The 144179-nt window shown below is 37.8% G+C and overlaps 1 protein-coding gene across 1 annotated transcript; it reads left to right on the top strand.

The window, feature by feature from the left end:
* The first annotated feature begins 1422 nt into the window (after positions 1–1422).
* LOC135227198 (nucleolar protein 4) lies at positions 1423–96891 on the top strand. The gene is made up of 5 exons (XM_010586783.3): positions 1423–1674; positions 2406–2597; positions 27755–27868; positions 66435–66615; positions 96371–96891. Exons 1-5 carry the CDS (start codon positions 1468–1470, stop codon positions 96562–96564), a joined length of 888 nt encoding a protein of 295 aa, XP_010585085.2. The 5' UTR covers positions 1423–1467; the 3' UTR covers positions 96565–96891.
* The last annotated feature ends 47288 nt before the right edge of the window (positions 96892–144179 follow it).

The following is a 144179-nucleotide window of genomic DNA, read 5'->3' on the forward strand; positions in this document are numbered from 1 at the left end:
AAAAAAAAAAACTTTTTTCCCCACCTCTTTTAGCTCAAGACAGAACTAGGTATATAAATACTAGTTATAACGTTATCTAGATGAGAGGAAGTTATCTAGCCTTTCTGAAACTGTTTCCTCATCGGTAGAATAAGGAGGACAATACCTCCTCACAGGAAACCAATATACATACAGTGGTTGAAGTGCTCATTTCCTTTGCCCCTGCTTTTCTTCATTATTTGCTTTATGGTATTTGAGATCTCAGAAACTACATTTTACACAATTAAATTAAGTATAGACCATTTCTCTTTAAGCTCTCCTACATCTTAGTTTATCTTTTCAAAAGCATCTAGAATATGCTGTGATGATTGTTGGCCATTGAGATGGTCCCAAAAGGGTTGTGTAAAATAGCTTATTACTGTGCTACACACTGCTGAGTCAAGCTCCATATCACACCATGTTCTTGGATTTCCTTTACTTCTAGCTCACTTCTCCCAAACTCACTCTGAAATTAGCCCTAAGTGTCCCAGGGAGAATTATTTTGAATATTTGTAATCTCAAAAGGAAAAAGAATCAAGTTAACTTTTTATTGAGATGTCCTACATATATATATATATATATAGTAAGTGTACATAGACATATATATGAATAAGTATATATATATACTTATACATTATTGTTATATACTTATATATTGTTGCATTCTGCCATCTAGACCATTAAAAAGGCCAGTTTACATTTGAAATGACTGCTTATATTTAAAAATGATTTTTTTTCTTTAGATTTTACAACTAATGATTTTTATATTGGAATACATGCCACTGTTACTCATTTAAGTGTTCGTGCTTTAAATTCAGCATGTCCGCTGTATAGTGTTGGAATATGGAGGAACTAAACAGTGATTAGGATAAAACCTAATTTTTTCTCTTTTCTTCTAAACCAAAATCAGAGGCCATTTTTAAGACTCATAGGCAATTTATAGAGATTTTAAAGCATATTGTCTTATTAACATTTTTAAACACTGTAATATCAATAATTTATTGTACAGTACTTACTGGGCAAGTTAATACAAATATCTATTCTTCAGTTTTCTCATCTGTTTTTAGAATAGTAATACAGCTAAAGTGACTAAGCTCTGATGTGATTTCCATTTCCTACAATATGTGATTGTATGATTCTCTTGCAAAGTTGATAACGGCTTTGACTTTTTTTAGAATATAGATTTTAAATGGAGACAGTCATTCCTCTATAACAGTGACGTGCAATAGAACTTTCTGCAATGACAGAAATGTTACCTATGGCTATGGAGCACTTGAAATGTAACCAAGCGTGACTGAGGAAATGCATTTTTAATTTAACTTTAATGAACTTTGATTTAATTAGAATAGCCACAGCTCTAGAGTTACCAACTCATTTAAACAAGATATGTGAGAAACAGTCGAAGTTAAAAACAAAGCACAAAATTTGTAATACGGGGCGGAAAACTTAATGCCTAAATCGCGCCTTTCTTTTCAGTCGCCCGCGCATAGTTACTCAAGCTACGACTCGGGCAAAAACGAGAGTGTAGACAGAGGTGCTGAGGACCTGTCACTGAACAGGGGAGATGAGGACGAAGACGACCATGACGACCATGAGGATTCTGAGAAAGTGAACGAGACAGACGGAGTGGAAGCTGAGCGGCTGAAAGCTTTTAATGTGAGTCCTTCCACACTCCCAGTGTGGTTTCATTTTTGCCACTTCACTTTCATGTTGTTGCTTGTTGGTAAATGTGGATTATTTTAGAGACATGTTTGTTTAATTTACAGAAGGATTTAAAAAGTACATGAAACACTCTTTGCCAACCAGACACCAGAATTGCTGTGTTTTGTTTAGAATTTTAAAGCCCAATGTGAGCTGAAAACTGGAGTTGTGTTGTGTGAGTATGCATGTTTATCTAGTGGATGAAGGGGGCCTCAGCTTATCCATCGGAAGAGTACGCCCGTCATCAGTTTGTTTTTGTTTTGTTTTGTTCTGTTTTTTTGCTTTTCCAGCTTATCTAATTATGCATGACAAGAGTCGATTGTTTGTTTCCAGAGTTTAGAACACTGTGTAGTGTAGCACTGTAGCAGTCCTATTTATCATTAATAGAGAATTTTATGGGGTGCTTGATTGTCACAGTCTACTGTTATTTCCTGATTATTTTTCTACACAATATTCTATTATTTTCTGTCTGTTTGTCTGTCTTTCTCTCTCCTTTCTAATTTTTATCCAGCCCTTTAGAAAGTCTTTAAAGAGTGTTTGCTTAAAATTCCTGGCTTTCCATTGCAAAGTACTCCAGTGCATAAACCAGAAAAGAGTATTTTCCTATCGATAATCAAGACAGGAAGTTAGGAACAGAAGAGAGCAGCCCTCCAAACCCTTCTCCTCTGTCTCCCTCTTGCCAACAGATGTTTGTCAGGCTGTTTGTAGATGAAAACTTGGACCGAATGGTCCCAATCTCTAAGCAGCCCAAAGAAAAGATCCAGGCTATCATTGACTCATGCAGGCGACAATTCCCTGAGTATCAAGAGCGTGCCAGAAAACGTATACGTACTTACCTCAAGTCCTGCAGGCGGATGAAAAGAAGTGGTTTTGAGATGGTGAGTTTTGAATTAAAACACAGCCCTAGATTCCATCAAAATCCCACATGTAAACCATGACGCTATTTTTTTTTTTCATCTTAGTGTCTTTTTTTTGATTTTTTTCATAACGTCAGGTTAAAGGGGTTTTTGTTTGCTCGTTTGTTTTTTCCCCCTTTTCATCTTACTGAACTATTTATTCCCTTTGTTTATTTAATAGGAATACTTTGTGAGACCAGTGCTCACAGGCCCACATGGTACCATGTTATGGAAAATGAGGGTCATATGACCAAAAAAAAAAAAACACAATGAGAACTAGCATCTCTTTCATGTTTGCTTTCTCTCCGTGCTACTTAAGTGGATCTGAGTTTAATCAAGTGTTGGACTGAAATATGAGTTGTTGCTGAAGATGACAAGTGAGAATGGCTTTCTCTGGAATGAAAGGAAATGGATGAATCCATCTAAGTCGTAATATTTTCATACCAATGGTTAACAAACAGCAAGCCTAGAAAATAAAGATCAGGGAATGAATATCCTCATAGGAAAAATAATGCTGTGTTGTATGGGGTCCGTTTATTTGTGTGCTTGTGGGTGGTAACACGAGCTTTATATTCAGCTGGGCTTTGTAGACGGATTAGATTATGCTGACGTTAGATTACTTTCTTGGGTGGGTATTAGATATCCATGTTTTCTGAACTTCATTCTACTTCACTTTGTTCTAATTGTTATATCTAGAAATAGTGCATGCATTGAGGATGTATGTTTTTTTCACTTATGTTTTTTATGCATGTGAACAGAAATGTATTAGAAATTTTCTGAAACCTCTCTTTCTACGCTTATCTTAAGAAGGCTCCATCAAAGCCAAGGTTCTTAGTGTTTGTCATCTGTGCCCTCTAATTTATTGGGGAGGGGGTGATGAGAATAAGAGTTGGGGTAGTTTAGAGAGGTTTGAAGGAGTAGGTCATATATGAGAAATAATTTCGCAAATGTAAAATCCTGTGAAATGAATGACAAAAGTGACAGATTCACTGTCTATTATCAGTTTTTCTACAAAGCCTTGGCTTATAAAAATGTCTTTGATATTTTTTAAAGGAGAAATGACTGTTCTTGAAAGAGAGGCGAGTCTTCCCAGGTGGTTACACACATAGGCTCTGGCCCAGAGAACTTAGTTTCAAGTTCCGTATCTGCCACTTTCTGGCTGTGTGACCAGAGCAAATTACTTTAATTGACTTTGTTTCAGGTTCCTCCTCTGGAAATGATAATAACTCCTGATTTATAGAGCTATGAGAATTATGTTATCAAAGGAAATCTGTGAAAGTCATTCCTTACACACGGTAACCAAAAACCCGTTGCCATCAAGTCGATTCCGACTCCTAGCAACCCTATAGGACAGAGTAGAACCGCCCCACAGGGCTTCCAAGGAGCAGCTGATGGATTTGAACTGCTGACCTTTTGGTTAGCCGCCACGCTCTTAAGCAGTCAGTAAACCTTAACTCTGAAAATATTAACTGCCTGTCAAATATTATTTAGTCAATTGTATTTACAGTTGCAGAAAACTGCATTTAATTTTTTGCTTTCTTTTGAGGATAATTACATTGGAGTTGGAGTTTGTCTTACATAAAGCATTTTAAAATAAAAATGGCATAGCTGTACCTGATTAAACTAAATGATGGCAATAGAATTGGTATATGTAAAAGAGAACGAAGATTGCTAGAAGAAAACAAAGCTGTTTTCTCCATACTGAATTACTTAAAGATTCACAAGGGTTTTCTCTTTTTTTTTACCTGCACAATAGGAGACAGATGACAAAATAATATCTAAATAGGTGTAAAAGCCTCAGGTCAGGATCACTTAGAAAGTAAAGTATAATTCCAGCTAAGTATATCTCATTCAGAATATGAGGCACTATATATATTTTCCTTTTTCAAAAACAATAAGGATAATAATATCATGCATCAAGATTCTTGTTTTTACCAGTATCTGACATTGCTACTTTTTTTCCTAATCTTTTAATGTTATTTAGAGACCCTTTTCATTGGTAAAAAGTGTTTCATTTTTCATGTTATAAAATTTATATCAATCATTCTTTAAGAGAAAAATGTTTTCTTGAAGAATTCTTAAACTTTCTAAGGGATATTTAAAACTTTTATATTAAGTACTGTTTTTATTATTTTTCTTCCCTTTAATATGCAATATTAGGCATCTATTGAAATAGCCTTTTGGTATTTATGGAACCCAAAACTCATTGCCTTTGAGTCGATACTGACTCATAGCGACCCTATAGGACAGAGTAGAACTGCCCATAGGGTTTCCGAGGAGGAGCTGGTGGATTCGAACTGCTGACCTTTTGGTTAGCAGCCTGTCTCTTAACCAGTGCGCCACTAGGTGTCTGGTATGTATAAAAAAAAAAAAAAATGTATAGGGAAGGACAAAAAAGTTGACGAATACAAAGTTAAGGAGTTTTACAAACTAGTCTTGAAGAAAATATGTTGTATAGAAATGATACAGTAATTAACTTTGAATAATTTTCATTCATTCGTTGATTTGTTTATTTACTCAGCAGATATATATTATGCATAAAATTACATAAAGTCCTGAGATATATTAAGACATGTCTAACTTGTTCATTAGGAAAATAGAACAGTTCCCAGATCTTCAAGATGTGTTGAGGAGACGAGCTGTACGAAGTGAAATGCTTAAGCAATAATGCAAAGTCTTATATAATTCGATGTTAAATGAACGACATGGATGAAAATTGACATCATAGTTTAGCCAATTTTTATTTTATACATTCCTCAGTAATGTATTACTGCAAATAACAAATCTACCATCTAACTGACATTTGGAAATTTGATTTGTTTTATGTATTGCTTCACCGCTATGGAGTGTGAAGGAGGATTGTGTGCCATTTTGAATGTTAATTCTTACCTACGGCAGATACGAAAAGGCATGATTCGCACAGATAAAAATTATAATTAAATATTATACAAAAATGTCCTTCACTCACATAATTTTAAAAATTTATTTATGATAAAATTGACAATTTTTAAAAATTTAAACATTAAACAAAAATTAAACAAACAAAAATCTTTTCTTCTCATGTTTTGTGAAAGAGGACATTGACAAAATCTATCATCTTCAGTATGTGGTTGTTTGTAAATGCTTGTTATTAGGAAACACTTAACAAGTCAACAAAGCAGCCTAAACAAGTTTTTAATGTAGGTGATTCTATATCATAATATAAAAGCAGCAGTCAATAAGCTTAGCTCTTGTGGACTAAGGACTAAGAACTTAGCTCTTGTGGACTATTTAGAGTCTCTAAGCTAGAAGCTAAGTACAGTATATATAAAATATTGAACTATATGTTTGCTACCGATTTGATTAAGAAAGTCAAAGAGTTATTCCTATAGAAGTGGTGTATCACAACATGTATTGGTGCAATACTTGAGAAACTTAGCATTCACTATGACTAATTTTCTGCAGCTGTTAATACAAAATCTGTTCATGTTAAATCTACACTTTCCCTAGAGAATTTAAATTTCAATGCATATATTTTTAATTCTTCACTGAATGCATACAGACATTAGAATATGTAATTATATATTCTTATTTCAATAGAGTTATCCAGACCCTGCAGATCTTGTATGCTTAAATAGCCAAAATTTCTTGTCTTTTTTCCAAATAGACTCTATCATGCATTACATAGAACAAAAATATTGTGATGCTTTTCTACACATTTTCACCAGTTCACTGTTACCAATTGTAATGGATTGAATTGTGTCCCCCAAAAATATGTGTCAACTTTGCTAGGCCATGATTTCCAGTATTATGTGGTTGTCCATTATTTTGTGATCTGATGTGATTATCCTATGTGTTGTAAATCCTAATCTCTATGATGTTGATGAGGCAGGATTGGAGGCAGTTACTCAAGATACAATATATAGGATTAGGTTGTATCTTGAGTAAATCTCTTTTGAGATATAGAAGTGCGAATCAAGCAGAGAGGAGAGGGACCTTATTACCGGAAGAAGAAGAAGAAGCTGAGCACATCCTTTGGACTTAGGGTCCCCATGCTGAAAAGCTCCTATACCAAGGGACGATTGATGACAAGGACCTTCCCCAAAGCTGACAGAGAGAGAAAGCCTTCCCCTAGAGCTGGCACCCCAAGTTTGGACTTCTAGCCTCCTAGACTGTGAGAACATAAATTTCTGTTTGTTAAAGCCATCTAATTGTGGTATTTCTGTTATAGCAGCACTAGATAACTGAGACAGAATTTGGTTCCAAGAGTGGGGTGCTGTTCTAACAGATAGAGGCCAGTAGAGTTTTAAAGTGCCTAATAGTAGAAGCCTGGAGCCCTGGTGGTGCCGCGGTTAAGAGCTCAGCTGCTAACCTAAAGGCCAGCAGTCTGAATCCACTAGCTGCTCCTTGGAAACCCAGTGGGGCAGTTCTATTCTGTCCTGTAGGGTCATGATAAGTCAGCATTGACTCAATAAGAACAGGTTTAGTTGTTTTTTTTTTTAACAGTAAAAGCCTAGATTTCCTTGAAGAGACTGTTGGAATTATGGAATTATGGACATCAAAGACAATACTGGTGAGGCCTCAAAAGGAAGTGAGGAGAGTTTTAACGCCAGAGAGCACAAATGGTGAGAAGCAGCAGCAGAGAAATGGCAGTAACAGAACCGGGAGACCAGAGTGAGATGGTACAGGAGCCAACCCATGGAGCAAGAGAACTGAGTGCCTCTGGGTACTTATCGGTGGAGCTAGGCTTGCTGACTCATGGATCAAGATTGCCGAGTGCCTTCCGGCTGAGGTTTGTATTCTGCTGGTGGAGTGGGGTACCTCCAGGCGCTTATTGGAGGAGCTAAAGAGCTTAGGAACACTTGCCTGAGCAGGGAAGATGCTGAGTCAGCCCAGGAGGCCTAAAGGGCTGAAAGGCCAAGCAACCAGGAAACTGAAGCTGAAGAGACAAGGAACACAGGAAGCAGAGCTGCCTCGGTCTCAAAGGTTGGAGTCACAATCTCTGGGCTCTCGAGTGGTGGAACCACGGCCTACTGGGTCTCAGAGGGTGGGGCCACAACCTCCTAGGTTTCAAAGAGTCAGCTCTTCACCAACTTGGTTCTGGAGCGTGGCACTGCCATTCACAAGTGCCAGTGGGATGAGGCCAGATCTGCTGCTCAAAGCTGAGGGAGTGGGGCTTTCATGCAGAAGGGGCAGAAGAATGGGGCCTGCTGGTACTGCAGATGTAGTGTTGCCACTCAGCCAGACTAGGAGGATGGGACCATCTAAATGCAAAGGACCAGAGTTGCAGTCCCACTGGAGCTGAAAGGTGGAGCTGAAGCCAAGAGCCGAGCAGCCACCACTTAGAATCTGGAGAGTGTGGCCAACACCCGGAGTCTGGAGGGCAGGGCCATTGTCTAAATGGTCTTAGAAAACAGAGGATTATTTTCAAGGCTTTAGAGCTAATATAATGTGTTCTGCTGATTTGCTTGGTGCCTATTATCCCTTCTTTCCCTCCAGTTTCTTCCATTCGTAATGAAAATGTCTACCTGGTGCCTAGTCCACCATTGTACTTTGGAAGCAGATAACTTGTATTCTAGATTTCACAGATGAAGAAGAATTTTGCCCCAGGATGGAATTTGGACTTGGAGTTGATCTAAGACTTTGGGGATGATATGATGTGGTGAAAGTGTTTTACATGTGGCAAGGACATGAATTTTTGTGGGCCAAAGGGTGGAAAGTTATGGGTTGAATTTTGTCCCCCCAAAATGTGTGTCAGCTTGGCTAGGTTATGATTCCCAGTATTATGTGGTTGTCCAGTATTTTGTGATCTGATGTGACTGTACTATGTGTTGTAAATGCTAACCTCTATGATGTTGATAAGGCAGGATTGGAGGCAGTTATGTTGATGAGGCAGGACTCAGTCTACAGGATTAGGTTGTTTCTTGAGTCAGTCTGTTTTGAGATATAGATGAGTGAATCAAACAGAGAAGTGAGGGACCTCGTTACCACCAAGCAAGAAGAGCCAGGAGTAGAGTGTGTCCTTTGGACTTGGGGTCCCTGTACTGAGTTCCTAGACCAGGGGAAGATTAATGACAAGGACCAGAGCTGACACAGGAAGAAAGCCTTCCACTGGAGCAGACACCTTGAGTTTGGAATCCTAGCCTCCTAGACTGTGAGAGAATAAATTTCTGTTTGTTAAAGCCATCCACTTGTGGTACTTCTGTTATAGCAGCACTAGATGACTAAGATACCAATCATCATAAATCATAAAATCCTTAGTGTTGAAGATAAAAAGACGTATTTTATGAAAAAGAAATCTAATCAAAATGGTCGAGAATACTGAGCTTTCGTTAAATTTTAAGAACCCAGTATGTTTAAATCAATCCTTAGGCAAATATTCCAAGTTGCTTAGTAATTCTGTTGTGAGCCTTTGACTCTCAGGTTTCTCCGGGTACTTCTCTGAGCAGTATTTGTTAATTGTTCCAGAAAAGAAATTAATTTCTCCAAGGCATGCTGATCTTAAATTCAATAAGCACCTATAAGAGATAAGACCCTAAGAGCAAAGCTTTATGCATAAGGTGAGGGTGGCCCATATCCTGAGTATATGCATTATGTGATATGAGTTCTGTTTGTTTCCTGAGTTTGCATTGTTGGAACTCTTTTCACCATGCTTCATATGTTCACATTTATTTCTATAAAACTCAAATGAACATAAAAGGAAGATAGTCCAATAGACATTAACCCATCATTTCTCTTGCATCTCTAATTTTGCTACAGTATCAACTCAGAACAAGTAGGCTAGATCTTTTAATTCAATACTCAGACTTCTAAAAAATTACTTACTTACACTTAGCTGTTTTTTAATATTATTGAGATAGACTATTTTATTTGAAGAAATGAGTCTCATGCAATGTTTTGTAAAAATTTTCCAAGGACATTATCCATTAGGCTACTAAATGTCCAGTATGAAAGACTTCATTTCAGAAGCTACTTTTAGAATTTGATGCAAGGAAAAATTTTTGCTTCTCCTGAGGAAATAGAGTGCTTTCACCTCAGCTCAATGGGAGAACTGTCACTGATATGTTCATTTTTGTGCCCGATTGCCAGAAAGTTCCGACCAAAGTTTTTCCAATCTCCCGATTTTCTTTTTTTTATTTCATCTTGATGGACATATTTCCTTGGTTAATCGGGTAGGAAAAAACGTGAGCTATAAAATTAAAAACAAGTAATTAAGTAATTAGGAAATTGCAAGAAAATTCATCTTTAATGTTTAGGGAAATAGTATATTTTGGGAGGCATTTGATTAATGACACCATTTGCCCGTGTATGTCTAATTCAGCCTAAAGTAGAAGGGATCAGACCATATTTTCAATTCTCAGCTTCCCTGATACCATATTTTTTTTTTTTTTTTTTGGTTTTTATTGTCATACACCCTTGCTCACTTAGAATGAACTTTGACTCTTTTTCACATGTGCAGCTTGTATCTTACCAGTCCTTGGATTCAGCTTTTTCTTCCTTTGTTCTGTTTCCTAAATCAGTTCAATAATTTCCAATAGCAGCTACTATATTTTATACTAGTCTTTTATACCTCATGTCTATACTCTTGACATAATTCTTCCAAATCAGCTCTCTACTTCCATCTTATACTCCATAGAGCTTGGAGCTTGGAGCTTATAATATTTAGACCCTTTTATTAAAGCAAAGGCAATGCAAAATTATAAGCAAAAAATTAGTAAGTAGAAAGATGAACATGTATTTATAGTTAGAAAAGATATCATGTATACCGTACACACAAGACAAAACAACAGACAAAAAACCAACCCTGGAGTCTTTAAATTCAGACCTTTTTCTTCTAATACCTTTTTAGGCAATTTCTAGACATACTTACATATAAATGCTTCTGATTTCAATCTGGCTTCCCTTTCTTACCTAGAATAATTATAACTTGCAGGAATCCTCAGCACTCAGGAGGCCCATCCAGTTGAGGTACCCTGAAACCTAAGCTTTATTGGCTTTATAGTAAATCTGCTTTGTTCCTGGAGTAGTCATCCTAAATTCTGATTTTGATATTTTCAAATTCTTAGTATCTCAGATGAAATTCTAAATTCCTTACTGTAATATTTTAGAGTATGGCCTTTGGAAGCTAAGAGGCCTAGGTTCAATTTTTGGCTTAGCTCAAGTCCTGAACAAGTTATATGAGATTTGTAAGTCTTCATTTCTCTAATGGAGGGGGCTGTGAGTTATTATATATGATAATGCATATAAAACATAGTATATAACCTGGCTTTTCTGTATCCTTTCCTCTAACACATTAAGTTATTTTCCTTTACACATTAAGCCATCAAATGGAACTCCTACTCCTAGTCTCAATACATTCTGTCTTGGCCCACTAATTTTTTTTGGTTCAAAAATTATTGGTACTATTTCCCATTATTTACTAAATATATAAAAATTGAAAAGTAATTAGACTGTAAACAGTCAACATTACTTGTCATTGAAATCTCTTGGTTTTGGCCTGAACTTCGTGGAATCCCAACTCCTACCCTGTCCATCATCCCACTGCAAACATTTAAAAACGCTGGATAAAAGATAATAAGTTTTTAAATAGCTAGATGAGCTCAAAAGAAAGAAAAGGATATTCCCAGGCATCAGAAATGAGTAGAAAACTCATAGCCAGAATGTAAGCCCTTAATTGGGTAGATAAACAACCTAGGAAGGTAGAAAAAGTGAGTGCAGGCCCAAACGTATCAGGGATGGGATCTGAATGCCCACTCAAGTTCAGGAGACATGGTTTTTGGTTCATGATCAAGAAGGAGCATGGATTGAGAACTGTATATAAAGCTGGGACTGTGGAAGAGTTACTTCTCCGTTATGAAACAACTCCAGAAGCAAAAATTATAGGCAATATAAACAATGAAATTAAAACCTTACTAACCTCCCCCCTCCCCAAAGAAAAAAGAAAACCAAACTCATTGCCGTTGAGTTGATTCCGACTCATAGGGACCTTATAGGCTAGAATAGAACTGCCCCATACGGTTACCAAAGAGCAGCTGGTGGATTCGAACTGCCCACCTTTTGGTTAGCAGCCATAGCTCTTAACCACTGTACCACCACCTTGCTAGATAGATGGGTTAAATAGAAAATACGATTCAGCCAAAAAGAAAATTGGTAAACTAGACCAGGTTGTTGTTGGGTGCTATCAAGTTGATAAAAAACAAAACAAGTTGATAGAGCTATGGAAATTACCCTCAGAAAGAAAAAAGAGATGGAAAATACAAGAAAGAAGTTAAGAAATACAGATAACATAATAACTAAATATAGATCTAGTAGGCACTCCAGAGGATAGATCTAAGAGAATGAGGAAGAGACAACATTCAAAGAGATGATGACTGTGAATTTTCCAGAACAGATTAAACCATGAATCCTAAGAATAAAAAAATAGACCAGAACTCAGTAGTATAAATTAAAAAAAAAAAAAAAAAAAAACAAGAACAACAAAAAACTTACAATAACTAATGCCTGGGTACCTCATAATAAAACCACAAGGAATTTTTAAATGTTGCCAAGGAGAAACAGCAGATTATTTAAGTGGAAAAACAGTTAAACTGAACACAGTTCTTATCCCCGTAACAACAGATGTCAGAAAACAGTCCTCAAAGGACTAATAGAAAAGCCTTCAAAACTTTCAGGGAAAACTACTTTTAATCAGGAGTCCCTGGGTTGTGCAAAAGGTTACATGCTGATTACTAGCCGAGAGGCCAGTGGTGGTTTGAACTCACTTAGAGGCACCTTGGAAGTAAGGCCTGGTAATCTACTTCTGAAAGGTCACAGCCTTGAAAACCCTATGGAGCAGTTCTACTCTGCACACCTAGGGTCTCCTCGAGTCGGACTTGACGGCAAATAACAACCACCACGACAACTTGTAATCTGTAAATCAATGCCCAGCTAATCTCTATAACCAGAGTGCGGTTGAAAGAGACACTTCAGTCAGCTGCTGAGGTTAGCACTCTCAGACTGTCTCTGGACAAATGAACATGTACTTGTTGTTGTTGTTGTGTGCTCCAACTCATAGTGACCCTATAGGACAGAGTAGAACTGCCCCATTAACGTTTCCTAGGCTGTAATCTTTACGGGAGTACATCCGCAGATCTTTTGTCTCATGGAGCAGCTGGGTGGGTTTCACCACCACCATTCTGGTTGGCAGCCCAGCGCTTCCCTCTGTGCCACCAGGGCTTCTAAAATGTACTCTAGAAAGAAGGAAACTGAACTCAGAAGGAAACAATGAAAAATAAGCCGCACTGGTGGGCAAACCTGAAGAAAAGCACCCTGATTTTATAGTCAGTGGATCTTGGTTCTTATTCTTGCTTTACCAGTTGTTACTTGTGGACCTTGTATCCTTGAGCTTAAGTTTTCTCATGAGGAAAAAAATGTAAACGATAGCACTTATGTTATGCATGAAAACCAAAAACAGTTGAAGTAACAATTGTAAAAACTCCTACTAGCACAGCACCCGACTCATCTGAGGAACGTGAAAAAATGCAATTTAGCCTGTATTTGAATTCCAGGGTTCCTTTTACTAGGAAACCCTTTCTCCTGGTCCCAATCTGTTGAAATATTTGCACGACTCAATCAAATACGTCTTTATCCATTAAACCTCACTCCTAACTAAGAGCAGCCACGGTCTCTTTTTCTTCTGTGTCCAAGTTGTACTTTGTGGTACATATTTTGTAGTTTTTCTTGTCTTATATTACAATTATTTATACATTGGTCTTAGTTCCCTGTTAGGAAGTTATGTTCCTTGAGTCCTATGTTTCTTTAACTTGTTCATCTTCGTATCACCCACAGTATCTTACATAGTACACTTAGTTGCTCATAAAAGCTGTTTAGTACATATTCAATTGAATTGAATTGAAATTATTGAATGAGTGAATGAATAGACATTTACTAATGTGCTACTTTGTGATGGAAACTAGCTGGGAGAAAAATTAATTTTTATTATGTGCTAGTCCAAAAAAAAAATTTTTTTTTTTTCTAGTCAGCTACATGTTTCACAGTGTTGTGGATTAAATTATGTCACCCAAAAATATGTGTTGTAAATCCTAACCTCTGTGCTTGTGATTATAATCGAATATGGTAATAGGTTGTCTTTGTTATGATAATGAGACAGGATTAGTGTAGGTATCTTGAGTCAATCTCTTTGAGATATAAAAGAGATTAAAGGCAAGCCAGCAAGGAGAGACAGGGGAAGAGAGATGCCAAGCACGTGAAGATTACCCAGGTGGAGAAGCTCAAAAGAGACAAGGACCTTCCTCCAGAGCCAACAGAGAGAGAAAGCCTTCCCCTAGAGCCAGTGCCCTAAATTCGGACTCTAGCTTCCTAGACTGTGAGAAAATGAATTTGTTTGTTAAAGCCATCCACTTGTGGTGTTTCTGTTATAGCAGCACTAGATGACTAAGACAGAATTTGGAATGGAGGTGTAGGATTGCTGCTGTAACAAATACCTAAAAAGTGGAAGTGGTTTTGGAATTGAATAATGGGTTGAGGTTGGAAGAGATTTAAGGTGGCTAATAATTAAAGCCTAGATTGCCTTGAAGAGATTTTTTTTAATAATTAAAGCCTAGATTGCCTTGAAGAGACTGTTTATAGAAATATGGATGTCAAAGGCAATTCTGGTGAGGGCTCAGAAGGAAGTGAGGAGAGCTATAGAGAAAATCTCTATCATCTTAGAGAATATATATGGCACCATTAATGGAATGTTGCTACAAATGTGGATGTTAAATGTGCTTCTGGTGGGGCTTTAAAAGAAAATGATGAACATGTGAATGGACGATGGAAGAAGGGTGATGCATTTCATGCAGGGGCAAAGAACTTGTCAGAATTATGTTTAAATGTTTGGTAGACGGTAGAACTTGTAAGTGATGAACTTGAACGTGTGGCTGATGAGATTTCTAAGCAAGATTTTAAAGGGGCCATATGGTTTCTCCTTGCTGCTTATGGTAAAATGTGAGAGGAAAGAGATGGACTTAAAAATGAACTGCACAAAATGAAAACAGAACTTAAAGATTAGGAAAATTCTGTTGTACAAACGAAGGACACGTGCCCTAGAATGTTCATCTAGGACGTGGCTACACAATCTTTTGTTAAAAAGATTAAGCCTGTGACTGATGGATCTGACCAACTATCACAGCAGAAAATCCATCAGCTTAGACTGAAGGGGTCAGAGAAAGAATGAAAAAAAAAGAACACTGCTTCTTGGAATTCTACAGGCAGGAAACAGGCCAAATAAGCTACATCTGTTGCCTTCCAAGAAAAGTAAAGGACCATCCCTGGAGTGCCTCTGAGATCAGCAGAACTGTTGGAAGGAGCACGAAAAGCAGGGCCTTCTTGGTTTCAAAGAGTGGGGCCACAGCCTCCTATATTTCAAAGAGTCGGATCTTCGCCAGCTTGGTTCCAGAGTGCAGGGCTGCTGTTAAGGTGTACCAGAGGGATGGTGCTGCCACCCAAAACTGAAAGAGTGGGACTGCCATGCCGAAGGGGCAGAAGAACAGGGTCTGCCAAGGCTGAGGTGGTAGGGTCGCCACTCAGATGGACTAGGGGAATAGGATCACCTAAAGCCGAGGGAGCAGAGTTGCTATTCCAGATGGCCTGGAAGGCAGAGCTGAAATCCAAGGCTGAGGGGCCTCTACCCAGAATCTAGAGGGCAGGCCAACACCCAGAGTCTGGAGGGCAGGGCCATTGCTTAGATGGTCTCAGAGAACAGAGGATTATTTGCAAGTTTTGAGAGTGGTTATAATTGGTTCTGCTGAGTTTTGGACTTGCTTGGTGGCTGTTATTCCTTCTTTCCCTTCAGTTTCTCCCACATGTAATGGAAATGTCTACCTTGTGCCTGTTCCACCATTGTGCTTTGGAAACAGATAGCTTGTATTCTAGATTTCACAGGTTCACAGATGAAGAGGAATTTTGCCTCAGGATGGAATACACCTAAAGTCTCACCCATATTTTATTTAGGCGATTCAGAAGATGGGATTTTGGACTTGGAGTTATTTTAAGACTTTTGGGATGATGTGATGGGGTGTATGCATTTTATGTATGGCAAGGACATAAATTTTGGGGGGCCAAAAGGTGGAAGGTTATGGATTGAATTATGTTCCCCAGAAATATATGTTGTAAATCCTAACCTCTATTCCTGTGGTTATAATCCCATTTGGGGTATGGGTTGTCTTTGTTACGTTAATAAAGCATGATTAGTGTAGGGTGTATCTTGAGTCAATCTCTTTTGAGATATAAAAGAGATTAAATGCAGGCTAGCAAGGAAAGGAGAGATGCAAAGCATGTGAAGATTGCCCAGGAGCAGAAACTCAAAAGAGACAGAACCTTCAGAGAAAGAAAGCCTTTGCCTAGAGCCAGAGCTCTGAATTTCTACTTCTAGCCTCCTAAACTGTGAGAAAATAAATTTGTTTGTTAAAGCCACCCACCTTTGGTATTTCTGTTACAGAAGCACTAGATAACTAAGACACGCAGTATCTAACAATTTACATTCCAATTTTAAAAGCTACTGCTAACTAAAATTCTAGACTGATACATTTAACCCTTTAAGGAGACTTCTTTTCCCCTAAAGAAGACAGTTAAGTATAATATTTAATTTTAATTCTCTTAACTCTTGAAACATTCATTTTTAATATTCTTTTCTAGTTTCCAATTGGTACAAATAGGCAGTGATATTAATTACATGAATTGAAATGGTGTATAGTTTTAGGCTTCATAAGTAAACTATTAAGGAAAAAGATGCCACAATCCATAACAATTATAGGTATATATAATCACTTATTTTCAGAATTAAAAGATGTTTCCTAGTAGAGATTAAAATAAAGGGTCACTTAGTCAAAAATAAGGAGCCCTGGTGGCACAGTGGTTAAAGTGATCGACTGCTAACTGAAAAGTCAGCAGTTGGAAACCACCAGGGGCTCTGTGGGAGAAAGATGTGGCAGCCTACTTCCATGGAGATTTATAGCCTTGGAAACCCTGTGTGGTTGCTGTGTGTCAGAATCGACCCGACAGCTCTGGGTTTGGTTTGGGTTTGGGAAGTTAAAAATAAAAACAGGTTATTTTAGTTGATAAGTTTATCTTGTGTCTTGCTCAGAGGTTTTGCCAGTTGGTATTAATCTAAGCCAGGTCTCTAAGTATCAACTACAAGATATTAATTTCACATGCATCTGTGAAATATCATTATTAAAGGCCAATAATGTTCTAAAATTAAGTCTAAAGCATGGACCATTAATGAAAAGATGAAATATTTTATAATCAAAGCCTAGATGAAGGCCAATTAGCTCCTATTCTATTTTTGTCAAAAAAGCATTTTACGCACCTTTTGGATTAGTTAAGAGAATTTTCTCAAGTAACTGGTAAGTCCAAGGGTTCACACACAGCTGGATCTGTGCACTCGAAAGTCAGGGCTTGCCACCTTCCCATTTCATAACTATGCTTCTCTTGTGTTTTGGTTAGCATCTCAGGCAGGTCCTTGCTACCTAGTGGGAAATGTTGCCATCAGCAGCTCTGAGCTTCTATTCGTAAAACTCATAATCCAAAAGCTCCCTTCCAGTCTCAGGTCTCAGTTCTGACAAAAAAGATTTTGGCCCTGTTTGAATCCTATGTCCATCTCTTGGCTCTATCACTGGACCAAGCAATGAGTTCCTATGAGTGATTGTCCAGGACTAAGTTATGTCACAGGGTCAGATCAGTGAGGCGCTTCCTTTATCATTGTCACCAAAACCATGTGGACTGGGGGAGCAGCAGATGAATAACAATTTTAATCCTTATTCACAACCGTATCTGAAATCTTGGATCATATGTGTGTCAGAATTCAAGCTTTGCAGATTTTGCAAATGTAATAGAGTACATATTCTGTATATTGCATACTACCCACAAGAGGGATTAGGGAAGTATCCCATATACAAAAATATTGCTATTTCTGCAGGAAAGTATATGAATAGTTACAGGAAATAGGATAAAGACTATAAAAATCCAAATCAGTTTTTGCTGCCAACTATGTTTGCCCCACATTTTTGAAAAATTTCTTCGGTTTATGCAACGTTAGGAGTTCAGAATTGCAGATAAAAAGTTCTGAAATTAACGTAACTTCATCGCATGTCTACTATATGTGCTAAACACTGTACTTGTAAAGCTAACTCTGTAATGTCAGGAAGAGTACCGATATTATTTATGTCTCTATCCCTGGGCTTGGCATAGTTCCTGACATATAGAAAACAAACAAACAAAAAAAACCCTCTGCCGTCGAGTCGATCACGACTCCTAGTGACCCCATAGGACAGAGTAGAACTGCCCCATAGGGTTTCCAAGGAGTGCCTGGTGAATTTGAACTGCTGATCTTTTGGGTAGCAGCCGTAGCTCTTAACCACTATGCCACCGGGGTTTCCTGAACATATAGAAAGTATCCATTAAATGTATTTGTGGAATAAATAAATGTTTCGAGGGGCTTTATGTACATTATTTCATGGAATTCTAACAACTACCCCATGATGTGGTGATTATTTTTCCTATTTATAACTTACTGGCTGAACTTCAGTTTCCTCATTTATAAAAATAGAAATAATAATATCTGGCAGCATAACTAGCTAAGACATGGATTAAATAACAAAAACTGTCACACAAGTAGCTGCCTACAGAAAAATATCCAGATTAGTCTAACACAGTTGCTAAACTGTCCCTGTATTCCATTCGTGTTTACAATGATGAATGAAGCCACCTGGTTAATTTAGGACTCTAGCTAAACCCTGACTATTCATTTACTTTAATTATCTTGAAAGAGCTCATTCTACTTACAATCTGGAGTAGATGTCACAGTTGCTCCCAATCTGGCCTCGTTTAATACTTGATTGAGCCCATACTTAAGCACTAGAGTCTACGGAGCTCATGGCCACGTTAATGAATGGGCAGAAATTTACATTCTTGAGTTATGTATTTATTTAGTTTTTTACTTTCTTCTAATTGTCAAAAATCTGCAGCATCCCAACTGTACAGCAAAAGTTCAGAGTACTTCAAAGTTGTCTGGTTTATAATTTTCCCAGAAATAAGATAGTTTTTCAGTGTGGTGATAAGTTTTGCATGCATGTATAAGAAAACACACATTTATGTTGTGCCAGCAGCAATCACATCTGAAGCCCCCAATTAAAATGTGACTTTTTAAACCCCAGAGGCCTTGTGTGGCAGTTTAGCCATCTGTTTAATGATACAACCACTACTGATTTGAACGTACATAATTGTTACCATAAAAACAGTGTTGGGGGAAGATCAACTCAGATCCCAACTGACAGTTAGTTATGAGCAGGCGATTAGTGGGGGGTGGTTAGTATTACCATATATCCAAGGAAAGAAATAGGTAGCAAATCTTCCCAATGTGAAGTGTCTGACCATATAAATTTGTAAATCATTATTTTAAAATCTTCTAAAAGTGATACCAAATGGTATATTTACTGAAGCTATTTTCGAACAGAAGAAGTGCTTTTTAAAAATAAATTATAAAATCCTTTGCATTTGATTTTTTTTTTTTTGGTCAAAATATTCTTGTGTTATCACATGGCCACTCTTAACTGAGGTAAGAGGAAGTCTTCACACTCTTCCCTGGTGGAATCCATGACTGGCCCTTAATCCCGTTGCTGTCGAGTCAATTCCAACTCATAGCGACCCTGTAGGACAGAGTAGAACTGCCCCATAGTTTCCAAGGAGTACCTGGTGGATTTGAACTGCTGACCTTTTAGTTAGCGTCTGTAGCACTTAACCGCTATGCCACCAGGGTTATAGTCTGCTAATTATCTGCCAGGAAGACTGCAAAGCAGTGATGTTGGAATAAGCTGTCTACTTTCAAATGTAGTGAGAAATGAGAGTGCAGGAGAAGATGATTCACAGAACCCATGCTAAAAATAGTTAAAATTTTTCTATGATAAAATTGCTTTTATAAAGAGGAAAATTGATTAATTTCCTTCTCAGCATCTTGGTACAAGCACCTTTCATCTGTAAAATAGGCAAAAGTCAAATCGTGGGGAAAAACAAACTAACAAACAAAAATGTACAAATAAAAAACAGGCAAGAGACTTTCATATTTAATACCTTACAACCAGGCACAGCATAATTAAGCTCTGTGTGTGCTTGGGAGCATTGGCTGGCATTATTGGCTCATCAATATTAGAACCAAACAGATTTTTAGTGGGATTGCCTCACAGGTGAGAATGAACTCTGCCTGGCTCCTGAATTCTCATTTTGAACATGAAACTCAGCTTTATTGTTTTTCACGTACAGTCATTTCTTAGAATTTCTAGCTGCTCCAGCATTAAAAATTTCATGAATTTAGAACACATAAGTTCAGAACTTGTGGCAAAACTTAGACAGTTACAGTTTGTTTTTGTGCTGTTAATGACAAAGAGTTTTAAAAAATAATAGGAAAATATACTGGGAGTATTTAAATCACTTTAAGAGAAGTATCATTTTAAGGCGTCCTCTATAGGGTCGCTATGAGCCAGAATCAACTCGACGGCACTAGGTTTGGTTTTGGTAACATATTTCAGTGTTTCCTTGGAAACCCTGGTGGCCTAGTCGTTAAGAGCTACGGCTGCTAACCAAAACATCAGCAGTTCAAGCCCACCAGGCACTCCTTGGAAACCCTATGGGGCAGTTCTACTCTGTCCTATAGGGTCGCTATGAGTCGAAATTGACTTGTGTCAACATATTGCAGTCGCTATGAGTCAGAATCGACTTGACAACAACGGGTTTGCTTTGTTTGGTTTTAATATATTCTTTGCTTAAGTGCAAAATGGGATTGGCTTTAAGTGGACACCTCTGCACCAGAATGTGTAGTATTTAAGGGCTCTAGCTTCATTTAACCTCTGTGAGGACTTCGTTGTAAGATGAGAATAATTCCCAATTTATCCTCAGGCTGAGGTTTCAACCAGCTGTTTCCACATACTTAGCTGTGTGATCTTGGGCAAGTTATATTAAGCCTCCAAACTTCAATTTTTTGTTCTGTAAAATATGAGTAGTCTAAGTCCTTTTCTCTTAGGGTTGTTTGGCCGACTAAATCCTACACATCCTAAGCACTCAATACAAGTTAAAAAACAAGTTAACTGTTATTAATATTCATCCAAAAATTAAATTAGGATAGCACAGGATTTTTATTTGGAGATATATGTTTTATTATGTATTTGTGGTACAGTAAAATTCTTTGAAAAATGAATATATATTTCTTAAACTGTAATACAGATTTTATTCATTCATTCTGCCCATCTCTACAATGAGCAAGAGTCAGTTATTGGGATTATAACACGAACATGGAAAGGGCTATCTCAGGTCTGTCACTTTTGGTTGAGCACACCAGTTTATATGTAAGGATGTTTTCTAGAATATTTTATTTTCTTAATGATAAATTATGTAAAAGTACTAGGCATACAACAGAATATAGGAGAGAGAAAAAACTAAGTATTGGGAGACAGGAAACGTGGATTCTAGGTCTAGCTTTATTTGTCCTTTGGCAAATTACTTACTCTATCTGGGTTTCTGTTTAAACCTTAAAGGAGAAATTTGGACTGAATGATTTCTATGGCCAGTTATCAAATTATGGTTCTATACAAACCGAGAACAACTCTATTTTCAAAATTATACTATTTAGCTACCAGTAATATTGAATCCTTTATCTTTCCATCTACTTTTATCCCACTCAATAGGAAAGAGTATATAATTGCTTTATTTTAATGTTGATTTTTTTTTTTTTTTTTGGCAAAATCTTGAAATCTTAAGTTATCAAGTGACTTTTTAAAAATCTAGTTTTACAGAAGAACTAGTTGGTGCTCGGCCACAACCGATGACTGCCCTGACAGGGAGCACAACAGAGAACACCTGAGGGAGCAGGAGATCAATGGGATGCAGACCCCAAATTCTCATAAAAAGACAAGACTTAATGGTCTGACTGAGACTAGAGGAATCCCAGCGGTCATGGTCCCCAAACCTTCTGTTGGCACAGGACAGGAACCATTCCCGAAGACAACTCATCAGACATGAAAGGGACTGGACAGTGGGTAGGAGAGAGATGCTGATGAAGAGTGAGCTAATTATATCAGGTGGACACTTGAGACTGTGTTGGCATCTCCTGTCTGGAGGGGGGATGGGAGGACAGAGAGAGTTGGAAGCTGGCAAAATTGTCACAAAAGGAGAGACTGGAAGGGTTGACTCATTAGGGGGAGAGCAAGTGGGAGTACGGAGTAAGGTGTATATAAACTTATATGTGACAGTTTGACTTGAATTGTAAACGTTCACTTGAAGCTCAATAAAAGTTAATAAAAAAAAAAAATCTAGTTTTACTTAACAAGGATATGATCCTAGTTTCAGAGAAGACCAATTTAAAACATTTCAGGAAGACCCAACTCTCCCTAGCTTTCCCCTTCCGTCCAAGAAGGAAATTACATAAATTTTCATGCATAGCACTTTTTATTGTTCTAGTAAAAGTAGTTTCCCACTTTGTTTTACAAATTAAAAATTAATTTGAAAAGAAATGCTACCCCCAAACAAAACTCAAACCCATTGCTGTCAGGTTGATTCTGACTCATAGCGACCCTATAGGACAGAGAAGAACTGCCCAATAGGGTTTCCAAAGAGTGACTGATGGATTTGTACTGATGACCTTTTGGTTAGCAGCCAAGCTCTTAAACACTGTGCCACCAGGGTTCTGGAATTCTACTAAATAACTTTAATTAAAGGGATATTTTACAATGTCGTCTCTCCGTTCAACAAACTTTTATGTGTTTAAGGAACTTATTTTACTATGATTTAATCAGCTTAATAAAATTCCGTAGCTTTATATACACCTAACTTGGAATGTGGAACCCTGGTTGCTCAATGGTTAAGAGATTGACTGCTAACCAAAAGGTCAGCAGTTCAAATCCACCAGCTGGCTCCTTGAAAACCCTATGGGGCAGTTCTACTCTGTCCTATAAGGTCGCTATGAGTTGGAATCAACTCAACAACAGTGGGTTTTTGTTTTAACTTGGAATGGAGATACCTGATAAAGAAAGGAAAATAGAGGTAATGAAGAACAGAAATATGTCTTTCTGAATCCTATGTGGCTATAAACAATTGAATCAAGAAAAAGGAGGCTGCTGATATTATATCTACATTTTGTTAATTCAGCCCCTGGAACCAGATAAATGGTCTAATAATGTAGTCTTATAAAGGTGTGGGCTCTCTCTCCCATTGAATAATGCTAACTACAATCAAATAAATATTTTTTCTTCTTTTGCAATGGAATGTTCTAATGCTTCCCATTTTCCCTATAACACATTTCCATTAAAAAATTAACTCAATTGAGATGGATGTTTTATTAATTTCTAGGCCTGCCATAACCACAAATTGGGTGACATATGAGACAGGAATTTATCATCTCATAGTCCTGGAAGTTAGTAGTACAAATTGAGGATGCCAACAGGGCCATGTTCTCTCCAAAGTCTCTTAGGAAAGATCTTTTCTAGTCTCTCCCAGCTTCTGGAAGCCCCAGGTGTTCCTCGGCTTGTAGCTGCTATGTAACGCCATCATCACATGCCTTCTTCCCTCTGCCTGCCTTACCGTGTCTCTTGCCCTATTTTATGGTCCACCATTCTGTAGACATCATACTACAATATGACTCCACTGCTAACATATTCAAAGGCCCTGTTTCCAAACAAAATCACGCTAACAAACAAGTATCTGGGGTTAGTACATCACCGTGAATTTTGGTGAATACAACTTGGGAATGCAATTCAATTCATGTCCTTCCCACATTAAAAATACATTCACCCCATCCCACCATCCCCAAAAGTCTTAACATATTCCAGCATCAACTCTAAGTCTAAAATCTCATCTTCTAAATGAATGATCTAAATAAAGTATGGGTGAGACTCTGTGTATGTTTCATTCTTGGACAAAATATCTACGGACCTGTGAAATCTAAAATATATGTTATCTGCTTCCAAAATACAATGGTGGAACAGGCATAGGATTGACATTACCCTGCCTAAACGGAGAAATTGGAGAAAGAAAAGGAGTAACGGGTTCCAAGCAAGTCTGAAACACCACAGAGCAAATTCCACTAAATTTCAAGTCCTCTGAATAATAATCCACCTTCTGGGCCCACCTGGGTGGTAGGCTTATTCTCCTGACCTACCAGGGTAATGGCCCCACCCCTGGGAATCAAGGAGGTGACCCTGCCCTCTGGAACCAAGGAGGCAGTGTCCCTGCCCCTTGGGCTACTGTTACCTTTTCTTGAAGGACAGTATACCTCCTCACTTTTTGACTATCTCATTACCTGACATTTTGCATTTACAATGATAGGAAAAAATCTGCCGTCCAACTATTCCATGCATTTACAACATATGTGTGGCAGTAATGAACACCAAGTTGCAAGGCAAGAGTAATGCTGGCTGCGATGGTTAAGGTTATGTGTCAACTTGGCTGGGCCATGATTCTCAGTGGTTTAGCAGTTATGTAATGATATAATTTGGCAGTTATGTAATGATGTAGTCATTCTCCACCTTTGTGACCTGATGTGGTCACCCTCTATTTTCACATATCACCAGCTTCACATAATGACCTGGTCTTTGGAACCTAACCATATCAATAAGTGAGGAGAAAGTGTAGAAGATACTCATAACCAAAAAGTTCCATTAGTTAGTTTCCTGCCTGTAGAATCCCAGCAGTCCAACAGCCTTCTTTCATTTTATCCTGTCTTTGGCCCTTTCAGTTTAAGCTGGCAGCATTTCTGCAGAGATGGTTGATGATTCCATAAGTCACCACATAATATCTTTAGCAAAGAGTTGTCCAGCCTGCTGCTGATGTTCTCTCTGGAGCATGCTTCCTCCATTTTTACAACATGGATAGGCTAAGATTTTCCAAATTTTTAAGTTCTATCTCTTTTTGCCCAGTTCATTCCTCAATTTATCTTTCTTCCCACATTTTACTATAAGCAAAACGGAGAAACCAGATTGCATCTTCCACATTTTGTCTAGAAATCTCCTTATCTAAATACCAAGTTTAGCACTTACAAAGTCTTCTTTCCACAAAACATTCTAACATAATTCAGGCAAGTTCTTTGCTACTTTACAGCAAGGAAATCCAGTGTACAATAACATGTTCATCATTCACTTTTAAAGCCTCACGAGAAGCACATTTAGTGTCCACATTTCTAGCAACATTCTGTTCATGACAATATATGTACTCTCTAATACAACAGAAATTTCTCTTCAGTTCTACTCACTTCCTTTTTTAGCCTTCACCAGAATTGCCTTTAATGTCCATAATTCTACTAACAGTCTCTTCAAGGTAATCTAAGCTTTTCCTGTGAAGTACCTCAAAACTCTTCTAGTCTCTACCCATTACCCAATTCCAAAACCACTCCACATTTCTAGGTATTTGTTACATCAGCACCCCACTTCCCTGTACCAGAAACTATATTAGTTTCCTAGGCCTGCCATGACAAATTCTTACAAACCGAGTGGCTTATAAGAATAGAAATTTATTGTTCCACAATTCTGGAGTCCATTAGTCCAAATTCGGGGTGTTGGCAGGGCCATGTTCTCTCCAAGGCTCTTGGGGAAAAGCCTGTCTGTCTCTTCCAACGTCTGGTAAAAAAAAAAAAAAAACCAAACCCGTTGCAGTCAAGTTGATTCCAACTCATAGCGACCCTGTAGGACAGAGTAGAACTGCCCCATAGAGTTTCCAAGGAGCGCCTGTGGATTCGAATTGCTGACCTTTAGGTTAGTAGATGTAGCTCTTAACCACTACGCCACCAGGGTTTCCCAGCTTCTGGTAGCCTCAGGCGTTCTTGCAGCTGCATCATAACTTCCTTGTCACATGGCCACCTTCCCTCTGTCTGTGTCTCTGTGTCTCTTTTACAGGACCTCACTAAGATTGCATTAGGACCCACCCTACTCTGATATGACCTCATGTTAACTTCACTCACTGATAACATCTTTAAAGACCCTTTTTCCAAACAAGGTCATCTTCACAGATACTGGGGGTTAGGTCTTCCACATAAATTTTGAAGAATACAATTTAGTCCGTAACAGATGTCAATGTGTACCTAATTTCAAAAAAAAAAAAAAAAAAATTTATTTTTTTATAGATTATAATTTTGAAGCATGCTGTGACCACATTTTAATGAGACATCTATTTTGTAGCTTAATATTTTGTTCTGAACTAGGCTACCTATTTATATTGGTGAAGTAGAAAATGAAATAAAGGAGTAACATGAATTTTGAAATTATATTTACATCTTTATTACTTTTTTTTTTTTAGGTTTAGCTCATTTGATCCTCTTCTCTGTTCCCAAAGCACAGTCCTACCTATCTAATTTCCTTCTCGCATCCTCCTCTTGCATTTTCCCTTGCCACCTCCCTGACCTCTTTCTTCTTTTTCTTTTACAAAAATAACATTTCAAATATCCTGATAGTCTCCAAGAGATGAGTAAAGCCAAACACCATACCCGTTGCCATCAAGCCGATTCCAACTCATAGTGACTCTGTAGGAAAGAGTAGAACTGCCTAATAGGACTTCTAAGGAGCAGCTGGTGAATTCGAACTGCTGACTTCCTGGTTAACAGCCAAGCTCTTAACCATTGTGCCACCAGGGGTCCAAGAGATGAGTAGAGTTGCTTTATTGTCAAAGCTGTGTAACCCTCATTTCAGACATCTCACAGGGTTAACAGGTGAGGACTGTACCCTATACATTAACTACGTTTTTTGCTTCCGGAGACTGCTTTAGAGGTGAAAGCAGTGAGGAAGTCTGCTGAGGCAGTTGCAGAAATTGCTTCCTAGTTGACGCAGCGTCAGCATCTGTCTCTCTGTGCTACAAAAATTCCACTGAGGAGTGTCTGTGAAAGCACCCTAGTCTGTACTTAGCTGGCCTAGGATATTGTTTCAGACATAAATATCATTTGAACTTGCAAAAGCACATTTTGATTTTGTTTTACATGTCAGAGTTAGCAAAATGAATTAGGTACAGTAAAAGAATGTTCCAGTTCATCTACAAAAAATATTTAAAGATCTCTATTAGTTTTGAGGTTTCTAATAAATAACATTCGTTCATATTTTGGACAGAGACTTTGAATAAACCTATAAGGTGGCAATGCCACTACATGTATGCTAGCTTCCCAAAAGGTACTTTGATTTTGCAATTTCGTATCATTTTGCTAACTCATCTCATTTAATTTTCATGTCACTTTTAATCTTCATTTGCTTCTCTTAATTAAAAAATGCTCAATGTCATTAGGTGCTTCATGTATCAGTTAGATGATTTTGCATGTCATTATGGCAGAAATAATAGAAAACTTTTGTATGATTATCACAAATGATATGGAGAGTCGCAAACAATTTGTAGTTAATTAGAGCTTAGTTGGAGGATTAATTAATTTCCATGTGGGCTACATCGAAGATGGATTCTAATATGTACCTATTGAACTAATAATATTAACTGATATTTTAGAAAAAGGAACAAAACATTTGTTTGCACCGCCCAGGCTCAGACACAGGCAAATGCACATACGACACACACAAACACACACACACTTCACATCTAAAACATTAAACTTTTGGTGTTTCAAAATTGTCTTAGAACTGAGAGTTCTTAGTTTGATAAAGCAGTTACCTTTTTTTTTTAAAGCATTTTAGTCACATCAGTTACCTCACAACTTACACTGTAAATATTCATAATATTTCATTTAGAACTTTCTGACATGGTCTGAGTGTCTGTTGCTTTCTACAGTTACGTCTTGGCCCTGTCACTTGTTTTTGTTTTCTTGTGTTGAAGTTTAAAAAAGCACTGTCATATGTCATAAAATGATTAATGGTTTTGTTTTATTTGCAAAATCCACTGCCTGTTCAAACTCCAGCTTAATGGCCAAGACTAAATACTTAACAGAGTTGTGGGGTGAATGATGGATTTTTGTAGCGACTACAGCTGTAACCTCTAACTAGTTTTCATTTTTCATTTTACAATTTCCATTTCCTTCCTCTATTGAAGTAAGTTCAGTTGAAATGAATGGATACTCCCACAAGTGGTGGTGGTCCTGTGAGCTCTTCTGAGAATAGCATTGGTCCGTTAATGATACTGTTAATCATTTTTTCATGTTTTTTTCTCTTCTTTTTTAGTCTCGACCTATTCCTTCCCACCTTACTTCAGCAGTTGCAGAGAGTATCTTGGCTTCAGCCTGTGAGAGCGAGAGTAGAAATGCCGCCAAGCGGATGCGCCTGGACAGACAACAGGTACCAAGGAATCTTAGAGTCTGATGTGTACCAGCTATAGCAATTACAATTAATTTAAGTTAATTTATGCAGAAGAGCAAAAATTCTGAAGTGGATTTAAAGAACACTCGGATGTCATTTTTGTGCCTTTAGTATAGGAATTTGAATTTGAAAAATTCATGATCTTGTGATCAATGAAGATCAAAAAAATGACAAATGGGCAATTGTAAAATTAATAACTTATAATTATGCTTAATATCCAGTTTAAAGGCTGATCATTTATTTAAATAAAAGGTTCTGATTGTTTGAAACAATTTTGTAAATTTACCTAGTCATTTATGATAATGATTGACCAATCCTATTAATTTTGAATGAAATTGAACCTCTCTCTAATTTCTACTGGTCTACTGCCAAATGCCAGTAGATGAAGCTGGGAGTGGTGAAAACATAACATGTCTTTGGAAGTCTCAAAAGCCTTAAAATGGAGATATACCCACCCAGTTAAATGGAGATATAACATTATGGAATTCCATGTGTAGGCAAGCCTTCTTCATTATTTAATCACTTATTAGGTATCATCTTTCTGTTTTTTAAAGGTATCTATCTGTGTGGTGTGGTTGGGTGTATTTTTTGTGTTTTCTTCACTGCTATTTCATTTATTTGGTTCAGTGGTGTTTCATTTAGTCTTTCACTTGGTTAATCCATATTTTTCTGTCTCCCCTCTCATCTATTGAATGTCTTTCTTTCTCTGTTTTCTTTTTCTCTCTACCCCTTTCTTAATTTGCCATAATAAAGAACTACATTATAATATGTTATACATAAAGTATGCTGTCTCCTGATTTCTTAATTATTTTTTCAACAAATGAGGTGCTTCCTATTTCTCACTGAGGTTCGGACGAGTGGAGAGTAATTGACTTATGCCGATTTGGGGATCCAAAGGGAAAAGAAAAAATGTTCTATTCTTTGTCGTTGTGTTGTTAGTTGCTGTTGAGTCGATTCTGACTCCTGGGGGCCCCATGTGTGCATTGTAGAACTGCGCTCCGTGGGCTTTTTAAGTCTGGGGTCTTTTGGAAGCAGATGGCCAGGCCTATCATCTGAGGCCCCTCTGGGAGGCTTCAGACCACTAACCTTTCCGCTAACCTTTAACCATTTGCGCCACCCAACCACCTTTTTCCATTCTGGGCTTACAAATTTCAAAATGTTTTGGAATGGCACCAGCTTTTAGTTTTACACATCCATTGTGAAAATGCCATATGCTAATAACTCTAAACAATTAAGAAAATGAAGCCCTTAGTTAAATAAAAATACAGCATTAGCCTGGGATAAAAAGTATATAAAAATGCCAATTTTTGAATTTGCTGATCATTATTTGCCACCATTATTTATTCACATATATATGTCCTTTGTTGAGGCTTATATCATTAGGATAACTATAAAATTTATTTTACTTTAGATGAATTATACCATTGTATGCAATACCATGTAGTATAGTGATTAAAACTGCACATTTTGGAGTTGATTCTCAGCTCTAACCTTACTAGTTGTGTGATCTTCAACAACCATTTCAGCTCTCTGTGCTTCTGTCTCATTGTATGCAAGACAACAAGAATAACAGTACTAATCCTATAGTGTTGTTATGAGAATTAAATGACAGACTCATGTTATGAACTTAGTATTTTGCCTGGCATATAGTAAATATCAATAAATTTCGCTGAGAAGAGAAGATTTTGAGTGATATCCTAGGTTTTCATCACTAAACTGGTATCGGTAAAACTGGAAAGAAGTAGTAATGATGCTATATTAGATATAGGAGTTTTGGGATGAAACTAAAAGTCCATTAGAGAAAAAAATAATTCTAGAAATTGGGATAGGAGAATCCTGGGAGATTGAAAGGGCTCTGCTGTTGGTCATTTAGCCAGAGCCCTGATGGCACCAGTGGTTAAGTGTCTGGCTGCTAACTGAAAGGTTGGCAGTTTGAATTCACCAGCTGCTCCTTGGAAACCCTGTGGAGCAGTTCTACAATGTTCTATACGGTCGCTTTAAGTCGGAATTGACTCGACGGCCTCGGGTTTTGTATGAGTAGTCTACAATACACTCTAGAATATTCCTGCACTGTACCGGTAATTTATAGGGTCAGTCATAGTATAACTGATTCATGTTATGGGCTACCTACAGTATCACTCTGTGCAATATCCCTCAAAGCTGGTAATGCCATTATAATTGATCCAATCACTTAATCATTATCAGTCAAATCTGTTAAATGCAGGATACAAATATCAAATGCCAAATTTATAGAGTTATTACGAGGATTTAATGAGATGCAAATTAAAGCATAGTGTATCTCATATATTGTATATTTTTATATTTATATATGCTAAAGGTATACTAAATTCAGTGTCTGCTAGAATCTCTCTAAAAAAAAACTAAAATCTCTCTAGTGCTAGGAAAATCACCACATCTAGTGATAGATATATCCCTGTACTACTGTTAAAGCCATAATCGTTTTGAAGTATTTTAAGTTGAGCCCAGATTTGCTTCCTTCAATTTCCCATTGAAGAAAAAGCTTAGCAATAATGGGGAGAAGGACTCCCTAATACTGTCCTCCCTACTGCCCTCAGGGTAGGGACTGGATGAGTTGGGGGACCAACGATCCTTGACCCTACTTCTGCTATTAACTGCTTTCTTATTTTTTCGTGCCTCATAAACAGTGGTCATTTGTGGCAAAGCTCTGTCACCTGGTAATAGGGGATGCCCATTATCACCCCTACATAGGAATGGCTTTCTAGGGGCTAAAAGAGTTTAGGAGGTTTGGGATTTATGCGGGATAAAGAAAAAAAAATGAAAAGGAGTCTTGGCTGCATAATTGTTACGCGCTCAGCTGCTAACCAAAAGGTCGTGGTTCAAACCCACCAGCCGCTCTTTGGGAGAAGAGACCTGGTGACCCGCTGCCACAGATTACAGCCTAGGAAACCCCATGGGGCAGTTCTAATCTGTCCTAAAGGGTCGCTAGGAGTTGGATTGATGGCACTTAACAACAATGAAGAAATAATAATAATATATTGTATGATTGATTGGAAACCTATTAGGCACTTTACAAATGTTTTTTCGTTTACCATTCCCAGCAGCAACATGACGGTAAGGTATTATTACTCTACTTTACATATGAGGAAACTGAGGCTTCCAGAAGCTGGAGTTGCCCAGTACGTGAGCAAGTCAGGGCAAGAGCTTTCATTATGTGAGGGTGACACTTGAGATCTTTCCTTATCTTGCCTTTTCAATGATTATGTTCCCAGAGGAATTACATGTCCTGGAACAAACTCTTAGGACTCATATCGTCTCTGACTCTGGTCACAGTATTTCTGAGAGTGTGTTGTTTTGCTGGAAAATTATCTGTTTTATTCACAAAGATTTTGCACTGTACCTTAACTAGCAAACCAGGTTCCCCAGTAGGCAAGTTACTCCAAGTAGGAAATTTTTGTCTGGATATTAGTCTGAAAAAGGTTACAAACTTCCCAAAGTTCTTTACTTCATCTGGGGAACTGATTATGCTCCGGGCACTCTGATTTAGTGTTTATAATTAATATTTCAAAAATAGCTAAGCTTTCCTCTTACCCTGAATGTTATGGATTTCATTTGGTATGCCACGCAAAGGCCATCACCAAGTGGTCTGACTTCCCAGCAAAGCATGGAATGGAGTGGAAGGAACTCTTCCTTAATTGGATCTAAATGCTTTTTGCCTAAGTAGACACAGCCAGAGTTCTTTTGGGTTTTGGCAATGACGGCACTGGGTTTACCATCCTTTTTCATGTGCATTTTTATCCCTACTCCCAATTCTTAGAAATGGCCAGTGACTCAGAGTATCTTCATTTGTGCCCCTAATTTTCTGTGGGTGCATGAAAGTTCACAAAGTGGACAGTTGAAAAGCTGGGTTCTGGTAAGACACACATCTGACTGCCTGCTGCCAGAGGGTAGCCACATGTAGAGCTATTGTTATGTATGCCCTTCAGAGTTTATGAAGCTTTATGACTTAATTGGGTTTTATAGCACTCCTTTTTTTTTTTTTTTTTGAGATAGGAACATGAAAGGTTTTGCGGATGTGTCAAATACTTTATTTCATGTGTCCACCTTGTATCACGGTCCAGGGGAGCCTTGTTGTTATGCAGCCTCAGCCCTGGAGCAAGCCAGTGGCAAGGACAGGTGCCAACTGCTTCATCAGGGATCACATTTCACAGAAATGAGGTTACTCCCTGCTGAACTAGAAAGTATACTCAGCATTCCTTTTCTTATAACTTGGAAATCTGGACTTGTTATTGTTATCTAGGAAATTCAGCCTCACTTTGAAAATTCAGAAAAGACGGACAAAGTCAGACTTCATTTTTGTCATTTAATGATATAGCTCAAAGTTTTGTTTTTTTCTGTATCTTTATTTCAATATCATCTCATCTTTTATCAATTTAAAAACAATATCTCACTGTTCTTCATCACAATTCATTCAACGAAAGAGACAGAGTCAGAAAGTAAGAGAGGTTAGAACCAGCCACTGGTTGGTGGTTTATTTCCCTTCGGTGTACCCTTTTTGCTATTTGAGAGGGATGATATACGTTTTGTTCCTAGGCCTGCTACCTGATTAACAGAGAACATTTCAAAATAATGTGAGGGTTTCTTCGGTTTCATTTCTCTCTCCCCAGCTGTTCCAGTTAAGTGAGTTTGTAGTTCCACAGAGGGGACTACATAAAACCAGTGGTCAGGGGCTTGTCTTCCCCAGTGGCAGCACGGCAGACACTGCCCTCATGAAGAAGAAATTGGCTTGAGTGCTGAGTGATGGGTTTTGCAGCGAGCCCTGGTAGCGTAGTGGTTAAAGAGCTTGGGTGCTAACCAAAAGGTCAGCAGTTTAAATCCACCAGCTGCTCCTTGGGAACCCTATGGGGCAGTTCTACTCTGTCATTTAGGGTTGCTATGAGTCAGAATCAACTCAACAGCAATGTGTTTGGGTTTGGTTTGGGTTTTGAGGACAGAGCCCTGGTGGTACAATGGTTGAGAGTTCGGCTGCCAACCACAAAGTTGGCAGTTGAAATCCACCAGCTGTTCCTTGGAATCTCTATGGAGCAGTTCTACTCTGTCCTATAGAGTTGCTATGAGTTGAATCGACTCAACAGCTACGGGTTACATTTTAAGGACTGATGGGAAATCAATGGTAGGCTGTGATGTGACAAATTTGACTTTATTGAAAAGAGCATAGTTGGGGGGGCATGGCATGTAGTGTAGCTCATTATGACATAATAAAAGGTGTGGAAGTAGAAAAAAGTACTGAAAACTGATATATTGTTAAGTTAAAAAAGTAATGATTGCTGGTAAGCCAGAATAAATCTATTTTGTCCAGGACCTAAAAATATTTAGTAAGCCCATAGTTCCTTGCCACTGTTTTTTCCTCCATAGTGGTGAATTCGTTGTAGCCTCTATTTCTTCATGGTTTTTCTTTGCCCTCTTAGGGTAATAACAAGTGAGCATAATACCAAAATAAATGTAATTTTAGGTACAAAAGTTGAAAATGTAGTGATGTAGGACAAACTTTTTTGAGACAGGCAGCCTTTCATCTGTCATTCTGTAGTTTTGTGTCTTTTTGGTAACATTTACAAACTTTAACAAACACATAACTTAAAGCAACCTCTTTTTTTTTTTTTTTAAAGCAACATTTTTCAATTGACTTTTATCTTAAATTTAAACTTTGGGGTAGTACCTGAGATATGTCTTGCAACCTATTTCTGTGGTCTTCAGGCTCCATCCCCTTGCCCCTATCCTCACCCATCCTCAGCTTTTCACTCTATTCCTAGCAGTTTCCTTTTTAATATATAAAATTTTCGAGAAAGCCTATAACTTTGAGTCTTTCAACTTATGTTTTGTCATGGCCCTTTTGTCCAAAGGTGAAAATATACCATGTAAGAAGAATGAAGTCCCATCTAGGGTGGTTCTTGGAATATGTTCTATTTCCTGGGTAACATGTACAATTTTAAACTTTTTGAGGTAGACAGACTGTACTTCAGCAAGTCAGTTTACTGTAATGGGCCTTGTTTTCCTCATTAATAATAATATTAAGAAGAAGAGCAATGGCGGAAATATTAGCATGCAGCGCTGTGCAGGATGTTTTACAAGCCTGTTTTTGGTAATCCCCCTGATTTTGATAGAGTGGATCCTGAGGCTTAGTGCAGTTAAGTAACTTTCCCAAGACCTGAATTGAGCTCAGTGATGGAGTCACTCTTTGTTATAATCACTGTGCTTTTATAAATATATTTATTGTTACATTTTAGACCTTTTGAGTCGTACAGGCTTATTTTTGATAACTTGGGAAATAAAGAAATTTTTAAAGAAGAAATAAAATTTACTAGGAATTCCATCATAGTATAATTCTTTCTAGTATTTTTTTCTATGCCAAACTTTTTTTTAAACAAAACAGTGTGACATTCTCATTGTATCCTGCCTTTGTACATATGATCTTCTAAACATTATTTTAAAAAGCTGCTTAATACTACATCGTGTAGGCTTCCCAGAGATTATTGTATGTTGATTCCACTTTTTCTAGCATAAATGGCATGGGAAAAGGATGCCTTGGTGATTATTTCTCTAGGGCAAATTACGAGAAGTGAAATTACTGGGTCAAAATATAAGAAGGTATTTAAAGCTCTTAATATACATAAAATCCATGCCCTTAATTTCTGCCCTATTGCTATGAATTAATTTCTACCCTATTGCTATGATATAAAAAATTTAACTTGTTTTATAAGCATATGCGTATTAAAAGCTTCCTTTAATATGTAAAAACCCCAGTGCCATCGAGTTGATTCCAACTCATAGCAACCCTACAGGGCAAAGTAGAACTGCCCCATAGAGTTTCCAAGGAGCGCCTGGCAGATTTGAACTGCCAGCCTCTTGGTTGGCAGCTGTAACACTTAATCACTATACCACCAGGGTTTCCATACATAGGAACCTTTAAATCTAAACCATTAGTTTCTAACCCCAGAAAACACATCTTTTTTTATAGTACTTTGAAATTTTCCACTTTTAGATCCCGAATGCAAGTTATAGTTAATATACTTTATCTATGCATACAATTTAAATATATAAACCCATTGCCGTCGAGTTGATTCTGACTTCTAGCGACCCTATAGGACAGAGTAGAACTGCCCCATAGAGTTTCAAAGGAGCACCTGGTGGAGTCCAACTGCTGACCTCTTGGTTAGCAGCCGTAGCACTTAACCACTACGCCACCAGGGTTTCCATTTAAATATAAACATGTATATAATGTCTTAATTTTAATATAAATATACATTTTTTTTCTAGTAGCTAGGTTAATATATAATAAAATGATACGCATTTTATGTGTAAACATGGGGCTACTACAGCAGTAGGATAAAGCCATGAGATGCTCGCACCCACACATCAGATCAATGAGGACGCAGCAGCTACAACTCCGGTTTATACTGACCGTCTTTGTGGTCCCGTGGTCTCTCGGATCATTGGGAGTGTTTAGTAAAGCATCGTCTCCCAAAGGAACAGAAGTTTTTCCTACATGGGAAAAAGATAGCACACGTAGATATTGAATCACAGCCTTAAATTCATGAGCACTAAATTGTAGGCAAACTAGCAACCCAGTCTCAAGAGACTTAATTGCAAACCTTCTCGTTACCAAAAATCTACCATCATCCCTCTACTAGGCTAGAAAGACCTGGAAATGGTTATAATTCTATTTTTAAATAATGAAAATATGGAATATTATATCTGTTCCATTATATTTTGGTAAGCATGTATAAATTTTATAAACAAAACACTAAGGAAAAGCAAAAATACCTATCAAAATGTTTTAGATTTGTAAAGTATCATGTATGGATAACTATAATGCATGTTTAACACGGTTAGAATTCTTATACCGAAATTTTGTACTTACTCTGTACAGAAGGATATTTGACTTGGATTTTGTTCGTATTTTTGTGAGCAAAATAATTGCTTTAAGAATTTATATTAGCATTAGCGTTAGCTAAGATTGTGGCTGAACTTAAAATGTGAGTTAATTCCAATTTGATTTCTGACAAGGTAACTTTTTGAAGGCAAAAGCTTTAAACTTTTTTTTTCCATGATTTTTTAACTACCCTAGGTATTTCTCTAAATATTTTATGTATCTCTATATGCAAGGACTGTAATTAATAAGAGACCACTGCTTCAACAATTAGAACCTAAAACAGTTGTTTCATTTAGCAAATACATATATGTCTAAGTTACTGTGTGGCAGAGATTTTGCTCATTACAGAGGTTACAGAACAAGTAGGGAGGGAGTTTTACCAAGTGCTGGAATGACTCGAATTTACATGGTGCTTTTACAATGGAGCCCTGGTGGTGCAGTGGTTGAGTGCTATGGCTGCTAACCGAAAGGTTGGCAGTTTGAATCCACCAGCTGCTCCTTGGGAACACTATGGGGCAGTTCTACTCTGTCCTATAGGGTTGCTGTGAGTCAGCATTGACTTGATGGCAATGGATTTTTTTTTTTTGCATATACTATATTATTTAATTCTTATAATATGGCTTTTGAGCAAGTATAATCATTCCCACTTTACAGATAGATAAGACATAATATCTTAACTCAAGAAGTTCATATTCTATTAAAGATAGGTGAATTTAGCATGAGAAATATCATTATAAGGGAGTGATCAGACAGAAAAGAGTCCAGAAAAGAGAGTTGCTGACTCTGACGGGGAGAAACTGAGAGGGCTTCCTAGGGGAGATGCTATTTGAGCTGGACCTTAAGGAATGAAGGAGATTTTACAGGCAGAAAAGTTAGACAATGGTATTCTAGACATATGGATTATTTCCTAACATTGGAGCCTTCAGTATTAAAGACAGCGGATCTCCTGTGAGGGAACGCTGGGATTCCTGGGAAGAAATGAAGGAGAAGGGGACTGGTCATGATTGTGCAGGGATCTTACATGCCCAAATAAATCATCTGTACTTTAAGTACATTGTAGAGAGAGCTGGTGAAGAAGAGCGACATGTCAAATTGTTAAGAAGCTTCAAAGTCTAAGGACTTCAAAGTTTATTAGTGGTTACCAGGGGCAGCAGGGAAGGGGGAGGGAATTGTTTAGGAAGCATGGAGCAACCACTAATGGTGATGGAAAATTTGTCAAGGGATACTGGCAATGGTTGCACAACATGATGAAGGTTATCGATGTCAACGAATAGTTCATGTAAAAAACTGTTGAACTGGCAAATGCTGTGTTATATACGGAGCCCTGGTGGGCAAGCATTTGGCTGCTAATCAGAAAGTCGGCAGTTTGAATCCACCAGCTGCTCCTTGGAAACCCTGTGGGCAGTTCTATTCGGTCCTATAGGGTGGCTATGAGTTGGAATTGACTCGACGGCAATGGTTTTTTTTTTTTTTTTGGTGTTATGTATATTTTTATCACACAGAAAACATTTATGGACAACAGTGTATAGATGAGACTACGGTAAAGATGAGGTCCTGATACAGCAAGGACTGACTTTCCCTATGACCTATCATATCAGATCTGCTATAAAAATGCAACAATATTTACATTTTACCCTAATTGAAAAGTAGCTATGAAGATTAATCTGTTACAAAATAATCATATGGTTACAGAGTACTTCTAAGCTAACAGTGATTTGAGAATGCTTACTCTTGCATTCCACTACATTAGCTCAGCTAATTGGGAATCAAAGTTTAATGTATTCCTATATTTTAAGCTAATGTAACTATATACAAAGATGACTAATCTTCATCTTAGAGCCTGCTTTTGATGATGTCTCCACAACTGACATTACAATTTTCATCAACTAATGCATTTTGCTTTTTTAAAAGTTGAGATGAGGTCACTTCTTTTTAAAATTTTTCCTTACTGTACTTATTTTCCTTTTATAACAATATATTAATTTATGTCTGAATAGTGATGTACAATACATAATTTTATTGGTTCTTTAATAGTACTCTAAGGCATGTAGGTCAAATATTTTCCCTTTTTTATGGATGAGAAGTCTGAAACTGAGAAGGTTTCTTTGTTAACCTGAGAAACAAGCTATAATTTCTGCCTTACTGTTTTTCCATCACTCATTCTCCTTTACTATATGGTTTTCTGGTCTTATTGAGAATTCTTCCAGTAGAGTAAATGGTGATTTTTGTTTTGTTATTTTTTTTTAGGTATATCTTTGGCTTAAATGTTATTAAGTGTTGTTGTTGTTAGGTGCCATTAAGTGGGTTCCAACTCATAGCGACCCCATATACAACAGAATGAAACACTGCCAGATCCTGTGCCATCCTCATAAAAAAAAAAAAAAGTCATTGGTATATTTGAGCCCATTGTTGCAGCCACTGTGTCAGTCCATCTCTTTGAGAATCTTCCTCCTTTTTGCTGACCCTCCACTTTACCAAGCAGGATGTTTTGTTTTTTTTTTTTCCAGGGACTGATCTCTCCTGATAACATGTCCAAAATATGTGAGATCAAGTCTGGCCATCCTAGCTTGTAAGAAGCATTCTGGCTGTACTTCTTCCAAGACACATTTGTTTGTCTTCTGGCAGCCCGTGATATTTTCAACATTCTTCACCAACACCATAATCCAAATGCATCAATTCTTCTTCAGTCTCTTTATTCATTGTCCAGCTTTCACATGCATCTGAAGCGATTGAAAATATCGTGTCTTGGGTCAGGCGCACCTTAGTCCTCAGTGTGACATCTTTGCTTTTTTAACACTTTTAAGAGGTCCTTTGCAGTAGGTAATGCCCAATGCAATATGTCGTTTGGTTTCTTGTCTGCTGCTTCCATGAGCATTGATTGTGAATCCAAGTAAAATGAAATTCTTGACAACTTCAATGTTTTCTCCATTTATCATGATGTTCTTTATTGGTCTAGTTGTGAGGATTTTTGTTTTCTTTATGTTAAGGTGGAATCCATACTGAAGGCTGTAGTCTTTGATCTTTATCAATAAGCACTTCAAGTCCTCTTCATTTTCAGCAAGAAAATTGTCATGTGCGTATCACAGTTAGTGAGTCTTCCTCCAATCCTGATGCAGCGTTCTTTTTCATATAGCTCAGCTTCTTGGATTATTTGCTTAGCATACAGATTGAAGAAATATGTTGAAAGTATTCAACCCTGACACACACCTTTCCTGATTTTAAACCATGCAGTATCCCCTTGTTCTGTTCAAACAACTACCTCCGGGTCTATGTACAGGTTCCGCATGAGCACCATTAAGTATTCTGGAATTCCAATTTTTTCAATGTTACCCACAATTACGAGTTAATTAAATAAATTACAATGTTATTAATTACAAGTGAATAAATGGCAGGATATGAATAGTTGGTTTGAATCCAGACAAAGAAATTTGGCGTGATATGTTAAGGCAGTTTCTGTTGCCAAAGTCAGGGAAACATACCGTTTGCTGAGTTCTCCATGAAAACAACATCTTTGTTAATACTATTTATTTAAAAACTAATTATTTTTAGGCTTAGCATATAAATGAAGAGTCTGGCATGTTTGGTGTATGCCACATATATTCATTTTTATAATTTATTTCTCATAATTTGTTCATCCTTTGCCCTGTCTTTTCTCTTTAATCTTCCCACTTTAAAACCCATTAGTTACTGTGAAGCAATATTATGTGTATTGGGGAAATTGGGCCATAGTCACGAATAAATTATGAAGTTAGTTAATATGATAACTAGACAAATTGGGCTATGCTTCCTAAAGACAGAGATTTATGATGTTTGACATGACTCATTGGTAAATATGAGACCACTGGTCTCAAGAAACACACAGTTGATTCCTCACTGAACCAGTGCCTTGGGAGATGGATGTTTCTGCATAGCTAAGTATTGTAGGTAGCTGAGAATTAGCCCTCTTTAAAAATTATCGTATTTTCATTTTTAGTGGAAATATTTCTAAAATATAATCAGTGCATCTTCATTTCATGACAGAAGCCTACTGACCATAAGTTAAACTTTAGAACTGGGTTTGGTTACTAATCCTTGCATTAGATCTGTAGCTCCTGGCATAGGGGCTAAGGAACAGAAGATGGGCAGGATGTGATCCAGCAAAGTCTATCCTAGGGAAAAATATATGTATGTAGGCAGGGTAGTCCCGTGGCAGTATTCTCATTCTGTGTGGAAGACATGGGTTTGATTCCCAGCCAATGAACCTCAAGCACAGCTACCACCTGTCTGTTGGTGGATGCTTGCTTGTTGCTCTGATGATGGACAGGTTTCAGTGGAGCTTCCAGACTAAGACAGACTGGGAAGAGAGGCCTGATGATCTACTTCTGAAACTCAGCTAATGAAAGCCGCACGGATCACAACAGTCTGATTCACAACCGATCATGGTAATGGCACGGGAACAAGCAGCATTCCATTCTACTGTGCATAGGCCATGAGTAGGGGGCCAGTTTGATGGGCAGCTAACAATGAAAACATTGTAATGGCCTCCAGATGTCTCTTGGAATATTGTTTGACTCTACAATTTTTATCACTCTATAAGATTAAAAAACAGCCTTGGCTTTTTATCACTTTCCTGTCCAAAGGAACAAAGTTATATGTTGGAAAGAGAGTAGACTCTTAATAAACACCCATATGTGGGCTTGATGTAATAGCTTTTCCATGAAAGTTCAATTTTAGGGACGGAGAGAGCCTTCTAATGAGATGCCTGCTAACGCAATAGGAAAGCTCAAGCCTGCAAATAGTAAAATGTGGCAAATCAGAGAGGTACTCATTAGAACAAATGCTGCAATTTAGAATGTTGTCTGGCATCCTAGTCAACACAACATCAGGGCCAAAATGCGAAAAATCACACATACAATATGATAGGAACCAAGAGTGTATGCTGGGAGCAGACAGGTGAAGACTATCTCCACGTTTAGTTCTTGGGGCACTGTTGCTTTTCACTGTTCAGTGAGAAAAAGAAGGCAGCTATTAGGTTTCGGACAAAGCAATTACACCTGAGACACAGATACTGGGAGCTGACCTGACATTTGCCCCTGGATAGTTGTCATAGCAGCAGGCTGAATACAGCAGCTTGATACAAGTGTTACAGCAGGCTCTGGGGGGGAGTTCTACCCTAAATGCAATACATTTGAACATTAATATACAAGTATGTACATCCTTCCTGTTTCTTAGTGGTGACCAACTTTCTTCTTCATTTGAGTCTTATCTAATTTTTAAATATTCATTTCTTAAGAAATCTATGTTTAAAAGCAATGGTAATTATATGTCTTTAGACAATTTGCCACACCATTCATCATACCTATATACCATGTATCTAGGGTATTGTTCCTTGGAGAGGAGACATTTTAAATATTGATGTTCACAAAAGAAAGGTTTAGATGTTATAAACTGGATGTAGCTTTTTCTTTTTTAAAAACTATGTGAGCTGTGCCTATACTAAGCAAATAAATAATTTTGATCTTTACTCTTTGCTTATTCACAAATAAATGTGTGCACTTTTTTCTCTGTCTTACACAAAAGATAGCTATTTAAAGTTTTACCTAAAAAGTTGTACAGATATGCAAATACATTATATACACATAAAGGAGAAGCTATCTGTCAATATGCAACAAAGGCTTTGGGATCATTACTGGGGTAGTCATTTGTGTTTTTAAAATATTGCTTCTGTTTTAGTAGGCTAAGTTTGACATTAATGTGAATGTGTCCTGCCAAAACGGAAGTCCTAATGGAGGCGCTAAGATACAGATTATCATAAAATCATGTTCTATAATCAGTTATAATGATTAATGATGCATAATCTTTAAACACTCACAAAACTGCTCATAAATGCACAATTTTTAGCAAAACAAAAATGATTTGTATTCCAATGATAAGATATATGATAGTCTAAGATGATTCTGCCTAAACAAACAAAAAGAAGAGTAAATACCTTAGTAATTGGTATGATCAAAGAGAACTTGTATGCTTTAAATCATGACCTTATGGAATTTCTAAGTATATTCTAAACTATGACCTTAGGGAGTTATGCAATAAGCATCAGAAAAGGAAGACAAAAACACATTAATACACCCAAACCCATGAGGGTATTTTTTTTTCCCCAGTCAATATGTACTTCCAGTCTTAGGAGCAATTGACAAAATGTACTTTTTTTAAGTTAATTGTTTTATTTTGGTGAAAGTATACACAGCCAAAGATACACGATATCAACAATTTCTATGTATCAGCAATTTCAGCGACATTGCTTATGTTCTTCAAGTTATGCTACCGTTTTTGCTGTCCTTTTCCAAATTATTCCACCACCCTAAGCTTCCCGTTTCTTTTGAGTTGTCATAAATTTTACATTTAATTATTTGTATTTTCTTATAGAGCTGATGAAAATAAAAATGATGCTGTTACTAAGTAAAAAGGGAAATACCATCTGGATAGTAATATTTTATTTCTGCTTAAAGCTTGAAGAAGACTAATATAATATATTGGCTCTATAGTAATTTCAAACCAGCATTTCGGAAATTACAAAAGAATGGATATATAATACATGAAATTGAATACATCAAGAATCAAGACTGTGAACTGGGAGAGTTAGGAATGAATCAGGTGGTAAATGCAGGGAGTTTCCCAAAAGCCTTGAAAACACAATTTGACTGGACCCAAGAATAGGTAAACATTAAAGATTTAGTTTATTATTATAATTAATCTGTTGCCGTCACTGATTCCGACCCCTATTGACCCTATAGGACAGAGTAGAACTGCCCCATAGGATGTCCGAGGAGCAGCTGATGGATTCGAACTGCCAACCTTTTGGCTAGCAACCGAGCTCTTAACCTCTGTGCCACCAGGGCCAAAGAAAACATATTTAAAAACATAAAATATATTCACTTCAATAGCATAAAAATTTAGGGTCTATCTGATCTGATTACATATACTATATCTTAGGGGGAATGCTCTCCTCTGTTATTTGTCCTGGAAAAAGTTCAAGAACATTTGCTTTTTTAAGTCATTGAGATACAACTGAGTAAGTCTCAGTAGTACAGTCTGCAGCTTGAAAGACTAAGTGCTAGATATGAAAGTACCCAATGAGTGCGCATTTAGAGGCGGAAAGTCTAACTGTTTTATTAGAAATAACTTACATCAGATAATTTTAAAAACATTTCGTTCATTGGGTAATCAATGAAACTTCCAACAAGGCTTAACTTTATTTTTATTTTAAATTTAGAGGTGTACTAGGAGAGAGTGATGGGGCACTCAACGATGATTGAAAGCTACGGAAGGAGGGCGGTGTCCAGGATTGGGAGATGTAGCACATTGGCATCTCTTATTTTAAAATTGTTAGAAAATTTAGTAATAAAATGGTTTAAGCAAAAAGGGAATTTATTAGCTCAGTTAAATGAAAACTTCCAGTGGTTGGGCAGGGTTATATGTGGTTGACTGAGTGTCTTATTAATGTCAACAGGACCTCTCTTGGAGATGCCTTAGCTCTGCTCCATCTTTGTTGTTTCTGTTCTCAGATGGGTTAGCCTTCGTGGTAGCAATATGGCTGCAGCAGCGCCAGCCATCCATCTTCCCCCTTGACTATGATTGAATTACACATTCATCCCTAATGCAGTTGCTGAGGCCAGGGAAATAGAGTGTGTATAGGTCACAGGCTCAGTTTGGGGCCAGAGTGGAGTCAGCTCTGCAAAACATATGGAATGATAGTGGGAGAGAAAAATCAGGTAAAGCTATCAAAAGAAAGGAGGACAAATTCTGGAAGTCCAAGGAAAAGCTATGTTCATTATGGTGTGATAACACAAGTTTTTGTATCTTATTTTTTTTTTTTTGAAGAATGTGTGTATGACGCTATGCACATGAATTAAAACTACTAAGAATTTATTATAACTAATAAGAATTTACCAACAGAAGTATGGAAGGCACAGAATTCAGTGTGTATCTACAAATGCAAAATAAATAAATAGCTTCGAGCCCAGTCTATTTACATGGAATAAAAGCATGTTTTTAATATCTTTGAATTTTATTCATTTAAGATTTTGAGGTATAGCTGATATATCTACTCGTTTATTTATGTATTTTAAATTTCATGAATTTTAACATCAGGAGGCTGGTCTCTTTCTGTGCAGACCACAGATAAACTCTTACATAAGATGAAATTTTATCTCAAAATATGAAGAAATGCTAGTCATCTGAAATTGCCGATACATCTAAAGAGTATAAACATTGGAAGTGGAATTAAAAAGGAAGAAAGTGAATATTAGCCCTAATAAATAAAAAGAACCTTTGCTGTCCCGTGAATGTGGAAAATATATACATATATACCTCATTATGACGTCACTGCAAAAACAGGTAGTGAGTGCTTCACACATATACAGGCACGCACACACACAAAATTTGTTCTTTAAAAAAAAGTTATCAATCTTTTTCCTAATTATTTTATTTAGTTGTATTGATAATAAATATTAAGCATATGATGAGAATACTATATAGATTTAGTTGTCATAATAACAAACATTAGGTATAAGGTGGAAATACTCTCAGGATTGAAAATGCTTTTTTCTGCTTTAGAGCCAAAGCTCTTACAGAGCCCAGTGGTTCACGTATACCTATTCTGTCCGTATCCCCTAATCGCGGCCACCTATGATTAGGTAGCTAATAAGTGCCTCCTAATGATGAGGAGGAAACCAATTATTCATGAGTGCTACTGTCCATTCATTAGTCATGAAGGGCTGAAAAACCTTTAAAGGTATATCTCCTGTTCTAAAATCAAGCTAATATTAACCTATATTATTTTTTGTCTTTTGTTTCTTTGTTTACCTGTTGCTTTCCTCTGAAATATGAAAGCACTGTAGAAAATGTGGCAGTGATTTATTAATTATGGTGTCTTCTTAAGGTCCTTAAAGGTAGGTTCTTAAAAACTCATTAAAAACTATGTCTCTTAGCATGAAGGCGAGTGCACTCACAGCTTGCTTCACCCCTGTGCAAGGCTGAGGGGACAAACATCAGGGCTGCCTGGCATCCTTCATCCCCTACCTGAGCTCCCCACTCAGGAGGACGAAAGAGCCCACAGCTCTGTCAGGAAACCCTTGTTAATATCAGGGCCCTTGTGCATAGCTCCTCTCCCCGGATGACCTCAGGTGTGAAGTAAATGAAGCAGGTACCTTTGTGTCCAGTCACTCAGGAGTCCCTCTTCATGAAGCACAGGCGAGAAACCTGGGGCTGGGCTGTATTTACGGCTACATGATCCAAGTCAAAGATGACTCACACTCATTCGATCCTAAAAGTATTTCTAGGAATAATTCAATATACCATCGCACTGTAACAAATGACTTGCTTCAACAAGTCTGGAAAAGCACTGCTCCAGTATTCTAAAAAAATTAAAATAAAAATCCATTGACTTATTTTCAGTACAGTAAAAAAATTATATGTATAGTGTATGTGTACTATGTAACTATACGTATATATACTGGTTTATATAGTGTGTATGTGTGTGTACTATATATAGTGTATATTATATATGTATATAAATCTCAAAAGAATATATAGCAGGGGTGGCAAATGGGTAGCCTCTGCAGAAATGTTTTATTTGGCCTGGATATTGCTATGAAATCTTTCCATTTGAAGGCTTTTGAAAGGGGCCCGTACCATTGAATTTACTACTTTCCTTACAACTTCCTATTGTCCTATAGAGCCAGAAGTCTTCACTCATTTATATAACTTGCCTGGCCCCTAGAGGCTGCTGAGTTTGCCATCCAGACTTTTGATTCACCCTGTATTAGCCAGATCTTTTATCACCCAGGCATATGCAACATTTTAACTTAAAAAATGAAAGCTTTGCTAATCCTTTGAAAAAAATAATTAGGATGAGAAATAAGATAACCTTCATATGTCTTACCCACCTCAATTAGATGAAAGCACAGATATTACCTGCTTTATACATTTCTATAGTAGGCGAGAAAATTCTTTTAAAGCAATAGGAATAAGAAAGTTATTTAAATAAGACACTTCTTTTTCCTCTATTTTAGCATGGAAGAATATGTGGTTTTACCCTTGAAAGGATAAGACGATACTTGCTATGTTATAAATAATACATGTATCAGTAAGAATACATAAATGTAGGAAGGGGTACATAAGGCAACACAGGCTGAATTATGAATGTGTCCTTAACTACCCCTAACCACTGAATTAAGGTTTATTTCCTTTTAAAAATCCCCAATTTTTGCATGATTTCTCATAAACAACTTGAAACATGAAAACAAGAAACAATTGCCCAGAGATTATTTTTTTATCTTGTTGGCATGAGTCTGTCAGTGTTCAGTTTCAGCTGAGCTGCCTGTCATTCCTGGGAAATTGAGAGGGGAGATAAGCCTCTGGATCCTAAAACAAGTAAACACATTATTTATATTTGGTTCCTGCAAAGATATGTTTAGTTTAAAAATGGAACCAGCGTCCCTAAACTAGAGTTATATGACATTTATAAAGCAAAAAATGAAAATCATTTCAAATGAAGAATGCCTGGGGCGAAGCATCCTGAAAGCTCACAGCTTATGAACCACTTATAAAGCAGTGGTTAAGAGCTATGGCTGCTAACCAAAAGGTTGGCAGTTCAAATCCACCAGGCGCTCCTTGAAAACCCGACGGGGCACTTCTATTCTGTCCTGTAGTGTCGCTATGAGTCAGAATCGACTCGACGGCAACAGGTATAAAGAAGTTGAAGCAGGAGTGAATGAGCCCAGTCAGAAAAATGCGGCTTTCAGTAAGCAATCCCAAGAGGTACACATCTTAGAATGAGGTCATTATGTTTAAATTAGCCTTCTATAGAATTGAAGATGGGCATATTTGTTTTTCGTTATACACTCTATGTATACAGCATTTTATTCTACATTCTTCAAAGTGCTTTACAAAGATTAATGTAACCCTATTAATGTAACAGATACAACTGTGCCCCTTTGTCCACTCAGCCACACAAGGACAAAAAGACTGTGAAGGGGTCAGTCAGCATTTCACTGCAACTCTGGGATGAGCGGCTGAGGAGAAATGGAACGTTCTTACACATACTCCATTAGTGATGTAGCTACAGGACCACAGGCCTATCATTTCCTTTACAAGGGCCCAGACAAGGCAAAGGAGAGGGAAAGAAAGTTATCATGCATTTGCATAATTTAAGCTTCTGGAAATGAAAACTCACTAATCATCTTTCTGATTTTGACTGAAATGAAAAAACTGCTTATCAGCCAATCCAGCCTCCTGCACTGGGCCTGAGTTAAAACAAACAAAACAAATCCCATCAAAGGGAAGTTTTGAAGTAAAGATAATGCTGAATTCATGGAGGCATATCCTGTGCAGTGCCGTGATTTTTCACTTCACTTCATTTCATTTTAAAAGGCTATTTTTGAATAAAAACAACCCATCCGCAATCACTGAATGTTTGTACTTGAAGCTACAGTTTGGGGCAGTTAGCAACTTTCAAAGATTGGAGAACAACTTTGTATTTTTTCCAAGGAAAATCTGAAGATACACCTAAAAGTAGATATTCTTAGGGATTAGGCATGCCTAAAGAATTTTAATATTTAGCATTCGTTATAGTCAGTTTTTTAGGAGTGCAAATAAGAAAACAGAATTTTTTAATTTGAAAAATTTCTCAGTTCTATGATACTGTTATATATTCAGATAAATAACATTGGATATTAAAACTATGTAGCTAGTCATTTTTTCTGTTTTGCCTTTTGCATCCTAATTGTCTAACCAAGTTAATTTATATGTGTGTGGTACTCTGAGTGGGTAAGATCTGCTTTGAATAGCGGTTTCCTTCCTCCTATTCCAGGCACCTATAACAGAGCCCTGGTGGCGCAGTGGTTAAGATCTCAGCTGCTAACCAAAAGGTCGGCAGTTCCAATCCACCAGCTGCTCTTTGGAAATTGTATGGGACAGTTCTACTCTGTCTTGTAGGGTTGCTGAGTCTGAACCAACTCAACAGCACCTAACAATGACAACACAAAAGAGTTCCCAGCAGTGTTGGACTGAGTAACGCTGATCAGGGTAGCTCCCTGGTGAGCTGCTGCTAGTCCCCGATAGACAAAGGCTGGCATTGCAGCCCTGAAGCCTGATGGAGAAGAGCTACCTGCTTGTAATCTTCAATTTAATAAATATTAAGTGCTTACTGTGTACAGGCTCAGAGTCCATGGCTGGTGAAATGGTTAACTCTCAGCAGCTAACCAAAAGTTTAGAGGTTGAGTCCACACAGAGGCCCCTCGGTAGAAAGGTCTGATGATCTACTTCTGAAAAATAAGCAGCTGAAAACCCTACGGAGCACAGTTCTATTTCGATACAGATGGTGTCACCATGAGTCAGACTCAGCCTCATGGCGACGGGTTTGGTGTGAAGACCCTATTCTTTGGAGGGATAAAACTATCAAGAGAGCCCAGTTCATTCTTCAAGGAGTATTTCATCTCTTGGAAGTGGGCAGTGGAGAAAAGAGGGTTGTTTATGGGGTCTGAGGGTAGCAAGTGGTGCAACTAGAGGAAGGAGAACATGAATAAAAGAGAAAAGGAGAAACAGAGAGAATGGTTTCCTAGAGTTTGGAGGTGTAGTTGCAACCAGTAACTTACAACTCATCAAACTGAGGGGTCATTCCGGAGCTTGGAATAGGGCAGGAGACCCAGATTGACTTTTGCTCACTTGAAAAGAGGAGCATAGAATTTCAAGAGATTGAAAGTTTTACTTAATGGCCTCACACTCTCCCTTAAAATGAGCTAACTCTACTGCATCCTTACCCTTTAAAGTGTAGCCACTCCTTTGTATTAAAGACTGTGATATAGAGGAAAGGTCTTAGACATCGTCTCCACTCCTCTGCAGATGTGCTCCCTGTTGGGTAACACTGGAAAATATTACTCAACTCATATGAGTATGTTTCCTCCTCAGCAATTTGGGTATCATCCTTACCTCCTAATTTTTATGAGGACGAAGCAAGATCATGTATGCATAACATCTAACCCAGTACACAATGCAGAGTTAAGAGTCAATAGAATTGGGCTTTCTTCTCCAATTCCCCCAAAAAGAGAGCTCATTACTTTTCAGTGAGAACCATGCTACTTTCATACACCCTTTATTAAAAGTTCTTAATTTCTCTGAGCCCAATTCTATTGTCCTGTAAACGTTATCCTTTTGTCAGAGTTCTGTGCTATTTTGTGATATGAAATGCGTATCCTCGCTTTCATTTGACACGCCCTCATATATGTTAACAAATTCTTCTGTCTTATATATTTTACCTTCTCTTCTGTTATTACAGACAAACTCTTCATGCTCCTAGCAGAGCGACCCTCTACCTGCATGTCACATCTCACCCACTCAAGAATTCGGTTCCAGCAATGCTCCCTGGTTTTTCCCCTCAAACATCACTTTTTCCCATTACACTGATTCTTCCACTGATCAGAACACATAAATGCTACTTCTCTCACTTCTCCAGAAAAAAAAAAAAAAAAAGGGTGGGGGGAAACTCTGTCTTCCCTCCAGCTCCCATGTTTTGCCTTCCTTTTACAGCAGAAGTCCTTGAAAGAGTTGTCTCAACTGGCTGTCACCTACTTCTCTCCTATTCTGTCTCAAACCCAGTCATGTTTCTGCACCCAACCTTCCTCCAAAGTTATTCTCCTCAAGGTCGCTGATGACTTCCCCATTTCTAAATCCAATGATCATTTCTCAGTCCTCATCTTACTTGAGGTATAGGGAGTATTTGGCACAGTTTATCATTCTGTCCTTCTTGAGAAATGTGCTGCAATTGATTTCTAGGACAACACGCTCATTTTTCTCCTAATTTCTTGGAGCTCCCTCTCAGTGTCTTTGGCTAGTTCCTTGTCCTCTAACTGTAAATGCTAGAATGGTCCAGTCCTTGGTCCATCCCTTGGATTTCTTCTCTTTTTACTATAATCCCACAGCTTTAAATACCATCGATTATTTGATGCCACCATCCATCGGTTTGTCATTCTGTGGTGGCTTGCATGTTGCTATGCTGCTGGAAGCTATGCCACCAGTATTTCAAATACCAGCAGCTTCTCCCATATAGAAAAGGTTTCAGCAGAGCTTACAGACTAAGATAGACTAGTAAGAAAGGCCTGGTCATCTACTTCTGAAAATTAACTAAGGAAAACCCTATGGGTCACAACAGAATACTGTCCAGTGTAGTGCTGGAAGATGAACCCCCTAGGATGGAAGGCAGTACACAGTGGCCACGACAATGGACTCAAACATGCCACCAATCAACATGCCAAAAGATGGTGCAGGACTGGGCAACATTTTGTTGTGTTGTATATAAGGTAGGTGGCCATGAGTGGGAGCCAACTCAGTGGCAACTAAACAACGACATAATGTGACGATTCACAGATTTGTATCTCCAGCTGGGACTCCTTCCTGGACTCCAGATCCGTATAGCTGACTCCTTCCTCAGTATGTCCTTTTGGGTGTAAATTAGGTTCAGTAAACTTAACGTGTCCAAAACGGATCTCAGGATATCGCCTCCAAACCAGCTAGCACGTGGCAACTACATTCTTGCAGTTTGGCCAAGAAACTTGGTGTCATCCTGACCCCTCCCTTCCTCTCACATCCCACATCCAATCTGTCAGGAAATCCTTTTGGCACTACCCTAGAATGTATTCAGAATCAGTCACCTCCCAGCACTTCCACTGACTTTTCATTTTCCAGCCACCACCATCTCTCACCTGAGTTTTTACTGTAGTCTCTTGGTAAGTCCTCCTTCTCTTGCCCCTGTTCCTTATTTAGTCTATTCTTTATATGCAGCCAGAATAAGACTGTAAAAAACATGTCAATTTATGTCACTCCTTGCCAAAAACCTTCCGGTGGTTTTCATCCCACTAAGCGTAAAAGCCAAGGTCCTTGCTAGGTCCTAAAAGGCTCTGTATCATCAGCTGGCTCCATGATGTGTCTCTCACCTCCTCTCCTATGCTCTCCTGCCACACTGGCTTTCTGTTTCTTGATACAGCAGGCACAGTCTTGTCCCAGGTCCCGTGAACTTGAAGTTCTTTCTGCCTAGAATGCTTTTTCTCAACAGTGTGTACATAACTAGCTCATTTACTTCCTGCAGATTTTTATTCAAATTCACCTCTTCGGTGAGGTCTTCCCTGGCCACGCCATCTATCATTCCATCCCCTTCCTCCAACATTTCATATCCCCTTCTATGCTTTAGTATTTTTTTTTCCTTTTAGTATTAGCCGCTATCCTATATATTGTTTTTTGTTTGCCTTCCTCATTAGAATATAAGCCCCAAAGAGCAGAGCTTTTGTCCATATTTGTTTACTTCTCTGGAACAGTACAAAATATACAGGAGACACTGGATAAATAAATGTTGAAAGAATATCACTCCATCTCTTCTGTCATTAAAACACATTCAGTTCTTTCAACTGCATTATAAGGTTTTGAGATCATCCAGCAACCTGATTTTTCTTACCTGGAAAAATTTACTGTCTCTCTTATAGTGTGACACCCAAGAAGGTTTTGACTTGCTCAGTATAGCGCAGTGGTTAAGCCTGCAACTCTGGAGTTTGAGTTCCCGAGTTTAGATCTCAGTTCTTAGAGGTGCGTGATGTTGGAGGAGTTACTTAAGCAGCCCTTCGAGCCTCAGTGTTTTTAATCTTTAAAATGAGAGTTTAATGGTATCTAATTCATGGGTGCTTTATGCAGATTAGGATAACATGACAGTCCATTAGCACAGTGTCTTGCATATAGTAAATGTTCAATAAATATTTTTATTCCAGGAACTGTATAGTTTATGGATACAGTCTAAAGTGACATTATAATTTTTGTCTAATTCATCTATACATCCAAACCAAACCAAACCCATTGCCGTCGAGTTGATTCTGACTTATAGTGACCCTACAGGACAGAGGAGAATTGCCATGAAGGGTTTCCAAGGAGCTCCTGGTGGATTTGAACTGCCGCCAGGTCCCCCGTTATGAGTTCATAGCATCGATTGCTCTATTTTGTTATACTTAAATCAGTTATAGTTAAATAGTGAATTGCATAATAGTCTGTTTGCCTTCTACCGTGTAAGCTCACTGGAAGCAGACATTCTGTCTATCACTCACTACAGTTGAAGTGTGTTGCACCTATTATGTACTCAATAAATATTTTAATAACAGTTTTATTTAATTATACTTGTAGTTTTTTTTTCAGAGGTGTTAATGTTGGGACCCAATGTGTCTATCTTAACATTAAAACAAACAAACAAACAAACTCACTTCCGTTGAGTTGATTTTGACTCATAGCAACCCCATACGACAGAGTAGAACTGCCCCATAGGATTTCCAAGGAGTGGCTGGGGGATTCAAACTGTCGACCTTTTGGTTAGCAACCAAGCTCTTAACTACTGTGCCACCAGGGTTCTAGCACCCCTGAAAAACAGGTAGAGGAATGATTACATAAAAGTTATTAAAATATTTATTGAGCAACTGATTAAAACATTTCTTCCTCACTTTGAGTATATAGTTAATATTTTAGACTTAGTGTAAGTCTTTACATTTATCCCTGTTAAATCCATGTTGTAAAATACCAGCCTGTGATGATATTGTTTTGGGTCCTATTACTGTTGACTTTGTATATTGTTTGGTCATCCCCTCCTTCTGCACATCTCCGTTTCTTGCCATCTCCCACGTGTGCAGCATTATGTTAATATACTCATCTGTCTCACTCCCTGTGTCTTCTCGTGATTGCCCTTTTTTCTTACTCAATTTTTGTCTTATGTGTTTTTCTCAGGAAGGCCTTCCCTCTTGGATATTCGTCTCTCAATCATTCTTTTGTATTACTCTATTTTATTTCACTATTTATGGTCATCACTCTCTGGAATTATTTTTATATTTTATATGTTTCCTTTTCTTCCTGCCCGTTTTCCCCACATACCCTTAGGATGTACGTCCCCTGAAGGCAGAAACCTTGTCTGTTTTATCTGCTGCTATAACCCTGGCACCTTGCTTAGTAAATAGTAGGCATTCAACAGAACATTGTTTAAAGTATTCTTTCATAAATAAAAGTAGAATTTATAAGACTGTGCTGAGTTGCAGATATAAGATGATAAAGAAAGGGTCATTGAATATGACACAGGTCTCTAACTTAGGAGACTGGATAGAAGATGGCATCATTAATCAAGATCAAGAATGCAGGAGGCACAGCTTATTATGACTGAAGAGTTGAGAGCATGAGAAGATAAACTACACAATTTCGGAAATACTGAGTTGAGCATGTAGGTACTTATTTCCTGTAGGTATTTGAAAATGTGGACTTAGAGAAGAGGTCTGAATTACAGGTTTAGATTTAGAGGTTCTTGCCATAGAGTCAGTAGATGAAATCATACACGTGGATGAGGTCATACAGGGAAATTGTGCAGACCAAGTAGAAGACTCATAGATGACAAAAATGTAAGGAAAAGGGAAGCTTAGTTATACTGTTTCTACAAAAATTCATCATAAAGTGTGGAAGTATGGCTCAATATTTTGAGAGATAAAACCACTACTCTCCAAATACATGTACTGTTCAAGAACATGAATGGGTTTTTATGTGTACGTTTTTGAGACGTAGTAGGGAACTCCTAAAAAATTAACATCTTCTTGAATTGCGAATTAGATTCTCATCATAAATGGTAATAAAGTTATAAACATTGTATCCGATGTATGAGGAAAGATATGAACAGTGACGTTTATCTTCTTGCTGTAAGTCTAACACATAGTAATTTACATATGTGGCAAACCAGGACACTTTACATGACTAAGTTGTAAGTAACAGAAGTAGCAGTATAAAGAAGGAAAGGAACATTAACAAAGATCATAGTATATTACATATATATACACACAACACCGCCACACATTAAGGCTTAAACAATGTATTTTAAATTCACTACTAGATTATTTATTTTTAGATCATTTTGTGTTGTCTCATGCATGTTCCCTTTAAAATTTAATTTCACATTAATATGAAAAGATCCGCACTTAGTGATTCAGACCTCATCATACTGATGGCTTTTCTAATTACCTTGGTTTGACTATTTTATAATTAATATACTTGGAATATCAAAACGGATGGGTAACTTTTATACCCAGTTTAAATTCAATAATAGCCTATAAAGTTTTAGTCCGATGTGCAGGAATTAAGATCTCAATTGTAAGATATACAATCTAGCTGGACTTATGTTTAGTATGTGATTGAACATAATGTTCATCAAAAGTAGTTATGAGTAAATCCATTGTGTAGAGTGACATTAGGAAGGGATACGTTCTTCATTCTGCTCATTGAACTGCTTCACCACACCTCTCATTTTAAAACAATCTGTGAGTACCTCCCAACATCAATGTTGAAATAACGTACTAGCCAAGGTGTTTTATCTGCTGAAAAAATGTGAAAAGAGGAAAATAGACCATTTTCTCCATGCCAAGGTTTTTGTAAAATTTTAATTGTATTTTTTAAATCTCTGCTTTCCAGTAGAGCTTAATTTTCTTAAGCCAGTACTGAAAACTTCTAAGACCGTACTTAGAGGGATGTGGGTAATTGACTTTTATGATAAATAAGATCAAAGTGGGTACTTTTAAAGCCCTTGGTCTGAGTTTTGTTGACATATGCATACATGGCCACTTGGGACACTAAATGAAACCACGGTTTTAACATAATTTGTGGCTTAATCTTTACTCTTGGAAAGCTCATACCCACAGAAATGAAAAGAAAGTCAGTTTGTTTGTCTTAATTTATCTTTTAAAGGGGCAGGTATTATTGTCATCTGATTTTTACTAAAATGTTACAGTAAAGATAGTATGAACACCTGTTGTTGGGTGCCCTCGAGTTGATTCCAACTTATAGCGACCCCATGTGACAGAGTAGAATTGCCCCGTAGGGTTTCCTAGGCTGTAATCTTTACAAGAGCAGATTGTCAGGTCTTTCTCCCATGGTACCGCTGGGTGGGTCACAACCACCAGCCTGTTGGTTAGCAGCTGAGCACTTAACCGTTGTGCCACTAGGGCTGCTTGTATTAACACCTGTAGGTTTATGTTAACATTGACCAATAGCATACAATGTTATTACACATAGAATAAAGTTAATGTGTAGCCTTATTACCAGAATAGAATTGTTAATTACCAGAAATGAATTAAATCCCTTTGTAAAACCCTTTTATGTATTGGAGCCCTGGTGGCACAGTGGTTAAGAGCTCAGGCTGCTAACCAGAAGGTTGGCAGTTCAAATTCACCAGCTGCTCCTTGGAAACCCTATGGGGCAGTTTTAATCTGTCCTACAGGGTTGCTATGACGGCAGTGGGTTTGGTTTTTGGTTCTTTATGTATCAAATATCTGTTACAACTGTTGCCATCAAGTCAGTTCTGACTCATAGCGACCCTATAGGGCAGAGCAGAACTGCACCATAGAGTTTCCAAGGAGCGTCTGGTGGATTCGAACTGCTGACCTTTTTGGCTAGCAGCCATAGCACTATGCCACCAGGGTTTCCAATCTATTATATATATATATATATGTGTGTGTGTGTGTGTGTGTGTGTGTGTGTGTAATAGTTTTTATTGCTATCAACATTAGAGGTAACTTTCAACCTTGCCAGCATCACTGGTATGATGTATATTTAATTAAAGCATGTATTTCCCCTATCGTATACTTAAAATGACGATTAAAGCTACTATTTAAACACTTACATATATTTATAAAAATATATATATGTATTACTTAGAAAACACACACATACACATAGCCAGGATGCTCCTTAGAGGCAAGGATGGGGAAACTTTGTCTCACGTACTTTGGACGTGTTATCAGAAGGTATCAGTCCCTGGAGAAGGAAATTACCCCCAGTAAAGTAGAGGGTTAGCGTTTAAGAGGAATGCCCTCAATGAGACGGATTGACACAGTGACTGCAACAATGGGCTCAAGCATAACAATTGTGAGGATGGTGCGGGATGGGGCAAGGATTAGTTCTGTTGCGTAGGGTCGCTGTGAGTTTGAACCAACTCGATGACACCTAACAACAACAAAGTACACAGAATAAAATAAATGTACACCCTTATTACTGAAGTAAAATTAATTATCAGAAATGAATTAAATCCCTTTATAAAGACCCTTTATATATATATATATATCAATATTTGATTGAATCGCAAATAAAATTAATGCATCTTCTGCCTTGCCCAACATCATATCTTAGACAACCAGTAACTATTCACCCTGTTAATAAGATTCTATGTAGTAGCCAATGGAGCCCTGGTGGTGTAGTGGTTAGGAACTTGGCTGCCAACCCAAAGTTCAGCAGCTCAAATCCACCAGTTACCCCATGGAAACCCTATGGGGCAGTTCTACGTTGTCCTATAGGGTCACTATGATTTGGCAGTGGGTTTGGTTTTTGTTTTAAATACTTAAACCCAAAAACAAAACAAAACAACCTATTAATTCATATCCATTGTGCTTCTTAAAGTTTATCATTAAATATATTTGTTCTGAATTTTGATCCCAGCTCTAATATTCTACTATATAGCTAATAGTTTCTACTATAAATATCATGTTCATGTGCTTACTTTGGGACAAAATTCTATTTGTTGGAATCTCATTGTCTTGGCACTCTTTTTAGCTTTTCCCCCCTCCCCACCTCCCCCATCCATCTTCAGTAGCATATTTTGTTCAAGGTCTTTTAATTTCTAGCAACCTGAGAACTAAAGAACTAATTTGTATACAATTGAAGTCTTTGTTTTCTCCTAGGATACTTTTTACTCTTCGTTTTGCCTTTTTTTCCCCTAAAGAAAGATAATTGCGTACAGAAAAAGAGATAAAACAATTTCTGATAAATATACCCTGCTTTTTTTTTTTATATATATATATATCAAGGTGTCTGGAGGATAGGTTAGTGAATTAGGGAGAAAAATATTTCTGTTAACCTGGAGTTTATATTGGGTTAGTAAGGTTGTAAAAACGAAAATACCTTTTTTCTGCTTACTTTTGATGAAAGATTTGTCTGATGTTGCTTTATTTACATAACACTCTTGATTTTACATAAAAAAGTTAAAAAGAAGCATTAAAAACTTTTAAGGAAAATTAGCTATTTGACATTATATATATTAAAATTTGGGAAATAAGATAAACAACTAAATTAAAAAAAAACTTCAGAAGATGATACAATAACCCTGCAATAATTATGAGAGACTTTATAGAAAGGAGAAAGGTAGCTCAGAATTTTCTGACACTGGCAAGATTTCTTGCAGTTTAAGGTATGACTCTAGAGTATAGAGTGCATGAGAGAAGTGATAGAAAATGGAACTAGCAAGATTGTTCTCACACTGGGCAGAGCCTTGGATGGTGGGACTTTTGGGCTTTGCACTCCAGGCAAAGAGAAATTTCAAAGGTTTTTAAGGATGGATCAACATAAGTGATTTAGAAGATAAACTCGAGGAGATATGTGGGCAATGATTTGGAGGAGAAAGCACTGGCCAGGGGGTTATCACGATAGTCCAAATGAGAGATTACAAGGTTCTGAAGTTATGCATTTCCAGTGAGGTTACTCAGATGGTTAACTATGAGGGTGATTTCCAAGATGGAGCTGAGAAGACTGGGGAATGACTTAGGGAAGTACAGGTGGAAGAGAAGGAAAAAAAAAACAAAAGCAAGTTAGACGTGAATGACATCATATATTAACCAGGACAGGAAACGTTAGAGATAGAACAAATGTTGTTAAAAAAAATTTTTTTTTTTTTTTTTTTTTTTGCCAAGTACAATCTGGAGGAAAGAGAAAACAGTTTAATTTCAAAGAGTTAAATTTGGGATAACTAAATAATAGGAAATCTAGGTATGGGCCTCAGAGGGCAGGCTGAGGCTGGAGGTGAGAATTTGGGAGTGATCAGGATATAGGTGACCAGTATATAGGCAATAACTGAAAGCATGCCTGTGATGAGATCACCAGTTAGAATAATCCAACTGTCTTATCAAAATATAATATTGTGTCTAATCTAAAGAGGATTAATAAAAAATATGAAAAAATTTTTTTTTAATCAATAGAGCTCAGTTTTGAATAAAAGGTTAGTTTCAAAGATGTTTTGAGCTGATATAAATGTAGATGTAGAAAAATAAATAGATGAAAGAAAAAAATTAGGAAAAGGGAAATATATGATTAGGAGAAAGTATTTCTTATTCCTAAAATGCATCAAAAATTAATTTTAAAGATACCGCTTTGCACTGTTTTATTAAAATTGAGAGATACATGGATGAAATTAGTGACTAAATTATATCTGCAATCAGATTTTTGAAACTTAAAGGAACATCACTTTAAAATTTTCATTTTGGTTATAACAAAGGAAATCCAAATTGAATAGTAGCAATCGAGAGAAAAAAACTTATTTTTTTAATTTGATTTTTTGATTAATAGCTAAATGGCAAAGTGTGACACTTGAGCCTGCAATTTAAAATGCCATATCTGTATTTTCACCTTTAATCATCAAATTTTATGGCCCTCAGCAAGAATTTCAGAGTAGATGACTCTGCACCGTACTTGGTTGCTTTTTGCCAGTAATATATCCATATGCATTGGGTTAGGAGTATTGCTATCATATTTATCTTGCATTATTCTTTAAACAAGTGATTCTCAAACCTTTACCGTTCATAAAGTCCTAGTGTAAGAGTGTCATGTGAGTGTGTGTGTGTATAAATATTGATACAACGGAAGTTTATTAAATTAATATTCCTTTATTCAACATCTTTGATAAAACTCTGGGTAACAGAGCTATCTTGTGATCTTGGGGAATTGACCCTATCTCAAGTCAGATACAAACTCCGTTCTGTGTCTTTGTTCTATCAACTCTTATTAGGTTACCTTGATTTAGTCAAATAGGCTTTCCTTATTGTCTGTCTTAATGCATATGTGAGCATCTTTGCAAAGAAGAAAGTTCTTTGTAGACATCCTAATCATTTGTGTGGCCAGCAAGTGGAGGAGACTATACAGAATGCTCCTAACTATGTGAAAGAAATTACTTCCTGAGTATTATTGTGTATGAGAGGAAGTGTGTGTGTGTGTGTGTGTGTGTGTGTGTATTTTGATGACATTAGAAATCATCTCTCCTTCTCTCAAGTAGTAAGCACAAACACTGTAAGTGCAGACAGTTTTATCTTGGCAGGAGAGCATTTTAAATGAGAGCCCTGGTTCTCTCAGGTTTTTTGTGAATTTCCCTGGCAACTCTTAGCAATGTACTTAGTTCTGGAACACTCATTATCAAATGGAAAAAGAGAAGCTTTTAGAAGATACAAATGTTTTCCAGGAGTGTATACATGAAATAAATTGCACTCTCTCGCTGATCTGTACTAATAGGGCAAAGGAGAAATTTAGAGCAGTAACTGAAGTAAAAATGCTTCCTTCATGTAGATTACAAAGGACATATACAGACAGGAGAATCCAGTCATAATCTTGTAGAAAATTCAGGCAAATCTTGAGTCCTGAATTACCCACATCTTTACCATTTTGCAGTGGTGAACAGTTTTGGAATCTATACAAGGTTGTGTACCTTAAAAAGCTGAATCAGTAGTACCATGCCTTGACCACTTCACATGATGGTCTAAAAGTGTAATGAGATATTGACCTGAAAAGGCTTTGCAAACTCCAGGGTGCCTAACGATGTAAGGTAAAAGGCAAATAGAAACCAAGTGTCTATGTTATTGAACCCAGTAGTAAATTTTATGGGAGTTTTCTGATCATCCTTACAGGCAGAGAAAATATAATGACTTTATAATGAAAACATAAAGAGATAAAGTCTTAGGAAAAGTGGGATTCATGAAAGATATGATAAAAAGCAATGTAACATTGTCCATGCCACTTATTTAAAAAAGAATTGCCCACCATTTTTCGATTAGCAGCCATAGCTGGCCATGTAACCACTGCACCACCATGGCTCCGTTTTTTTGTTTTTGGTATTCCCAAAAAGAACTGTGGTGGTGCAATGGTTAAGAGCTGGGCTGTTAACCGAAAGGCCAGCAGTTCCAATCCACCATCCAGTCCTCGGAAACCCTGTGGGGCAGTACTCTGTCCTATAGGGCCGCTATCAACTCTACAGCAACAAGTTTGGTTTGGTTTTGGTTTGATTCCCAGAAAGTTAAGTGAAATTAATCAAATTTCATTGAAAAAAACATGTCTATTAAATGTACTCAGTAAAGGATTTCTTAGGCATCAATAGTAAATAGGAATTCAGTCTGTGTGGCCCAGGTACAGATAAGTTACTCTTTGTCCAGATTCTATCAAGAGTGTACGAAGGAGTGCAAGCCAGTTTCTCAGTATGTCACTCAAGCTAGGCATAGAAAGTTCTTCCAAACCAGTACCAATCTTCCCCTCGACCTGTGAGTAATTGCCCACCCTATCATAAGCTCATATTTATGAAATAAGAATGTTTGTATACAGCAAAGATATGTTTATTAATTTTTTTTAATTATGGAAATCACATAAGTGTTTTCCCAAATCTTTATTTTTAATCAAAGAAATTTGGATCAAAATAATTCATTGAATTATCTAGGGCACCTTTGAGGACCATTCAATAATTGATGCTATCTTATTTTTTATCAAATTAAAAAAAAATAATACTTTGAAACATATGTCTTGACATCTGAGATAGGAATTCTTTTCTCTTTTTGGATGAATAAAGTTTATTTCAGTGCCTAGATATGAAAGCCTTGCGGCATACTAATGTTATCATTTTACTGAAAATAGTTTTCATAAACACCCAGGGGGCAAGCTGTTGGCTTTGAGAACTTTGGCACTAATGATTTTTAAAAGTTGCTTACAGAGATAAAATGTGACCCCAGGGGCTATTTAGTTTTTATGGACATTAAAAACTATCCTTTGAAACTAATGGTAATCATTTTTCAAGATAGATATATGAATTAAATATATATTAAACTTCTACCCAAAAGAGACTGCAGACCTGGCTTTATTGAGATTTTTATATGGTGTATTTTGCAACATATAGTGGACTGCCAAAGACATTAATAATGCAAATCTGTGTTTGAGTACAAATGAATCCCTACAAGGCCTGTTTTGATTATTAGTGGAATTAATTATCTGCCTGTTCAATGCATTTACTGTGGCTTGGAATAACAGTTATTAATGAAAGACTGAGGCAAGTTTAAAAAATAGTGCATTTAATAAAAAATTTAATAAAAAAAAAAAACCATACAAAGAAGCAAAGAGAAAATATCGTAGAGCCAATGCCTTCTCCCTTCTCCCTTTTTACTCGTCAATAAGAAACTCTTCTCCTGTAAGTGTATTTTATTATCATTTTCCAAACACAGAAAAATAGGTGTGTATGTTTCAGAATAGCTGCCAATTTTCCAAAATTAGAAACTCAAGTTTTTTATGTTGCCCAAGTTATTTTCAGTGTAAACAATGGGAGGTTAAATATACTATTGGGGAAACTCTTTGAGGCCAGCCCTTTGACAAGGACCTCAAAATTGCTTAGAAGTACACAAAACTGTGTCTGCTTTCAGGGTTTCAATGGTTACATGTCTTTACAGAAAGAGTACTTCACAGCCCAGTGGTTTTCAAAACGCTTTAGATGTAGTCACTTTCTGAGGATAAGGTTAAGGTGAAAGAGGAAGGACACAGCACCAAAGCTTGCCCCTGCCCTGCAGAAAGACAGAAATTTCCGAGAAGCGTTGGGCTTCCATGGAGAGCAATTTGAAATCCAACACTTAAGGAAATAGAAGCGGTATGCATGGACAAAATTAATCCATGTGAACATCACAGGTTCATCTATCAATCTCTTGGTATTCCTTTGTCTTTTTTATTTTTTTCTAAACTTTATTTTGTTGTTGTTGCGAATATACATAGCAAAACATACATCAATTCAACTGTTACTACTTGTACAATTTAGTGACATTGATTCCATTCTCTGAGTTGTGCAACCATTCTCGCCCTCCTTTTCTGAGTTATTCCTCCCTCATTAACATAAACTCACTGCCCCCTGAGGTTCCAATCTAATCTTCCAAGCTGCTATTGTCTATCTGATACCATATAGATAGCTCTTAAAAGAGCATAATGCTCAAGGCAGACCTTTTTTTACCAGTTAAGCTGAACTATTGTCTGATTTCAAGACTTCAGCGTATATATTTTTAGTTTAAGGTTTAAAGATTTATCTCAGGGCAATAGTTTCAGGGGTTTATCCATCCTCCACGGCTCCAGAAAGCCTGAGTCCATGAGGATTTGAAATTCTGTTGTACATTTTTCCCCTTTTGATTAGGATTCTTCTATGGAATCTTTGATCGAAATGTTTAGTAATGATAGCCAGACACCATCCCGTTCTTCTGGTCTCATGGCAAAGGAGGCAGTTGTTCATGGAGGCAATAAGCCACATATCCCATATATTCCTCCTATTCCTGACTCTTCTTTGTACTCCATCGATCCAGGTGAATAGAGACTAATCATTGTGCCTTGGATGGCCGCTTGCAAGCTTTTAAGACCCCAGGCACTACGTAATGAACGAGAAGGTAGAACAGAAGCACTAGATGCGTTATTAGCACAGTTAACGGGGATGTGCCATGAAACTATGACCCTAAACTTCCAAACCAAGGAACCAAATCCCATGAGATGTTTCGTTGTACATAAGCAGCATCAGCAGCTATTCTTTTATTTTATTTATTAATTTTTCTTGGTCATTGTAAATACATCTATCACACAACTTTTGCCAATTCAACTTTTTGCAGGTATACAATTTATGGACAAAAATTATGACAATCTGCTGTGCAATTCTACCCTTGATCAACGTGATTTTTCCATCACCGTCAACCTCTCTTTCTCACCTCCCTCCCACCCTTGGTAACCACTAATAAACTTTGGTCTCTATGCATTTGACTTTTCTTGTCTTTTCATGGAAACCCTGGTGGCGTAGTGGTTAAGTACTATAGCTGCTAATCAAGAGGTCGGCAGTTCAAATCCGCCAGGCACTCCTTGGAAACTCTATGGGGCAGCTCTACGCTGTTCTATAGGGTCCCTATGAGTTGGAATCGACTCGACGGCAGCGGGTTTGGTTTCGTTTTTTTTGTCTTTTCATATAAGTGAGATCATACAATATTTGTCCTTTTGTAGTTGGCTTATTTTGCTCAGCACAATGCCTTCAAGTTCCATCCATACTACAGCATGTATCAAGATTTCATTTCTCCTACTGGCTGAGTAGTATTCCATTGTATGTATATACCACATTTTTGTTTATCCATTCATCTGTTGATAGGCACTGAATGAATATATATTTCTGTACTCTATTATGGAGGAAAAATATATATATATGGCAAATTCATGGGTGGTGCAAATGACCACTAGCTGAAAGGTTGACGATTTGAACCCACCAAGAGGTGCCTCAGAAGACAGCCTGGTAACATGCTTCTGAAAAGTCATAGCCTTGAAAACCCTATGGAACAGTTCTACTCTGCACACATGGAATTGTCAAAAGTCAGAATTGGCTAGATGGCAACCAACAATACATACATACATTCATACACACACAAACATATATATGATGCAAGCTAAGATGGATATACATATATATATATATGGAGCCCTGGTGGCACAGTGGTTATGAGCTCGGCTGCTAATCAAAATATCAGCAATTCAAATCCAACAGCCGCTCCTTGGAAATTTTATGGGGCAGTTCTACTCTGCCCTGTAGGGTCACTATGAGTCAGAATGGACTTGACAGCAGTGGGTATAAAAAGCCCAAAAACCAAACCCAGTGCCGTCGAGTTGATTCTGACTCATAGCGACCCTATAGGACAGAGTAGAACTGCCCCATAGAGTTTCCAAGGAGCGCCTGGTGGATTTGAACTGCCGATCTTTTGGTTAGCAGCCGTAGCACTTAACCACTACGCCACCAGGGTTTACATATGGATATCTAGATATATGTATATTATATATATATGCATTGCATCTTTATAGAAGACTGATGGATATGAATGAGGTGTAGTCATAATTGGTTTGATGATTTCCATTCACCCTGTCACTGTAAAATGCTCTGTAAAAGATTGTTATAGACTCTAATAGCTGCCATGTTTCTGTACCACTAAGACTGCTTGATCAATAACGTTGGTTCACAGTAGGACTGTAATTCGTATGAATATTTAGCTCAGACTTATTTATTAAGGCACACACTTCTAGAAGTAAAAGATTTCCAGAAACATCATCTTCAATACCTTGATCATTCAAGCTTCTTTGCAATCTGTAATCAGGAGCACAAAAGAAAACACATGTCCTGTTTGCCTATGTAGCTAATAGAAATCTAATAGAATGTTTTGAAAAAGTCCTCAATAGCTGCAAAATTGGTAAAGGCTTAGTATCTTCTTTTGTAGAGAACTATACTTTCAAGCTCACCTTTCTTCACATATTTTCTACCTTGATGCTAGCAGAAAGTAATTTCTAGAATTAAAAAAGAAAAGAAGCAAAACAAAAAAAGCCCTGGAACTTGCTGACTTCCCAATCTAAATAGTACAGCTAGTAATACCAGGAAAATTTGATTACATCTGGATCCTTGCTTTAATGCAGTTTCTTCCAGTAAAATTGTTATTCTGGGGTAATTTAATCTCCCAGGGTTTCTAAGGTTTACATGGTAAGAAGGAATTAGAGTCAGATGTTCTAGTTCATAAAGCATTTTAAGTCAGTCCGGGTTTGTATTACATATAGCTCAGATACATCTTTTTTGTTATTTTCAAAAAAGGCAATACTCAGGAAAATACACTTATATTAAATTTCAATTATATTTTGTTTTACAATGTTTTCCTTTTAATGTCCTTCCTTTTCTTATTTGCAGTTTAGTTGACTCTGAGAAAGTTTTCTGTTTATTTTACAACCTTACTTTCCTAGAAATGAAAAGGTAAAAGTACAGAGATCATGTGCCTAAGGTTGACAGCTGAGTATAATGGTCAGAGTTGAATAAATTGGAGGGAAGATAGCAAAATTATAACTATGTGATGCTGGTAGTCATGACAATGCTTCTGCTATTAGAAAGATGATAATATTTCTCAATATAACAATACTACTGGGTTCATACAGCTGACATATTCTACATTTTTTTTTTTCTTTTAGCACTTCAAACCAAACGCATTGCCGTCAAGTCAATTCTGACTTATAGTGACCCTGTAGGACAGAATAGAACTGCCCCATAGGATTTCCAGCTGTTGGAGTCAAACTGCTGACCTTTTAGTAAACAGCCAAGCCCTTGACCACTATGCCCCCAGGGCTCCGCGAAATATGCATTTGCAAGTTATTTGTTCCCTTAAACTTGCACTCTGAACTTAAATGCAAACTACTTATGATTATGACAAAAAGATTCCTAAGAATCCATTAGAATTTTGTTTACAACTCATTATTAAAAAGATAAACAATTAGAAAAGACGAGTTTTTTTTTATTTTTTAAAAAGGAAACAACTAGAATGTAAATAATGAGAATGTTGACACACACTGAAGAGTGTAACCAAGGTGACTGAACATTATGGGTAGAAATTGTTGAATGGGACCCTGTTTTGCTGTGGACACTTTTACCAAAAATACAATAAAAATATTTTTTTTTAAAAAGGAAACTATTAAAAAAGATGAAGAATGCAGTAGGCAAGTGGAGTCATATATATTGTATGTATTTTAGACTATAAATTCACAACGAAAAGGAGAGTTTCTTCTATCTTTTTGACTACTGTTAATGTATACAACTCGTTCCCAATTTTAATTTTTATTTCCTTACAACTTGACATGATTAGAAGATTTGGAAGCAAATTCTTTAGACACTACTGCAGCTCAAAAAAAAAAAAAAAAAAAGGCCTGGGTTTATCCAGGCCCTGGTCAGACTATCGTGATCCATGTCATGGGCCTACCATGGAGTTGTTGTTAGGTACCATCAAGTCGATTTTGACTTATAGCAACTCTGTGTGACAGAGTAGAACTGCTTCATAGAGTTTTCTTGGCTGTAATCTTTACAGAAGCAGATTGCCAGGTCTTTCTCCCACAGAGACACTGATGGGTACAAATTTCAACCTTTCGGTTAGGAACCAAGTGCTCAACTATTTGCGTCACCAGAGTTCCTTTACCACAGAGTAAGGCACTCAATAAATGTTGCTATTAAGAAAAAAAAAATTTAATTGTTTTTTATTAGGAAAGGAGGAAGGAAGGGAGGAAATAAAGGAGGAGGGACGGGAGAGGGAATGAGGGAGTGAAGAAAGAAGGGAGTGAGGGAGGGAGGGAGGGAATGAAGAAAGAAGGGAGGGAGGGAGGGAGAGAGGGAGGCAGGCAGGCGGGCAGGCAGGCAGGCAGGCAGTTGTACAAGATGGTTTAAAAAACCCAAACATTTGCAAATGTTCCTTTGACTTCCATTGTAATTTCTCTTCACATAGCTTTAAATTCAGTTGGCAATTGTAAATTGCACCATCTCCAGCCTGTCCCACATTGTTACTTTGCTTCCTGTTTTCAGTTTTCAGCAAAGTTGTAGAAAAGGTGCATATTGCTTGCTTGATGTTGGTTATATATTTTTTCTTACCCAATGCAGAAATGTAGGTAGCAATAAGATAAAACCTGTTCAAGGTGAAGTAGCATGGTGATTTGATAACGGAATGCTGTCTGTCATTGCAGGACGAGTCTGCTCCAGCTGACAAACAGTGTAAGCCAGAGGCAGCCCAGGCCGCTTACTCGACATCAACTGTTTCAGGCTCACAGGAGGTGTTGTACATCAATGGAAACGGGACCTACAGTTACCATAGTTACAGAGGGCTAGGAGGGGGACTGCTAAATCTGAATGATGCTGCCAGTAGTGGTGAGTCTTTATATGGATTCTGTTTTTGTGTTTATTTGGGAGTGATACATTTTCTAAATCTGAAAGGAGAAAGTGGATATACTGTTATAAGTAATTGCCAGTGCCAGTCTGCTAAAAAACAAGACGATTTAAAGCATAATAGATAACCTATTTTGTTGCTCTTTTTGAAAGTAGAAGCACTATTATACACCTGAAGGATAGCTATTTTAATACTTAACAAAGTTTCAACTAGAAGCATAGCTTTTTTTTTCCCAAAGAGTGACACGTTCTGCCCCCGAAGCTGTTATTTACTATTCATCAAAAATAATAACACTTTTTTCTCAATGTTTAAAGAAGATTTGGATTTGGAAAGTTGAGGCACCAGAAACTTTATGGACTTGATGAAACAATCACAAGTATTGTAACTAAAAACATACAATAGGAAACAACACATGGAAGCAACCCAATGACTCTCCAACCAATGGCTTGTCTCAGACAATGGCATGCTTTCTTAGCAGTGAGTGGTATGCCGGAGCCAGGATGAATTCCAAATGAGCTAAAGGTATAAATGTAAAATGCAAAAAATGTAACCATACGTGAAGTTGAAGGAAACCCTGGTGGTGTAGTGGTTAAGCGCTACAGCTGCTAACCAAGAGGTCGGCAGTTCAAATCCTCCAGGCGCTTCTTGGAAACTCTATGGGGCCGTTCTACTCTGTTCTATAGGGTCGCCATGAGTCGGAATCGACTCAACAGCAGTGGGTTTTTTAATAGAATTGAAAGGCAGAAAATATGAGTAAGTTCTTTATAAGCGTATTGTAGAAAAAACTTTTCTCACTATACTTAATGTCCAAACATGATGAAGGGAAAAAAAGACAAATTTAACCACATATGCACAACTTTTGCATGACAAGAATGCACCAGGGACAAAGTTAAAAGGAAATGAAATGCTGGAAAAATGATCAGCAAACCCTATTACAAAGGTTTAATAGTACAATCCATGAAGAACTTCTAAAAAGAGAGGAAGCTTAACCAAAAACTATATTTAAAACACAGGATAGAAATATGAACACACAATTCCCAGAAAAGGCAATGAAAATGTCCCTCAAATATATGAAAAGCTGCTTATCTTCGCTCATTCATAATAAGAGAAATTCATTGTCTGCACATCAGATTAGCAAAAATCCAAATGTTTAACAGAGTATTTTTTGACAAGGCTGTGGGGAAACAAGTGCTCTGATGCATTTCTTGTGGAAATGCAAAGAGATGCAATCCCTTCATAGGAGAATTTGAAAAGTATCTTGCAAAATTAAATATGCATTTACCATTTAACCCAGCAATTTCTTTGCTAGGAATCTGTCTCCAAGATATGCTAGCAGAAATACAAAATGATATATGCACAAGGCTATTTATTGCAGTGGTATTTATAAATGCTCAAAAGGGTTAACAATAAAAGTGTTTAGGAATAGAGGACTGACTGAATTTATAGTGCATCCAAACAATAGAGTAGCATGTAGCTTTAAAAAGTAAAGAGAAATATTTTTATACACTAATATATATATATATACATATATATATACATATATATATACATATATATATATTTGTTATTATACTTGGTCTTGCAAATTTAACTTTGGAACCATGTACATATTTCCATAGTTATGAAACAAACTGATTTTTAAAATCCCTAACATTGAAAGCAGAATGATGCAAATGAGCTTTAATTGTTTAATGAGTTCCTAGCATAGCCCCACAGAGAGAAACTTTTCCAAGGGATTTTAAAAATCATAATTTAACTTCACAAGCATGTAATCCTATGAAAGGATCTCAAATTACTTTCTGTAATCATTCTGTTATGTTGAGATTGCAGTCTGAGTAATGTGGTTTAAAGAAAATTTTTAAGTATGTCGGTGTCAATGAGAACTCGAGTTTTCAGCGGGGGCAAAGTAGAAAAAGATATAAAATCAATGAGTTTAAGCAAAAACTCCATGATCTTCTGTTTGAGTCAGTAGTGTCAGCGGGAATGCATGATGTATATTTTGTTTTTTTCTCTTTCCATTGAGAATCCCTGGAAACAAAGGTCAATTTAAATTAAAAATTTGAATCAAGGTTGGTGGGCTTTTTGTATTTCTTATATTTTGGAGAAAATTACAAGTAATGTTAGTGTCAAATGAATGTATACTGTAGGAAATCATTTACCTTTAAAACACTGGGAATATGCCCAGTTGTTTTACTTCACTTTCCAAAGCCCTTCTTTGGGCAATCATTGTGCTTAGGAAAATGACATCATCTAGCACTTCATGCTTCAAGGCCCACCCACCTGAAGTTTGCTTTGATTTGTTTTCCTTCCCATCTTCCCTAATTTACCATTCATCCTTTGAATCCAGAACCCCAAGTCTTGATCAGATGTAGTTGTACGTTCTCATAGCACAGCATCCTGATGATGATACAGAAAGCTATAGCCCTGGTGGCACAGTGGTTAAGGGTCGGGTGTTTGAATCTACCAGCCACTCCATGGAAACCCTGTGGAGCAGTTCTATGACAGCAACAGGTTTGGTTTTGGTTAGGTATCGATATAGATACACACAATGTATTCTAAGTCTAACAATGTAGAAACCACGTATTTTGCCTAATATTACTTCTGTAGTTAAAAATATATATATTGGATAAATAAATGAAAAGGCATTAAGAGATAGTCGAATAAGATGATTTAAGCTAGATTGTGGGAGGAAGGGAGGGAAGTCCTTTCTGAGGGAGGAAAATTTAAACTGAGTAATGGTTGAGAAGGAGATGCTACGTGAATTGGGAAGAAAGATAATATTATAAAGAATAACTTAGCATTTAAAAATAATGAAAGAAGACAACTGCAGCTGGTCGTCAGTGAGTGCAGAGGGGAGAGGTAGAAATTGATGTTGAAGTGGTAGGTGAGGATAGGGCTTGATAGCCCTGATAAGGCATGTGTAGTTCAGATCTAACATCTAATGTTGCCCTGTTCTTCCTCCTTTTCTACTTCTACTGATAACACATCCCTTTACTGTGGTTAACCCATTAATTATTGTTTGGTTGAGTTTGACTTCCTCCCCATGCCCTACCAAGCATGCAGGTAGGAACATCATCCAAGCTTAGCATGTCAGATCCATAGCTTGATGACACTGATTAAGTGTACGTATTTACACACTAATACAGATTAAAAAAAAAAAAAAAAGACAAGCCCAACGTCTTTGATTCAGCCTTTATTAACATTCAAGTTGAAACTGGAGGCTGTACTTTTCAACTAGCAGAACTTTGAGAGAGCCTCCAGAGAAGATGAATGACAGGAGTGCAAATGAGAGTGCAAAGCAGTGAATCGATCTTTCACCTTTGTTTTGGTAGGACAAAGAAAAAGATAGCAAATATATCTAATCACATTACCCTAAAATGTAAATTAAATCCATAATCAGTATCTCATCATAAAGTTGAATTTCAGTCTGATGTCTATTGTTTATTCATATTTGAGGCACAAAATACTTTCCTAAAATAATTAAAATTTGTCGGAATAGTTCCAAAGATTCTTGCCTTGTAATCTTGAGACCATGAACACTTGCTTTCAAAAACTTTCTGTGTTAGAATGTTACAAAAAACTTTGTTCTCTTAAAAGTTGACAACCATGTCATAGGGAATTGATTTTACTTACCAATAATGAACCTGAAGATCAAGACCTTGCTGTTCTTGTTATAAATAAACCTACCTGTATTAAATACTCTTGTATCTTATCAAACACATCTAAAACCATTTTCTTGTGAAGAGTTATTTTAAATGGAACTAAAATTGTGACTCAGGAAAAAGCTTAAAGATAATGCAAAATCTAACATTTCATGACACACCTAAGCCAGACCAATCAAAATCTTGTTTCAAACTATTCTTCCACTGCTATTTGGAAAAACTTACTCTTGTCACTGGAGTTGCTAAGCTGGCAAAATGTACTTACTGAGATGCCAGTGGCCCTTTTGATGCCACATGGAGAGTGCTGGTCTAAGAATGTAGACATGCAGATGAAAGCAGAAACTAGGGGTAGAGGAAAATATAGAGCTTTGCCAATAGGATTGGGATCCCTGGATACATTTGTGCCAGACGTGACCTCCACTCTGAGACTAGGCAAGAGTGTACTGTGGTTCAATAAATTTTCCAGGTCTTCTCCTTTGGGTTAAGCACTTTAAAATTGGTAATTCTATCCATTTGAAACCAAGAAGTCATGATTAAGTGGTTGGAGTCTTGCTTCATTTTGTTTTGTCCTAAATATATTGGAAATTCATTGAAGAGTTTTGACTCGAGTAATAAACTATTCTGACTTACATTTTAAGAAGTTTAGTCTGGCATCTGTGAGTTAATGGGTTGGAAATTGGTAAAATGGAATCAGGTATCACAGTTAGAAGATTATTGCACTAGTCTGGATGAGAAATAATGATGGCTTGGACTAGACTACAGGTCTTATGTGCAGATTCAATACAGAATTCACACTTAACATTGACAGAATTTGGTGACAGAACGGACGTTAAGGAAGGCAAGAGGAATAAGCAAAGATGGCTTCCGACTTGAGCAATTAGTAGATGGTAGTGGGATTTATTATAGAGGAGCCCTAGTGGTGCAGTGGTTAAGAGTTTGGCTGCTAATCAAAAGGCCAGCAGTTTGAATCCACTGGCCACTCTTGGAAACCCTATGGGGCAGTTCTACTCTGTCTTATAGGGTTGCTATGAGTCAGAATCAATGAGACAGCAACAGGTTTGGTTTGGTTTTAGTGGTATTTATTAATCGATTCAACGGCACTGGGTGTGGGGGTTATTAAGATGATAATAAAACTATATAGTAACAAATTGGGGAGAGAAATTTGAGTTTAATTTTTGATCAAATACGTTTCAGAAGTCTGTCAGACTTTCATTTGCAGATGAAAAGTAGAAAGTTGAATATACAGAAATCAGGTCTAGATAACTATTTCTAAATTGTAGGCTAGGAATGTAAAGGAAATCCACCTGTATTTTTTATATTACTTTCCAGTTTTCAGGTTATATTTTGACCTTACGTTACATTTCAGAAGAGTAGCTCTAAAATTCTCAGAAATCAACTCTACACCAAATAAAGAAAGTGTACACAAAACCAGGTTCAACTCTTTCTATTAAATTTTAGATGATTTCAGAAAATTTTATTCATTTTGATCATACTTACATTTCAATAAATTTTGGCTGTCATACATGTTGACTTTTTGGGTATTTAGTTAATGTAGCCTTTGAAAATTTGCCTCCTAATTGCTGAAATTATCAAATTATCGAAGGACACATTAACTAAATACCCAAAAAGTCAACATGTATGACAGCCAAATTGCTGAAACCTATAGGGTCGCTATGAGTCAGAATCGACTGGACGGCACTGGGTTGGGTTTTGGGTTTAATTGCTGAAAATGTTTAACTCTGTAAAGGCAATAACATTCTTTTGACTGAAGGTTGCCTTAGAGTAACCTGGCCTTTTAGGCTTACAGCATTCTCATTTTATGTAGATAATATGAAATAGTCCGTAATCACCTGCAGTGTCTTTCATATTATTTACGTAAAATGGCATTGTAATAGTGTACCCAAACAGCAATTGTATGATGATCTGAAGAGAGTCACCTCTAGGTGAACTCAAACGCCCAACCTTTCTGCTGGCAACTGAGCACATTAGCCATTTACACCACCCAGAGATTCAAAAAACCCAATTGCCTTCAAGTGGATTCTGACCATGGCAACCCCATATGTTCTACCCCAGGGTAGAACTGTGCTCAGTAAGGTTTTCAGTGGCTGATTTTTTCGAGGGAAATCACCAGGGCTCCCCTGGGTGGACTCAAAACCCTAACCTTTCAGTTAATAGGCAAGCATGTTAACTGTTTGTACCACCTAGGGACTCCATGTTGTGAGAGAGCTCTAAATACCTTTTTTTTTTTTCCTTCCACTGGCCTTGTTTCCTCCACTGATATTGTCTATTGCTGTTTTTTGTTTAATTTTTGTTTGTCTTAATCACAGAAGGACAATTGGATTGATTAAGCCCACAATTTCCATTATTTAGAGGTTTTCTTTATAACTTCCAGGAGCTCCAAGTGTTCTGATTTCTTAAAATAGTATTATCTTTAGCTTATTTCTTCATCTTTAAGGCATTAAAACAGTGACTCGCTGTAGCAAATCTGGATCTGTAGAAAAAGAAACTGCATACATATACATAAATCATGACAACTGCGAAGGACATAGCAGAAGATTAGCATTCTATGAGGTGCCAACATCATACGTGATGGCGAACACCACAGGTCCATCTAAGTTTGAGATTTCCGCATTTTAGGATTTGTACAGATCTTCTGTAAAGTGTGGAAGGGAGGAGGCACTTCGAAGAGACCAAGTTGAATTAGTTATAATTCTGACTTAATTTATAAAGCAAATGAAAACAATTCCTGGAGTTGTCAAACCATTAACTGGAGAAACTGGGAAATGTAATACAGATTGGCAGTATAGGTGGTGGAGGAGGGGGAGATAGAAGGCAATAGGGCCTTTACAGAACCTTTAAGATGAGTGTAACAAGAACATGAATCCTGCAGATTGTGCCTGGTTCAAGGAGAACACGAAGGCAGGAGAATGAAAAAGGATACCTTAACAGCATTTGGATTTAAGGTAACAAATATTTTTAGATCCCCACATTCGATTCAGCATGCCCTGGTCGTACAGTGGTTAAGCGCTCGGCTAACCAAAAGATAGGTAGTTTGAACCCACCACCCTCTCCTCGGGAGGAAGATGTGGCAGTCTGCTCCCATAAAGATTATATTGCCTTGGAAACCCTATAGGGCAGTCCTACTTTGTCCTATAGTGTCACTACGAGTTGGAATTGACTCGATGGCAAGTTTTTATATATATATATATTCAAATCACTGTAATAGGTACTATAACCCCAAACCAAACTCATTGCCATTGAGTCAATTCCCACTCATATAGGGAAAACTAAGCTTCTTTGTTCTGGCAAAGGTCAGAATCAATGACCTCAACAAACTTACAAGTTAAAAAGAAAGACGAAATAATTCTTTCTCATCTTGTCTAGAAGTCAAAATCCTATCCACTCTTTAAAGCTAATTAAACGCTATTTCTGTGAAACCTGTCTATCTCATCTTTGGGATGTTTAATCACTCCTCTATGTGTGCCCTTACTGTAGAACTTATGTCACTGAATTGTGACACTTTTACAGATATTTTCCCTATATTGATTTGCACTCTTTGAAAGCAGAAACTCTGTCTTGTTCATTCTTTCAGCACCATGGATAAGCTCAGATATATAGTAAGTCAGAAACCCTGGTGGCATAGTGGTTAAGTGCAACGGCTGCTAACCAAAAGATCGGCAGTTCAAATCCACCAGGAGCTCTTTGGAAACTCTATGGGGGCAGTTCTACTCTGTCCTATAGGGTCGCTATGAGTTGGAATCGACTCGACGGCAATGAGTTTTTTTTTTGGGTTGTATAGTAAGTGCTCAATCATATTAGTTTAATGAATGAACAAATTTTATTAAAAACAATAGAACATTTGGTGTCAAAAGTCAAAAAAAGAAGTTCAAAAGAGTTATTTATGTGTATCGGATGGCAGGGATGGAGGGTTTATCTTAGAAAAAAAAAAAACAAAGGAACCAGAAGCAAGAAGAAAATTAAATTTAACACACACATACACATGCACACACATTGGGATTATCTTTGAGCATTCTGTAGGCAAAAGAGGAAGGCTCCTGTCCACTCATCAGTACACATGTCTATAGCAATTACGAAGAGTTTTATAAGTCCCTGAATTCTCTGCTTCATTTTGAATGCAAGAACAATTGGAAAACCTTCCCATATTGGAAACTTCATAGCAAGGAAAGATTCTGTCTGCTGCTGCTGTGCCAGGGTGCCCTTGAATCCTTCATTAGCCAACCTCCATTTGTTTCAAGCTGGCAAAGGTCTACACCCAACAATCCAAATGTTTCAAGTTGGAGTGTTATCAAAATGACAGCAGTTACAATTTGAATACAGAAATTTATTCCAAGTATCCAACTGAAATGAGAAGAAAGCAAGCAGCCAACACGCCCATATTATCACATCCAATTACATAGAACTTTGGAATGCTTTCTTTCCATCAGGAAGTTCACATTGAGCTGTCTAAAGATGGCAATTGTGTTCACTGCAGTTATCCATTTGATCTCTTGAGTCTAAATTATATGCATAATGTGTAAGTTAAGTACTTATGTTTCCTCTCTACAAAGTCCATTGGGAAGGCTTTTCAATTTGCTTTTCAACTCTGATATAAAATGGGCTGAGGTACAGACCAGAATCTAACAAGATCAAATTGTAGTAATAACAACCATAATAACTAACATTTGTATGGCAATTTCTAGTTCGCCTAAACCTTTCACATCCATTTTCTCTTTTGTTCCTCACTAACGTTCAGGATTGTTGGCTATAAAGACGATTTAGATCATGAGTCCAAGGAAGTTTGGCCATAATGTTCACCATCACCCTAGAGCTGATTCATAGTGGTCTGCCTGGCTTTGTGGGTGGTGCTGTCCCCAGGCCTCAGCATTCTGAAACATCATTTCTCATTGGAAATTTTCAAAGGAGTGCCTCTATTCACTGTCTCCACTTCTTACTTTCTTTTGTTCTTCAATCCACTGTACCCTGACTTCTCACTCACCGTTTTGCATAAATTTATCAGCAATTCCACTTATTGACAAACTAAAGATGTGGGTGGGGGGGAGTGGCATTATCTTACCAGACTTCTTGAGTTGAAATCTGTTGATGATTAGAGCCATGAAATGTCCACCTTCTTGACTTCCAAGATTAATATACTTTCATATTACCTTTTATTCATCAGATATTTCTTCCCCTCCTGCCTCCCTGGGATTTTCTTTCTCTACCCATGCTCTTCCCTTAGCATCCTGTCCTGTCCCTTTAATCATCTTTTTCTGCATCCTACTCAAGCAAAAAGCTCACTAGGTCTTAGGGTTTCAACTACAGATTACTTTCAAATCTGTGTATCTATCCTGTTTTTCTTCATGCACTTCAGATTTTATATCCAGTTGCCCATCATAGCTTGATCTATATATCCCACAATGTCTCATATTTAATTGTTCAAAAATTAATTCTTCGTCCTCACACATTCTAATGTCTGTCTCTGGGGTTTTCTTGTCTCGAAATGTGCTCCCCAGCACCAGACTCCTATAAGCTACTGTATTCTATATGATGCCTTTTTCTGGTTGCCTCATTTATTCACTGGCTGTTAAGTTCTCGTCTTACATATTTCCACAATACCCTAGTTGTGTGTCTTATTATTTAACCTTTTGTTATGTGCTCTTTTTGTGCTAGACTGGACACATTTTCAAGGCAGGGAAAGTGACTTTTTTTTTTTTCTATCATATCACCAGTGTCAGTAGGTGACTGACTAAGAAGAGCGCTTAGTGAATACTAAATGGATCCATGGATGACTTCTCAGCTTTTAAGTAACTCTGTTATTTTGGGGTTCTGAATAAAGCTAATTCCTATAAAAGTTGTAAAATAGCTTTAAAACCTCTTTGGCATAGTCTCTGATACTTTACAACTACAAACAAAACAAATTAAAATAGGAATTAATTGTGACAGAACTTGAAATTGGACTTGCTTTCACTAAACATTATACAAACACAAGATATCTGAAGTGTGACCACATTTTGGCATTGAGTTCACTCTACTTTTCCAGCTTTTCCGTGTATACAATGATAATAACCTAGAGGTAAAGTGAGACTGTGAGTTACTTACACAAACATGTATCGTGGTATATATAGATATAAAGAGATGATGCTTATTTGTAAATTTTAATGATAGGAAATTATCCTAAGCATTTGCTGGAGCATTGAGAGAAAATTATATGAATTACTTGCAAAATACAATGAACCAGCTTTGAGTTTATCTGACTAAGCCCCCAAATCTTTCACCAGGTTTCTGTAGGTCAGAAAACCTCCGAGAAAGGGCTCTGAACAGGGAGGTGAGTGGCTCTGTGTTTTCCCTGGACTACCCAGTGCTTTTTTACCCAGTGCATATAATTGGTTTTACAGTTCAATATTAATCATACTTCTCTGTCAGCTACTTCCTCAAAAAGCCTACTCTGCTGTACAGTAAAATGGATCCCTAGGTATTCTTAACATCCTCCTGAGAATGTTGTATTGTCCCTACTCACTGAAGGCGGGGAATGAGACTTCATTAGTGTTCTGGGACCCTTCTTCGTGAGTCTACTGGTATACAGGTCAGGAGCTTTCCAGATGACATCAGTTCATATGCCTGGCTCGGTTGTGTGACTTACACAATCTCCTTTGAACTTCGTCATATCCTCTGGGGATCTATCTAAACAAACAAGCTTTCCTGGCCTCACCAGCCCTCTGTCACTCAGGAAGAAGTTCTGAGGAGTTAAGGATGTTCTGCTTTTCTAGGAAGTCGGAGACCTGACTGTCTATATGGAATTGGAAAGAGCCATTTTCTACATTCACCTTGCCTGGTGACTTAGTTGGGGTTCTCTAGAGAAACAGAACTAGTGGTATCTGTTTATATCTAGTTTTTTATATATATTGAATAAAGAAATTTATTCCAAATATCCAACTATGTAAATATCTATATATCTATATTCTTATATAGATATATATGTATCTAGATAGATAGATATAAAGAGAGAGAGAGAGAGATCCCTAGGTGGTACAAATGGTTTATGCTCCACTGCTAACCTAAAGGTTAGTAGTTCAAACCCACCCAGCAATGCCAGGGAGGAAAAGTCTTGGCAATCTGCTTCTGTAAAAAATTATAGACAAGAAAACTCTATGGATCAATTCTGCTCTGTAACACATGGGGTTGCCATGAGTTGGAATTGACTTGACGCCAACTAACAACAACAGGGAAAGAGAGAAGAGATGGATTTATTTCAAGGAATTGGCTCAGGTGTTTGTGAAGGGCTGGCAAGTCCAAAATTCATTAAGTCAGGTGATAGGCTGGAGACTCCTGCAAACTTGCATGGCAAAATCTATAGGTCAGGTGACGGGAAGAGTGAAGAATAAGAGTGTTCTGGCAAAATGTCTGTTTATAATCTAGGGTAGAATACACCTTAGGAAAACTCCATGTTTGCTCTTAAGGCCTTAAACTGACTGATTAAAGCTGACCCACATTATGGAAGGTAATCAGCGTTACTTAAGGGCAACTGATTTAAGCACATGTAGTTTCTTCAAAATAGCGATTAGTGTTTTATCAAACAACTGGGCATGATAGTCTAGTCAAGTTGGCACACAAAATCAACCATCACATTCCACCCCTTTTCAACTTTTCACCTGTACACATCTCCTTATACTATATGTAATCTCCAAATAAAGATAGTAACAAAGTTATACTTCTGCTTAACATGATATGACTGTCCTGTGTACAACAAAAAACACACTAAACCTTTTTCCAGAGAGGGTGCTAATACACCTTATGTTTTACAATAAGTGATGGAATAAAACAAGGATATCATACACACACGCACAAACATATTCATAAGAAAACAATGAGTAAACACTCATAAAAATGACAGCCTTCATTTCTGCAACTGGAGACGTGGTTTTAGCTGTTATTTACAGCTACTTTCTTCTACTACCCATTCCACATTCCCTTTGCCCTCAGCAAGCACCACGGATGGTCATGGTTTTTTGCCTTATGGGGTTGAATTGTGAATTGAACTATGTTACCCTAAAATATATATGGAAATCTCAAGCCCTGTAACTATACGATGGCAGTGGTTTTTTGGGTAACTATAAAAAAAAAAAAAAAGTGACTGGTTTTTTTTTTTTTATAAATATGACACAGTTTTTGAAAATCAGGATTTTCTTTTGTTCTGTTAATACACTGTACCAGCAAAGGGTGTGTCCTAAACCTAATTACTTCTGAGTTATTAAAAAAGCAGTATAGACACAAAGACACACATGGGGTGGGGGCGGGGGCAAGAGACAGACACCAAAGAATGCCTAGGAGCACCCAGGAACTCTCAGAAACTCCAAAGGCTACTGACTTGTTGGACCTCCCTTGAGGTTCATGCTCTGAATTTGGACTTTTGCCTCTGGAACTGTGAGAAGATAAATTTCTGTTCTTTCAAGCTACCCATTTATGGTATTTCTGTTATAGCTGTACTAGGTAACTAAGATGCCTGGGCTCTGGCACTGATGGACCTTCCCAAAATAGGCTCCAGTTGTTTTCCTAGCTCTGCTGTCTGCCTGAATCACTCTAGGAGGGTGAGAATGCCAAATGAGCCTAATTTTTTGTTTTGTCTTATGTTAAAAATACAATTTCTGATGTCAAGCATGATTATAATTTCAATGCTAATATTTCCTTTTGTTTCAAGGCACAAGATTTCAGGGTTTCAGGCACAAGGTTTTATGTTGGGTCTTGATTAACATAAAAATGTGTGTTCTGAAAGCCCTCCTCTCACCCATGTACATTGCTAGAACTAGTGGAAGTGCCTGGTGGCATAGTGGTTAAGTGCTACGGCTGCTAACCAAAGGATCAGCAGTTTGAATCCGCCAGGCGCTCCTTAGACACTCTATGGGGCAATTCTACTCTGTCCTATAGGGTCGCTCTGAGTTGGAATCTACTCGATGGCACTGGGGTGGGGTAGTGGAAGTGCATACATTTGAATGTGAACCCACACAGTTCAAGATTTGTCTCATGAGTTGCTACTTGGTCCACTCATTTAAAATCAGAACTAATTAATGAATAAAAAATTAAATGAATGTGGTGACTGACACTCTGACCAATATCTAAATGGCTAGAGGGAGAAAAAAAAAGTGTTTCCGGTAATTTAAATCCATTAGAGAATAGAATTCCCTTGAGTGCTCTGATTTACCTAATTAATTTGTACAGTACTCTAAATTTAGGACTTTTTTTTTTTTTTTGGTTCTTAACTACTTCTGGCAATATAAATTGATCCCTCTTTATTGTCCTTTGGGTCAGTATTCTTGGGGTAAGCATGTTTTATTAACACCTTGTTCCTGCAAACATATCAGGGACACAATTTAAATGGCCATAATTCTGACGAAGGCCATACTATATTTATTTTTGGCGTGTTGCTTCAAAGCAGACATTTGTGTGCATGTGTGTGTGTGTGTAATATACTCACCTCTTTTATGTCATTCTCCTTGGGTCATTCTCCTCCCATGACTTCGTCCAACGCTGGTCTGTTCCCCTGATTTCTTCTATTTTCTGCAAAATATCCATATGTGCTCTAAGCCAATTAATATCAAAGGTGAAGAAATGGCAGTAGAGAACTTCCCTCTATGAAAATCCATCAAACCTGTATTCCTTCACATGTAAGAAAATAGTTTGTCTAGGTTCATAAAACGATTATGCTTAACTTCTAAAAAATCCCTTGATGTTTGAAGAAGCAAAGTAAATATTGATAACAAACCATCAGGGAAGGCAGGCACATGGACTCTCCAAATACTCCTTCTCAAAACTCTGTTAAAAAATTTGTTTTTCTTCTTGTTAACCTCAAAGTTATTATACTCTAATGGTACAGTAAGGAGAATTTTTTTGAGGATAAATATTCTGTGCTTCACATGAGCCATGGTTCCCTTCATAGTTTTGAATAATTGTGAATTGAATGTGGACATTCTTAAAGATGAGAAGAGCCCCATTTGCTGACATTCACTTCAGTTCGATGATTCAATAGTTAATTTAATCCATAGTCTGCTATTTGCTAGACTTCTCTCATTTATTCTTTCACAAAATTAGAGTTTGTTTTCCTCTTCTTAACCTTAAGTGATTAGATTCTAAGGGCAAAACAGGGTCCTTAGGAGTCAGAATTGACTCGACGGCAATAGGTTTTTTTTTTTTTTTTTAAGGTCAAAATGAAGGATCCCTGGTGGCAGAGCGGTTAAGCACCCAGCTGCTTACTGGAAGGTTAGTGCCTCTAACCTACCAGCTCCTCTGCTGGAAAAAGATGTGGCAGGACAAAATGGATGCTCCAGAACTAGTAGGATCTACCCACACCATTCTTATCCCTCGGTGCAAAATAATATGTTAAAATTACCTTGTATATATACCATTGAAATATCTCCTTAAAATATGTTTTTAAAAATTAAGATCTTTTGGAAGAAAATAAAACAGAAAAGCCTCTGACAATTTTAAACACACATAAAACACATAGATTAGATTAAAGAATCTCACTTGTACTTTGCCCTATAAATATATAATATAGAGATATAAATTCTATATTTGTAAATATAAATATGGAACCTTTTAAATATGCTGTATCTTATAAATATGAATTCCACTATTATTAGCCACCTGTAAAACCAAAATACCAAACCTGTTGCCGTTGAGTCAATTACAAGTCACAGCGACCCTACAAAACAGAGTAGAACTGCCCCCATAGGGTTTCAAAGGAGTGCCTCGTGGATTTGAACTGCAGACCTTCTGGTTAGCAGCTGTAGCTCTTTACAATTTACTAATCTTATGATTTTACCACTGTGTTTTGCATCTCTTTATGTACATATTAAATGAAATTTCGTCATTAGGAGATGAAGCCTGTGAAGTCCAAATTCATTAGAGTTTTATTATTTATTTTCTGGAGTCCTACAGTGAGTTAACACAGAGCTACCATTTAATTTATGACTTTAAGCTTCTTCAAATATTTCTGGAGGTAGAATGACTATATACACATCAATAGGTGCATTTTAAAACTGGCATTTAAAAATCGTGGGTTATTGATGTTTTTCCCCTTAAGAATAGTCAAAAATGCAATTGAAAAAAAAATTATCCAGTTTTTCCTGAGGGTGTTCTGGAGATTTTCATCATATCACGCCCCTAGTTTACTACAATTCTTACTGATCCTTTAAAATCCCTGGAAAGTTAAGATCTTAATAGTGGACAGAAAAGGCAGAACTCAAATGGTTGAAGCAATTGTGATATTTTTGACCATATAGGCTCTCTGTAAAACTATGAACGATTTTTTCTGTGTGGCTTTCTGGTTTTAGGAATTACTTCCTGTCACTCAGAAAAATGTATATGTTTGCATACAATAAATAAATATAAAAATAAGTACAACAAATTATTATGCTGTCATGTAGTATATTTCGTTCAACAGATGTTAAAAGTAGCTCTTTTCTCTCTCGTGCAATATTTGTCTCTTTTCCCATAAGCCAAAGATAACCAGGAGACAGAAATGAGAGTCCTTTTCCTTACAGCTTTCTGAAACTTCTGGAAGAGTGAGTCACTCTTTAGGTTATCCTAGGTTTTTCAGAAGATTTGTCAGTCACGTCTCTACCAAGTATTGAATTCGAAGGTCAGGTAGAACGGCCATACACTGAATAAACTAAGACAGTTTACAGAGCTGAGTATCAGGAATTAGCAAATGCAAGTAGAGGAAAGAAAAGGAAGACAGAATTGGGAAATGACTGTGTCTCTTCAATTAACTGTTCGAGGAAACTTGTTGGGATGAGAACCAAAATGCTGAGATGTTCAACTGCTGTTTTTGTTGTAATTTTTAAATTTTAACAAGGTAAACTTAGGATAATGAAATAAAACATAAATGGATCAAGACAATGGGAAAAAGATGAATCAGGAAGACCTGGTGAAGTTGTTTCAAAGCAGGCATTTAAAGTTAATTGACCAAATTTTAAAGGCAGTTCTAGGAGATTTGCATCTTGAAGTATTTAAAGACTAAGCTAAACTTGTCTTGGGACAATTATGTCCTTTTTTTTTGGTAATTTGGTGGGAGATTGATTTTTATAGTCTTCCACTAAAATTAAACTCTAAAGAAGTAAAAAGTCAAAATTGCCTTCAAATCATTCCAGGAATATATTATGATGGAGACCCAATTCAATCTGTAATTGCTGTCAGTGTTTGATTCCTAGTTTTGCTAGACATACATTTGTGTTGGGGGGGGGCTGGAGAGGAGTCCATATGCTCCTCTTGACTCTCTTGCATAATGCATTAAACAGCTACTTGGCCTTGACAGTGATATATATCTTGCTTTCTGTGTATCTGTAGAACATGTATCTTAGCACCTTGTTTGATCCTTTATTGATAAATACCCTATTCTGTGATTACTTAATGTTGATTTATCTGTCTTTATTAAGTAGAGAAGGACAAATTTGATGAAGTCAAGAGGATTTAATATTTGAAAGCACAATCTAATTAGGCTTACAGTTACAGAGGAGTCAAATAGTTCTCACTGAACTATAGCATCTGAATTTCTCTCTTAATCAAAGGGTAAATTCCCTGACAAGGGAGTGATCCAGGCCTTATATTAACATCACATGTCATGTTGTGTTGTAATCCATTAACAATTGCCAGTTAAAGGACAGATTGTCAGGCAGATGCATAAATAAAATGTAGTATTCTGATAGACAAGAATAACACAAAGCATAATCATGCCAGAAGTATAGAAAGGAATTGATGAAAAAAAGATATATCAAGAAAATTCTAATAAATCAAAATAGAATTTAAGACAGGAGCATTGGACATAAAAGATTCATTACGTAATGATGAAGAGAACAGTTCACCAGAAAGTTGTAATTGTCTAGAAGATATGCACACCTGATAACATAGCCTTATAATTAATAAACAAACAAAAAAACTAACAAAATCACAAGGAAAATTTATACATTCATAATCATAGTCATAGATTTTTAATGTAAGTATAGAAAAAAATTAAAATCTGGATTTGAATAAAAATAATTAAAATTTTATCTAATACCATGTCCCCAACTATCTTATAATACACATTCTTTCAGACAAATTGACCACCTAAAGTAATGGCAACAACCAAAGAAACATTAACATACTGATGGCATTGTGTTCAGAAACATTTATAATTAATAAAACTGAAAACACTACATATTAAAATTGTGGGATGAAACTAAAGTGGTATTTTGGCACACATATTAGAAAAAGAAAATTAATGAGCCAGAAATAGAATGGAAAAAAAGTCAAAGACAACAGAAGAAAATAAGTAAAGTTAATTAAAATAGAAAACATAGACGCAATGGAGACTATCAAAAAAATTCAAATGCTGAAACTTTTAAAAAGACAAAATATCTGGCAAGATAAATTTAGAGGAATGAAAAAAAACAGAAGATAAAATATTACAATAAAATATTAACACCTTTATGCCAGTATACTTGAAGATTTAGAGATACTGGATTATGTTTTAGAAAAATATCATTGACCAATATTGATAGAGATGAAATAAATGTATAGCATTATCCCTCCCTTTTCTGGCGCTCCAGTCACTTGTGGGTTATTTCTCTTGATAGAGTCCCACGTGATTCTTAGGGTTTCTTCATTTTTTTTAAATTCTTTTATCTGCTTTTTCTTCGACTATTTTGGTGCTGAGTGTTTTATCTTCAATCTCACTAATTCTGCCTTCCATTTCCTCAATTTTGCTCCTCTGACTTTATATAAAAAAAATATATAGAGTTGTCTAATTCTGTAAATTTTGTTAATCTTTTGAATTTCTGATTGCTGTCTCTCTATGGATTCTTGCAGCCTATTAAATTTTTCGTTATGTTCTTGAATAACTTTTTTAATTTCTTCAACCACTTTCTGTGTGTTCCTTGGCTTGTTCTGTGTTTTGCCTGGTCTCCTTCCTGATCTCTTGAAGAGATCTGTATATTAATCTTTTGTATTCTACATCTGGTAATTCCAGGAATACTTCTTCATCTGGAAGATTCTTTGATTCTTTGTTTTGAGAGCTTGTTGAAGCAATTATGGTCTGTTTCTTTATATGATTTGACATTGATTGTTGTCTCTGAGCCATCTATATATTATTGTATTAATTTATTTTATGTTTGCTTACTGTATCTTAGCTTCTTGCTTTGTTTTGTTTTGTTTTGATACGCCCAAATAGGCTGCTTGGGTGAGCTAGCTTGATTTTTTTGCACCTTTGAAGCTCTAATGTCCTGTCACCAGATGGCTAGAGCTGTTACCAGGTATATGAGCCTAGGAGTCCATTCACTTTTCTTATATGGATTCCGCTCAGGGGTCCAGGTTATTGGTCATCAAGTGTGTGGTACAGGCTCTGTCCTACAGTCTTAGAGGGGCAGAGGTGATTGGTGTAGGCACAGGTATCTGGTTGCAGCATGGGAGTCACTCTCTGAACAAGGCAGGGGACTGACAACCATCCCCCAAGTGTCTATGAGGAAAGCATGCCCCAGTTCCCTAGAGTGCACAGGTGGGTGGGTTCTGCAGCCGGATCAAGGGCACCCAGTGTTTTTGGCTGTCAGGACTGGGAGGTATCACTTATCCTTGCACCCCTGTTGCAGGTGGCTAGGTGATGTGGGTGGAGCCACCAGTCCTCAGGCCCTTCATGTGGGTAGGTGAAGAGCTGTTTAATAGGCAAAGTGGGGTCAAACATCAAAAACCCATCTCTTCACTGCACAGTTGAAGTCAGATCTCAAGCACATACACACAGTCTGCCAACAAGGGCCTAATCTCCTGAAATGAGCCCACACAGGTCCATGCAGGGGTGAAAGATATTCAAAGTCCATGGACTGTTGAGCCTGGACAGGAGCTGCTTCTGTCCTGAGCTCCCCAGCTTAGTGGAGCTAACAGATTATTTTTCCCCCAATTGTTAATTTATTCCTTCTCCAAGGCCAGGAGGATGGCTCCGAGTACTCAGAAGGCCCTATTTCAGTCCCAAAGAAATCGACAGCCACTGAAGCTGGCTTGGGGGCTGGGGGCACAGTAAAATAAACACAAGTACTTAGCTTTTGCCGAGAGCACTGTTCTTCTCTGGGTCCAGAGGTGTGAGTAGATTGTGTGGCTCACTGTCTGTCCCTGAGGAAACTGCGTCCTGAACCCTACTGCCAGCCCCACCGCTCCAGGGGGTCATGTCTGAGGGGCGCTGGTTCCCACCAAGTCAGGTCTGGCAACTCCTCGCCACTTATGAACCGCCTCTCCCTCCCCATGCCACTCAGCCTGATTTCCTAGCTTTGCCTTTGATATTCAGGGCTCCTAGCTTGTCAGCAATATAATCATTTCACTTGTTTTTTCTGATCTTTGTTGTAAGAGGGATCACTGGAAGCATCTGACTACTCTGACATCTTGGCCCCACCTCTCCAGAATAAACCTATAGCATTAAATAAATTGAATAAGTATTATAAAAAACTGTCCTTTAAAAAATAACAGGTCCATATGGTTTTACAGATGCCTTTTACTAAAACTTCAAGGACTAAATAATCTTTATTTTGGACAAACAGCTCGAAAATAAGGAGAAAAAAAGGGAAAGCAGCCAAGCTCAAGGACAGTATTCAAAAGGCAAATTACAGTCTAAGCATACTTGTGAATATAAATGCAACTCTTTAGCATGTTGACTCCAGTAATGTGTATTTTAGTGTGATATTTAGTATATCTTTACCTAGTGACACATATTCAGCCATCAGGTGAAGGGAATTAATATTTATGGAGTATCAGCTATAACCTTGTCATTGTGCTAGATACTTTATATACATTAGCCAAGATACTGATGAATTATAGTTAATGTTTTTTCACTCTTTGTGGAAAGTAGTAATAAAACGCCATAACAAAATACTTTTGTTGTGATTACAAAAATAATGAAAATATTTTTATTTTAAAAATATCACAAAAATAAAAAAGGAAAATGAGACTGCAACCAAAGTAAGTTTCTAGTTGTCTCATTTATTAGCCAAGCAAGGAAAGTAACTTACTTTTGGTGAGTTTATTAAATTATGTTTGATTAAAGCAGCTGATGAAATGTGTTCTGAAAAGTAAAATTTTAAAGTATTATTAGCCTTTTGGTAATAACCATTTCTTCAACATCTGAGGAAATGGGGATATTGGCAATATCAATAGTCAATTAAAAACAAGGCAAATGATCAATCAATATAATTCGCCATATGAATAAAATAAAGGAAAATAAACACATGGCCATTGCAATCAATGTAGAAAAGTCATTTGATAAAATCCAACATCCTTTCCTAATAAGAACTCTCAGTAAAATAGAAGTAGAAGGGAAATTCCTCAACATAATTAAGCACATAAATACAAAACCAACAGCCAACATTATTCTCAATGGAGAGGGATTGAAAGTCCCCTTGAGAATGGGAACTAGACAAGGATGCCCATTATCACCACTCCTATTCAATATTGTACTGGAAGTCCTAGCCAGAGCAATAAAGCAAGAAATAAAGGCATCCAAATTGGCAAGGAGAAAGTAAAACTATTCGTATTACCAGATGACATGATCCTAAATATAGAAAATTTCAGAGAATCCACAAAAAACTGGAACTAATACAAGGGTTCAGCAAAGTGACAGAGTACTAGATCAACATACAAAATTGAGTTCCTCTACACTAACAAGGAGAACACTGAAAATGAAATCAAGAAAACAATACCATTTACAAAAGCCCCCAAAAGGATAAAATATCTAGGAATAAATCTAACCAGGGATGTAAAAGAATTATACAAAGAAAACTACAAAACACTACTGCAAAAAACCAAAAAAGACCTACATAAATGAAAAAACATACCATGCATATGGATTGGAAGATTTAACATTGTGAAAATATCAACACTACCCAAAGTGATCTATAGATATAACACAATACCAATTCAAATCCTAACAACATTCTTTAATGAAATGGAAACACTAATCTCTAACTTTATATGGAAAGGAAAGAACCCCCAATAGCCAAAGCATTATCAAAGAAGAACAAAGTAGGAGGCCTCACACTCCCCAATCTCAAACGGTGGTCAAAACAGCCTAGTACTGATATAATGACAGACACATAGACCAATGGAATGGAATTGAGAATCTAGAAATAAATCCATCCAGCTATGGACAGCTGAGCTTCCACAAAGTGTCAAAGTCCATTCAGTGAGGAAGAATTAGTCTCTTTAACAAATGGTGTTGGCAAAACTGGATATCCATTTGCAGAAAAATGAAACAGGATCCATATACAAAAGCTAACTCAAAATGGATCAAAGACCTAAATATTAAACCAAAAACTATGAAGTTCCTGTAAGATAACATAGGGACAAACATGGTTCCTAATTTATGGCATAAATAAACTAGAAAAATATAGCTATCAAAAAATGCACAAAATACAGAAGATAAACTAGATAACTGGGACCTCCTGAAAATGAAATACTTAACTCACTGAAAGACTTCACCAAAAGAGTAAAAAGAGAACCCACAGACTGGGAAAAAAGTTTTGTCAACAACATATCTGAAAAGGGTCTAATCTCTAATATGTATAAAAAACTTCAACACCTCAACAACAAAAAGACAAACAGTCCAATCAAAAAATGGGTGAAGGACATGAACAGACACTCAACAAAGAAGACATTCAGGTGGCTAACAAGCACATGAAGAGATGCCCTCACTCATTAGTCATTGGAGAGATGTAAACCAAAACTACAATGACATACCATCTCATCTCAGCAAAAATGGCACTGATCAAAAAAACAGAAAACAACAAATGCTGGCATGGTTGTGAGGAGATTGAAACTCTTATACACTGCTGGTGGAATTGTAAAATGGTACAACCACTATGAAAAACAGTATGGCACTTCCTCAAAAGGTTAGAAATAGAAACACCATATGATCCAGCAATCCCACTATTAGATATTTATCCTAGAGAAATAAGAGCAGTGACATGAATAGACATATGCATGTCCATATTCATTGGAGCATTATTCACAATAGCAAAAAGATATAAACAACCTAAGTGTCCATCAGTGGATGAATGGATAAACAAATTGTGGTGCGTACATACAGTGGAATACTACAAAACAATAAAGAATAATGATGAGTCTGTGAAATATAACACTGATGAATCTGGAGGACATTATGCTGAGTGAAATAAGTCAATCACAAAAGGTCAAATACTATATGATGCCACTTTTATAAAAGATTAAGAATAGGCTTACTCATAGAAAGCAGCATTCTTTGATGGTTACCAGGGATGGGAGGGAATGAGAGGGAGAATCACTTACTAGATAGTAGACGCATGTTAGTTCTGGTGAAGAGAAAGGCAATACACAGTATAGGGAAATCAGCACAACATGGTAAAGGCAAATGAAGACATTGAGAGGTATGCAAAAATAAAGGACAACTACAAAAATGACTATACAATATACAATTCTGCAACAACAGGAATAACAAACTAAAATATGTGAGTGGTTACATAGGTAGATGTGTATGCTATATAGATGTGGGAGGGAGTGTGGGTGCATATGTGGGTATAGTTGTAGGTAATGATATATGCATATTTGTATGTGCTACCTGTATATTCACATATATAATAGAGCATATGGGAGCACAGTTATGTAAACCTCATATCCAAACACCTGGTGGGACTCAGTTACTGGGCTTGAAAGCTAATGGCCTAGTCTCAGGGAACATCTAGCTTGAATGACATAACATAGTTCATAAAGATATTGTTCATATCGCAGTTTTGTGAGTAGTGTGTGAAGTCTTAAAGCTTGCAAGCAGCCATCTAAGGTACAACTATTAGTCTCTTCCCATCTAGAGCAAAGGAGAGTAAAGGAAACCAAAGACTCAGGGAAGAAATTACTCCAAAAGACCAACAGCCTACACAGACCACAGCCTCCTCTAGCCTGAGACCAGAAGAACTAGATGGTGCCTGGCTACTACTACTGACCACTCTGACCAGGGACACATAGAAGGCCCTGGTTAGAATGGGTGAAAAATGTAGATCAAAACTCAACTTCATAAAAAACATGAAACTTACTGGGCTGATAGAGACTAGGGAAACTTCAGAAACTATTGCCCTAAGGCACCCTTTCAAACTGGAACTGAAGCCACTTCCAGAGGTCACCTTTCAGCCAAATAACAGATTGGTCCATAAAATAAACAATAACACCCATGAAGAAGGTGCTTCTTAGAACAATAAACTAGACCAAACAGGCAACATTTGCCCAAAAGCAAAGATGAGAATGCAAAGAGAGGCAGGTAAACTGGAGGGATAGAAATGGGAAGGGCAGGGTGGAAATGGGAAAGGCAGGGTGGAAATGGGAAGAGTGTTGACACATTACAGGGATAGAAACCAATGTCACAGAACAAATTTGTATATGAGTTGTTGAATGGGAAACTAATTTGCTTTGTAAACTTCCACCTAAAGCACAGTAAATATTTAAAAAAATAAAAGGAAAAGAAGAAATGCTGGAACTCTCTCGGTTTAGTTTGATGCAAGTAAATGGAGTAAAATGTGTCTAACTTGGGAAAAGAAAAGAGAGTAACAATGATTGAAAAAAAAAAAAGAGAGAGTGCAAATTGCTTGGTGTCTTAGTAATCTAGCGCTGCTATGACAGAAATACCACAAGTGGATGGCTTTAACAGAAATTTATTCTATTACAGCCTAAGAGGCTAGAAGTCCGAATTCAGGATGCCAGCTCCTGGGGAGGTCTTTCTCTCTCTTTTAGCTCTGGGGGAAGGTCATTGCCATCAATCTTCCCTTGGTCTAGGAACTTCTCAGCACAGGGACCCCAAGTCCAGAGGAAATGGTCCGTCCTAGCTTTTGTTACTTAGTGGTAATGAGGTTCCTCCCCAGGAACAGAGTGCATCATTTGGCCTTGGGGTCCCTGCACTGAGAAGCTCCTAGACTAGGGAAAGATTGATGACAAGGACCTTCCTCCAGAACTGACAAAGAGAGAAAGCCTTCCCCTGGAGCTGGCACCCTGAATTCGGACTTCTAACCTCCTAGACTGTAAGAGAAAAAATTTCCATTTGTTAAAGCCATCCACTTGTGTATTTCTGTTGTAGTTAGCACTAGATAACTAAGATGCTTGGTGGCGGTGGTGTCTTTTTTATTACTATATTCCCTACAGTATTTGAACCTAACCATAACTGCCCATGGAAGCACTGAATAATTTTGTTTTCTGTATTATTATTATAGAATAATAAATAAAGCTGCCTCATCAAGCAGTTTATGTATGTGAATTTAACACACTCATAAGACAATAGACAACTCAAATGAGGTTTTGTGTGAACAAGCCAAGGATTTTTTTGTGAAAGGAGATATTATGCTTGATAAAAATAACCAAAGTCCTTTTGCATAATATGGGATTAAATAGAGGCTTTGTTTGCTTTTGTTTTCTTTTACAGGATATCCTTGAACTACATTTACCAGGACAAGAAGCAGAACTAGGTTCTCATCCATATTTCTGGAGCCCCAAGACTCCTAGGAATTATCTCAGGAGTCTGGGGAGAGGGGAATGGGTGTGATTCCCAACTCCCTGTGGTTTCCACCTTGGGCATCTTTCTTCCTATCTATTTTGCAAATTATGTTCCACTTAAGATTGGTTGAAGGACAGATTCCAAATGCTTAATAAAATGTTTGTAAACAAACAAACAAAAAAAAGCAAATGATTTTCCTTGCTTCTTGATAAGTTGAGAGATGTTACTGATACTTTCCAGGTGTTGTTATTTATTCAAGGTGTTAAGGCCGAGTTTGAAGTGACTGAAGAATTAGCCTCTGTGAATAATATGCATGGAGTAGCTATACCTGAAAATATTTTCTAAATTGAGAAAACACTGGTTCAGTACAACCTGAAGTAGAATCTTCTAAGATGTGTTACAACTGAGGAAGGTAAAAATATGTGTGGAATAGAGACTTAGTTGGACAAATTTATAAAATTTGTGAAAATATAAATTTTATGTGTGTTTCTTATAACACTCATCAGCAGATACTTTGTGAAAAACATTTAAATCTATCATGTATTATTGAACCAGTAACATCAATAGTAAGTTTCACTTTTGTTCGTTGATTTAACTATTACAGGTTCTGTGAAATTTTGTTGGAAATATAATCTGAGTATTCTGATTTTCCCTACTATGCAGCAGTTCAGTGGCTTAGTGGTAAAGCTTTATGATGATTGTTTTCAGGTCAAGGCTGAGATTGAAATTTTTCTGAACAAAAAATTGCCTTCACCACTATTATTAAACATCGAATGGCTTTTGTGACAGAATTGATGTTTCTTAATGAATTGAATCTGAAATTACAAGACAAAAAGGTGCTTATATGTGAAGTTTATGCTGGTAAAGCCATTTTGATGATGATCAATATTGTTTGAATAACAAGTAGTGAGAAATTGCTTTATAAACTTCTTGTACTGTCAAAAGCTAAAACAAGAAGTGAGATCATTCCCACAAAAAATTTACAGTAGATATATTTCATGAGCACACACTATAGGCCCAACAGTGATTTTCAGACCTTGATGAAAGTATGAAGTAAATTTCCATGCTTCAAAATCCATTTAACTGTTCAATTAAGAAGCTTCCAGCTCATTTTCAATCAGAAGTAGTTAATCTGCAATATATTGGCACTCTAAAAGGCAAATATCAAGAGAAGAATCTAACAAAAAATTTTAAATGCATTCCAAGAGATGACTATATTCCATTAAAATCATATGTTATGGACTAATATCAGTATTTGGAAGTATCTGTGTTAAAAGACATTTTCAAAGATGAAACACATGAAATATCAGTAGCACAGCAATGTTTGCAATTGATTTTGATGATAGGGAACACTAATCTTGAACCTCAGTTAAGCAAAATGTTATTTTCCTCAAAAAAAGAATTTTAATCTCATTAAAAGACCTGTGTTCCAAAAAAAAAGAGAGACAAGGTACTCAATTGTTCTATTTTTAATTTATCAAAATTTTTTTGAAAATATATTTTCTCTGTTTTTATGTAACTACCTACATAATATCTTCAATTTCACGTCTTGGCCGGCAACGCCATATTTACAACTGGGCCCTTTATATAAAAAGTTTGCCAGCCCCTGTTTTAATGCATAAACCTAAAAATGCCACTCATAATTTAAAATTGCAAACTCCTGTTATAAAGCATGAATCTAAGAATGTCACTCCCTTATTTAAAATTGTTAAATCAGTTGCCAGTTCTCCAAATAGTTCAGAGTCTTTTCTCTGGAAGTGGAAATACTAAGTGAAGAAGGGAAGACAGGAGAAGGTAGTAAGCAGTTGGGACTGGTTTTATGCCCAAAGACTCACTGTAATATTTGAGGTGAAGTAAATGTGTTTATTTAGGAAGTGGACAATAACTATTGATCTCTTTTTCAGCAAACAACTCACATAGGAATTACTATAATTACAGTAATTAATTCTACTTAGATTATTGTTTTTATAATTTTGGATGATGACTTTCCCATATATTAGAAGTAACTTTATTTATATAAAACCAAAAAAACCAAAGCTGCTCGCCGTCAAGTCAATTCTAACTCATAGCAACCCTATAGGACAGAGTAGGTCTGCACCATAGGGTTTCCAAGGAGCGACTGGTGGATTGGAACTGCAGACCTTCTGGTTAGCAGCCGAGTTCTTAACCACTTCACCACCAGGGCTCCTTACTTATATATAAAAAAAGTTACATTAAATCTGTTGTGTTCTACTTCTAACTCATTTTCTTTGAACCACAGTTGAATGTTATTAATGGCATCAGTCATTCTCCATTTCTTTAAAGTTGGCTGCAGAAAGTGTCTGGAACTATACAACTCATTCAGTTATTCCACAAGTATTTATTGAGCTTTACTTTGTGCCATCACACAGAGTTCTCATACTGAGAATGACATGGTAAACGCAGCACAAAAGCTTCCTGTTCTCCAAGGCCTTGCACTCTTGTCCTATGTATAATTTTTGATAAATGAAAATGATTATCACAGTCTTTAAAAAGATAATTCTCACTGTTAAAAAGAAAATCAAACTTTGTCCTATATGAGGGCACTATTACCTGAAGATAATAATGGTCATAATAAGACCATAAAAGTGAATCTGCTTAAAATAGGGAACAAAAATGCACTATAAATAAGGGAAAAGTATTCAATCGATACTTTAACTTGCAAAATAAAAATGAAAAATTATAAATATACATTTTCATTCAAGTGAAATTTAGTTATAATTGAAATGTGTACTCAAAGCTTCTGAGGATAAAAAAAATGAATCAAGGGTTGGTTTTGGCTGGGCTTAATTTTTTAAACACTGTTGTATGTTAACATGAAATACATTTTATTTAACTTTCCAGAATGATCTTGCAGTAGATCTGTATCATTTCGGTAAAAATGTAGCTACTTATATAAAAATGGCTTCATGAAGTTTCCTGAATGTTTGCCTTAACCTTTAATACTCAAATCATTTTCTCTTAAAGCATCTATTGTGTCATCATTCTTATCAACTGGTCTAGCACTTCCAAGACCACACTTCTCAGCGGCCCTTGTCTGTGATTTCAGCAAGTCCCCAGGAATATTTTCCTGGACATCTTTAAATTCAATATCTTTATAAAATTTGAAATTTTACTTTATAGTTGACATGCATTCTAACTACAAACAGGGAGGTCTATTTAAGTAGTCCCTAGTTAACTAACCCTACTTGCCCATTTATGAGAGTTTTTTTTTTATTATTTTTTATTTGCCTACCCAACCTTGGAAACCCTGGTGGTGTAGTGGTTAAATGCTTTGGCTGCTAACCAAAGGGATGGCAGTTCAAATCTGCCAGGCACTCCTTGGAAACTGTATGGGGACAGTTCTACTCTATTGTATACAGTTGCTATGAGTTGGAATCGACTTGAGGGCACTGGGTTTGGTTTTTACCCAACCTTGTAAATTGAAGTTTTGAATAATAAACCCTCAGCAAAAAAGATTTCTTGTAATTTTTATTTATGTGTACTCAATCCTGATCCTGTAACTCTATGAGGAATCACGACAAAGAAGTCAACCTTCTTCTGGAAGAATAAAAGTAACAGAGGTATGAGTGGCTTCTTGATATAGCGCTGAGCTCTCTAGAGTTTGTCTGCCCTAATAACAGTGGTGCAATTGGTTAACATGCTCAGCTGATAGCCAAAAGGCTGGAAGTTTAAGTCCACCCAGAGGCACCTCAGAAGAAAGGCCTAGCAATCTACTTCCAAAACATCAACCATTGAAAACCCTGTGGAGCACAGGTTTATTCTGACACACATGGGGTAGCCATGAGTCTGAATCAACTCGGCAGCAACTTTTTTTTTTTTTTTTAATAACAGTCTGAAAGAAAGTGAGAGCCATATCTTGGTTTGGAATCTTGTACCCTGGAACAAGAGGTAGGGAATAAAGTCACAGTCCCCTCACCCCCAAAATAACTGGGGCCCTTGCCCACCCTTTTCTCAAGTCCGCTTAAGGATGTCTGTCAGCAATTAGGCTTGGCAGGAAAACTATCACAAGAAGTTACACCTTCTAATGAAACAATGGTAATAAATCAATCAGACACTAAGTATCTACATAGCTAAGAGGAAAAGCCTCTGAATATAAATATGTTTTGTAAAGATTACATCTGTTACTAGGCTTCTTAAACATGAAGCAAAGAACATAAAGTTTAAAGTGGGTATGTTCAGAGACCAGAACCCCTGTTATGTCATGATGCTTTCTTCTTCCCACTCAGAACTTTCCAAATAAACTAGCCACTGTTAATGATTTACTTGAACGCTTTTTCAGTAATTTTTGTTTGCAAGCGTGACATCACTATCTCTTTCAACTTACCACGTCGGTATCATGGGTTTATAACTAACAGAACAAACAGAAGCTAACTGCTGCTGGAAAATCAAAGCTTTGAAAGGCCACTACAGAAGTGGCCATAAGTTCATCTCAGATGTCAGAGTTCTAGTATGCGAGTCCTGTCTCTCCTCTAAATTAAATTCCAAGTGAAGCTATTTCCATCTCATGGGACATCTGCCTCTCAGTTGACAGACATAAAGCTTCTTCTCTCTTTAGGGGAATTGGTGGAAGAGAGTTGGGTCTTGACCTGACTTCATCATGCCCCAAGGAGAAATAGAAGGATGAAATAGCATCCTTTATTTTAGTTCACCAAATGAATACTGTTTTCTGAAAGGCTGCAATATGTTTAAGGAAAATCTATTAAATGCTTTCAAGTTATAGAACCACTAATTTATTTTTAATATATCAGATTTAGTTATGTGCTTAGTAATGTTTTATAAAGCATTTTAAGTGAATTTATTAGTCTAGATTTAATAATTATTGTTGTTAGGAGCTGTCGAGTCAATTCTGACTCATACCGACCCTATGTCCAACAGAAGGAAATGCTGCCCAGTCCTGCACAATCCTCACAGTCACTGTCATGCATGAGCCCATTTCTGCAGCCAAAAAACTGTTTAGGGTTTTTTGAATTGATGGGGTCTAAAATATCAGTTACTGAATGCAGTAAATGAAAAGTGTTTGTAATTCCCTTTTACCTTGGGAAAGCTTCTACGACACGTGCAAAGGTAGATTTAAAATCGATTTTCTAAAAAGCTCATTTTGAGACAAGTTTACTGTTTTCACTGTTGTTAGTTGCCATTGAGTCAATTCCGACTCACGGCAACCCCTGCATGTCAGAGTATAACTGTTCTCCTAGAGTTTTCAGGCTTTGACCTTTCAGAAGCAGATTGCCAGCCCCGTCTTCCAAGGTGCCCCTGAGTGAGTTTGAACCACCAACCTTTCTGCTAGTGTTTAACTGTTTGACCCACCTAGGTGATCCTCTGTTCTCACCATTTCTCCATAATAAGAGTCTGATAGAAATTGCTGGACACCCTTTTAGTAGTATGTTGCTCTTTATTCTTTCTGAGGAAAATGTATTTGGTCAAAGATATTACATGAAAGAGTACACGAATTAATTTAATGGTAATTTATTGCGTGTGCTTACCATTCGTGGTGCTAGAACAAATATTGTTCGTGTCTAATTCTCTGACTATTTTTTCCAGGACCCACTGATCTCAGCATGAAGAGGCAGTTGGCAGCTAGCTCAGGATCGTCCAGCAGTTCAAGCTCCAGACCCCAGTTGAGTCCAACTGAAATCAATGCCGTGAGACAGCTCGTTGCCGGGTATCGAGAATCAGCTGCATTTTTATTGCGTTCTGCAGATGAACTGGAAAATCTTATTTTACAACAGAACTGAGTCAGATGACGACCATATTCACTGAGGTCAAAATTTGCAGTTTCCACTAATGACGTTTTGATTTCCCAGCAGAGATGCCTCTGGTCTTACTGCACAGTCTTTTAAGAGAAATCCTTCCATTATGCCACATTGTCCTTGATCCATAAAGTGATGTGTTAAGGTGCTTCAAAGGAACTCTGGCCTCTGAAGTACTTGAGATACTTTAACATATCCAGCCTATTGCTTTTTGTTTTAATATGTCAGCATAAATACTGGGGTCAAAAAAGGCTGTTTATTCTTAATCCAAGGATAAAACAGAAGAAGCTTGTGGTATATTTTTTAAAAAAGTTCGAGATCCAAGTGCAATATTAGTGGAATTCGCTACTGACTCATTGGACTTGGAAGCTGCAGTAACTGGCAAAAAAAAAAAAAAAAAAAAAAAAGCCACATTTCCTGTTGCCACAGGATGTAACAACAATTAAAGGGATCTTGTATTTAAAAAAAAAAAATACATAATTTTTATAAAAAGAAAACTTGTTTTTCATTCAAAATTGTCATTTTTACTTTGGTAACTTTTTCATAGGTCCTAAAGAAAACTGTTTTGAGAAACTACTGTAAGTACCTTTTCCATATAGCTTTGCCTTCTCCTCTTTCCAAATTCTTTCTACAAAAATACCACTTAATGCTGGAGAACCCTTGCCTACGTTCTTTAAACCGTTACATCAGGAACGATTTCCAAGAGAAGCCTGCATTTCTGTACTCATGCTGATCTCAAAACATCCCACTCAACACTGCAGCTTTACCATAAGCAGTTTTCATCACAGAATTTTTTAATATTAAAAAAGACATATCGTTGAAAGATCACAGCTGCTCGCTCCTGATTGCCGCTGCTGTCTTACAGCCATCTCTCTAGCAGCCACTGGATGTAGATGACTGAATATTAAGAGGTTGCAAATGACAATCTGAAAATTTGCACTCTTGTGTGTAGTTTTCATTTCTTTCCTTCAGAAATAGTTTCCAAAAAGACCGTTACCTCTCTTGATATGATTTGTATAATTTCCAGTTTCTAGGTAAAACAATGATGTAAAGAACTCTCAGCGGATGCAGCTGCAAACTTACCATGAACTGTTCCCTCCTGCTCCCCATACTCTGCCCTCCTTTCTTATTTTCTAGTGTTGAACACACATGAATGGTGTTTTCTTTGTGCACTGAGGCAAGCCTATTTTTAAAATATTTAGGGAGAAGTACTTTAGTTCATGCTTCTTGTACTCTTTTTCTGTTGTTTAGCTTTCGTTGGATTACCAACTCCTTGTGCATTTCTGAATTTGCCTTATTTCATGTAAAATTTATGTCATTCCATTTTTGACAATGAGTTTAAGGCATCCGTGCTATTTCTTACTACTTATTACATATAGTTTTTCAAGTAATAACTGTGATTGTGACCAAGTAATGTGCACTTTTTCTTGTAACTGTGGACATTGCTATGCTTTTTTCTTCTAGTGTTTCTAGAATTACTGTTCCTTACAGTTCTGTAAACAAAAAGCAAAAACAAACAAAAAAAAGAACTTTTGTGATACTGTTGGTGAATATAATGTGAAAATTTATTGAAATATGAGTATTTTGGAAATACATAGATGCACAAACACCTTTTAAGGTGTGGACTTAGAGTTTGCTTATTTAAATGAAAATTCAAAAATTGAGGGCTGGTATAATTTTCTCTGTTTTGTTTGGTTTAAATAAACAGATTTCTGTGTTAAAACAGTGATTGTGACAGCTTACAAACTTTCTAAATGATATAGTACTTAATTTTTCGCAGTTTACTTTTAAAAACTGAAATTTCGTTTTGTACTTATTTTAGCTTAAATTGACAGTTCCGGCTTATTTCTCAAGAAGATCCCAGGGTCCCCTGGAGTCTCAACATTCAGTCCTAATAAAGAATTTGTTCAAATAATGGCTAAAGGAAGTTAGCAAGCTAAAGATACTTAATTTTATTATTTAAATATGATTTAAGAATTAATTTAACATATTTTATTCCTCATCTTTGCAGTATTAACCTGGTTCTTTTAGTCCCTACTCAGTTAGCATCTTGAGAGAAACACATGCCTGTTTTATACTTTGGGTTTTGGTATAATGGTACTGAAGGCTTTGGCATGGTTTTTACTTCAAAAAATCACACCCAGGTTTGAGTTTATCATATACACCAAAAGTCCTTAATAATGGCTCTGAAACAAGTGGGGTAGAGAAGGTAATTTCCAGTAAAGTACCCTGGTTTGCAGTTCATTTTCCCCTTTAATTATAACTCCCGAACCTACCCTCGAAGGTGTACATTCCCCCAGTGTCTCCTACTTTTTGTGTGTTTTCCCAAAGGAATGAGGGTACTGGTGCTCCCATCATTTCCCTAGGAGAGCGAAGAGGCCAAAATGCAATATCATTTTGGTTTCCTTTTTCTTCATGACTTGCACCTGAAAACAGCCTGGTCCTTTTTTACATGCTGTCACAGAAGAGTGAAAAGGTCAAGTCTGCTTTATAAAGCCTTTAGGAAAAACAGCATGTAGGTTCATACTGTCATTCAAATGAGGTGATAGAAAGCCATCATAAACACAGAGATCAAGTAGAGGTTTCTGTCACCAGCCAGTTAGCTATCCCTACACCACCAGTGTCTTGTCACAAACATACTATTTTATTCACTTAATAAGAAAACATGCCTGGAAACAGCCACAGCATATACAAGTACAAGCAGTCAATGAATTTTCTTAAAATGCATAGTTCAGACATTTCTTAGTACTTTGCTCAAATAGCAATTCTCAGTAGAAAAGGCATTCAGTTGTTAAGATAGCCGATATCCCAATATTTACTGATTACTTACATAAAGGGTGACGTTTTGTTTCCTTTACTTCTCACAACAACCCTAGGAGATTGGTATTGTTGTGCACCGTCCAGTCGATTCTTGACTCCTAGGACCCCATAAGACAGAGCAGAATTGCCCCATGGGGTTTCCTAAACTGTGATCTTTATGGAAGCAGACCTCCAAGTTTTTCTCCTATAGAGCCACTGGGTGGGTTTGAACCAACCTTTTGGTTAGTAGCTGAGTGCTTAACTACTGAGCCACCAGGGCTTCTGGAGATTGGTATAGTCACTCTCCAACTTACAAAGGAAGCTGGAAAAGAGAAAGCATCTTGCCAAGATCATGGAGATAGGGAGAGCTAAAGACATCATTTGAATCCAGGCTCACCTGATGCCAGAGCCCACTCTGCTGGTCACTGTAGTGTTCTGTTAATTACAGGTACTGAATAATTACATTCTGCACTGTGACTTGGAACCAGGCCTTTATACTAAATTTTAGCAGTTTTATTTGTGCAGATAAATAATCTTTATTTAGAAATGCACATGATGTATCAAATAAAGCATTTGGCTAAGTACTGAAAATTTTATCCTGCTATAGAAGCTTGGAACCCTGGTAGTGTAGTGGTTAAGTGCTCTGGCTGCTAACTAAAAGGTTGGCAGTTCAAATCCACCAGCTCCTCCTTGGAAATCCTATGGGGCAGTTCTGCTCTGCCCTGCAGGGTCGCTATGAGTTGGCATACACTAGACAGCACACAACAATATAGAGGTTTAATTTCCTTTATTTTATGTTCTCTACAAATATTAAATGGTGCCATTGAGTCAGTTCTGACTCATAGCAACCCTATAAGACAGAATAGAACTGCCCTATAGGGCTTTCAAGGAGTGGCTGGTGGATTAGAACTACCAACCTTTTGGTTAGCAGCTGAATGCTTACCCACTGTGCCATCAGGGCTCCACAAACATAAAGATCAATGATAAAATCTACCACTAAAGCAAATCAAATACATGAAGCATGAGGGGAAAGCAATGAGCTTTTAACAACAAAGGTGCCAGCACTGAATCCTGTAAGGAAAGATAAAAGGGCTTATGCCACTGAACTCAAAAAGGTAAGTTCATTCACCTGAGCTTTTAATCTTAGGCACTATACAGATGCTATCCTGGTATTGTAATTAATGCTGCTGTAGTGAACACAAATACCATTTGAAAATTAACTTTTGTGCATCAAAAATATTTTCCAATATCAAATGACCTGGGTTTTGAACCATATTTCATAGGGGAAAAAAAATCCTAAAATAAAGCAGATAGACACCAACATATCGTCTATTAAATTGTTTGGGACACAGAAATTTAGTACATTAGTGATTGAGCACAGGCTAATTTCCAGAAGCATACTGTACTGATTATATATAGTTCATCTACTTTCTTTAAAAGAAAAAGATATTATAAGGAGACGATGCTACTAGGAGAGTAACCTGCCCACAGTTTTATGGTTAATCATGTTGAGCATTCAATTTTTTTTTTTCTTATTACAAAAGAAATTTGGGAAAATACAGGAAAAGAAAGAAGGGGAAAAATAAATCCTAGCATCTAGGAAGAACTGCGATCAACATTGTATTTGTTAACTTTTTAATAATATTTTATTGTGTTTTTGGTGAAAGTTTACACAGCAAATTGGGTTCCAATTTAAAAATTTCTATCCATATTGTTTAGTGACATTTGTTGTATTTTTCACAGTATGTCAACATTCTCATTAATTTCATTCTGGTTGTTCTGTTTCCACTAATCTAGCTTCCCTACCACCCCTCTTACTGTCTCATCTTTGCTTTAGGGTAAATGTTGACCATTTGGTATCATTTAGTTATTTATTTATTTGAAGCACACAATACTCACAGATGTTGTTTATTTTATGAGCTGATCTGTTATTTAACTGAAAGGTGACCTCCAGGTTTCAAGGGTGTCTCAGTCCAATAAATCCGGCCTTTTTTTAAAGATTTTGAGTTCTGTTCTCCATTTTTCTCTCATTCTGTCCAGAACCATCTCTTGTGTCTCAGGATAGATGAGGCCATGGTTTGCATGGGCTATTAATCCTCTACAACAGTTTCTTCTTTGAGTCTTTTGTTTCCTTCTTTCTCTTTTGCTCCAGATGAGTAGAAACCAATAGTTGTATCTTAGGTGACCACCTGCAAACTTTTAAGACCATAGATGCTATTCACCTGACTAAGATACAGAATATAAACTTCAAACAGCATTTTATAGTATATCTTTCCAGATTTTATCTAAACATGTATATAAACATTTTTCTGTTTGATTTTTACTGTATATAGTGTTTCATCATCTGCTTTTTTAACCTGACAGTATACCTGTTGCCGTCGAGTTGATTCTGACTTGCAGTGACCCTATAGGACAGAGTAGAACTGGCCCAGAGCGTTTCCAAGGAGCGGTTGGTACATTTGAACTGCTGACCTTTTGGTTAACAGCCATAGCTCTTAACCACTGTACCATCAGGGCTCACTATGAATATTTTCCACATTGTTCTTCTTCTTAAATATTATTTTTTTAATAACTGTATAGTATTCCATTGCATGAATATACCTGTACTAGATTTCTATTCCTGCTATAACAAATTACCACAAAGAACACAAATTTGTATCTTACAGTCCTGTAGACTGAAAGTCTCACTAGGCTAAAAGCAAGGTGTCCACATGACTGTGTTCTTTTATGGAGGCCTGGAGGTTGGGGGGATGCGATTCATTTCCTTGCCTTTTCCAGCTTCTAAAGACCGCCACCTCCTTTTCTTGGATGCTGGTCCCTTGCTCTTATCTTCAAAGCCAGCAGTGTAGCATCCCGCAGTAGCATCTCTCTTTGACTCTGAGCTTCTCTTCTGCCTCCCTCTTCAGCATTTAAGGAACCTCGTGATTATATTGTTCCCACCTTGATAATACAGGATAATCTCTTTATATTAGGATCAGCCGATTAACAACCTTAATTCCATCTGCAACCTTAAATCTCCCTTGCCATGTAACAAAACATATTCAGAGGTTCCGGTGATTAGGACATGGACATATTTGAGGGGTTATTATTCTGCTACTATGGTACCTTAATTTAATTTTCTTTTTTTCTTTTGATGCCTCTCTGCGCTCAGTGGTTCTTTGGCCATTCACTCATAGGAAAGGTCTTAAATCAGGAGAACATGCATTTTTTTAAAATAATTGTATTTGCACCATCATCTCTGTTATAAAGTTATGGTCCTTTGGAAATTATGTTAATGGCATGTCTCCTGAGTGCCTCACATTCAAATTAAATATAATAAACAAACAAATACGGCAAAAGTACAGCTAAATGTTTCAAGAGAAAGAAAACTAATACCTCTGGGTCCTTTTCGCCGTTGTGATTTCTTAGAAGGTGTTTCTGCCTGAGAAATTCCCTGAGGTAAGTTTGAGAAGGGTCCAACTCACTAGGCCAGAAAGAATACAGGAGGAGCTAAAGTTTGATTAAATTCTGTAAGCAATCCAACCACAGTGATAAAACTTCTAATGGTAATTACCAGTGGCATTTTATTTTTCCTGAACAATTCAAATACATACTTGATAATAGATGGTATTAGATGACCAAAGAAAACACAAAGGCCATCAGCTGAATGCAAAGATCAAAGATAATTGTTAGGATAATTTTTAATTCCATAAGATAAAAACAACCACATCAATAAATGATATTACTTAAAGTGTGGGATTGGCACCAGTTTTTTTTCCCTTGAAAGTTTTTGAATTCTCCTATTTTTTAGTGGTGAGTAGATTAGATCGGGCTGCCCATGAGACATGTCTCCAATTCTACCTATGAAAGGCAATCCACTTCAGTGACAGAACTAGAGGCCAGAGATTCCACAGTAGGTTATTTAGTCTAAGCTCTCTTACTAGTAGTGGAAGGATTTCGAGGTCTGCCATCAACCAAACCTCAAGGAGTAAGTAGGCATCTTAGCTCATTTGTTTTAATTTTCATTCGTTTAACAGAAGTGTATTTTTTTTAACCAAATATCTGCTAGGCATTGTGCTGTAACACAAAAAAAGTATTATTCCTGTTTCAAGGAGTCACACCTAGTGGAGGAGAAGAAGAGAGGTATGGATCATTTAAATACAAAAGGATAAAGCGTCACAATGCAACATGTAATAATAGACACATGCCAGAGAGGGCAGACATGGCCACGGACCCTGCCTTGGGGGGTGGCCTGTCGAGCAATTGTTCACAAAGACTGGAGCTAGAGGAATATCTGGCAAAGTTGTGTGTGTTGTATGTGTGTTTGGGGAGAATAGCAAGAAGAGAGATGTATCGATGAAGGGATGTTAAAACTGCAGAAAGAAAAGGTACAGAGGAGGTGTGTAACAACATGATGTGTGCAGTTACTCAAGGTTAGTGTTGCTTGTGGGTAGAGTTTGAGAAGAAAATGAAAAGAGATCCCTGGAGAGGAATAAAGGACCCAATTCATACACAGTCTTACACGCCTCGCTAAGTTGGGGCTGGGTCCTGTAGAGGGTGAAGATGTACTGACGTGTTTTAAATGTGTGTTGGCTCCTGTGATGACTCTATGATGCATCTGAGCAGGAACTTCTGGGGTAAGAAGGTGAAGTCATGTTGGATGATAGGACCTTCCTTCGATCACCAAAAGTAAAGCAAATAAAACCCTCCACAATAGAAACCAACAGAAGTTATTACATGAGCAGCATACTAACTGGGAAGGAATGAGTGTTACAATCATTAAAAAGTGGGAACCAGGGAAAGTCAGAAAATGTCATGTGTTGATGTGTGATATCTTCCTTAGGAAACAGATCTAAGGAAAGACAGAGGAGTAGAAGAGAATTCCAAAAACCATTATTAACCCCTTAATTTGGGAGAATGAAGGGTGAGAGGCTCACCAGGAAAATATATGTGTTAAATCCTTGATCAATACAAGTCCCTACTGCCATCACAGTGATTCTCCAGAAATAGAAACATTGTCAGGACTTGACATTTTGTTTGCCAGGGCTCTGATGGAGAAAGAAAGCCTGAAGAGTAATGGTAGGAAGATAGTGATACCCAGGGCAAATTTTCTACAATAATAAACAGATTTCTGCCCCCAATCCCCTCCTCTTGTTCTGTCTTATTTCTTCTGTTCTCTCTTGACCTATCTCCCCACCCCTGGCAACACAGTGGCCAAAACTCATGAGTTTCACTTGTCTTATTTTATTTCTCTTCTGACTGGGAGGGCAATAGGCAAAGCTCCTGGGGAAAAGAGAAATGGATATTTGGGCCTTCTTGGCTCTGTCAAAAGCAAACTTCGTAAGGGTCTACCCTAAATTGGGGAATTACTGGCTTAAACACCTTTGAGAATTTAAAACGTTGGGTTACTCATTACTCTTTGGATTAGGAAGATAACACAAAAGGTTGAACAATATTTACATTCCATTTTCACAATTTTTAAGCATACTTCTTTTGTATTTTGTTATCAAACAATTCTCTCTGTGTTTACTTAAAAGAGCAAAGAAATTTCCTGTAATATTCGTAATTTTGTTCTAATAGTTATTTTCCAAAGACTGCTGACGTGTAATCTTGAGACAATGCATGTTTGTTTTAGGAAATGATAGTTGTTAAGATATTTGTAATAGTGAATTGTGTTTTTTACTTAAAGGGATAAACTATGTTGGCCATTCGGAAAACAGCAACAAGTAATTCCCATCTCCTAATACGAATAGGGTCGTTATGAGTCAGAATTGACTCGATAGTAACGGGTTTGGTTTTTTTGGGTGGCAATACGAATAGCATACAGTCCTGCCTAAAAGGAGTGAATCCTGGAACAGGACTACAAATGACATTACAGAAGAGAAGATTAGAGAAACAGCTGCCCCAATCATTATGTCCAGCAAAACCTCCCAAGTCTCTGCTCTCCATGCCCAGACAAAGGAAAAAGGAAAAGAACTCAAATACCCAACCCTCAAGCTGCAGGTCTGGAGAGAAAAGTTGTTAGGGGGAAAGGAATGTTAAGAAGACTTTCATCCTACTGTATTAGGAGTTGGAATCGACATGACAGCAGCAGGTTTGGTTTGGTTTGGTATTAGGACAAATAGAAAAAAAGCATGTCCCTTATATTTCAAGTCCTTGTCACTTACACTTGAAGCACTTACTAATGAAGATCGAAGACCACAGCCTTCAGTATGGGTTACACCTCAACATAAAGAAAACAAAAATCCTCACAACTGGACCAATGAGCAACAACATGATAAACGGAGAAAAGATTGATGTTGTCAAGGATTTCATTTTACTTGGATCCACAATCAACAGCCATGGAAGCAGCAGTCAAGAAGTCAAAAGATGCATTGCACTGGGTAAATCTGCTGCAAAGGACCTCTTCAAAGTGTTAAAGAGCAAAGATGTCACCCTGAAGACTAAGGTGCCCCGGACCCAAGCCATGGTATTTTCAATCACATCATATGCATGTGAAAGCTGGACAATGAATAAAGAAGACCAAAGAAGAGTTGACGCCTTTGAATTGTGGTGTTGGCGAAGAATATTGAATATACCATGGACTGCCAAAAGAATGAACAAATCTGTCTTAGAAGAAGTACAACCAGAATGCTCCTTAGAGGCAAGGATGGTGAGACTGCGTCTTACATACTTTGGACATGTTGTCAGGAGGGATCAGTCCCTGGAGAAGGACATCATGCTTGGCAGAGTACAGGGTCAGCGGAAAAGAGGAAGACCCTCAACGAGGTGGATTGACACAGTGGCTGCAACAATGAGCTGAAGCACAACAATGATTGTAAGGATGGCGCAGGACTGGGGCAGTGTTTCGTTCTGTTGTGCATAGGGTTGCTATGAGTCAGAACCGACTGGACAGCACCTAACAACAACCCTTTGAATAAAATGTGAAGAAACAGCCCGGCACTTTTACATACAACCAACAGTAATGAGAAGGAGCCTTAGTGGCGCAAAGATTAGGTGCTCAACTGCTTACCAAAACGTCAGCAGTTCGAACCCACCAGCTGCTCCACCGAAGAAAGATGTGGCAGTCTGTTTCTGTAAAAATTGTAGCCTTGGGCCTGAGACCAGAAGAACTAGATGGTCCCCAGCTACAGCTGATGACTGCCCTAACAGGGAACACAACAGAGAACCCTGAGGGAGCAGGAGAGCAGTAGGATGCAGACCCCAAATTCTCGTAAAATGACCAGACTTAATGGTCTGACTGAGACTAGAAGGACCCCCGTGGTCATGGCCCCCAGACCTTCTGTTAGCCCAGTACAGGAACCATTCCCAAAGCCAACTCTTCAGACAGGGATTGGAATGGACAATGGGGTAGAACAAGACGCTGGTGAAGAATGAGCTTTCTTGGATCAAGTAAACACTTGAGACTATGTTGACATCTCCTATCTGGAGGGAAGATGAGAAGGCAGAGGGGGTTAGAAGCTGGTGAATGGACACGAAAAGAGAGAGTGGAAAGAAGGAGTGGGCTGCCTCATTAGGGGAAGAGCAATTAGGAGTATATAGCAAGGCGTATATAAATTTTTGTATGAGAGACTGACTTGGCTTGTAAACTTTCACTTAAAGCACACACACAAAAAAGACTGTAGCCTTGGTCATAACATAGTTTATAAATAAAATGTTCTACATTCTAGTTTGGTGAGTAGCGTCTGGGGTCTTAAAAGCCTTTGAATGACCATCTAAGATACTCCACTGGTCTTACCCCTTTGGGAGCAATGAAAAATGAAGAAAGCTAAAGATACAAGGGAAAGATTAGTCCAAAGGACTAATGGACCACATCTACCACAGCCTCCACCAGACTCAGTCCAGTACAACTAGATTGTGCCTGGCTACCACCACTGACTGCTCTGACAGGAATCATAATAGCGGGTCCCAGACAGAGCCAGAGAAAAATGTAGAACAAAATTCCAACTCACAAAAAAAGACCAGACTCATTGGCCTGACAGACGCTGGAGAAACCTGAGAGTATGGTCCACGGACACCCTTTTAGCTCAGTAACGAAGTCACTCCCAAGGCTCACCCTTCAGCCAAAGATTAGACAGGTCCATAAAACAAAATGAGACTAAAGGGGCACACCAGCCCAGGGGCAAGGACTAGAAGGCAAGAGGGGACAAGAAAGCTGTTAATGGGGAACCCAAGGTTGAGAAGGGAGAGTGTTGACATGTTGTGGGGTTGTTAACCAATGTCATAAAAAACAATATGTTTACTATTTAATGAGAAGCTAGTTTGTTCTGTAAACCTTCATCTAAAGTAAAATTTAAAAAAAAAAAAAAAGATTACAGCCTTGGAAACCCTATAGGGCAGCTCTACTCTATCCTAGAGGGTCACCATGAGTCAGAATTAACTCAACAGCAGTGGGTAGTAGGGTAGTAACAGCAAAAAACAGAACAAAGGAAGGCAGACATGAAAGATGAGTACATAAAAGTAAAAAACTACATTTGAAATAAAACATCTCCCAATAAAACATTTTCTACAATAAATGCTTTGCTTGCTAAAATAAACTATGAAACCAGGGAAGCACATTTTTACCTTATTTGACAACCCTAAATTATACCAATGTCACCTTACAACAAAACTTTAATTACAGGATACCTTTCTTAAAAGGCTCCTCAAACCAGAAAAGTCTATTATTACACACATTTTAGACTGCTCTATAGAAACACAGGACACATGCCTTATACACCAAGTAGAAAGTGTGGCTCCTAAGAAGATTGGGTAAAAGAAAAGTTTCTTTAGGGGGCTGCCATTGGATAGGGACTTGTTTGGCAATGGGACTGCAATTTCATGACTTTTTTTCTGGCAAAATTAAAATTCTCCATGGGATGTGCATTTCCTTTTTAGGGGTGTGTGGCAGTGTGACCGTTGATGTACTGCTTGTGTTCTATGTATTCTATGCTGACAGTGAAGTAGTGCTGGGTCTTAGACCAGCAGGAATCTGACGATGTGGCTGTACTACTCCTAAATCTATTATTCCCCTTCCCTTCATTATTATTCAGCACGGCTATAGATACTGCCAACGCCAAAGGTCAAATTCAGATTGCTACATGTGAGTTTAAAATTGAACAGGGAATCTAACTCCTGACTGGTGCCTTGTGAGCATGTCTGGATAGGATTTCTTTCTTACAGCCTTCTCCCCACAGGACTTAATTGGTCTGCGGTTCTTCCCAAAGCTATTTTCAGGATGGGTATCTTTCCCCTCCCTGTACACTTGTGAGTGGACCTGGTTGGGTTGGCTTCCATCCAGCACTCTGAGAATCCAGAGGACTCCCTTCACCTGCTCTCAGGCCCCAGGGCAGTGACTGAAGGTTTTCTTGATCACAGTGGGACCATCTTTCTGACCTTGTGTACAGAGTGGGTAAAGTCAATGCCTGGAGGAAAAAAGAAAACAGCTGGAAATGGAAAAGACGTTTGTGAATTTGGGATTTGTCCACATGTAAAGCAAAACCTGTGTACAGTGTGGGCCCCTTACTCAGCGAACCCCTGACCTTCCGGCCAGCAACGTTTTTCCTCATCAGCCTAAACACTGGTGCTGGTGTTGTGACAGAAAAGGCCAACTCTGCTGACATTTGGGATGAATTCTAAGTATACAGACAGTCATGAATGCTCAGAAAGGAAAGCACAGCTCGGCTTGGCAGGGTAACATTATACAATCTTTTATCTCCCCCTTCATGACTTCATCAAGCCCCTTTCTAAAAATCCCACTGCCGACAAGTCTATTCCAGCTCATAGCGATCCTATAGGACAGAATAGAACTGTCCTGTAGTTTCCAAGGAGCGCCTGGAGGATTTGAACTGCTGACCCTTTAGTTAGCAGCCATAGCACTTAATGACTACGCCACCAGGGTTTCTAAATATGAAGCTGAATATAAGAAACAAAGCAGGTATTCTCAATAAGTAAGTACTAGCACGTAATGGTTATGTTTAAAAACGTAACTTTCAGTGGATAACTGGGAGAGCTTTATTATCCAGAAAGCAGTTCCATATGCATTAATTTATTTGATCCATGCTACATAGCTCTGTAGTCAGGACAGAGGGTATTCTAATGCCTTTCACTAACTGAAGTTCAGAGTTAGAGACTCTAATAGTCCCAGACAAGAAACCAGGTCTTCTCCAGATTTAATGGTCTGCCAGACACTGGAGGAACCCCGGAAGCTATGGCCCCTGGACTCACTGTTAACCCAGTACTGAAACCATTCCCAAAGCCCACATTTCAGACAACAGTAATACACGTGAAGAAAGTGCTTCTTAGTTCAATCAACCGTAAGAGACCAAAAGGGTTGCTCCTGTCCAAAAGTGGGAAGAGAAGGCAGAGAGGGACAGAAAGCAGATAAATGGACACAGGGAACCCCGGGGTGAAAAGGAGGATGTGATGTCACGTCGTGGGGCTTGCAACCAATGTCACAAAACAGCACAATGAAAAAAAAAAGAAACCAGGTCTTTTGTTGGAATCCTGTGCCCTGCATCTCCCACCCTTGTTTCTCACTGGACTTCCAAAAGTTACTTGTTATTTGTTTTAATACGTTACAAACATGCATTATCTATGGTTTTCTGCTAATTTATAATACTCATTGCTTTACACATTTATAAGCTGGGAAACTTAAACCAAGATATAGTTTGATCTTCTTTCCTCCTTTGCATGTAGATTTTTTTTTTCCATAAAAATTCATTAGGAAAGTCGTTCAACCAGAGTGTATAAAGTGTCTCTACCCTGCAGAACCCCATGCTGCCCTGGATCAGAGGTGGGAGATTCAGACAGAAAAGAAATACATGCTCAGGAAGGATCTGTGGGCCTTTAGTGAGTATCCTGGCTCCAGGACCTATGCTGACAGCCACTGGGCTAGATCTGCTTTTTCACGTGTAAAATGAGAAGAAGCCCCTTCACAAATATAAACATAGCAGTAAATATGAAAATAGGGTTTTGAGGCACATACTAAGTAGAGTTTAGAAATCCCAGGGTGTTATTCTATTTTGCACTTCCATTCTAAGCTCAGCAATGCAGTTTAATTTTAGAAATGAGAACAATTCTTGCCAGACCAGTATTACCAAATGAGGACTGAAAAAGCAGCAGCTTGTCCCAGCATTTGATAGGGAACATACTTCTCAGCTCTACCTTGCACTCCAGGGCAGAAGAGTAATAGTCATCGTTGTTCCACAAGTTGCTTATACAAGGTCCCTGTTGGGACTTCGTGTACCCTAAAAGCAACAGTCATAAAATAAGGCACACTCAAGCCAGACCTAATTTTCAATGTTCATTCACTCCATTTTGGGCACAGTTATTTGGTAATTGGATAAAGGAATATTTGGGGGGAAATGGGGTAATACATAAGGTTCCAATCCACATTTAAACCCCGTGTAAATTTTTTTTTTTTTTCCTAATTCTGTAAGACTGTGATGCAGACCGGCCCTTAACCCACATCTTTTGCATACAGAAAACATCACATTGCTCATGCGCACTCCCCTCCCTCTCCCTGCTCTGCTGTGGGATTCCCTTCACACCCCTTTCCCTTCCTCTCTTCCCTTTATTTTGAAACAATGCCAATGGCTAGTACTTTTTGAGCTCCTACTATTCTGCAGGAACTGAGTACTTTACATGTTACTTTTCTTAATCCTAGCAAGAATTCAGTGATGCATATATTATTATTATTATCCTAATTTTGTCAAAGGGGAATCTTTAGGGGAACAGACCCCCAGGTCTTTTCTCCTTCGAGCATCTGGTGGGTTCCAAACACCTACCTTTAAGTCGGCAGCCAAGTGCTTAACCATTGTACCACCAGGGCTCTTTAGAGAGGGGTAGAGGTTTGATTTAATCATTGTAGCCCTTCCTCAGAACCCACGATTCTGGCCACTTCATCGTTAATACCTGTTCAATGCATTCCATGTTTCTCTGAGGCGCTCCTACCAAAGCAGTAAAGAAATTCAGCTCTTTTTAACTGAACAAGTACAAGCAGTGCAGGATTCACTGCATTTTTTGCAGAACCAGATACCTGTATAAAAATACGACGCCCTGATCCATAATCCCTAGAATTCCTTGACCATTTACCATGTGCCAGCACTTTTCTAACAGGTACAAATTCTCACCCCTTCGCGAAGGAGGTACAAGTATCCTCATTTTACAGGTAAGAAAGAAAACTAACGCACGGAAAGGTAACATGAGTTTTTCTAACATTATTCAGCTAAAAAGTGGCAGAATCTTAGCCACTACGCCATCTTATCTATCGAACAATTTCACATGAGTGAAAAATCCTCAGGTTTACGTATTCTTGACTTATGGTTTGAAAATAAAATGAACTAAATATAAACACAGGAAAAATTTCAAACCAAACCCGTTGCTGTTGAGTCAACTCAGACTCACCACAGAGGGCTTTCAATGGCAATAATTTTACAGAAGTAGATTGCCAGGCCTTACTTTCTTGGCACCACTTGATTGGTTCAAATCACCAACCTTTCTGTTATGGACCCCTGGTGGTGCAGTGGCTAAGAGCTTGGCTGCTAACCAAAAGATCAGCGGTTCAAATCTACCAGCCATTCCTTGGAAACCCTATGGGCAGTTCTCTGACTTACAGGGTTGCTATTGATTCGATAGCAGCTTTTTTTTTTTTTGCTTTGGGACTCCTATAAACAGAAACACATATGCCAAATTCCTAGTCCCTTTCAATTCTCTAATTCAAAAATGCGTTTTGACTAATTTTTTTGGTTCATCTTCTCTTTGGAGGAACACTGCAGAATGGAAGTGTGCAACACATGTATATTTTAATTGTGGAAATGTTTAAGCTTCCTCTCATGATTGGCAAAAAACAACTCCCCTGCCTCTCCAGTCACAAAGAATAGGTAGCACCTAACGCTGGGCCAGTCTCCAAAGACGGGGCCAAGCCAACAGGGTAAAATTAAGGCAATACAGCCCACCAGGACACCCTCCTTTGTGCCTTCACTTCTGTTTTTCCCCATTTCCCTCTCATAACCCCCAGTTCTCCAGTGGAGTTTCCCTGGGTTCCAAAATTACTAGTGAAAGCAATGAGAGGCGTCTTTATGGTAGCAGAATTGCCTGGTGAGGGGTGAGAAAGAAGAGAGAAGAAAGACTGCTTTTCTGCTCCTTCACTTCCTGCCATTCCATACCTCTCTGACCCCAAACAGTTCTTTATTCCAGAGCAGTATTTCTCAGAAAGTGTCAGCAGAATAACCTGGGGTGGTATTTGTTAAAAATGTTGTTGTCGTTAGTTGCCACCGAGTCAAATCTGATTCATCGTGGCCTTACGTATAAGAGAGTAGAACTGCTCCATAGGGTTTTTCTTGGCTATAATCTTTACGGAAGAAGATCACCAGATTTCTCTTCCATGGCACCACTGGGTGGGTATGAACTGCCAACTTTTAGGTTAGCAGTTGAACACAAACCATTTGTGCCACCTAGGGGCCTTTTGTTAAAAATAATAAACCAAAAAAAAAAAAAAGTACCAAAAGTATTCTGAACCAAATACCATAGCTGTATTTGGATCAGAATGGAGGCAAGGGATAGAGGGGTTGTAGTTAGAACACAGAAATCTGGCATTTTTAGTAACCCTGCCAGGTGATTCTGATGCTACTTGGTAATTTAAGAACCTCTACCCTAGACCTGAGAAATGGAAAAGATGTACCAAAAAGTGAGCATGTTTGAAGGAAAATAAAGTGAAAGCCTGAGAGCCCAGGGCTGAGAAATATCTGTAGAAAGTTCTGCTGTTGAGAAGCTCTGAAGATGACTCCTACTCCTCTCACAAGTACATCCCCTCATCTCTCACCCTACAGACTCCACTCAATCCCTTAGCAGCTTCTGCCCCAACAGAAGCCTGGCCCCAGGCCATAGATCCCTTCTGGTTTGTAGTAGGAAAAGATACGGATTGGCAGAACGGCTGTGTAGTTGGGAATGTCCCTCTCTCTTGAAAACGGTACCCATTGCCGTCGAGAAGATTCCGATTCATTAAAAAATAAAAACGTTGCTGCGGAGTCGATTCCAATGCATAGCCACCCTATAGGACAGAGTAGAACTACCCTATACGGCTTCCAAAGAGCTGCCGACCTTTTGGTTAGCAGCCGTAGCACTTAACCACTACACCACCAGAGTTCCCTTCTGACTCACAGAGACCCTCTAAGTCTCCAATAGGGTAGAGACATGTTTTTGTCACATTGAGAAAGCTCACTGAATGCTTTTTATCACAGAATTGTAGGTATTTGTGTGTGTGTGTGTGTGTGTGTGTGTATGCTTTAGGTGAAAGTTTACAGCTCAAGTTAATTTCTCATACAAAAGTTTATACGTATATTGTTATGTGACACTAGTTGCAATCCCTATGTGACAACACACTCCTTTACACCTCTGGTTTTCCGTGTCCTTTGAAACAACTCCTGTCCCTTCCTGCCTTCTCATCTGCCTTAGGACAGGAGCCACCCTTTTGGTCTTGTGTATCTGGCTGAACAAAGAAGCACACTCTTCAAGAGTATTATTTTATGTTTTACAGTCCAGTCTAATCTTTGTCTGAAGAGTGGGTTTCGGGAATGGTATTAGTTCTGGGTTAACAGAGGGTCTGGGACCATGGTTTCAGGAGTTCCTCCAGTCTCAGTCAGACCATTAAGTCTGGTCTTTTTATGTGAATTTGAGTTCTGCTCCACGCTTTTCTACTGCTTCGTCAGGGACTTTCTGTTGTGCTCCCCGTCAGGGAGGTCATTGGTGGTAGAGGGACACCATCTAGTTCTTCTGGTCTCAGGCTGATGGAGTCTCTGGTTTATGTGGCCCTTTTGTCTCTTGGGCTAATATTTTCCTTGTGTCTTTGGTGTTCTTCACTCTCCTTTGCTCCAAGTGGGTTGGGACCAATTGATGCACCTTAGATGGCTGTTCAAAAGCTTTTAAGACCCCAGACGCCTCTTACCAAAGTGGGATGCAGATCATTTTCTTAATAAACTTTGTTATACCAATTGACCTAGATGTCCCCCGGTAACCATGGTCCCCAGACCCAGCCCCTGCTACTCTGTCCTTCAAAGTGTTTGGTTGTGTTCAGGAAACTTCTTAGTTGTGCTGACTTCCCCTGTATTGTATGTTGTCCTTCTCGTCACCTAAGATGGTTCTTGTCTACTATATAGTTAGTGAATTCCCCTCTCCCTCCCCCACTAGCCTTGTAACCATCGATGAATGTTTTCTTCTGTGTTTATACCTTTTCTTGACTTCTTATAATAGTAGTCTCATACAATATTTGTCCTTTTGTGACTAATTTCACTCAGCATAATGCCTTCCAACATAATCTATGTCATGAGATGTTTCACAGATTCATCATTGTTCTTTTATAGTAGTGTAGTATTACATTGTGTGAATATACCATAATCTCTTTACCCATTCATCTGTTTATCCATTGATCTGTTGATGTTTAGGTTGCTGCCATCCTTTTGCTATTGTGAACAGTGCTGCAATGAACATGGTTGTGCATATATCTATTCGTGTGAGGGCTCTTATTTCTCTAGGATATATTCCAAGGAGCAGGATTGCTGGATCATACGGTACTTCTATTTCTAGCTTTTTAAGGAAGCTCCAAATCGATTTCCAAAGTGGTTGTACCATTTTACATTCCCATAAGCAGTGTATAAGTGTTACAGTCTCCCCACAACCTCTCTAACATTTATTATTTTGTGCTTTTTGGATTAGTGCCAGCCTTGTTGGGATGAGATGGTATCTCGTTGTAGTTTGATTTGCATTTCTCTAATGGCTAATGATCATGAGCATTTCCTCATTTCCACCTGAATGTCTTCTTTGGTGAAGTGTCTGTTCATATCCTTTATTCATTTTTTAATTGGGTTATTTGTCTTTTTGTTGTTGAGGTGTTGCAGTGTCTTGTAGATTTTTGAGATTGGACCCTTATTGGATATGTGGTAGCAAATCGTGGCTATTTTTGGTGACTTGGCTCTGTAATAGTATTATTGTTACTTTTATCAATAGTTATTACTGTTGTTAGTTGCCATCGAGTCAATTCTAGCTCAGCAATACACTTATGACTGTACAGGGATCATCAAACTATGGTCAGCAGAACAAATGTGGTCTGCTCTCACTGTTTTGTAAATAAAATTTTATTAGAACACAGCCACAGTTATTCATTTATGTGTTGTCAATGGCTGCTTTTGAGCTATAACAAAAAATAAAATTAAAAAACCAAACCCATTGTCATTAAATTGATTCCGACTCATAGTGACCCTTTAGGACAGAATAAAACTGCCCCATAGGGTTTCCAAGGAGTGGCTGGTGAATTTGAACTGCCAACCTTTTGGTTAGCAGTGGTAGCTCTTAACTACCTCACCACCAGGGCTCCGTATATCTACTGTAATAGTCGGGTTGAATAGCTGTAACAGAGACAATGTGTCCTGCAAAGACAAAAATATCTACTCTCTGGGCCTCCAAAAAAAATGTTTGCCAAGCACCATTGTAGAAGACTATAGATATTGCTATTTCTACTATTGCCACAGTGTGCCAGACACTCTACTATGCCCCTTTCCTAAATTATCTTTAATGCTGTCCACAACTTTGCTGGTTGTATTATGATCATGATGTTGTATGTGAGGGAAAAGTCAGAACGGTCAAGAGATGTACCTAAAACAAACTGCTGGTATCACAGCTAGAACACTGACTCTACGTATTTCATGAGTTGCCCTAGGGATGCAATCATCGGGTTACATATTTAGTGAGAAAAGTCATTCTCAGTCCCCAACAGCCCATGAATATAATATGGGGGCTGCCTTTTAGTTCCCAAAGAGGCCTTCCTGATCACCTGGCTACCCTTCTACTCTCAGGTATTTTGTTTTCTTTCCAGCAATCAAGAGTACCTAGTATCATTTCATTTAGTTTCTAATTTATATGTGGATCTTTTGTCTCCTTCCAGCAGAATGCAAGCTCCTTGCAGGCAGGACTTTTGTTCCATTCATTTCTGCAACCCACAACCTGAATGTGTGTGCCTGGCACAAATGTTACTGTCAGTAAGTATGGGTTGAGCGTCTCACTCCTAGTTAATAACAGCATTTATATTGTCTTGTCCCAAAATACAACATTTGAATATACTTTAGCCAACAGTAAATGTCTGTTCACTCATTTACCAACAATGGAAAATCCTTTCTTGAAATCTATGCAAGCAGAAAGGTATCCTGAAGGAAAACTGGGCTAGGTGTTGATTTGCCACCATACAGTAGTTTGCAAATTATCAGAATCTCTCTTTTGGGAACTTGAAAGAATTAAGCAGGGTCATATTCACTAAGAAAAAAGAAAAAAATACAGCTCTTTAATTACCCAAACGGTAACTCCAAATGTGCGTGTGATTGCTTCTCATTTAACCCTTAACAGTGTGTGAACTCACAGATTGCTGTATCCTGACGCCTACTGGAAGGTAGAGTAACTACAAACAGTAACTAGCCAAAAAGCACATAAGCTTTCATCTGGAAACAAAATTTCTCTTTTGCTAGAGTAAATTGCATACTCTTGCTGCTTTTTTTCCTTTTCCTTTATACTTGGAAAATAAATAGTCAAACAGAGGAAGCACAAGTTGCCTACCCATGTGATGCCAAAAAACGAAACAAAATAAAAATGCCTATATATAGGGCATGTTTGGGGGGAAAAAAATCTTTTATGTCTGTCAATCTATTCAAAAAGCATGAGCCATTTAATAATTAACTCTCTATTTAAAGCTCTCTCACCATCTGGCATTCTGTGCAGGAAAGTATCCTTAAAGGCTATCTAAGCTACATTTCTGCAAAAAATCGAACTTCTGAAAATTGGAGGCAGCATGTGTATATTCATATTTATATTACTTTGATGAACTCATGTTTAGCTCAGTTTCTCTCTTTCACTATAAATTAATGGACTACATGCCAATGTATACACATATAAATATGTTGTTGTTAGGTGGTGTAGAATCAATTACGACTCATAGTGACCATATAGGACAGAGTAGAACTGCCCCATAGGGTTTCCAAGGAGCAGCTGGTGGATTTGAACTGCCAACTTTGTGGTTAGCAGCTGAGCTCTCAACTACTACACCACCAGGGCTCCCTAAATATAGTCCCTGGTTTTTTAAATGCGTGGCTTGTAAGATACTAAGTGTCTTTTACAGATAACAAAACTAATTACATCTGGCCTTGATTTCTTTTTTCTAGCCAGATTCGTCTCTTCCATTCCCACCACTCACCATTCCAAACCTCGTGTTTATGTGGAGATAAAGCCAGCCATCCCTAACCCAAAACTTGTTCTCATCCAGATGAGAATACCATCCTACACACTAGCATTCTGGCTTCGGTGGACATAGGACTTTCTCTTTTATCAATAATTGCACTACATCTTTTTAAACATTGGCTAAAGGAGCCAATTGTCCACTGATTTCAATCAGACACTTCCAAAATCTTGTCTAAAACACTTGATATATGAGCAAGGCAGACTAAGAGACAGGTTAACCGAGGTATCTTCCAGTACTTTAACCCTGGGCTAAGGTACAACATCATGAAGCAAAATGTCTGTGCCTCTAATGCTGCCCCTTAATTTTAAGACAATGACACAAGAAGTTGCCCTTTGGAGAATGCATGGTGGCCCATGAGTGATATGCTTATGTTTATGATTTAATACTAGGAAAGTCTTGCTTCCACTGAAATACATTCCATGTTTTCTTCTATTTGATATCAAAACCTTTGTAACTAATTATGTCTCTCTTTTTCCTTGGTGGCCAAGAAACTCAAAAACAGGACTAAGGCCCAATAAAAGAAACTTTGCTGGCCCTGTGGCTTGCCTAGTTATGTTCTTTTCCTTTTTGGTCCTGATATTTCTGTTTCTTCTCATACCTTATGTAATTTTGGTTTTCTATTTCCTTTATACCATTATTATGTTAAGGAGCCCTGGTAGTACAGTGGTTAAAGCACTCAGCTGCTAACCAAAAGGTTGGCAATTTGAACCCACCAGCCGCTCCACAGGAAAAAGATGTGGCAGTCTGCTTCCGTAAACACTACAGTCTTGGAAACCCTATGGGGCAGTTTTACTCTGTCCTATTAAAAAAAAAAAAAAAAATTTTTTTTGTAGGGTCGCTATGAATTGGGGAATGGACTCAGTGGCAGTGAGTTTGGTTTTTTAATTATTATATGGTCCTTACTGAAAGCTACCTCAAAGTTTTAGGATACAAATACATTTTATCTAAGATGAACGTTTACTGAGAGGCTACTTTGGACAAGGCACTAATTGAGATGCTTTGGAAGATTAACAGATACATTTAATTGTGTTCCTTTTCCTCAAAGAACCTGAAATCGAGTAGGAAAGAGAAGATATATTACACAGCAGACTACCTGGTAGGTACAAAGTGCTATGGAAAACCTGAGGGGCTGATCCAGCTGGGATTGCTCGGGAAAGCTTCATATGGCATATGATGTTGCTGGGTCTCCAAGGCTGGCTATGTACTTTTTCCAGTCTCTTGAAGTCAGCATACAGATTTAATTTAATTTAATTTTACTAACATATATTTCACTCAAATTGTATACTCAGTGATTCTGAATTTAAAATTTGATGAGTCACAATTTGGAATAGCCCTGTGGAATTCTTTACTGCATTTACTCTCATGATATTATTTAATACTTTGTTCTTTACATTAAAAAGTGCCCTCTCTGTCTGGGGTCTTAAATGGTAGCAAGTAGCCATCTAAGATGCATAAATTGGTCTCAACCCACCTGGAGCAAAGGGGAATGAAGAACACCAAAGACACAAGGTAATTATGAGCCCAAGAGACAGAAAGGGCCACATAAATCAGAGACTACATCAGCCTGAGACCAGAAGAACTAGATGGTGCTTGGCTACAAGTGATGACTGCCTTGACAGGGAGTACAAATGAATCCCTGATGGAGCAGGAGAGCAGTGGGATGCAGACCTCAAATTCTCATAAAAAGACCAGACTTAATGGTCTGACTGAGACTTAGAGGGACCCCAGAGATCATGGTCCCCAGACCTTCTGTTAGCCCAAGACTGGAACCATTCCCAAAGCCAACTCTTCAGACAGGGATTGGACTCGACTATAAAATAGAAAATGATACTGGTGAGGAATGAGCTTCTTGGATCAAGTAGACACAAAAGACTATGTGGGCAAGTCCTGTCTGGAGGGGAGATGAGAAGGCAGAGGGGAACAGAAGCTGGCTGGATGGACATGGGAATACAGGGTGGAGAAGAGTGTGCTGTCTCATCAGGGGGAGAGCAACTAGGAGTACATAGCAAGGTGTATATAAATTTTTGTATGAGAGACTGACTAGATTTGTAAACTTTCACTTAAAACACACACGAAAGATCATAGCCAAGAAAAAAAAAAGTGCCTTCTCTATGAGCATCTGTGGGTGTGAGCTCTCAGTATCAGACATAATATTGCTTTTCATAGCAATTGGTTTTAATTTAAATCACAGATGCTCTATCTAAATCATGTAACTCACCATATTTGTCTCTTCGCGTAGTTCCCCAGAAAGCACTTTATGGTATGCATTTTAAGCACTAAGCTACTATCCTAAATTCATCTTACTTAAATTCTAATTTTCCCTTTTCCTTTTGTTTTCTGTTGCTCTAGGCTGATAACCAAACAGTCAGCTGTTTGAATCCACCAGCAACTCCTTGGAAACCCTATGGGGGGCAGCTGTCCTCTGTCCTATAGGGTTGCTATACACTGGAATCAACTCAATGGCAATGGTTTTGTTTTTTTTGTTGTTGTTATACTCCATGTATGTTTTTTATGCTTCCTTAAAATCTTTTAAAGTAAGATAAAAACAAATAAATAAATCTATATAGTTCTAAGTATATTCCTGAGAAATATTAGTAGAATAAGTTACAGCTATCGTAAGAGTGAATCAAGTGACTTTATCCTTCTAATCACTGATGAAGTTATTTTTGTGGTTGCTTCATTGTCTTTGAACCACACTAAGGGAGCAATAATGTCACTATGGCTTTGTCATCTCCTGATATAGTTTTCTTATGTCACATAGTCATTATAGTACTTGTCACTCTTTGAAAAGCATTAATTAATTGCTAGCAAAATAACGAGGATTATTATTGTGATGTGGTTTATACTTGTTGTTATTTCACAGAAACATATAATTGTCGAGTTGGAATCTATTGGAAACCATCATTTGTTCCAATACTTGTCTTAAGCTGATGGTTATTTACAAAGCTCCTCAATTACAAAAACTCTGTAGGTTCCCCTACAGCTTTTGATGGATCTTTACACTTTTTTTTTTTCATTCAATAAACTTGGAATGAATATTGTGTATTTTAGTTTACAAAAAAAGGTCTTTTCTTAGCCACAGTAAACATTTCCACATTACTCAAAAACATTAATGGAATGATCAGTAAACATTTTCTATTTCTGGAAATGGCTATTAGGACTGTTAGTCGGGGACAAAGAGAAATTAAGTATCCTACATTTCAAAAAGAATGATAAAAATTGAGGCCAGGTTACCTCCAGCTCCCTTGGGTTTATTAAAAGTTCTTTATTGTTTGTATGTAAAATGTCATTAATAGATGAGTTTTTTTTAAATACTTGTAGAGTTTACTGGGCTCTCTTCCTAATTCTAAGATACAAATGTATTATATCCTCATAAATATAAGTACTCCAAAAAACTACAGTAGCCCCAAAATAATTAAAATCACAGGCTTCTTTCTCCTCATAGCCCAAAATGGCTACTCCTATTCCAGCCATTGCAGCTAAAAATTCTGAACAGCAATAAGAAAGAAAAAAGATGAAAAAGTAACACTTCCTTTTATGACATTTTCTAGACCATTTACATACCAATTCCGCTTATTTTCTTCTGACCAAAATCAGCCACAAAGCTGAGATAGTAGTTGGGAAATAGAAATAAAGCAAATGTTTCAATACTGAGGGAGAGGATGACACTGGACAGGAACAGATTACCCAATAAGCAAGGTATGCATGGGCTTACTTGTGCTTACTTCCTACTCTGTAGTGCACAAGTTCACCTGTTTTTCACCATATCAAAGATGTAGTGAGACCCAGGTGAAATTGCACTCTACAGATCAGCAAGTAAACACAAGTAAGCCCATGTGTACCTTACTTACTGATTAATGCACCCCCGACACTGGATATTGGGTAGCACTCTCTGCCACAATAAGAAACTCTAGTGTAAGGAAAAGAGTGATAAATAATAAGGCAGAAACATAAACAAATGCAGTAGGTGAACACAGGAGAAAGAATGTAATTCTGACTGGCTAGTAAAAAGTTTCACCGTCAACGGTCATGTGAAATGGTTCTTGATATATGAAAATATTTTAACAAACAAATAAAAAAGAGAAAACAACAAGGAGAGGACATAAAGTATGAAGTCCAGAAAATGTTGAGCAGTGAGGGAATGAGAGAGATAGATAGTACAGATAGAGCACTGGAGGAGAGGCGGGGATGTAGCTGGGGAGAACGGAATATGACGAGGTCATGAGGATGAAAAGGTAGGTTGACATTAAATTATTTCCAGAAGTATTGCCGTCAAGTCAATTCTGACCCTTAGTGACCCTAACATTAAGGACTGTGAATGCCTGACTGAATACATCCTTGGCACTGATTAACATTCAGGAAACATTTACCATTACCATTATTATTACTGGAATCCCTGGGTGGTACAAAGAGTTAATGCTCTTGGCTGCTAACCAAAATGTTGGAGGTTCAAGTATACCCAGATGTGCCTCAGAAGAAAACCCTAGTGACTGGCTTCCCGAAACTCAGCCATTGAAAACCCTGCGGAGCACAGCTCTGCTCTGACACATATCGGGTCGTCATGGGTCAGAACCAACTCAGTGGCAACTGGCACTAGATTATTATTACTGATCATGTTTCACTATTAAAATTTTCCTATTTTTGTCATCCATCCATTACTGTAAGTAACTGATAACCGGTAAGTTTAATATCAAATCTCACAGATAGTGGATATTTTTGGCTTTACTCATGTTCCAGGCATGACTGATGTTGTTATTTCTAACAGAAAGGAAGCCACAGGATGAAAGCGGCCATCCCAGCCCTCGGTCACCCTGTCTGGTGGAAATTTGTTTGCCTCACCTGTGGAAACCTGCTCTTATGATGAACCAGCTTTTTAAAGTATAGCAACTGATGTTTTCTTTCCCTCTATTTGGACTCAAAACCCTTCAGTTTATCCACCCAGACGAGGAACTTGGACTTCTTTGAGTATTGAGGGGGAAAGGGGGTGGGATAGGGCTAAGAAGAGGCTAACAGCTGCTTCCTGTCAACCCAGACAACCATCAGCTGTGAAGGCAGCCATCTGAGAACAGGCGGGCTCGGGCTAACGGGCAATCACTGGCTGTGGATACGCGCTATTAGGAAAGCAGCAGGGAAGGGGGTTTTTCTTCCTGACGTGTGAATATTTGGATGTGGGGCTTTCGTTATAAGCTCTCTCACTGGGATGAGTTCAGATTGGAAAAGGAAAAACAAAACATTCATGCCTCTGATATTTATGTTGCCAATCGTTTTTCTGTTCCCTGTAATTACACAAGACACTGAGTAATGACAGCTTTACTTTTGACTCTTTCTTCAATGAAGTCATTAGACTCTATTTTGGCTTGGCCTGTAGAAATCGTATGAGGTCATATGCCCTGCACAACAATTTTACTACAGTACCGTACAGAGGATGATGCTGCTGTGATAGAGCAAAAAGCTTTGCATATGAGGATCTGAGGTACAGAAAATTACTGTGGAAAATGAGAGGTCACTGAAACATGCCTCATGTAAAAAAAAAAAACCAAACCAAGCTTGTTGTCGTCCAGCCAATTCTGACTCACAGGAAAGAGTAGAACTGCCCCACAGGGTTTCCAGGGAGCAGCTGGTGGATTTGAACTGCCAACTTTTTGGTTGGCAGCCATAGTTCTTAACCACTACGCCACTAGGGCTCCACCTCAGGTAAAAGTGGTCCATAATTGATGAGGTGGGATTTTGTTGTTGTTGCTGATATTTTTTTTATTTAAAATGGAAACTACCAAAACGTTCTTCAGTCAGTTAATTCCTGAGCCTGACTTTTTACATCCATTGAAAAAACAAACAAAAAAAAACAACATTTTTGAAACGGGCTCTCTGAGTCGAGAGCAAGGTTCTAACACTGTTGTTGTTGGGTGACTTGAGTCAATTCTGACTGATGGTGACTCCATGGAACAAAGTAGAAATTTTTCCCACAGGGTCTTCATGGAGTTGGGATGGGTTCAACATAACAACAATCTTTACAGAAGCAGATCACCAGGTCTTTTTCCTGTGGAGCCCCTGGGTGGGTTCAGAACTACCAACCTTTTGGTTAGCAGCTTAGCATTCAACTTTTGCGGCACCATCAGCACATGTATAGCCCAGGCTTCACCAGCCCTCACCAGCCTGTGCATGTGAAAGGCCCTATTAAGATCAATGCTGAGTCAATACTGACCTCGCTGACACCGCCTGGACCCCTCGCTTATTTATGGGAGCACCAAGGATATCACACAGCTCCCCATTGTTCATCCCCAGTCTTGTCGTGCTAGCTGTCTACAAGCTTCCTAAGAGTACCACGCTCATGCTCAGGGGCTGGTTCTGCTGACCCAAAGATCAGAACTCTGAGCGTGCACCTCTTTCCTTTCCTTCTTCAGTGTCCCAAACCCACATGACATTACACATACAGTCAGAGAGCTGGGCAGCCCCTCGATTCCCTCTTGTGCTGTGTCTACTGGGATCTAAAGCAACACTATGCCAGAGAGAGTTTGGTGAAAACAGTTTCTTACGTTTTTATATATAGCCTCTCCCCCTTCAACGCTCAGGGCTAGGCCTTGTGGCTCTTGTGTCTGCCTCCAGGCATGGAGCATAAACTGGCCTCCTCTGGCGCAGGGTTCATCTACTCACCTGGGGGGCGCAGGGGTGCTTCAGCTTAGGGTCAGTTAAGCTCACATTTGCCATACTGAAAAATTCAGCATTTTTCAAAGAATTGACAGTCTTAGAAGAGCAATATTTCTACGACTGAATCTCTCTCTCTCAATAATTAAAAAAAAAAAATACCTTTTTTAAAAAAAATTTCACTATCAGGGAAGATAGATTAAATAGTGACCCACACGCTGGGTTATTCACCACATTCTCCCAGGCTCCAGCACTCTTTGGAAGACAGTGCGGCTGTAGTCTCTGAAGATGGGCCCTTCCCAAGACTGTTCTTGCCTGTGGTTAGGGTGCAGCCTTCCACTGTTTTCAATGCTCCCACCTATCTGCACGATGCCAGGCTTATGTCAGGATCTATGTGGGGGCCGGGAAAACATGTTACACCTGGTAACCTGGGTTGCAACATTGGTTACATCTCTGTGGTTTTCTGGCCATAGATGTATAACTTCAACCCAGTCATGGGATGACATCACACAAACTCGTATTGAGGGACATTCTACAGAGGGAGAAAACCGAGAAACTGTCACGGATTGAAGAAAACGAAGGATTCATAACAACTAAATGCAATGTGAGGCCCTGGATTAGATACTGGAACAGAACAAGGATATTGGTGAAGAAACTGGTGAATCCAAATAAAGTCTGCAATTTAGTTAATAGTATTGTATCAATGTAAATTTCTTAGTTTTGATATTTGTACTATGGTTAGATAAGATATTAGCATCAGGGAAAACTGGGTGAAGGATGTGTGGGAATTCTCTATACTATCTTTGCGACTTTTCTCTAAGCCTAAAATTATTTCAAAACAAAGTTTTAGAAACCAACCTAAAAATTTCTGAGAGGTCAGGGAAATTCTGGGCTTGATTTATAAACCCTAAAAATATTTTATCCCCCGGCTTAAGCACGAAGATATATAAATGTTATATTTCCAAAATTAAACCTATAACAGTTATACTAAGGTTGTGCAGGAAACTATATTTTGTCCCACAGTGTGTAGATAGATGCTTTGTATTTGGGCAACTAAAGGGCTAATTCTGGGAGCTTCTTTAACACAGATGAAAAACCTACCCCGAAAGTGAGTTGGAACTTCAACCTCTAGAAAAGAGGAGAATTGCTGACAACTTGTAAATGACAGTTTTTCCCACTTTCTCCCATCAAGTCTCCAAAATTTTTACGTCTGGATTCAGCCTGGGCAACCCATTAACAACAATCTAATTTGGGGCTTCACTATATGCTAAGTACATTGTATCAAAAAGACTGCTTTCTGTGATGGTAATTATAGAGCCTTATGATATCTCTGCAATGAAAAGGAGATGTTATGATAAATGCCAAAGCCTCCATTTCAAAAATTGAATAGGATGATACATAACAAAATCCAGCTGGCTAAATTTAGGGCAATAAAGTAAAAGCCCAATCAAAGAATATTCTCTGGCTTTGGGCCCATCTCATTTCATTTGATTGTGAAGAGAATACGTTTTCATTCACTATAATCACTTGCCTTCTAGCACTTGGTTATTCTGAGAGAGGCAACAAGTGTCAATAACCGTACTGGACCCATGATAGCTTCTCTTTTCCATGAAGCATCTATTTTGGTTTCTTATTGCCAGCACAAGTTGGCCATATGCTTGTTAACAGTTTGGAAGAACAATCACTCAAAAAGTGTTTGTCTTCCATGGTTTGCCTGGTCTGCAATTTATACCCAGGAAGCCCCAGCCCTTCTCCTTTTTGAAATAATCGTTCTGCTGGCCCCAGTGCAGTACTAGAGACTGAATAGTAGGTTCGGAATGCATCATACACCATTGCTGCAGGCAGAAGAGTATAAGAATGTGACTGCGTTTGATTATTCTCCATTCTCAGCCCCTCCTGAACCATTTTCCCCTTGCTTTGTGCAGAATGGGGTCCCTTCATTTCTGGCTTTCATGCGGGCATGGCTAATGTGGGGTACAGTAGGAGATTTAGAGGTGGAAGGAGAGAAAGTTCAGGTTATTTTCCCCTGCCTTGCAACATTTCTAGTGGTGGTTGCATCCCTCAGGAGAACAGATATGAATTCGGGACATGGATTTGCCTTCCCTTTCCAACATGCTTCTGCCAAACCACTGTACCTGGAATGACCGAATACCTCATGTATTCCATACAACATCATCTTTGCCCTTGGAATGTTTTTATGGCAAAAGAAATCTGGCAATGCAATCACCTCAGATTTCATTTGTCTTACCATGGGTAAAAGGTGTGTCATCCAGAAGCAGTTGGTGAGTAGGAATGCTTTAAAGAATGCCCAGGAGTGATGGTACATAGAAGGGAACACCCCATGAGGCTGTCATCCTGTTTTACAAAAGTTAGCACATGCTTTAATAGGGGCCAAAATATGGTGCCATTTCCCTCACAGCCAGAACATAGTGTTCAGAAACCAAAAGGTGGGACACGAAAGGGGGTTCTTTCACTATTGTACCTAATAATCCACTTGATGATGTTTTGTTTCTTATCCCCATGACCTTTGCTCAGTGAGTTTTCTCCAGCTAATATCACTATGGATCTGATACTGGCCGTCCCGCGTTAGGAAAGAGATCCATTCTTAACTTCGTCGTTAAATCGGATTCGTAGGTAAGTTGAAACAGTTACATATGGTTCTTATTTAGCATCAGTTAGTTAAATGTTTGTCTCAGTACATAGTATATATTTTACATTTCTGGGCATATAAAATGCTTAGGAAACACTTCCAAACGGCACAGTGTTTTCATGAGAGTCACGAAGTAGTGCATGTGTTTATTATTATGAACCATTGTATGCATTTAACTCAAACTTAAAATAATAGGTTTTATGGCAGTGCATTCTTCAATACGAGTTGTCTGTGATATGTTTATAACCCCGGGACTGCTTCTAATCTGGAAGCAGAGATTTCCCTAGTCACTTTGGGATCTTTATACACGGAAAAAACAGGCATACACTGTATTGACTAGGGTTTTTATCCTAATATCGAAGGGAAATAGGAGGACAATGCGTGGTCCAGGGATTTGTGGGGAGTTTCTTAGAACTATTCTATCAAATTATAGTGGTCAATGGCGAAGAAGCTATATCAGAGGGGGGAAAAACATGGACAAGTCTGAGGAAACAAAATCCAGAATCTCCAGAAGTGCCTACCCCCCCCAGTTAAATGAGAAGCATGCCCTTATTGAGAGCAGTGGGCCTGACGGGGGTGGGGGGGGGGGGAATGGTAGAAGGTTTCTAGTGGTATCTGCTATAAAAATAAATAAATAGATATATGAGTAAATAAATAAGTAAATGAATGAATAATTAAAAAAAAAAAAAAAACATGCAATAAAACAGGAGGATCTAACAGTGGACTAAGCCCTGTAGAGTCTCAGATGTGTCTGGAAAGAGTTCCTTCCAGAGAGACAGACCTAACCCTGAGAGAAAATTTAAATTCAGTACAAATCTAGCAATATCAATTGTTGCATTACATGTAAAAGATTAAATACTCTGGTTATAGCACAGATTGTCAAACAGAATAAAATAGCATGGCCAAAAATATACAGTTTATAAGAGACACACATTAAATATTTTATTAAAAGTGAGTAACATAATTATCTAAGCTTTTACATAGAAAAAAAATAAATAAAACTAGAGAAACAGCACCAATTTAACCTCACGTATATACAAGGAAGGAGATAATAAACCCAAGAGTGAAAATCAATAAAACAAACAATAAGAGAAAGTAAATTCAAATGTTTTATTTAATTAATAAAGTTGATAAAGCCTTAAAAAGATTAATAAGAAATACAGAAAACACAAATTACCCAAATAGGGAATGAAAATGAGACAATATTAAAGATCCTTAAAAATACATTAAATGAAAAATGTAAATAAGTTTGTTTTCCCAAATAAACTCTTTTTAGATGAAATGTTCAGATTCTCTGAAAGACACAATTATCAAACTCAAGAAGAAGAAACTGAACATGTCAGCAACAATCTGAACAAACTTGAACATCTGAACAACTTATTGATCAGCTATATTGAATCTTTAAAAAGTTTCAGGCCCAGATGACTGCACTGGTGAATTCTAACAAACACTCAAAGAGGAAATAGTATCACACTTAAACAAAATCTTTCAGAAATATAGAAAGAGATATATTTCAAATTATTTTATGAGACCAGAATATCCACGCTATCAAAAACTGGAAAAAAGAAAAATTAAAGACCAATATTCTTCATGATGATACCCCCAAATTTCCTTAATAAAATATGAGCCACTCTAATCCAGTAACATATGATAAATGGTAATATATGATAACATATTATTGCTGGTGGAAATGTACAATGACACAGCTACTTTGGAAAACAGTTTGGTGGTCTCTCAAAAAATTAAACAGAGAATTACCGTATGATTCAGAAATTCCACTCCTGGGTATATACACAAAAGAATTAAAAGTAGGACTCAGAAATTTGTACACCAATATTCACTGCAGCATTATTGACAATAGCCAAAATGTAGAAACAACTCAAGTGTCCATCAACAGAAGGCTGGAAAGATAAAATGTGGTATACACATACAATGGAATATTATTCAGCCCTAAAGATCAATGAAGTTCTGAGACATGCTACAACATGGATGAACCTTGAAAACATTATACGGAGTAAAATAAGCGAGACTCAAAAAGGCAAATATTGTATAATTCCACTTATATGAAATATCTAGAATAGGTGGATTAATTAGGATAGAAATAGATTACTGGGCTGGGGGAATGGGGAATGGGAAGTTATTGCTTAATGGGCACAGAGTTTTTGATTGGGGTGAGGAAACATTTTAGAAATAGGTTATGGAGATTGTGGTGCAGTGAATTGCTATTTTTTTTTTTTTCATAGCTCCCACAAAATGACTGACTTGGACTATAAAAATAACGTGTGTCAAACTCTTGCAGGGATTGGACATTTTACTATGCCTATACAATGGCAGTGGGTTTTTTTGTTTGTTTGTTTTTTGTTTTTATAAGGTGACTGCAGCCTACCAAAAGGATTGGTCATTTTCGCCACTTGGTAGACTTGGGCTAATCCCACAGAGGTTGAGGGGGATGTCACTACCGTCAGAAATAAGAGTCTGGAGTGGAGCGCATCTTTTGCACCAAGGACCCAGGGTCCCTGTGCTGAAACCTCCTAAATCTAGAAGAAAGAACAAATGATTAAGATGGTGAGAGACAGTGGCGGTGGGCCTGCCTGGATCATGGAGTGAGAGCTGAGTACCTTCAGTCAGAAAGCTTGCCGGCAGAGCTAAAATTAAAAGGGCTGTAACACTTGCTTGTGCAGGGCGAGAAAGGCCTGAGTGTGCCTTGTGCAGAGGTTACACACCTTCCCTGCTGGTCAGCGGGGGGGCCCAAGTAGCATGGTAACAGAACTCTGCAGGTGTGAGTAGTGTGTCAGGAGCTGGCAGCAGGGGCTTAGAAGGGCCTACTGACAGAGGTTCAGGAGATCCTTCAGGGGTCCTTCGGGCAGTAGCAAGGCTCAACAAGGCCCAGTAGCAGAGCAGAAGCCTCAGGGGCCATGCAGGTCCCGTGAGCTGTATGGTGGTAGCTGGAGGCAGTGGTGACAAGTACGCAGCATCTGGCCTGAGCTATGGCATGCCTGCCCAGAGACACAACAATGGGCATGGGTAATTCGGGGAAGGGTAAATGTTTCTCCTTTGGGAATTTGTTGTTATTTAAGTGTTCGTTTTCTGTAAATAATAGCAATGGCTTTCACTTTGCCAATACTGTGTATCTTGTGTGTCCAGCTTGATCACTGTATGTCTTGTGTGTCCAGCTTGATCACAGATGAATGTAGCATCCATGGAATTGTTGATGCCAGTGGGTGAACATGCCTTATCCCTAGCAGTCTAATGACTGCCTGGATGTGTGAGGCACAGCCTGTCTGCATGTGCAATGTGGATAGACAGACGTGTACATACACAATGATGGTGGCACAACATTGTGAATGTAATTAATGCCACTGAATTGTACTATTAAAATGGCAAATTTTAGGTGAAATATATTTTACCAAAGTAATTCTTTTCTTTTTCAAAAAAAAAAAAAAAAAGCTTACTGCAACCAGTGGATTATTTAATCACGGGGGAAAAAAAATCTAAAACTCAGTAAGAAAGCTTTGTAGTATTTTAATTTACCGTGACCCCAAATCTCAGACTTCTGCTCAGTGGTGGCCTTGATGACAACAGTTTGAATTCCCAGTACACGTATCTAGAACTGTAGGGGGAAGAACAGGCTTCATGCTCAAATAATCATGGTTGTTTGTTTTGACCTGCCTGAATGCTCCTTGAAGGAACAGCTTAAAGCTGTTGCCTTTCTTTATTCTAACTCTGTACTCTCCTAGCTACCCAGGGGGCGTTTGTCAAAAACATTTAAAGGCAAATGTTTCAGTCTCCGCTGCTGCTCGGGGTAAGGATTAATGTTGGGGCAAACAACAAACTAGCCAAAAAGCTTGGGATGAAAGGCTGGGGAGGCCTTTTGGAATAAGAGCTTTGAAAAACTTCCATATACTCCTGGGAATATATAAGACCACACACATGGCCAGGGCTGGGGGCATACTCAGAAAGGAACTAAAAAAAACCATAAGCTGTCACCTCTGGCTGAACTGTAAGCTCTGCACAAGCAGGAAGCGAAGGCTAAGGCAGAGTTGTACACTGCCTAACTGAACGTTGAAGATGCTCCCAAACACACACATTCAGAGCCCAAAAGCAAAGAGAGTTTTTTTTGTTTTTTTTTTGGTTCCAGACATTTAAAGATCTGTTAAATGACTGGCTGACCACTAAGCTAACAGAACAGAGCCTTCAATGGCCACACATAAAAAAAAAAACAGACTTCACAAAATTAATAGACAATGACAGATAGACAATGACAACTACAGCAAGTAACTAGGTGTAAAAAACCTGGAGAGGGGGAAGAATCTTAATGTCTTAATGCTAGAGAAGCCATATTATGATTTTCAAAATGTCCAGTTTTTAACAAAAACTTATGAGGCGTGCAAACAGACAAGAAAGTGTGTCCCTTAAATACACAAGCATAAAAATTTAATTAATATCTATTTGTCAAGGGAAGTGGAGAATTTTAATTTCAGTTGAAAATAAACTGGCCAGCCTAGTGTATCAAAAAATAAATCATATGGGCAATTCTATTCATCAGAAGAACACTCTAACCTCTGAGTGTAGTTTTCTCCTATAGATTACAAATAAAATATAACAGTGCCTCTAGCAGATTACAGTGCTATTTCAACACAAAGCCTTGGTTCTTTGACAGTCATACACAAAATCACCCTCTATGTGCTTGTTGACACAATTTTAATGAACTCTTTCTTCTGTAAATCAAAACTATTTAAGTTAACTGGGATGATGATTTCTTTATAATGAAGTAATATGTCTACTCTAATTAGCTGTTATTTTTCACCCATTCCCACATGTCTTTAATCATTAATGTCATTCTTTTTACTATGATAATTACTTTTCCCAACACTCATTTCATTTTTTATTGACTACCTGACATGAAAAATCCATTCATATTCTAATATAAATTCAGATTTCATCTTCATTGAATACTACATTAGGAGAACACATTTAAAGATTGTACATTTGCAACATGAAGTTTCCACATTTTTTATCTAAAAAAAGTAGCCTGGTTGGGGGGTCAGAAAGAATGAGGAGAAGAATAGGACTGTTTGTTGTGTATTTTTGTTGCAATCATTTCTTCCTCAAAGAAAAGTACCTGTTAAAAGAAAACAAAAGTATAATCTAATCCACTTAGCTAATAAAAATAATTAGCAATTATTGTTTTTTTATTGAGAGCCAGGCTCTATTTTAAATACTTTACATGTATTATGTATTTAATCTTTTCAATAACTCTATGAAGTATAATCTATTATTCACCTCGTTTTACTAAAGATGAAATTGAGAAACAGGGAAAGTAAGTAATGCCCACAGCACACATCTGAAAGTGCAAGGAATCAAAGACAGGCAGTTTGGCTCAAGTCTTCCCTTTCAATCTCACTATTACTGCTTTTAATATCCTAGTAACATAATGTATATGGTAGTATCCAATTCACAGTCACTATCTTTGTATAAGGAACCCTGGTGGCACAACAGATAAGCAAGCTCAGCTTCTAACTGAAAGGCTGGTGGTTCAAACCCACCCAGCAGCTCCACTGGAGGAAGTCCTGGCAATCTAGTTCCATAAAGATTACAGCCAAGAAAACCCGACGGGAACAGTAATAACAACTAAAAAATATCTGTGTGGTTACATATACAGATATGTATGCATATATATGTATAGGGATGTGCATGTATAGTCATATCTGTATATATATATATACATACATAAAATAAAGCACAAAGGGAGCACAGTTCCAGATACTTCCTAGACATAAGGAAACAACTTGTGGAATTGGTTTACTGGGTTTGAGGGCTTAGGACTATAGTCTTGTGGGGCATCTTGGTCAACTGTCACAATATAGTTCATAAAGATAATGCTCTACTTACTAGTTGGGTAAGCAGTGTCTGGGGTCTTAAAAACTTGCAAGCAGACAACTAAGATAGAAATATTGGTCTCTAATTGTCCAGAGGAAACCCTGGTGGTATAGTGGTTAAGTGCTACAGCTGCTAACCAAAAGGTCAGCAGTTAGAATCTGCCAGGCACTCCTTGGAAACTCTATGGGGTAGTTCTACTCTGTCCTATAGGGTCACTGTGAGTCAGAATCGACTCGACAGCAATAGGTTTTTTTTTTTTTTTTAATAGTCCAGAGCAAAAGAGAAAGAAGGAAAGACTCAAATAAGAAACTAGTCTACAGGACTAACAGTCTACATGAACCACGGCCTCACCTACATTGAGACCAGAACTAGATGGTGCTCAGCTACCACTACCGACTATTCCAACCAGGGACAAGATAGGTGGTCCTGGAGAAAAAAAATGTAGAACACAACTCAAATTCCCCCAAAATGTCAGACTTACTGGACTGATAGAGACTAGAGGAACCCCTAAGGCTATTGCCTTGGGACATCCTTTAAACTTGGAACTCAAATCACTCCTGGAAGTTACCTTTCAGCCAAATGACAGATTAACTCATAAGATAAATAACATCACCTGTAAGTATTATGCCTCTCTAAATAACTATATAACTAAAACAGTAAACATTTACCCTAGACCAAAGATGAGAAGGTAAGAGGGGCAATGGGAAGCTAGATTAATGGAAATAGAACAACCAGAATGGAAATAATGAGAATGCTGACACATAGTGAAAAATGTAATTAATGTCACTGAGCAATATGTATAGAATTTGTTAAATGAAAACCTAATTTGCTGTGTAGACTTTCAACCAAAATACAATAAAATATTAAAAAAAAAAAACCTATGGGCAGCTCTACACTGTCACATAGGGTCGCTATGAGTCAGAATAAACTCAACAGCACCTGACAACAATAACATCCTTGTTTACTGCAGTTGATGCCAGTAAAGAAAAAAGAAAAAAAGGTAATGTAAACATCAAAAGCAAACACACGTCGAACCCACATCGTTGATTGTTTCTAAAACCTAAGGTAAACAAAGAATATTTTCCCTTTATTTCTTGTTGTTGTTAGGTGCCGCTGAGTCAGTTCCAACCCATAGTAACCCTATGTGCAACAGAATGAAACACTGTCCAGTCCTGTGCCACCCTCACAATCCTTGTTACACTTGAGCCCATTGTTGCCGCCACTGTATCAATCTATCTTGTTGAGAGTCTTCCTCTTTTTTGCTGACCCTCTACTTTACCAAGCATGATGCCCTTCTCAAGGAGCTGATTCCTCCTGATAACATGTCAAAAGTATGTGAGACATAGTCTTACCATCCTTGCTTCTAAGGATCATTCTGGTTGCACTTCTTCCAAGACAGACTTGTTCATTCTTTTGGCAAACCAAAAAAGCCAAACCCATTGCTGTCAAGTAGATTTTGACTCATAGAAACCCTAAAGGACAGAGTAGAACTGCCCATAGGGTTTCCAAGGAGTGCCTGGTGGATTTGAACTGCTGACATTTTAGTTAACAGCCATAGCTCTTAACCACTATGCCACCAAGTATTCCATGGTATATTCAATATTCTTACCCAACACCACAATTCAAAGGCGTCAATTCCTTATATGCATGGGGAAGTTGGATGATGGATAAGGAAGACCGAAGAATTGACTTTATTTCTAGTATTCATAAATATAAGAGTTTTCTAAGTATGTTTTTCCGTATTTCCATGTATATATCTGACATATGTACTGTATATATTAAAACCTTTTATTCACCACATAGCTCACTACTCTGTTTTCCTCTTGGATCCTACCTAGACATAAGCTTTGTCCTGCTGTGTGCTTTCTTGTAAAACAAACACCCTCTGCTTTTGCCATAAGATCAACTGTCCCACATCTCTATTTGATAATATTAATGTCTTATAGTGATTTACAGTGGAATATATCTTTGGACTGTCATAGGAGATAATTATCTTTTCCGGTGTAAATCCTATCTGCTTTTATTCCACATCCATTTTACCTTTCTCTTCCTATGGCCAGCAACTGCAAAAGGTCAGTTCTATTTTATATAAAATGTACATTTGCCACCTGGTGCTTTTCTTGATTTAAAAAATCAGCTTCTCAACATGATTTAAAGGAATTTTTAATGGAGGCAATTTAAATTCTTAGCAGAAACTTGGAAATGGTGGCACATTTTTCCCCCTCGGGAATAATAACCTCTGGATTATTCTGTGACAGTTTGTAAATGCTACCTTAATCACAATGGTGAACATTCATGAAGGTTTTTGCCAGATAAAATGAGAAGTCAAAGGTTACATGAATCTTAATATACTTAATAAAACTAACTTTGAGTTTCACGAGCTTATAAACTACTTCCTTGAAGGATGGGGGGAGGGGGAGAGCATCAAGAACTCTTTTCACATGAAACCTTTTCCATAGAAAGTAATAAATCATACACTGAGTGGTCCCACATAATTATAAATGCCAAGATGTGGCCAGTTTCCACCTCAGTAAATATAAACCATCAAGGGTGCTCTGATAATGAACTTTATGTCTACTGAAGAAACTTCAACGAGATTTGGATTTAAGTAAAGAAAGCAATCACAAGTCCTGTAACACTTCACTTCTGTACTCACTTCTGGGTGTTCTCGCATTGGCATTGTTGCTGTTGTTAGGTGCCATCGAGTTGGTTCTGACTCATAGCCAACCCATGTGCAACAGAAAGAAACACTGCCACGTTCTGTGCCATCCTCACAATCGTTGTTATGCCTGAGCCCATTGTTGCAGCCACTGTGTCAATCCATCTCATCAAGGATCTTCCTCTTTTTTGCTGACCGTCTACTTTATCATGTATAATGTCCTTCTCCAGGAATGGGTCCTCCTGATAATGTGTCCAAAATACATGAGACAAAGGCTCGCCTCCTTGCTTTCAAGGAGTACTCTGGCTGTACTTCTTCCGAAACAGACTTGTTTGTTCTTCTAGCAGTCTGTAGTATATTCAGTATTCTTCACCAACACCATAATTCAAAGGCGTCAATTCTTCTTCGGTCTTCCTTATTCGTTTTCCAGATTTCACACTCATACGAGGTAACTGAAGATACCATGGCTTTCGTCAGGCACACCTTAGCCCTCAAACAGACATCTTTGCTTTTTAACACTTCAAAGAGGTCTTTTGCAGCAGATTGCCCAATGCAATACGTCATTTAATTTCCTGACTGCTGTTTTCGTGGCTGTTGACTGTGAATCCCAGTAAAATGAAATCTTTGACAACTTCAATATTTTTTCCATTAATTATGATGTTGCTTATTGGTCCAGTTGTGAGAATTTTTTTTTTTTCTTTTTATGTTAAGGTGTAATCCATCCTGAAAGCTGTAGTCTTTGATCTGCAAGTCTTCTTTGATTTCAGCAAGCTAGATTGTGTCATCTGTATCTCAGGTTGTAAATGAATCTTTCTTCAATCCTGATGCCCCATTCCTCTTCATGTAGCCCAGCTTCTCGGACTATTTGCTCAGCATACAGATTGAATAAGTATGGTGAAAGAATATAACCTCGACGCACACTTTTCCTGATTTTAAACCACTCAGTATCCCCTTGTTCTGTTCAAACAACTGCCTCTTGATCTATGTACAGGTTCCTCATGAACACAATTAGGTGTTCTGAAATTCCTATTCTTTGCAGTAATATCCATAATTTGTTATGATCCATATAGTCAAATGCCTTTGCATAGTCAATAAAACACAGGTAAACGTCTTTCTGGTGTTCTCTGCTTTCAGCCAAAAGCCATCTGACATCAGCAGTGATATCCCTGGTTCCACATCCTTTTCTGAATCCAGCTTGAACTTCTGGCAGTTTCTTGTCAATGTACTGATGCAACCGCTTTTGGATTCTCTTCAGCAAAATTTTACTTGTGCATAATGTTAATGATATTGTTCAATAACTCCTGCATTCCATTGGATCACCTTTAGATTTTTGGAATGGGGACAAATATGGCTCTCTTCCAGTAGGTTGGCCAGGAATTTGTCTTCCAAATTTCTTGACATAGATGAGTGAGTACCTCCAGTGCTGCATCTGTTTGTTGAAACACCTCGTCCCATGCGTCTGTTAGTTTTTCATACTGTGGTGGCTTGCATGCTGCTGTGATGATGGAAGCTATGTCACATGTATTTCAAATATCTGAAGGGTCACTCATGGTGAACGGGTTTCAGTGAAGCTTCCAGACTAAGACAGATTAGAAAGAAAGAACTGGCAGTGTACTTCTGAAAAAAAAAACAACAAAAAAAACTGGCTAGTGAAAACTTTATGACCAGCAGGGAAACATTGTTTTCACATACTGTCATTTAATTGAAATTCCCTCAATAACCTTCTATTGAAGGTGTGGATATCATTATCTCCATTTTTCCAGATGAGGTAATAAAGGCCTTAAATGCTTAACAATTTAGTTGGCAAGTAGCCAAACTGGGATTCAAATCACATCTTTGTTCAACGTGTAGCAAGGCTGTAAAGCTTTATGGGAGCAGACTGTCACATCTTTCTCCCGTGGCGTTGCTGGTGGGTTCAAACTGCCGACCTTTTGGTTAGTAGCTGAGCACATTAACCACTGTACCACCATGGCTCCTTATTCTGTGGACAGATACCAAAATGTGTTATAAGCAAAAAAAAAAAAAAAAAAAAAAATTATAGCAGTCATTAATGGTTTAGTATGACTAAGTTCATTAGTTTCTTTCGGGGAGCGGGGGCAGTTTTTAAAAGTGAAAAAGAAATTTAAAGAAAGGGGTGCCTGAGGGGTAGGTTGAAGATACACATCAAATATTTCAAACCGTTAGGTCTTCATGTCTCCCTTGTCTATGGGCAGAGTATCAGGCAACTTTTCAATAGAAAGCTAGAAATAAAAGGATAGTTCTAAGGGGGTCATCATTATCTGACGATGATAGTGTTGCTATGAGTCAGAAACGACTCGACAGTAACGGGTTTGGTTTTTGGTTTTTTAAGGTGGTATTGTTAGACCTCTTTGTTGAATTATTGAGTTTCCACAACTCTAAAATTGATGGGAGAATCTTTTTTTCCTGGCAGATGGTTAAGGCCTGCCAAGCATATTTTCAAAGGAGGTCTATATATCTCTTGAGTTCATCTGGGATTATGGTGCCAAAGAGAAAAAAGCTGTGATCTATTCTTTGGAAAATCTCTAGACTTCTTTTTTTCCCATAGAGAGTTTTGCACTGTTTCTGGAAAGGAAACCAAAGGCCCCAAATCACACATATGCTCCAAAAAAACAAACAAATAAAACCCAAAAGCTGTGGTGATTCTTTTCACTTATTTAATTCTAATATGAGCATTAAAGTTTTTTTCCCATGTTAACTCTTAAAAAAAGAAGAAGACCGTTAACTAAAGGGACAAATAGTGAGGGGCTTTTTAGCAAAGGGAGAGAGTTGTCTGATACCATTTATTGTCTTAGAAATCAGTTTGGAAATTGATAAATAACAGTGAACATGTTATATCTCTAGATAATAACTCATTTTTTTCCTATCTGAGGAGTTTTCCATGCTCCACAAATATAGCTGATGAATGCAGAGTCATAAAATCCTTATAATATCCAAAATATGCCATCAATAGCAGCAAGCAAGAAAGTGCTTACATAGCATATCTCTTCAGCCCCTGACAGAGGGAGCTGTAGCTATGCTTCCTGCTCTGTCAGCTAAAACTTACAAAAGATTAAAAGCTATGTACATAATAACCAGTTAGCACAGGTCAGTCTTGGAGGCTGGCAGGTGTTTCCATGAAATTTTGCCCCCCCCATCACAGCCCACAGGGCAGCCAGCACCTGGCAACCTTCTAATAAACAGCACCCTGTTTAATTGTTTTGAAGCTGCCCAAGCAGCCACAGCACCTGCTGCCACCATTGTTAAGTAAACAACAGGTTTTGCACCTGCTGGAACAAAAGCCTGACCTTACTATCGGCCAATCAGGTGACACCAAGGTAACTCAGGCAGCCTGCCCTAATGGATCAGTAGCAGCCTATCAGCATTACTTCTTTCTCTTGGATATGTGATGTTTTCCCCCAGTTGTCTCTTGAGGGTATTTAATTCAGCCTCCCAACATGAAAATCTGAGTAATTAAATTCGTCTTATGGCCAGTGTCTTCTAGATAGTCCCCCTTACCTCCTCTACCGTCTTTTGAAGTAATGGGGAAAAATGCCTTAGCTGTAATTTCCCATTTTCTGATATCAACAATACCTCTTCAGAGGTCCAGCATGGAGGATGGGAGTGGGGCAAAAGAACATTCTGCTACTGACCAATCAAAGACACAAGCTTTCAGTCTTCATGATCAAAAAAATGAGAAGATGCATCAAAATACATCTATATACAACTGCTCCTGCTGGGTTTCTCAAACGATGTAATTCTCACTGTTTTGCGCCTTTGTACGGCTATCCCCTCGATGTGAAGTGAAAGCAGGCCAGTCAGTATCTTGCATCTAAAACAAGAATGAAGTCAGGTTACCTCTGGCTCTCTCGCCCTTCACATACGCACACTATACTGAGATTTTTAGCAAGATCTGTTCCAAAGCTCTGTAAGAAACACAGTTTGGGCTTTAGAGAATACAGGCCACAAAAATGGAGGAAACAAAGGATAATGGAGAAATACAACCCCAAGGCATTTGTGAAAATTTTCCTCCCTATTCACAACTTTTACAAACTGTAGAAGCTCTCTTAGTGGGTGAAACATTGGGTTTGATCAAAAAAACATACACAACTTTTACGGGGGGAAGACAAGTTACATGAGGCTAATTCATAGACCAAATCACTTGATATCCTCAAAGGCAGCAGATGCCAATGAATTGGGATTGGGTATGCATTTATGTGTACGTAGTTTAATCCCCAAAACAAGACCCCTTGTGACTTGGTTGTTTTCTAAAAATGGCAAAGCAAAGGACTTTGGTTACTCCAAGAGATAGTATATTTTCAACAAAGAAAAATACACTAACATAAGCTGAGCCTTGAAAAAGAGGGAAAGAAAAAAGGAGTTACTGTGAACCATGGGCAAACATATACTAGAACATGCAGAGTTTAACTTTGGAAAATTCTACCCAGTAGAAAAAAGATTGGATAGGCCTAAAGGCAAATGGTCAAATGTCTGTTTCGGATCCTAAATACAGAAGAGTGTTTTGCCTATGGCTTGTTTATGCTATTTTGATTGAAAAGAAAAATACAATTGTGATTTAGTCTGAGGTTGAGGAATTTTTCCAATGAGATAAATTAATTATCTATTACTATTGATTTGGGAGAACGTTTCAGCAGAATCAAAATATATTTGTTTTTCTGCCGTAACATTTCTGAGAATTATGTAACAACTCCCCAAATTTGTTATTAAATCAACGTAACTATTTGTTCCTATATCATGTTTGAAGCAGCAGATCGATTTGCTATATCAAACACATATATTCAAATATTTAAAATAAAGTAACATGCAAGTTATATACATAATAAATGAAGCATACAGATAAAAATCTAAAACTTCACTTTTGCCGTCTCTGGGGTCATTCTAACCACTACAAGGCTAGTTGTGTACAAACTGAGAGAAATGCACCTAGAAATTAATGGGGAGGTCTCTAGGGGCACATCAAAAACAGCTTGTTGAACATCCAAAAAACAATTAGATGGCTTTATCCAAGAATCTATAAATTAAATAAATGGAGAGTAAAAAACAAGCAAATAAACACACAGTGAAAAATCACTCTAATGGCTTTTCTTACTCTTTTTTCTGTTATAAGGTCTGCAGCAACATTAAAAGGAAAAAAGGTATGTAAGATCTAAAGAAAAGGTAAGTGTTGTGGTCTGGAATCTATTAGGATTTAGGAGTCCTTGGAGTTAATAAGCACTAAAATATCTGATTCTATTTTATATAATGTCCCTTTTATTTTTTGCCTATGTTAATAATTAGTTTTTAATGAGAAGTAAGTTGGTTAAAAAAGCATCTAGCGTGATTAAACATTTGAGGTGTCTGTGAGTATCAATACAGTGCTGCTGTATCATTCAAACATCTCCTAAGTAGGTAAAAAAACGAAGGGCTTTCTGTTATCTTCTGAATCTATATATAACCAACAACAGGCTACGACCCAGGCCAAACCTAATTCTAGGGCTTTTTCTGAAACAGTAGCAGGATTTGTTGCAGAGGATTATTTGAAGTACATAAATAGAATCATGCAATGCAATCTAATTTTCCTTAAAAATATGTCAGGGAAAACATTAGGATAAAACAGAATTCAAGAGTTTTTACATCTTGGTATGTAAATCTGAGAACTTTATTTGGTCTTCTTGAGCTTCAGACTCTTCATCTATACAAAGGCAAAGCAAGCTGATATTTATTTTCTCATAGTTTGGTGTCCTGTTGTTGCTGTTATGTTGGAAGCTATGCCATCAGTATCTCAAATATCAGCAATATCACCTGTGGTGGACAGGTTTCAGTGGCGCTTCCAGACTAAGACAGACTAGAAAGAAGGACCCAGTGGCCTACTTCTGAAAAAATTGGCCAATGAAAACCTTATGAATAGCAGTGGAACATTGTCTGATATAGTGCCAGAAGATAAGCACCTCAGATTGGAAGGCACTCAAAATACAACTGGGGAAGAGCTGCCTTCTCAAAGTAGAGTGAACCTTAATGACATGGATGGAGCAAAGCTTTTGGGATCTTCAGTTGCTGATGTGGCTTGACTCAAAATGTGAAGAAACAGCTGCAAACATCCATAAGTAATCAGAAAGTGGAATGCATGAAGTATGAATCTAAGAAAATTGGAAGTTGTCAAGAATGAAAAAGAACGCATAAAGATCAACATCCTAAGCATTAGAGAGCAGAAATGTACTGGTATTAGCCATTTTAAATCAGATAATCATATGGTCTACCATGCTGGGAATGAAAAATTGATTGTCAAAATGAATATTTCAATATCTATCCTGAAGTACAATGCTGTCATTGATAAGATAACATACATAAACCTATGAGGAAGACCAGTTAATACAATTATATTCAAATTTATGCACCAACCACTAATGCAGAAGATGAAGATGATGATTTTTACCAACTTCTGCAGTCTGAAACTGGTCAAACATTCAATCAAAATACATTGATAATTACTAGTGATTAGAATGTGAAAGTTGGAAACAAAGAAGAAGAACCTATAGTTGGAAAATATGGCTTTGGTGGCAGAAACAATGCCAGAAACCACATGATAGTACTTTGAAAGACAAACAATTTATTCATTGGAAATACCCTTTTTCAACTACCTAAATAGTGACTATATACATGGACCTCACCCGATGGAATACACAGGAATCAAATCAATTACATCTGTGGAAAGAGACAATGGAGAAGGTCAATACCATCAGTCAGAACAAGGCCAGGGGCTGACTATAGAACAGACCATTAATTGCTTGTATGCAAGTTCAAGCTGAAGCTGAAGAAAATTAAAACAAGTCCATGAGAGCCAAAATACAAACTTGAGTATATCTCACCTGAATTTAGGGACCATCTCAAGAACAAATTTGATTCGTTGAACACTAATGGTTGAAGACCAGACGAGTTGTGGGATGACAAGAAGTATGTCATCGATGAAGAAAGCAAAAGATCATTAAAAAGATGGGAAAGAAAGAAAAGACCAAAATGAATGTCAGAAGAAACTCTGCACCTTGCTCTTCAATGTAGAGTAGCTAAAGTGAATGGAAGAAATGAGGAAACAAAAAAGTAGAACAGAAGATTTCAAATGGTGGCTTGAGAAGACAAAGTAAAGTATTATAATGAAATGTGCAAAGACCTGGAATTAGAAAACCCAAAGGGGAGAACACGTTTGGCATTTCTTAAGCTGAAATAACTGAAGAAAAAATTCAAGCCTTGAGTAGCAATATTGAAAGATTCTACAGTGAAAATGTTGAACGACATGGGAATCATCAAAAGAAGATGGAAGGAATATACAGAATCAGTGTACCAAAAAGAATTGGTCCACATTCAACTATTTCAGGAAGTAGTGTATGATCAAGAACCAATGTCACTAAAGAAAGAAGTCCAAGCTACACTGAAGGGAATGGCGACAGACAAGGCTCTAGGAATTGACAGAATACCAACTGAGATGTTTCAACAAGCAGATACAGCGCTGGAGGTGCCCATTCATCTATGCAAAAAAAAAATTTGGGAAACAGCTACTTGGCCAACCAACTGGAAGAGATCCACATTTGTGCCAATTCTGAAGAAAAGTGATGCAACAGAATGTGGAAATTATCAAACAATATCATTGATATCACACACAAGTAAAATTTTGCTAACGATCATTCCAAAGGAGTTGTAGCAGTACATTGACATGGAACTGCCAAAAACTCAAGCTGGATCCAGAGAGTACGTGGAACAAGGGATATCACTGCTGATGTCAGATGGATCTTGGTTGAAAGCCAAGAATACCAGCAAGATGTTACCTGTGTTTTATTGTCTATGCAAAGGCATTCAACTGTGTGGGTCATAACAAATTATAGATAATACTGCAAAGAATGGGAATTCCAGAACACATAATTGTGGTCATGAGGAACCTGTACATAGACCAAGAGGCAGTCATTCTAACAGGATGAGGAGATTCTGTGTGGTTTAAAGTCAAGAAAGTTGTGTGTCAGGGTCGTTTCCTTTCACCATTTTATTCAATCTGTATATGGAGCAAATAATCTGAGAAACTGGATTATATGAAGAAGATGGCATCAGGATTAGAGGAAGACTCCTTACAACCTGCTATATGCAGGTGACACAGTCTTACTTGCTGAAAGTGAAGAGGACTTGAAGCACTTAATGATGAAGATCAAAGATTACAGCATTCAGTGTGGATTACGTGGAGACATAAAATAAATAAAAATCCTCACAACTGGACCAATAAGTAATATCATTATAAATGGAGAAAATATTGAAGTTGTCAAGGATTTCATTTTACTTGGGTCCACAACCAACATCCATGGAAGTAGCTGTCAAGAAATCAAATGTATGCATTGCATTGGGTAAATATGCTGCCAAAGACCTCTTTAAACTGCTGAAAAGCAAAGACATCACTTTGAGGACTAAGGTACACTTGATTCAAGCCATGGTATTCTCAATAACCTCATATGCATGTGAAAACTGGGCAGTGAATAAGGAAGGCCAAAGAAGAATTCATGCCTTTGAGTTATGGTGTTAGCGAATATTGAATACACCATGGACTGCCAGAAGGATGAACAAGTCTGTCTTGGAAGAAGTACAGCCAGAGTGCTCCTTGGAAGCGAAGGTAGGGAGACTTTGTCTTATGTACTTTGGACGTGTTATCAGAAGGGACCAGTCTCTGGAGAAGGACGTCATGTTTGGTAAGGTAGAGGGTC

This window comes from Loxodonta africana, chromosome 11, assembly GCF_030014295.1.
Source record: "Loxodonta africana isolate mLoxAfr1 chromosome 11, mLoxAfr1.hap2, whole genome shotgun sequence".
In the NCBI taxonomy this organism is placed as follows: domain Eukaryota; kingdom Metazoa; phylum Chordata; class Mammalia; order Proboscidea; family Elephantidae; genus Loxodonta; species Loxodonta africana.

Excerpts from the sequence above, each read along its gene's own strand:
- LOC135227198 (XM_010586783.3), top strand. The coding sequence starts at position 1,468 with ATGCCTAAATCGCGCCTTTCTTTTCAGTCGCCCGCGCATAGTTACTCA. Across the intron at positions 1,675-2,405 it reads AGCGGCTGAAAGCTTTTAAT|ATGTTTGTCAGGCTGTTTGT; the intron begins GTGAGTCCTTCC and ends TCTTGCCAACAG. Across the intron at positions 27,869-66,434 it reads TGCGCCTGGACAGACAACAG|GACGAGTCTGCTCCAGCTGA; the intron begins GTACCAAGGAAT and ends CTGTCATTGCAG.